This window comes from Mesocricetus auratus, unplaced genomic scaffold (assembly GCF_017639785.1).
Source record: "Mesocricetus auratus isolate SY011 unplaced genomic scaffold, BCM_Maur_2.0 Super-Scaffold_100676, whole genome shotgun sequence".
Taxonomy (NCBI): Eukaryota; Metazoa; Chordata; class Mammalia; order Rodentia; family Cricetidae; genus Mesocricetus; species Mesocricetus auratus.
In genome coordinates this window covers 29,079,090-29,223,268 of record NW_024429266.1, presented here as the reverse complement: position 1 = coordinate 29,223,268, position 144,179 = coordinate 29,079,090, and the positions used below count along the sequence as shown (strand labels likewise).

Sequence of the window (144,179 nt, the reverse complement as noted above, 5' to 3'; positions counted from 1 at the left end):
GTGCTTCTGACCTAGCTGTGATCCGGTTATGATTTTGATGCATTCTTTTCTTTTTCTTTTTTGTTTTACTTTTTTCTCTTACAGTTCTTATAGTTGTGAAAAACCGTACTTGATTTGGTGACAGAGATCCTCATTAAACAAGATCTGGGACAATAATAATTAAAGATTGCTGCATAATTTAAATGAAACCTATGTATATAACTTTCAAATTTTCTTTATCAAGAGACTAAAAGGCAAGTACCACTTCAAATTGGAGCATTGAGAATATCCAATTATCTTCTTCCCAACTAGCAAAAATGTGTTTTGAATAATTTTAAGGCAAAGATAACTCTATTTTGCTTTATTCCAAGGATCTAATTTGAAACTAGATACTTGCCAGTTTGTTATATGTATATATAGTTAAACACTGGTGACAATATTCATACTTGTATTTTAGTGTCATTAAAAACATTTATTATTACATTAACATAAGGGTCAAGCTGATGGTCAGGAAGCCTGTGTAGATTCCTGACTCTTTTGCTGAAAGAGATTCATAACCATCCCATCAGTATTTGCAAAAATGTCATTTTTTCATATTGCAGTTGCTTTGCAGGCAATTTCTACATTTATGGATTAACAAAAGCTAAGTGTTGTGAATGTTTCTGCCTTCAGCTCTACCTGAAAACATTCCAGTAAACCTATTCTGACTGTATAAGGGAATACATGGTAATTTTTTTGGTATTTGCATTTTGAAAATGGGAAACTTAAACAATGTGAAATGCATAATATGGTACCATAAAACTGGAGATAATAAAAATATTGGAGAATGTCATTGGAGTGTTTGAAAATGAGCAATATATAGCGCCCAGTCTTGGTCCAGTCTATTGTCAGTTAGGCTACAATAAAAAGGGACTAATTCTGAAATAAGTGCAATCTGCAGGTAACTTTTTCCTTGGTCTAATTTATTAATAGTTTTCCCTTTTTAATTTTAACAAACCCTGTGCTGGAAGAGCTGAAATTAGCATAGTCTCCTGCTTTGACTGTCTCGTTTCTCTGACACTCTCGGTGTGTTCTTTTGGGGACATAGATGTTGCACAGTCAAGTGTCCAAACAGCAAGTGTCAGTGAGTAGCAAACTGTCAGTAACAGATGCTCAGGGTCATAACAAGGTGTGTTCATTGTAAAGAGTGCCAGCCCCTTCATGTTGTTTAAACAAGTCAACCTGAAAATGCTTCCTGATGTGTAGAGGAAAGGGCATGATAATCAAATTGGAGACTGCAGGAACTTCTTCACATGGACATCTTAACCTAGAAATAAAGTTCGCAGGGATTGTCAATATGTGAGGGGGGACAGTGGTCCTGTATGACAGATACTACTTCTGTGATCATTTTAATTAAGAATGTATAAAAGAATTTGGATTTTTCTTTGTTTAATTCTGTAGTAGTTAATACTAGCAGAAAAGAATGTTTAGAATGGAAAGAAATTTGAAAGATGGAAGTCAGATGAAGTGATGCCCTAGACACTTGCAGGGTCTATATATAACTTCTGACTTTATAGTACTTGCATATTATGGAAAGTTGACTCTGGCCTCTTCATTCTGTTAGTCAGTTCATATGCACAGCATCTAAACTGATGGTAAATCCTTTTGAAAATGATGGGTCGAGTAGTGTTCTCAGTCCCAGAAGCAGGTAGTTGAGGGGTGGGATGTTTTACTTGCATCAGCCAAACTGGTCCCAGTGTCTTGTGTTTAGAGTATAACTAGACTCCTACTCATTAGCTTTCCATTGATTAGTATAGAAGTCTAGTTTCACTCACTATCAGTGCTTTTTGCCACTTTTAAGGAAACAGTTATTTTAAAAATTAGAATTATTAAATTATTTTTTAAACATAAAGTATAAAAATTTTAGATTACATAACTGCTTCTATATATAGTTGTTTGTATTTAAATTTATTGCTACTGAAGAAACCCTGTTGGCATGTGACTGAGAATTTTGTAGCAGTGATGACTTCACTCCGTTTATTTATTATTTTATCTTTTTTGATTTATATTATCCTGAAACCTTAAAATGACTGGCATGTTTATGACATTATGTGAAATATTGGAAATATGGGCTGGGCGTTCCTAGAATAAGAAGCTGAGGAGAGCCAAGGGTAATGGCTCACACCCATAAGTTCTACTCTTTGAACACTAAAACAGGAGGGTTGCCTTGATTTTGAGCCATCCTGGGCTTCATGGTATGTTCTGGACCAGCCTGGGTGATGGAGTAAGATGCTATCTCAAAAAACCAAACCAAACCAAAACAACAAAAAACCAAACAAGCAAAAAACCAGAAGGGAAATAGTTGTTCAAATTGATGCCAGGCCTGCCTTCATTCCCTCCTTAATCATTCTTTTTCTCATCCAGCTCAGATCATCCTGCACTTGAAAAAATGAAGTTTTACCACCATCAAAACTATCATTATTTAACAACAATGAAGATCAACAGACAAATCCAAGTAGCTTTGCTAATGTTAGTTGATGCCCAGTGAAATCAGGTCACTACTCCTGTGCCTGAAGTGCGCCCGCCCTTGTGATTTGTCCATAACAGAAGCCTCTTCCCTTGCAGCAGTTTGTGATGAACGGGTCCTTCCTCCTGGTCACAACTCAGTGGCACCTGTGGCCTTTGGTTCCTTTGTCCTAACAAAACCCATTGGAAATTGTCCCAAAATGTTATAAATTGGGAAATTTACAGATTCAAAGAAGGCCCAGTATTGATGACAGAACATTGTTTAAAATGGAGAAAGAGTAATACATGTCAGGTACAGGGGATCCTATGACTGTCACTACAATTCATTCCAGGACTCTCTGTTAGAAAGTACTGTTGGCCTTTTAATAGCAGAATCGACGTGTTCTGGGTAGCATGCGGGTACCTTGTAGATACACACATACACAGGGTGAGGATCAGACATGGAAAGAGCTTGATATCTCACCTTGCCACTTCCACATGTTCTGTGTCCTTGTCAGCACAGTAGCCCAGACAGACTTGTATTCACGTCTTGTATATGCTTTATGATTAGAGAATCTGCAAGAAGTCTTCTCAGTGTTGAACATAAATGTCATTAGTCGTATTGAGTCAGAGTGTTACTAAGTTAAGAACTATACTATCAATCAAATTTTTTGTTTTCACATAAAAATGTTATTAGAGTCAGTTTCACTTTTCTGTGAATGGCACTAAGAACACAAGTCAATCTAAACACGTTTTGGGAAGGCAGTTGCAATAGAACAATGTAAAGACAATGGGTTAGAAGGAGCAACAAAGGGCCATCTTAGTCCATACATGCCACCCTCCCTTAGACTGATGGAATCTGAGCCTGTTTTATGTGTCTTATTTTTGGGACTATGTGACCCAAGCTGGCCTCAAACTCACAGAGAGCCACCGGCCTCTGCCTCTTAAGTGCTGGGATTAAAGGTATGTGCCACCATGCCCCGCAGGCTTTTTCTTTTTGATCAAAGAAAGAATTCTTGGGCTCAAGTGATCTTTCCAACTTAGCCTCAAAAGTAGCTGAAACTACACGGCACCACCATATGCAGATAGGTCTTCTCTTTAATCTGGTGTTAGTCTTACTCGGATACTTACTTTCATGTCAAGTAGAATAAGGAATGGGTGCACACTTATTCTGGCTCTTGTTTTATTTTACAAAGTAAGTACAGATGAAAAGAAAACATTGCTAATCCAGTTGGGATAAGTGTAAGCTTGTGAAGCAAGGACCATGTCCTGTTGTTTCTCTCAGCATTGCATACCCTGGCAGATGCTGGACAAAGGGAGGAGGGCAGACTAGGGTGGGGCTGTGCTCCAGAAGTCACACCGTTCTGGTGAGAGCTGATTTCCAGTGTGTACTGACAGGTGACATGAGTGTTGTAGGTGATTACCTAGAGATAAACATGTTTTTGTTATAATTGAGTATAGAAAAATTCTGGTTTTACGGTGTTGAATTAGCTTCTTTTCACTGGAAAAGATTTTGAAATAAAATCATATTAAAGCTGTAAATTGCATATGTCTGAGGATTTAGTAAAATATTAGTGATAAGAAAATTCAAGCATTGTTGTTATGTCTTAGTTATATGTCATTATTTTACATCCCAAAATCCCTGATTTAAATTTTGGCAAGTGCCTTTGGCATTTAAGGGGTATGATGGGAAATGAGCAAATTAGATGCCATGCTCCTTTTCCTGGCTTCTCAATTCCTCATGACCATTTATGTTTTACAGTGCTACAAAGTTCAGTCCTTTGTTTTCGTATGAAATGTATTTGTAGCTTCTCCATAGTAAACAGCAAAATAAACCATTTTGTAGAAAATGAAAAGTAAGTATTTTGGCTTGTTCAGTGTGTATAGCCTATTGACTTAACTTTAAAAGCAGAACACCTGTACAAGCACCTTAGTTTCATTGGTCCCTTTTTCTACTAAAATACATGGAGTAAAAGTAAAACCTATCGAGAAAGAATTTCTCAATGTACAACACCAAGTGTCAACAGCAGGGAAGTTATTGGGGCAATTATGCTTACTCTCACTGGTGTCCATTTCAAAGAGAGGAAAGAGGATGAAATCCACTTAATAATTCAGTCCCAATCAGAACTGGGCATGGTGTTATATGTCTACGATCCCAGCACTCAGGAAGTGGAAACGTGATCAGGGAGTAGTTCAAGGCCAGAGACAATGCATAGTTTGAGGTCAGCTTGGGCTACAAAAGCCTATCTTTATAAAATAAAATAAAATAAATAGTCCTAATCAGAACACCTGGCAGCTGTTTCTCAGCAGTGTGGCTCTGTCTTTTATAAGAAGCCTGAGTAGTGATCATGTCTCCAGCCTCCCTCTAGACCCTAAATGTCGTCTCTGTGGTACTCGGGGTTATGAAGTACTGTGGACAGGGATGGAGACAGCAAACACCTTAAGTATATTCTAAGAATGACGCTTACTGAGTATAATCTAATATTTCACCTTATGAGAGAACCAGTCCAGCAGGCCAGACCTTCCCTGAGTCCAACAGGCACACTTAGACACAGCATGCCCTTTAGATGCTAAGCACTGCTGTGAAGCAGTCACTCTACTTCTGTGCTATAGGTACACAAAGATATGTGGTGCACTTGGGTTGTGTGAGAGGCCACATTTCATCAGAGCATGTGTGTAAAGAGATGCACATGCAGCCTATGAGAAAAACTAAACTCAGGAAGGAGAATACTCCATTGATCCTTGCAACATAAAAACTTGCTGTTTTCTCCATTTAAAAACTGGGGCCGGAGAGTTTGTACATTGAGTAAGAGTGCTTGCCCTGCAAGCATGAAGACCTGAATTCAAATCCCCAGTACCAAAGGGGTCGGGGGAACAGGCATGGCTGCATGTATCTGTAATTCCTGCATTGGGGAGCAGAGAGGCACATGGGTTCCAAGAGCTCACTATCCAACCACTCTAGGCAAAAGGGTCATCTTCCAATTTATTGACTCTGTCTGAAAATAGTAAGGTAGAGAACCAGAGAGAGACACCTGAGGTCTTGCTTAGTATACAGATGCAACCGTATACTGACATGCTGGTACCACACAAATACATAACCCCCATCATCTTTTTAGCCCACTTGCCCTGTCACCTTCTACCCATATCTTTGATCTGTGTTGAGGTTTTTTTCATTCTCTTAAACTACTTCTGTTAAGTTTTGCAGACATACCTCACCCAATTTTACTCTCAGGAAGGTCACCAGTGACCTCTGTGTTGACAAATCCAGAGGCTCTCATTCTGCCTTTATGTTTGCATATCAGCATGTGTTAGTTGGTGACTCCACTTCTGAAGGTCCTTGTTACTTTGCTGGTTGACACTCATCTCCCCAATCCTTGACATTGTAATATTCCTGGATTCAACTCTTGGTCCTCTCTGAACACATTTCCTTAGTAATCTTACCTAATATTATCATGAAACATCTTTGTTCTGACATATACCAAATTCATGTCTCCCTCTATTGATTGGACTCATGGAATATTCCATTTGACATGTTTTATCATTTCAGATTCACATGACCAAAGTAAAATTCTAATGCCAAGTATAGTGGCACATGCCTGTAATGTCCATGAAATCTTCTCTGTGTGCCCCGTCAATTCTCTGCACACCTCTATTCCTCCATAATTGTTTATGCTTGTTACCCTCATTCCAAATGTAACCTTCATAAAGGATTTTTGTCTCTTGTTCACTAGTATCTCACAAACCACTTGCTGTTACAGCAGTAATTGCTGTTGAAAGGTTCCATTATCTTGAAGATAAAAAGGAAAGTCATAATTTTGAAAATGATGTACTAACTACAGGAGCTAAATTGATTTTTAGAGTATGTCAGCAATAGGATGAAAAACATGGCCTCTATAATTCAGAAAGTCATAGATAAAAGAGGTAAAAATGGAATTAATACATGATGAAAGCAACTTAGGTCAGCTACAAGGGAAATGAATTAAAATAACTTGTTAGCAGTGGTTCTCAACCTGTGGGTCGCAACCCCTTTGGGAATATTCAATGACCCTTTCGCAGGTTGCCTAAGACCATCAGAAAACCCAGGCATTTGCATTACAATTCATAACAGTATCAAAATTACAGTTATGCAGTAGCAACACAATTAATTTTATGGATGTGGTCACTGCAACATAAGGATCTGTATTAAAGGGTCTCAGCATTAGGAAGGTTGAGAACCACTGTGCTAGAGGATGCTGGAAAGGTGACTCAGTAAGCACCTAGTCTGTAAGCATAAGGGTCTGAGTTCAGATTTCCAGAATCCACGTAAAGAGCCAAAGAAAGTGAGTACTTATGACCCAGCACTATGGTGAGCAGTTACAGGTGGGTCTGCACAGCTCAGTGGTCAGGCAACCTAACCAAAATAAACGTTATCTGGAGACGATCACGTGGAGAGCAATAAAGCAAAACACCCAGTGTGCACATGCACAACACATACTGAGTACATGCACACCACACAACACATATACTAATAGTCATATGCTAGAAAGCAAAAGCAAATGCAACATGCATATTATTTCCTACAAAGAAGAAGGGATAGGATTGCTTAAGAAAGTTGTGTAAGAGAGAGGTTCTAGTCAAGCAGTGGTGGGACATGCCTTTAGTCTCAACACTCAGGAGGCAGAGGCAGGTGGTTCAAAGCCAACCTGGACTATAGAGTGAGTTACAGGGCAGCCAGAGACACACAGAGAAACCCTGTCTCAAAAAATCAAAGAGAAATAGAGGGAGAAGTTCTAGAGGCTGGAAGGGGAGATAATTGGATCTTTAAAGTTACTGAGAATTATGTAGTGTTCTAAAACTAGAAGTGAGCATCATGTTTTCCTTTGATTAAAGCTTCAATTTTGAGAAAATCATCCCAAATAAAAAAGATTTTTGTCAACTACTTGTAGGCTTGGGACTGTACAGCTCAGTGGTAGAGCACTTGCTGGCCATGCGTGAGACCTTAGGCCTCAGAGTTAAAGAGAAAAGTCCTTTAAGTACTGAGGGTACCTACAAGAATACACACATTAAACTTAGCTGCTGTCTCTAAACTACACATCACTAAGCTATCATCTATAGAGTTTCAAGAATAACTATGACTAAGGAATTTCATATACAAACCATGAGTACAAAAAGGAAGGTTCAAAAATATGAAACACTACCAGACTGACAATCCCCTTGGAATCAAAGTCCAAGACATTGAATAGTGTTCCCAGCACTTGCACATGTGATGTGTGACAGGCGAAGCTGGCACCTAACGGGGAGACAATCACCAGACCCCTCAAGCTGCATCACCTGCCCTAATCAAATGCCCGTGTAAACATCTTCAATTCTGATGGTGCCTATTTCTGTAATCAGTGGAGATGAGGGCTAGGTGGGTGACTATCTCCTGACAGAAAAGGGTCATTAGTTCTCAGACTTATTTATTTGCATTCATTCTGTCCTTTGGTTCTGGGGTGCTAAGGCTTGAACCCAGGACCTCATACATGCTAAGCAAGCACTGTACCATTAAGCTATCTCTCTAGCCCTGAGTCAAAGCTTTTTTCACATTATTCCTGTGTTCCTATTAGCAAAGCTGCCAGCAGCATTTCCAGCACCCAGTATGAAATAAAAATGTAGAGGGCTTTGCTCAAGGAGTGAGGAAAGAGGGACCTTAAGGCACTAGTAAGTAAAACATTTTCTTTAAAAATTACTAGTAAAGCCGGGCAGTGGTGGCACACGCCTTTAATCCCAGCACTCAGGAGGCAGAGGCAGGCGGATCTCTGTGAGTTCGAGGCTGAGCTGGACCGATAGCCTCCAAAACAATACAGAGAAACCCTGTCTCGTAAAAACCAAAAAAAAAAACTACTAGTAACAAAATATATCAGACTCATCATTATGAATCCCTAGGAAAACAAAACCACAATAGAATAGGACCCCACATCCTAGGATACATTACTATGAAAGTAACAATAATAGCACAGGTTGGTGAGAATGTGAAGAAATTAAGCATTTGTACCCTGCTAATGAGAATAAAAATTGGTACAGCAATTATGAACAACAGAACAATGGATCCTCCTTATAAAATTAAAAATAGAATTACCATATGATCCAGTTGTGGAGCTATTTCTCTTTGTCTTAGTTAGGGTTTCTATTGCTGTGAAGAGACACCATGACCATGGCGACTCTTATAAAAACATTTAATTGGGGCTGGCTTACAGTTTCAGAGGTTTAGTCCACTGTCATCAGGGCAGGAGCAAAGTGGCACGTGGAAAGACACAGTGCTGGAGAAGGAACTGAGAGTTCTACATCTTGATCTTCTGGCAGCAGCAGGAGACTGCCACTCTAAGCCTAGCTTGAGCATACGAAACCTCAGAGTCTACCTCCATAGTGACACACTTCCTGCACCAAGACCACACTTCCTAATAGTGCCACTCCCTATGGGCCTATGGGCACTGTTCTTTAAGCACATGTGCCGATGGGAGTGTACAGCACACAGAGTTCTGATGAATCTGCAGACAGGACTTGGACAAGATACGAGGTCAAGTGCATCTTACAGAAGGTGTGGGACAGAGCACGTGTGCTCCTCTGCTCATACGCATGCTCCATTATCACATTAGATTTCACATACAATCACAAGTTAAAGGAGAAATTATTGAGAATTCAAGACAGTGGCAGTGCTGTTAACACTGCCCCCTCCTGGCAATACCTTGCTTGGGCAGCTTTGTGGCTGTGCTCATCATGCCCACAAAGGCAGTCCTGCTCTTCGGCAGCTCTCTTGGGGCATTTACAGATTTGCTACATGATTGCTAAAAGACAGACCCCACCCAGAGATGACCAGTTAAGTGAAGTGAGGTGTAGTTGTTCTGCTAATATCAGCATCATACTAAACTTTCAAAATTAGCTAAAATCCCAGCTGGTGGGGGTTAGGGACAGAGCAGGAATCTTGCTTCAAGTTTGAGGTCAACCTGGGCAACATAGTAAGACCATGTCTCAAAAAACCAAAACCAATAATAATTGGTGCTGGAAATCTATGTATGCAAAAGAATGAATTAGATCCATAAAAAATTGTTCAAAATGAATCAAAGCTCTCAATTTAAAGCCTGAAACTGGGGGCTAGACAGAGCTCAGTAATTAAGAGCAGATACTGGTCTTGCAGAGGACACATATGATGAGCATCTCACAACTGCCTGTAACTCCAGCTTCAGAGGATGCGATGCCTCTGGCCTCTGCAGGCACCTGCACTCACATGCACTTACATACAAACAGATACACACACACACACACACACACACACACACACACTTGAGTATACACTCAGCATTAAAAATTAAACATGGTGATGCACACCTTTAATCCCAGCACTTGGGAGACAGAGGCAGGTAGATTTATTCAGTTCAAGACCAGCCTAGTCACTACATAATAAGTTCCAGGCTACATAGTGAGACCCTGTCTAACCTACCTCTCCTTCCCCCAAAAAAGAAATAAAACCTGAAGCTGCTAGAGGAAAACATAAAAAAATACAATTTGAGTCATAAATATGGCCCTCAGCATAAAGACATAGTTCCAAGAGTCAACAAATGGGATTAAATGAAATTAAAAATTTTCAAAATTTTCTGCATACCAAAGGACAGTGCCAACAGAATCGGAGAATGATCTTTGCCAGCTATACCTCAGACAGAGGGAGTTGATGTTTGGAATATATAAAGAACTGCAAAAGTTCAATAACAACAACAAAAAGAAAACAGCCCCAATTGCTGGCCAATAAGTGGGCTGATGAAATAGGTGGATGGTTCTCAAAATAAGGAACTCAAATAGCCAAAAAAAATTGTTTGTTTGTTTGAATGTTTAGCATCCTTAGCCACCAGGAAACGCAAATGTAAATCACTTTGGGATTCCATCTCTCTGTGTCAAGATGTCTAAGATATAGAAAACAAATAGTGGAGAGGGGGTGAGAAAAACTTTATTCACTGCTAAAGTAAACTAGTGAAGCCATTCTGGAAATCAGTGTCAAGATTTCAAAAACTTTAATACAAAACTCCCAGATGGCCCAGCTATACCACACTCCTGAACATATACCCAGAGAACTCTGTATCCCACCACGGAAATACCTGTATATCCAGGTTTATTGCTAAATTAGTCACAATTGCAAGGCAATAGAACCAAGCTATATATTCATCAGTAAAATAATGGATAATGAAAACATGTCATAAAGATGCAACTGAATTATACTCAGCTCCAAATGAAAATGAAATGGATGGATCTGGAAAGTTCTTCATTGCAAGGTGAGGCAAACTTAGAAAAAAAGTGCACAGATGCCCTCGCACATGCAGAGTCTAGCCCTGCATGTCCGTGTGTAAGTAGATAATGGGGTGTGAGAGCGGAAGCTCACAGAAGGGAGAGACATGTTGAAGAAAGAAGGGAAGGACAAAGTGACCCATGTAACATGAAAATGGGACACCAATGGAGGGGTAGGAGAGGGGAGGAGAGAAGCAACAGAAACCACTTCTGTTCAGAAAATGCTACAGCGAAACAATATTTGCATGCAAAAAATGTGCCTGTATATGAACCACTTTCACCTGGACAAAGTAATAAAATGGAGCAGTTAGATTTTAAAGGACCAAATAACCAAATCAACACAAAACCTTAAGAACTAGACCTCTTCCTGGCCTATCTGTTAGTTGGTTCAGATGGTTCTATTACCAACCTTCTCCTCTTGAAAGACCCCAGGCGGGGGACTTTCACGGGAGGGAGACCCGAACCCAAGGAACAACGAGACCACGAGCTTGGATGCAACAGCAAGAGGCTTTATTTACACACGGGTACCCGGGCGTCTCAGTCTTGGGGGGCTGAGCGCGCCGAGCTGGGGACTCGGGGGTTCTTTTATAGCAAAAAGCGCAGTACAGAAGCGAGAAGCCTAGTTACAGGTCCCTGATTGGGCAATTTAAATGAGGCTGGGGCTCAGAATCGAGGGCAATTGAGGTTTTGCTTGGAACTCAAGTCTCAGCCTTGGCCCTATCTGAGGAACAATAGGTTTCTGTGTGGCTATGCAGACAGTAGACACCTGTGTCCCTGCCTGGACAGAGTTCCCTTCTGATAGTAGTGACTATTCAGCCATGAAGACCTTGAGCTGAGCTCCCTTCTGATAAAAAAATGACTATTCAGCTGAGCTGTGGGGGAAACGGAATTTTCCATAAGCCTCAGCTGCCTCCGTGTAGGCTGGGCCGGGGTCTTTCACTCTAAGTCAGTTCTTAGCCATTGGTCAGTAAGCACATACCTGATTTACCTTTGCATCCTGCTGTGTTGGTAAAGTTAATTATCTCAGTCTTCACAGAGACAAATGCACCTGGGCTGTATTTCTACTTTTCTTTCAGCCATGCGTTCATTTACAAGTATTTCCTGAACGTCTCTGCCAGGTAGTCCCTTCTCTCTGAAGCCTCCCTTCTCATTTCTCCTCTTTCTCTGTGGATCAAGAATGAGGAATGGTGGTGGCTGCCATTAATGTCAAACTGAAAAAACAAGTACTACCTCATTTCCACTCCACTCCTCTTAAATGTCTTCCCATTTTTACTAGCCATTTACTCTGTGATTGGTACATTTATCCTCTTAATATTGTACATGACGCAGTGTGACATGCAAGCTCAAGATTTGTACATGGGACTCAGTCCGTCGATGAAAGTGTTAAAGTGCTAGCTCCAGACAGGGTGGCGCATCGAGGAGGAGGGGGGGAGTGGAGGGGTGGGGGGGGAGGGGTGTGATTATCAGGCCCTGTGGGACTCAGGAGAGCAAACAACCATTAAGAACTATCATGTGAGCCACTGGCTGACATGTGTCTGGCTGAAGGCAACGTCCGCTTTTCACTCCTGAGGGTCCCTCTTGCTCAGTGCAAACACAGGATCTCATCCCCTCTGCTAGGACTCTCTCAGTGTGGTACTTCTTGTAGCATCCGGAATAGAGTGGGACTCTACCACGTAGTCCTCCCTTTAGCAGGAAATGCAAGTTAGGATGTGCTGATAGGCTAAGGGGTGGGAAACGGCAGCAGAAGGAAAGGGAAGGTGCTGGGCAGTGGTGGCACATGGCTTTAGTTCCTAGCACGTGGAAGGCAGAGGCAGCAGATCTCTGAGTTGGAGGCCAGTCAAGGCAAGACAGAGAAACCCTGTCTTGATACACAAAACAAACAGAAGAAGCAAATGCTAAAGAAACAGTGTAAAGGAGATAAAAGGTAGGTACCCTCCCTCTCTCTGTTGCTAGTGTTCAGTTTTAAGCACATAGCTCCTGAAGGGTGGCTCTGGTCTGGCACAAAGATCTGTGGGAAGACACAACCTACTCACTCCAGATAAGGAACCCACGACCAGCAAAAGCAATGGTTGTACCAAAGTCCAAGTTGGTGAGCCAATGGGATTTTTGTTTTGTTTTGTTTTGCTGTTGTTTTGTGGTTGTGAACAGCAGTTACGTGTGAGAGGGGTTGTTTATGGGAGCACAGATGACTCAAAGCATCACCCAAAAGCCACCCCCACACAGGTAATGACTCAAAGAGTTGTACCTCTAGAAGTTCTCTGCATGACTCATCTGAAAGATCTCCTCTGTGTAGTAGGGCGCTTGGTCTCCTCCCACAGCAGTAGTTGAGGGCTTTTATAGGGCTGTGGCCTTCCAGAATCTTTGGTGTTTCAAGATTTCCAGGCATGTGATGTTTATTTACCTACTGAGCCTCATGAGTTTCCTCCTCACCCCTAGAAAGTGTTTGGGTTTAAAGGAAGCTGCATTACTGACAACTCATCCTTTCTGAGTCTTATGTTGTCCCTCTCAAGTGGACAATGGCCACCTCTCAATCTTTCTAGTATTCACAGCAGAGAAGCTAATCAACACCCGCCCATTTACTATCCAGGGAGCACCATAACCAATATGCACAATGGATGTGGATTTCATCGACTTTCAATGAAATGTGAGGAACTTGAAAGCTTTATCAAACCTGTGAGTGGTATGCTATCTTCCTGTCAGGTTTCAAACCCAGGCACAAATGGCCAACTAAGGTGTCACCTAATATCAAAGCAAACCTGGCTGCTAGGTTCTCCCTGCATCCTCTCCCACATCCCACTTCCTTATATAATCAACCGTTGTGGTTACCTTGTCCTTTTTGTCTACTCTATTGGCCAGTCTCTTGGCCCAGGCTGCCCCTTCTGGTCAGTGGCTCCTCTCCAGCCATTTTGGTTATCCGTCCTCTTTTGGGCCTCCTGGCTGCCGCACCTGGTTCTCTTCTCCCCTCTTCCTCCTGCTCCCTGCTCTCTTCAAATGGCTCAGGGTCATGTCTACTCTGGACTCTCCCAGATGTCTCTGCCTCTGGCTATGCTGTCCCATTTAGCTACAATAACCCTTCTCCTCCCACATACCTAGGAGCAGCCATGTCCTTCCATTTTTATTTCTTTTTTGTCCATTCACTTCTTTTTCTCCGTCTTCCCTGGAAATAAATTCTATTTGTCTGATGGGTGTGTACTTCTCACAAAGCCAAGTCAGTATTAATCGGTACCAGAAGAGGGCCGTGTGTCCAAAAAGTGAAGACCTGGGAAAAATTGGAACAAAACAAGGCCAACTTTGATGAAAACCCAGTAAAATCCTTCTATCCCCCGTGACTGCTCCTTTTTGCCCCACCCTCTCTGTTCACAAGCTCTGAACTGGTGCTGAGTGAGAACCAGGCCTGGAAATCCTCTCTGCTCTCCCCTCTCTCTTCCCCGTTCTTCCTGCCCCACCCTCATTCTCCATCACCATCATCAACATAGCGTGTTTTAAGTGCTGAAGGAGTGTCATCTTTTATTTACATATCCCAACGTCCCTTACTTTGCTAGAAACAGTCTAATGAGGACATTTATTAAACAAACCCACTGATTTATTTTGTAATCAGAATGTAAATATTTTTATTTTATTTTTTTGGCAGGGTCTTGTTATATAGCTCGAGCTGATCTCAGCTCCCTCCTCCAGAGAGCTAGGATCACAGACAGCCACAAGCATGTCTGTGGGCTCACCACTCTACTCAGGTTCAGGAAGTGAATTTTAAGTAGTTTACCTTATCTTATTAATAGCTTTATCAAGGTAAGTCAGTGGCTGACAACTGGAAAAGACTTTACCACCCATAAGATGTTCATCAGTGTGTGGAGACATTTTTGGTCCTTGTAGTTGCTGGTGAGTGGCGGGTTCCTGTTGGTGTCTAGGTAGTAAAGCTCCTAGCATCCTACCATGAACAGAATGGTTCCTAGCATCCTACCATGAACAGAATGGTTCCTAGCATCCTACCATGAACAGAATGGTTCCTAGCATCCTACCATGAACAGAATGGTTCCTCACAGCAAAGAATTAATTGACCAACAACATCAAATAGACTCTGGTTGATAAACCTTAAGATAAATGATCTTTTGTAGGGATCAGAAGTCACACACCATTAAGAAAAGCTACAGTTCCTAATGAGGTTTACATCAAATCAAACAAAATTACCAGAAGCACGTTTCAAAGCATTGAGAGAAATTCAGCAAGGTGCTTTTTATCCTCAGTAACACAAAGAACAAAAAACAGATGGTTTAGCATCATAAAAATACCATTTCTTTAATAAAAAAATTGTTATTGGCTCAGTGAGCCATGACTTCTTTTACAAGGAAACTGGGACACTTTTGTTCTTTTTTTTTTACCTTTGACCTCAGTGCTTCTAGCTGTCTCTAGGTGGAATCTGTTTATGCTCTTAGGCAAAAGCATCATCTTGCTTCTTCCAGCTGAGGACCTTCTTCACCATTGCAAAGAGGTTGAAAGAAAGTTTACATTTTCCTATTTCAAACAAATAGCAGACACTGGCAACAAAACTAAGTATTTTCTTTCATTTTTACTATTTAACCTTATATTCTATATCATTTTGTTAGGGGATTGTTTGCTTATTCTCTATCTTTTCTTCAAGCAATGTCAATTTTTCCTTATTTTCCTACACCCTTGGTGGCCCTCCCCATTCGCTTGTACTCTACTGCCCTCTGCCAAATCCCATGGTTCTTCTCCACCAGTCCCCACAGACAGAGCCTGACTCCCGGCCCTGATGGCTTTCACACTTGACTTTCCTTGGGTGCCCTGCCAACCGGGCCTAACCAGTTTGGCTGAGGACTGTGTGTGCCTAAAGCTGCCTGGAGATGTGTTAGTGCCAGGAGCAAACTCCAGGCTTTCACAAGCTCATTGTTTACTTCTGCATTTGGTTTAAGACCTGTTTTCTCTCTCCCTTCAGCCTTTTACAAACTATACCAGCTTTCAGGGCAGCTCCTTCTAGGACCACAGGAATGTGGCCTGTAACTGTGCATTCTGAACATCATGCCCTATCCTCATTGAGGGGGACTTATGAGGAGAGAAAATAGCCTTCTCAGAAGCATGAGCTGAAATGCTAACCTATGCACTTTTCAGAATTGGACCCATTTCTTCCTTCTTTGTTTTGTAAGAAGTATGGCTTGACTGCCATCATTGCTTGATGACTTCCTGTAATCCTAAGGACTCTGGTCTCTGGTCCTTAGCATCTCTATCCTCTGTCCTGAGAGGAATGCGTGCTGAGATGTTCTCTGAACTGTATTAATTAGATACACAAGTAGCTCTAAAGAGATGGGTAGCTTCCTTTTGGGCATTTAGTTTAGGATTGCAGTTGATACTGCAAAGTAAATATCAGGTCCTTGCATCTTCCAGTAGACCCATTCATAAACTTACTCCAGATGAGACTGGGAGCAGATATATGACTTAAATACTGACATAATTTTTCATTTTTCCACCAATATTTGTTTACTATAAATAAGTATCTGGAGGAAGACTAAAATATTACCACTTGGGTAAAGCTAAGCCTCCTCCCCTTAAGTTCAAGAACTGAGCATCACCATTTGACTCTAGGTTTGTCTATCCTTCATAAAGGATCTTAATTGCTGGGTATCAAGTGTCCAAATGGTCATGTTTCTTTTATATGTTCTGCATACCATCACCATGCTAGTAATTCTAATCAATAAAAAATCTTTCATAGGATATTTTAAATTAAAAAAACCTTTCATCTGGTATTCCTTTTGTGTTTATCTGTGTATTTATTTGTGACCGGATGTATGTGGTGGTGGGACGCATGTGTACGGGTGTGTGTGCGCACACAAGGAGACTAGAGGACAACCTCAGGCACCATCTATCTTGTTTTGTGAGACAAGGTTTGTCGTTGGCCTTGGAGCTCGCCCTTCAGTGTGGGCTGGCTCTACCATACCAGCACTGGATTACTAACATTCGGTAAAATCCAAATGCCCTCTTTATTTCTTGGTATAAGAAAGATTAAACCAGGAAAAGTGTCTCCTGCCTGGTTGGGAATCTCTGCATCTTTTGTGGACCCAAATGCCCTCCTTCCTAAGACTTTCTTCTGTATGTTTTTTTTTTTTTTTTTTAGTTTTACGAGACAGGGTTTCTCTGTATTGTTTTGGAGGCTGTCAGTCCAGCCTGGCCTCGAACTCACAGAGATCTGCCTGCCTCTGCCTCCCGAGTGCTGGGATTAAAGGCATGCACCACCACCGCCCAGCTGTATGCTGGTTTTTGATCTGGGAAAGTAGATAAAAGAATTTTCTGACCTGTAATAGACACCCCATCTATCAAGAGGAAAAGCCACTCGAAGGCCACATCTTAGCAGGGCTGTTCCTCCAAGTACCCTCTGTGCTGTCACACTGTCTGTCTTTCTGTGTCTCTGTGAGGCTGTCTTCATATTATATTACAAATCATCCTTTTCAATATTTTCCCCAAATGCCTTTTACTTTTTTAGTAATGTTGTGCATTTTTCCCTTAGGATTTCAACTATTTCTTCTAAGACAACAATTATTTTCTCCTTTTATTGTTTGTAACATGCTACTGCTACATCAGTAGTGAGGACTTTGGTCTCCACTCCCCCCGTTGCTGCAATGTCTGAAGTTTCTGCTTCTGGTAAATGGTTTGGGGGGAGCAGTGCCATCAAAACACACAACCTCAAGTCACCATGCTCACCACAGTCCATGTCCATGCCATGAGTACCACACAATATAACACAAATTTGTGGTGGAATTAATGGATTCAGCTTTGCCTTACAAATTTTTATTAGTGATTTTACTTTAATAAGGTTGTTTTTTCTTTAGTAATGCCACTGAAATTGTTTTCCAGTTTTACATAATTCTGCCCTGCAGTCAAAAATTCTATCAGAGACCAGCCCTTAAATTAGTCTTTTTCACACTGTGTGTATTGGTATGTGTGCTAACATCAGTTCAGCCTTCAAAGTTCAAGACTATTTCAGCTTCTCATGAGACAAACTCAAAGTTCCCTTGTAGTTCCTTAGGTTAATGAATGATATTTCCCCCTCTTTAAAGTGTACCCGTTCCGAAGTCCCACAGCTCATACAACTGTATACACTAAAACTCCTTTCTCCACAAAGCATGATGACAGGCAGATGCAGGATTGGTTCATACACTCTGTTCTCATCTATACCCTTCTTTATTCCTTATACCAGGAGATTTCCTTGCTTCTCTTTTAAAGAAAACTTTGCTTTCAAAGTTGTTTCTGTTTTGTTTTATCCAGAATATCTAGTGCTTATATGTCAAATTTCCAAAACAAAAACTGCTGTTGAAATTTGGGGAGGGGAGGATTACTTTAAACAATATACAAACATTAACTTAAAACAGACCATAGACCTATAAACAACCTATAAACTTAAATTATAAAACCATTAGAAGACAAAATTGTGTGATGTAAGTGATTATATAAGTTGATTCATTATGCCACAAGAATAGATAGATAGAGATATCATTCTATTGACCCAAGAGAAATAAAAATATATGACTATGTGAAGACTGACACACACACAAATATTTATAGTAGTTTTTGGTATGAGGAGAATTGTTTCTCCTGACAAGTTAACACATTGAAGTGCTAAACTCTAGGACCTCAAAATGTGACCTAATTTAGAAATTCAATAGTAAACAGTTAAGACAAATTCAATTTGAAGGCAGGGGCCATGGTGTCTCATCAATGAGACATCTGAATACAGGCACATACAGAGGTAGTTGGAAGAAGGCTGTGTGATCATGAAGGCAGCCATTTACTAGCCAAAGAAAAAATCTGGAACAGACCAGACCTATTCTTCTCAACCCTCAGAAAAATCAAACTGGGCTGTCACCTTGATTGGAGCTTCTAGTCTTCCGAACCAATAGATGATGCATTTGTGTAGTTTAGTTCATCTTGTTTGTGACCTGAACTAAGGCAGCTTTAGCAACATTAAAACAAACTAAATGCTCACCAACTGATAAATGATAAGCACATGGTCAATGCAATCTACAGACTACTTATTAATAAACAAAATTAACTACTTGAACATTCAACAAGATGAATGAATCCTAAAGTCATGTAATGCTAAGTTATAGAAGCCAGAAATGATAGGCTACATAGCATAGTTTTTGTTTACATAACATCCCTGAAGGCAAAACTATGGGGACAGAGAGTAAGACCAGAGGAAGCAATCTACTGCAAAAGCATCAAGTGAACATTTTGGGCAAAGGAAATATTCTGTACACTTTCTCCTTGATTCATGATGGAGTTATATCCCTATAAACCCTTTTGTAAGTTGAAAACACATTAAAAAACCCAACCTGCTGAGCACTAGAGAGTATAGTACACTGTGAGGAACCTGGTGTTTATCTTTGTGAGGCAGGACTGAAGCTCCTTTCCACTGCCTGACATCACAAGAGACTATCATAGTCTATATTAGACCCAGAGAAATCAAAAGTGGAAACATGAGTCTTGTTTTTGTGGAGTTCACATTGCCTTATAGCTTGAAAAATTCAAAATTCTAAATGAGAACATTATAAGTTGGAAAATATCTACATTTTGATTGTAACTATTAATTGGTCAACATTCATACACTCAGTCCTCATGATTTTGTTCTCAGGGATGTCGTCTTAGTTAGGGTTTCTATTGTGAAGAGACACCATGATCACAGCAACTCTTATAAAGGAGACATTTAATTGAGGATGACTTACAATTTCAGAGGTTTAGTTCATTACCAACGGTGAAACAAGGCAGCATGCGGGCAGATATGGCATTAAAGAAGGAGCAGAGAGTTCTATCTTGATTCCCAGGCAACAGGAAGTGAAGTATATGTCACACTGAGTGTAGCTTGAGCAAAGTAGACCTCAAAGCCCACCTCCACAGTGACACACTTCCTCCAACAAGGCTACATCTACTCCAACAAAGCCACAGCTCCTAATAGTGCCATTCCCTTTGGGGACCATTTTCTTCCAAACTGCCACATTTCACTCTCTGGCCCCCAAAGGCTTATTGCCACATCATAATGCAAAAATGCTTCCAGTCCAACTTTAAAAGTCCCCATCATCTATAACAGTCCCAAACTTATTTAAAAGTCTACAGTTCTGTTTCTTCTGAGATTCATATAATCCCTTAACTTTCAATCCCCTATAAAGTCAAAATCAAAAAGAAGATCACATACTTCTAACATATAATGGCACAGGATACACATTACCATTCCAAAACATAGGGAAGGGAGCATAGTGAGGAAATACTGGACCAAAGCAAGACTGAAGACAGTGCAAAAACTCTGCATCTCCATGTCTGATTTCAAAACACTCCTCAGATCTCAAACACCTTTCAGCTTTGTTGACTGCAACACACTTCTTTCTCTTAGACTGGTTCCACTCCCTGTTAGTAGCTCTCTTCCACAGGTATGCCATGGTTCTGACATCTCCAACATCTTGGGATCTCCAAGACAATCCAGGCTTTACCTTCACAGTTTCACACGATGTCCTCTCTAGGCTCCCATGCAAGGACATCCCTGACACATTCGTGGCATTCTTTAATCATGGGTGAAGATTCCATAACCTCTTTCTTCTATCCTTGACTCTAAAGCCAGAACTATGTGGCACAAGCTGCTAAGTTCTGCTCCTTGCTGGGGCAGGCACATGTACCCTTCATTCAACTACATCTTTACCAGCTTTCTGTTTTCAGTGGTTTCCTTCACTGCATAAGTAAACTGGAACTGGATCTGTAGATCAAGCTGGCCTCAAGCACAGAGATCTACCAGCCTCTGCCTCTGGAGTACTGGCATTAAAGGTGTGTGCCACCACACCCAGCTCTAAGCGTTTCTTTAATTTCTTTTCACAAGTTGGAAACTTAGCTGGGTGGGATCTTGCCTGAGATCACTACTCCCTTTCTTAATCTGTTTATCTCCTTGAACACAGGATTTAGCTACATTGTACTTCCTGATGCCTCCTTTCTTCCCAAATTGTACATTTTGTATTTTTCCTTTCTCAGCTTTTTCCTTTTCATTATGTAACTTAATTACAGTTAACATTAATTACCACATAACAGAGTCTATACTAAGCTGTTTTTAGATTTCCTCTGCCAACGAATTAATCTAAATTTCTTCACTTCAGACTCAGTGAGACTCTTCAGACAAGGGCAAAAGGCAGCCACATTCTTCACCAAAATAACATGAGACTAGTCTCCACATAATAAATTCTTCTTCTCTGAAAACTCTTGAACCAGGCTCACACAGTTCAAATCTTCCATGCTCCTACTAATATGTCCCACTAAGCAGTGCTTAAAGCATTCCACTGCTTTCCTTACCCTAAGTACCAAAGTCCAAATTCCTCTAAAAAGAAACATGGTCAGGCCTATCACAGCAATATTCCACTCCTTGTATCAAAACCTATATTAGTCAGTGTTCTCTGGAGTCACAGAATTTATGGAAAATATATATATGTGTGTGTATTTTGGGATATATATATACGTATATGTGTATATATATATATATTTTTTCAGGCTCAGGAAGAAGAAACATAAAGATTGTAAGAGCTAGAAGATGACTCCAAGGAAACTGTCTTCCAGACACAACAGGATTGACATACACATGTGAATCACAGAGACTGCCATCATAGACAAGACCTGCACAAATTCGAGCTGCACAAAATTTTAGCATAGAGAAGGCAAGAAGTCCCACCACTAAACAAGAAGCTATTTGCAATTGATACCTGTTGGGAAAGGGTTTTCTTTGATGGCGTGTCATTGGCTGTATCAACCACACTCCAGTGCATGCCCAGGAATAGTTGGCCAACACAAAAGGACTCCATGTTTTGCTGTGTTTATTGCTTTGGTGTCTTTAGTCTGTTTGGTTTGGGTTTTGTTTCATTTGTTGTTTTTTGTTTTGAAACAGAACATGAAGTGGATAGGATCTTGGAGGATTTAGGGGAAGGGAAAGAATATGATCCAAATATGCAAAACTTTTTGAAAATAATTTTCACAATAATTTAAAAAAGAATTTGGACTGGACAAGTCAGTAGCCATTCCATGTCTTCTTCACCAGTTTTGACATGGGGAGGTGTGTGTGTGTGTGTGTGTGTGTGTGTGTGTGTGTGTGTGTGTGTATCTCGGTATTTACTGAGTGCTCATAAATAGGTGTGGAAATGGCTTCCACCCAAGGAAGGGGTCTTTGCATTTGGTGCCATAATGTCCCAGACCCCTGTGTGTAAATCAGCACTCATTGTACAACCTTGGATGAATCCTAATGTTCCTCATCTGTAAAGCATTGTGAGAATAACAGGACTTACTTTATGAGTGTGTTGTGGTAGCTTACAGAGGTAATCCTGGATGAGTGCTTAGCATGGGTCCTGGCTCATGGATGTGCCTGATAAATACCAGCTACTATTATTGTTATAATCCGCCCGCTGGCCTTCTTCTCCTAGCATATAAACACATTAAGCTTTTTTCCATCTTAAAAAACATAATAGTCTGAGCCTAGAGAGATGGCACAGTGGTTAAGAATACTTGCTGCTCGACTAGCACCTTTATCATTTCCCAGCACCTTTATCAGATGGCTCACAAATGCTTATTACTACACCTTCAAGGAATCCAACGCCCTCATTGGGCCTCCACGGACACCCAGGCACACATGGCATATACTCACACAAAAACATACATACACATAAATAATAATTTTTAGTGTTGTAGGGACCATGGAATTGGAATTGGGGATAACCTGAATCTGTGTTGCTGGATCTGTCACTCATAATTTGGATTTCAAAGAAATCAAGTGTATGATGTCTTATGCATTTTTGTTTTACAGTAGTAGCCTGTGGCTTTACTTTTACTTATACCCCCTTGCCCTCTTTTTTTCCACTCATATCCTTCACTTTGCTTTTGGCCATATATGTGTAGTGTAGGATAATACTCAAGGAGGCATTGATAACTGCCTGACCACACCCTGAGCCAACTACTGCGGACAAGGCAACTACATGGAGAGTGAACTTGTGAGCCAGAGGGTTGTATGCCTCCACTCTTCCAGCTTCAGTTTCCTGGGTACGCAATTTGGGGTAAACTTCTTGTTATTTCTGACTCTCAGCTCCATCACCAATATGCTGGGGATAAGAACATCTGCTTTGCAGGACAACAGTGAGGTCAAAACCGATGATGTGCATAAAGCACACAGCACACAAGAACAACAACAACAAAAAAATACCTGTCACTAAATATAAATGTCACAGTGGCTTGCAATTTGCTTGAGGGATGAGACATGCATAGGAAAGACTGGAGAAGAATTTGAGACCCATTTGTCACCATCTCAAGAACGCAGAAGGAATGTCTGTGCTGACTTGAAAACAGTCTGAGTTGAACTCTACAGAGTGTTTAGAGAACCTAGGAAAGTACCCGAAACAGGATGGGCTTGTCTGAGGTCAAGCAGGACATGTTTTATCCTTGCCCCAACCTGCCCTGGGCCCATATTGCAACACTGGGCTCAATCGAAGGTTTCTCATGAGTAGTCATTTCTCGTGTATTTTTAGCAGAGTGGGCTGAACTGGAACGTGAAGGAAAAACCCATGGCACTGGAGACAGTGAACAGCCAGCAGCTGAGCCATAGAAGCAATGGACAGGAGAGTAGATATGCCTTTAATAGTTACAGAAGAGGAACACCTGTGGGGACTGCCAGTGACCTTGACAATGGCAGACAGAGCTATAAAACCAGCAGCAGAACAATGGAGAAGCAATGGCAACAGGCAGCAGGGCCGACAGACATCAGTAAGGAAGGCTGAGGGAGCCCAGAGGCTAGTAAAGTTGCTGCTGCATCTGCCACCATCTTACAGTCCAAGACCTCATAGACCATGGAGCTATAATGCTAGCTACTAACAAGAGATGGGAAGTCCCAGTTTCCTAAGATCATTCATCACCCCAAGATGACCCCAGAACTACACAAAACCTGTAACCTGCTGCCGCCCCCATCCATCTGCTGCTGCTGCTTGTTGCTGTCTAATACAATGGATACCGAGGCTGCCAAGAACCAGCACTTGGGCCTCTCACTGCCTTGCATGATTTCCATCCAGGTACCAAAGAAAGGCCCCAGGCAGCTGCGTGGGAACAAAGGAATGTAGGTAGGGGACTTTGAAGGAGGAGCAGGTTTGAAAATGATTAAATAGAGCTGTTGGGAATGGGAGCTGATCAGAAAAATAAATAATGGCTTTGATTTTGGCAGGCCATTCTGGCCATTTTAAAGCCAGGATTACAGGGCAACTGAGGAATTTCCAATCTGGAAATTAAATGTGCAGGCTGTAGTTAAAGACAGAAGAAGGAGCAGCATGTTTTTCTCTACTCTTAACTAATAAATCACCTCAAAACCTAGCTGACTAAAACAAGCATGTATTGGTTAGTTTCTGTAGATGCCAGAATGGCTTGGACTGGATGCTTCTGGCTTTCTGTCTCTCATGAGGTTACAGTCAGGGAATCTAGGCTGCAGGATCCGTGTCCAAGCTCATTGGTGGTGGGGTGTTGTGCTTCTTCACTAGGCAGGTTCCTCCATGGATGGCTTATAGCACTCCTTCTCACATGAAAACCAAAGAGGAGAAGAGCCCAAGGCTCAAGAAGGAAGCCTCGGTCCCTTATAACCCATCACAGAGTGACACACCATCACTCCGGCCAGTGTTATCTGCCATGAGGACCAGCCATGGTGTGGTTGGGCTATTGGAAACAGGGCTGCATGGGATCTTTAAGACTGTCTTAGAAGTTGGTGAGTACAGGTGAGTTCTCCAAGTAAGTTTCAGACATTGTTAGAAATGCATGGATTTGCTAAAATCATGGAACACCCACCAATATAGACTGGAAGGAAGGAAAAACTGAGCTAAATTAAAGACCCAGGAATATCAGTATAGCCTCAACAAGAGTGTGAAAAGATTCCAGGAGTACAGACCCAAGCTGAAATACCACAGTGATAAAAATAAAAAAGATCATACAAAGCTTAAATAACAACAAACTAATAAATTAATTAAACAAAATAAAACAAAACAGACAACGACTGCACAGAGCAGGCCAAGACAGCCTAGTAATTGATGGAGCCAGATGGAGAGATTCATAATCAAGCACCGGGCTGAGCTTCAGAGAATCCAGTTGAAGAGAGGCAGGAGGGAATATATGAGAAAGGGAGGTTAAGGTAATGATGGAGAAATCTACAGAGACAGGTGAACCAAGCTTTGGAAACTCATGAACTCCAAACTGACAGCTATGGAGCTTCCATGGGACCGAACTAGACCCTCTGTATGTGGGAGACAGTTGTGAAGCCTGGGCTATCCTTGGGGCCCCTGGCAGTAGCCCCCGGATCTAAACCTGATGCATGAACTAGCTTGTTATAGCTCATTCCCTGTGATGGGAGAGGGGATGCCATGCTCAGCCTTGATAGGGGCAGGGGAGGTTTGGTCCTGCTCCAACTTAATGTGCCAGACTTTGTCAACTTCCCATGGGATCCTTACCCATTGGCGGTTAGCTGGGTGGGAGATAGCGGGGGTTGGGATGTGGGGGGGGGGAGAACTTGGGCTGGAATGTAAAATGAAATTAAAAAAAATAAATTTAATTAACTTGGACTGCATTGTGTTGTTGGAGTCTGGTTTTGTTTTCAGTAGATTTACCTTTGAAATTCAGTCTTACTGTTACTAGTAGAAAAACCATCTGAATTCTCCGACACAGAGGCTAGATGCCAAGAGAAAGTAGCCCAGGGGATTAAGAGTTTAATTAGGAGCTATCAGGACCTGAATTTTGTCCACAGATAATCCACACTGCCTGTAATTCCCAGAAGGATGCCTTAGAACCAGTGACACGAAGATATCAGATTTTCCACATCTGATGTTTTCCACGTTCACATAGGCCAAAAAGCTACAACAAAGAAGACAGTATTTTCTGTTAAGACAATATCCCCCTCTGAGAATTAGATGTAACCTCCCCAAACTAGACTTTTGAAGGACAAGCTGTTCTTACTTAAAGCCAGGCTTGGAGTGTGTTCACTTGTTTCCTTAGAGGTCCCTCGTCCCTGGCTTTGCTGGTGGAAGGTCACAATTTCTGTCCAAAACCAGATATGTTATAATGTTTTCTTAATTAAAAACACTTTGAGTCATGCTTCCTGAAATGTGCTATGTCACTTAGTGTGGGGAAGAGGTTGATATTCTCTGCAGAATCAAATAACTAACAGAGGAAACGAATAGTTGAACCTGTCACACTGAACTGCAGATTGTTCTGGCTTTGCAAAGTCACTCAGATAGGCCAAGGCAGGGAACTGCCGGTTCCCATCTCAGCTCTCATATATACCAACATATCTTTGTAACTTAGAAGCTGAATTTTCTTTTCTTTTTTGAGAGTGAGTTAGGGTGTTTGGTTTGGTTTGGTTTGGTTTGGGGTTTTGAGACATTGTGTAATAACCCTTACTGTCCTGGAACTCACTTTTTAGCCTAGACTGGCCTAGAACTCAGAGAGCTCCCTGTCTCTGCTTCCCAAGTGCTGGCATGGAAGGTGTGCACCACCACACTCAGCTGAAATTGAATTTATCCATAATATTGGGAAATCCACAGGCCCCGCCTGTTATAGTGGGTGATAGTGTGTCTGAAGCCAGTAATGTTTACATAGACACAAATAAATAGCAGTTATTTTATCAGAAAAAAGGGGTCTTGTACATGCTTGATAATCTATCACTCAGCTACATCCTCAAACCAGAAAGCAATTCTCAATACTTGCTATCCTGCAAGCGAGGCAGGAAAGGGTCCTGACCCTGCTACAGAGCTTTAAGGGTGACATCTGACCCTCACAAGCAGGGGAAACTGAGGCAGAGCCAGCCAACAGTGCTTTTAGTGACACAAGGGGTTAACAGAGGATGCTGACACATCTGGGTCTGTAACAAGCATTCTTCCTGCCAGTCTGGTCCCAGAGCTGCATCAACCCCAAATAACACACAGAGACACTATCAGTCACAATGCTACCTGCCAATGTCCAGGGCTTATCATTGGCTAGTTCTGTCTTAAGTGTTAACCCATGACTACTCATATATATTTCTATAAGGTCTTATCTTACCAAGAACAACAGGTTTGTGTGTCCTCTCCTCCTGGGATCACATGGTGACTCTCCACTCTTTACTATATTTCCTAGAATCCTCCTCGACTCCTAGTCCCACCTATCTTGCTTCCCTATTGGCCAACAGTGCCAGACAAATACATGGCATGCATACATACATGCAAACATTCACACATATACATAAAATAAAAATAAATAAACTTGGAAAATAAAATAAAAAACATATGAGATCACTATGAGAAGGCAAGTTGAGGAAGACCAAGCCAGCAAAGAGAAAAATCCTAGCAAATCTAAAGGCAGGCAATACAGTAGCTGAGGTGTTTCAGTCACTGAGGGAACGGGTGGATACATGTGTCCACAGCACCTGCCATTCTTGTCAGAAAACACAAACAGATGTTTAGATGAAGTCTGGATTTTTAAAAGAAAGGTAAAAATATAAAACAGAATAAGTCAAAAGACTGACTTAAAGGGCAACTAGAAATTATGTCAAACCAAATCAAGAGAGCCTGTCTGCAGGGACCACAGGCAAAGGCATCTGTCTGTCAGTCGGGTGTTCCTAAAGGGTCTTCAACTCTCGAACAATAATTAGTTATCTAATTAGTGCAAGATAAATATTACATTCTTCATTATCAGCTTAATAATGGCAACAATTTTATAAAAATCTTACACACGAGGGCACTATGTCCCAGCTCCCAGAAACCATCAGAGGCCATTGTCATCTCCACCCTATCCTTTCGATACTGACCCCTCAGGACCTCCATACAGTGACCTGATGCTCTTTCTGGAATTTGGGTTATTTTACAGTCCTTTGAATTACTCTTTTTAAAAAAAAAATCCCCAGCCTTGTGAACATCCCATTCATGACTGTAGTAAATATCAGTTTAGTACACAATTCAACAAACTCATGGAATGAAGGGTAGAAACTGCTGGCCTTAAACTGCCAGAGGCTCATTTGGAATGACATGTATGTGATTTGATTGAATGAAATACATAACATTTTGAGTTCTCAGGGATCTGCTGAGAAGGTGCTTGCTATACTTAATTAGCCTTGTAGTGTCCTGCTTCTTGGAGCTGGCTCATGCTTCTGGGTTATGTAATGTGCCTACAGCTACAGAGCTTTGCTCCTGCAAGCCTTGTTCTTCTCTGATAGGAGGAAGATGCTCAGTACCCAGGACCAGGTCTGAATCTCTGCGTGTCACCAGATGGTCATTTAACAAACACTTGATCAAAGAAATTGTACAGAACTCTCTTGTTTGAAGCCCTCCCTTCCCTCCTGCTTTAGGTTCAAGTGTGCCAAAGGGTAACAGTGGCAGGAGGTAACAGTGAAGAAAACAACTGTATATGTTTGCTCTGAAAGTAACCCTAAATTTCTTGATTCTAGACACAACCTACATGTAAAGTACACAGGGAAGATCTGTAATCAAGTCCCCAAGGGGAATGTCTTGTGTCATCTTAACAGATCCCATCACAAATGGCACCTTCCCTTCAAAGCCCATCTTGTCCAAAGTCCATCTCCCTCTTCTAGATTTCTTTGGCATTTGTTTTAGGCAAACAGTCTTACACAGTGCTACAGCTTGAAAGTTCCTTGCAGGTAGGATCTGTGTCTTACACATCTGTGTATGCTCCCCAGCCTTCAAACACAATCAGTGCTTAGTAACAGAGGGATATTTCTTCTCTGTAATACGAGGTCTAGGCAACAGGAACATGACTTTGATACTAGCCTGGACTATACAGAAAGTAATGCCAACCCCAACCCCACCCAAAAATTTTTAGTGATGTACTAGTCCATCCAGGAAAGCTGTTATAATCATAGGGAACTTTGCCAGATAGAATAGAGAAACTCCAGTTCTGGTCCTAATTTTTATGCTGTTAAATTATGATCATGTCCACCATGTTTCTGTGGTAAATCTCCTGTTCCTTCATAAGGAAACACACACACACACACACACACACACACACACATTCTATTTGAGGCTACATGCATATTTGCAGGAGGAGCTCACCCCATTAAGCCCTCTTAGCACCAAGAACTCTGCAGACAACACCAGGGAGGTCCAGAGTAACCCCAGTAGCGTGTAAGATGTCACCAACTCATCACCTTGCTCTCATCTCTTAGAGTCCTTTTCTATTTCTTCTTGCCTGCATCTTGTCTCACCTCATGTCATCTTGATTTTTGAGACAAGGTCCTTCTATGTGTCTCAGACTGGCCTGTAATTTACTACATAGCCCAGTCTGGCCTTCAACTCACAATCCTTCTGTCTCAACCTCCTGAGTGTTGGGATTACAGACATAGAACACCATACCTTCTGCATGACTAAGCCATCCATCCATTCATTAATCCAACCATGCAGTCATTTGAAGTGTATTGAGCAACCAGTCATGATGGTTAGTGTTATGAACTGGGCATGACCTAGGACCACCTAGGAGACAAGTCTCAAGGCACACCTGTGAGGGATTATCTAAATTGTCTTAGCCTCTGGGAATGCCTATAGGGCATTATCTTGATTAAATTAACTGAAGGTCCACCATTTGATTAATTAACTGAGAAGGTCCACCATTGGTGGTACCATTCCCTAGGCTGGGATCCTGAACTTCATACAGAGTGGAAGTGAGCTAAGCACAAGCAAGCATTTATTGATCTCTGCTTCCTCTTTTGCTTTGTTTTGTTTTTTATGCTATTCTATTGTTGTTGTTTTATTTTGTGTTTTTTTTTGAGACAGGGTGTCAATAAAGGCCTGGAACTTATTGTGTAGATCAAGCTGACTTGGAATGCACAGAGATCCTCCTGCCTCTGCCTCCCAAGTGCCACCATGCTTTGCTGCTCTCTGTTTCTTGATAGTAGCTGTAATGTGATCAGTTGTTTACACTCCTGCTGTCTTGACTTCCCCCAGCAGGATGAACCATACCTTAGAACTCTGAGCTAAATTGGACCCTTTCCCCCTTATGTCACTTTTGTTAGGCTATTTTATCACAGCAGCAGGAAAAGAAAGAAAATCAGAAGTGCCAGCACATCATCTGGGGAGGGAGGCCCACAGAAGGATATCAGTAGTCAACAAATTTAAACCCACTGCCAAAAAGAGCAGGGGTGGGGAGCAAGTGCAACCCGGAATGGTTGTGCAAGACGCTTCTGAATAATGTCACCTCCCCAGAGGGACATGATGCCTCTGCCTCTCCAGCCATGTACCCTCCAAACGTTTTCAATAAAAACTGGGCTGCAGCTGGCCTAACACACCCCATGAGCATCTCCTGGCGTCTGAGCTGGAGACTCCCTGGCTCCTGGCTGCTGGCTGTTGGCTCCTCCTGGCTCCAGAAAGGAAGTGCAAATGGAATATAGTCTAACTGAAAATGTGGAGCTGACAGTGTTTCCTCAGTGGGAAAAGAGTCTCTGTGTCCAGAAGTGCGGGAGTGGAGACTGCAGGGAGTGGGGTGGCTGGTCTGCCAGGAGTGACAGGAAGGTGAAAAGGGCAGGCTAAACTTCACCAGATGTTCATGACTGTTGTTGGTGGAGTGCAGTGGCTCCTGTTCTCCCGGAGATCCCTTTTCTATGCCTAAACGAGAATGGTTCTACCTCTGTGAAAGAATGCAGTTCTGCAGAATCATTTGCTTAAAAGCTCAAAGGTGTTGTATGACTCTTTTCACACTGAAGGCTTTCATTTACTGGGGACAGAGGACACAAGCTCATTTCCTAGAGCAATTATTCATGGAAGAAATGACTGCTGTGTCTCATGACTTCTAGGCAAGTATTGGGTCGTTTTTCTGACCTGGCTGATGTGAGAAGGTGAGGCTTAGGGAGTCGGGGTTTTCCTTCTGGCTCTCCCATTCTTGGGCTGTGTGACTCTGAGCAGGACCCACCCCCTCCCCAGCCTCAGCTTGCTTACCTCAGAGGCCTGTGGCCCCAGCGCTCTGTGTGAGGAGAAGTTGAGAAATGACAGGAGGCTGAGCCCAAATCACTGAGCAGTGAGGTGATGACGGTCGGTGGATGACAGCAGAAGAATGTGGACGCTCCATCAGGCCCTGCGCACCATTCTATGTGAGGCGATGGTGGAGAACCAGAGTGATTGAAGAAGGCATATTCCACAACAGAAACCCCCACATTCTTTCCCAAAAATATGCATCTGCCAGAACCATAAAGAGAGCAGAGAACGATGGGTAGTCTGTGTCTGGTATTCACAAATGGGGCTGAATGAGTGGAAACGTCGGGGACTGTTTGTTGTCCATGTCCTCCCTGGCCAGCACTCACACAGCTGGACAAGGCCTGAGATGCTACAGACTAGCCTGCAGCTTACAGATGATGAAGAGGGATAGATTGTAAGCAAAAGGGACAGAGATTCAGCAAAGGCCTGGGGAAGTGTGGATAGTGGACCACAAGTTGTGCTGTGGAAAGAAATTGAAGTCAGGAGCCCTACTCTAGTACTGTGTTATTCCTTTTGAAGCAAGGCAGTCCTGCTTCCTTACATTTTTCTTTCCCAGAATTGTCACTGTAAAATAAATCACATGCTTGATAAGGATATAGGTAACTATTTACTGTGGAAGGTACTTACAAGAGAAACTGGCAACCCAGGTGGGTCAGCAGCTTTCCGAGACCGGACCGGAAGCCTGAAAAAGAGTGTGCATCTCTCCTGCAAGGCCTTTTATTCCCACATCCTTGTGCACCTCTAGCCACGCTCAAAGTGGGCGTGATCAGTGGCACAGGTATCTAAAATCTCTCCCTACAATTCCCCTTTTCGTCTAAAGAAGATACTGAAACTTAAAAGTAAATTGTGTCAATATACAAAATATCTCAAACATATGTAAAGCATAGATACATAGAAGATGATAAGGACATTTATACATAGAAAGAAGACTTTACACCGTATAACCAATTGTGATAAACAAATTATAAATTACCAGATGATAATCTACCTATATCCCATCCTAAGCATATCTATTCCATCTAAACCTAAGCTTATCCAAAAGAGATGCCCAAGCCTGAACACCTCCTTCCAATCCCAACCCTAAGCAATGAAAACTTATTCTAAACAGGTATAAATTATCATGTAATGTCAACAGCAGGGACATTTTCTTCCCCCAGGTTCCCATGAGATTGTCGTCATCCCATTTCAACAGGAAGTAATTTTTACTGTGCCCTCTTTCCCTACTGTTGATATTACAGGATAGTTTACACCTGTTAGTGTTAGTTTTCAATTATTTTAGAGTTGGAATTGGAAGGAGGTATTCAGACTTGGGCATCTCAGATAAGTTTAGGATGGGATAGATATGCTTAGTTTAGGAAAAGAGTAGATTATAACTTGCTTATCACCTTCAATGTACATGTGTTGCCTATGTTTGAACTTTGTAACAAGTTTAAATCTTTTATTTAGACTAGAAGGGGAATTATAGGGATGAGCCCATAATACTGTATGTGGGACAGGTGATATATAAAGGAAAGGAAAAGCAAAAGCTCTCTCTCAGAAGCTAGCCACGTTCCTAGGGCTCCAATCTCTCTGTAAGTAAATTCTATATTCAATAAATATGTTAGACCTTCCTTTTAGATAGCATTATTTCCCCGTTACAAAATTCTTTTTTTCCATGTAGCTGACAGGACAAGAATCATCTTAGTCCTTTTAGAAGAAAGAAATTTTATGAGTGAAGAAAAACAGATTTGAACCTCATTCCTGCTGACTATATGATTTTTTAAGTCATTTTCAGTGATTCTGGTTTAAGAAATGAGAATAGCACTGCTTAGTCAGCAGGTAAACAAGAAGCCACTGGTCACCATCTCAGGTTCAGGGTTAACTTCAGAAGTCCTGCACAATAACAGCTTAGTGGGCAAGGGAGATGGCTCGGTTGGAAAAACGCTTGCTATGCAAGTATGATGGCCTGAGTTTGATCAACACCGATGTCAAAAGCCAGGAATACAGTGGTAATCCCAGCTCTGGGGAGGCGGAAGCAGAGGACACTTGGTGCTTGCTGGCTAGCCAATCAAACCAAATCAGTGAACCTCAGGCTCAGTGAGAGACTCTGTCTCAGAAGTGAAGAGTGATAGAAGACAGACCTGACACCAACCTCTGGCCTCCACAAGCACACACTATACACGAATGTGCGCCCACTCAGATGGACACATACATACCCCACCCACACCCATGCAAGAGCATATTTAGAGCAACATGTACTTGTTCAGCCTTCATGTGAATCTGCTAAGGGACACCAGAAACATTTATTACACAAATATTGAAGATGCTATTAGTACCTGATAACCTAAAATTACTCAAGTGCAAATGTCACTTTAAGGTACTCATGAGGGGACCAGTGCCACAGCACAGCAGGGGAAAGCAGTTACTGAGCAAGTCCCACAGCCTGAGTTCAATCCCCAGAGCCCATGGTGGAAGGAGAGGACCAACCCCCAAAAGTTGTCCTCTGACCTCCACATGCACGCACAACATGGTACATGCGTGGCTGCACTCCCATACCATATATGCACACACCAGTCAGCAGTAGCTGGCTCTGTTTGAAAAGCGGGTATCATTAGATTTCAGCCCATGAATTTGAACTGGTAAATAAATTACATCTTTATTTCTGGAACCTTCTCACTAAGTTATTATTCTCTAATCACACACGTTTCCATAAACCTGAAGTTATACTAGCCATACCTATTTTACAGTTGATATGGGTTTCATGAAATATTGTACTTGCTCAAAAGTACTTTGAAATTAGACCTTAAATTGGATGTTATACAGCGTATGTCTCAAGTCTTTAAGTATCTTCATATTTGCAAACTTGGTATCATGTGTTTGATTACTTACATTTTATACATTGCAAAGCATCTTTAGGGATGGCTGCACAAGTTTCACCAGAAGGTTTTTGTGGGCACACACATTATAAAACCTGGTCCAGGGTACTGTTACAGACTCCTGAGGCAGGAGGCTATCAATAGGGAGTTTTTCTAAGGGTGTCTACATATTTATCCTAAACCTAGGATTCCCTTATCTCCTCTGTGGGAGCCTGGAGCCTGTGGGCACTAGCCTCTTCTTCTGGCTCTTCGTCTCTGCCTCTGCTACAAGGCATGTCTTCTCAAACACGTCTGTTTCCCCAGCTCCTTACACAGTGACTGGTCCAGGTGGGGTCCCCAGTGAAACATGAACTGAACTTCTATCCCTGTTCAAACAAGCACACAACCAGCTACTCCTGTCAGACAAGGTGGGCATATGTGCACACCTACATACAAACAGGCGAGAAACCTGGGGGATATTACTGGAGTGTGGAGTCCATTCAGTGGGACTTGTAACAAATAAATTCAAAGGAGCCCTTTTCCCCCTAATAATCTTGCTGGCAGTGTGAGTGCACACACACACACACACACACACACACACCGCCCCCCCAGCCTGACCTAACCCAGCTTCACGTGGTCTCCTCACCCTCCCTCCAGGGCTGGCTCCCCAGGACATATAAACATCTTTGGACCTCAGGCTTGAGCCAGAAGGGCCACCCATTCAGATACCTTGCAGCAGAGCTTTCCAGAAGAAACTCACACAGCTTCCACACCAATGGCCTTCTATGCATGCTGCTGCAGCTGTGGTCCCAAAATGCTATCTCTCCAGCTGCTCTTTCTTTCCTGCCTGATGTGGGGAATGGGAGCAAGGACAGCGCAGTTACGGAAGGCCAACGATCGGAGTGGCCGATGCCAGTACACCTTTACTGTGGCTAGCCCCATTGAATCCAGCTGCCCCAGGGAGGACCAAGCCATGTCAGCCATCCAAGACCTCCAGAGAGACAGCGGCTTCCAACATGCAGACCTAGAGTCCACCAAAGCCCGGCTCAGCTCCCTGGAGAGTCTCCTGCACCAACTGACCTTGGGCCAGCCTGCTGGGATCCAGGAGGTCCGGGAGGGGCTACAGGGCCAGCTGGGTGCCCTGAGGAGGGAACGGGACCAGCTAGAGACCCAAACCAGGGATCTGGAGGTGGCCTATAACAATCTCCTACGAGACAAGTCAGCTCTAGAAGAAGAGAAGAGGCAACTGGAACGAGAGAATGAAGATCTGGCCAGGAGGCTGGAAGGCAGCAGCCAGGAGGTAGCAAGGCTGAGGAGGGGCCAGTGTGCCTCAACCCGATCCTCCTCTCAGGATATGCTGCCAGGCTCCAGGGAAGGTAAGAACGCCGGGTGGAGGGTCTGCCCAACCCAGGAGGAGGCATGTTTGCTGGTGACATGTTACAGGGCTCCCAGGCTTCTCTGTTTTGTCTTTTCTCTCCAAAACGGCAGATCCAGCTCACAATAGCTGCATTAAGGTGAGCAAAGCAAGCATTTTGCGTGTTTCTAGCAAGTTGGCTCCTTATTTAGGTCAATGGATCTGAGTTCTTGTGCCCATTTATGACAAAGTTATCACTGTCAACAGCCAAATAAAAAACACAAGGCCAGGTGAGAGATACATGGTGAATAATCAGTAGAAAATGGCCAGCTGTCCCCTTTGGATAATTAATTATTTTTCAGAATTTTTTTCTCAGAAATTGTTATTACTATCAAAATGGCTTCTATTTATGAAATGCCAGATGATCTGTGCAGTGAAATCTGGTATTATTATTACTATGATCATCATCATTAATTTATGTGGTTTTTCAAGATAGGGTTTTTCTGTGCAGCCCCATCTGTCCTAAAAACTCACTCTGCATGCTAGGCTGGCTTTGAACTCAGAGATCTGCCTGCTTCTGTCTCCGTGAGTGCTAGGATTAAAAGTGTGCTTCACTGAGCCTGGTGGTATTTTATTTTTAAATCTTCTACCTTGGTAAATAAAGAGGAAATAATTTCTCTATCCAGTCCTATGGCATGCGGCTTTGAAAATTTTGCCTTTTTTTTGCTGAATCAGAGAACGTCTGCTTTTCCTGAATAGCTCTGAAGTGACCCTGCTCACAGAGGGGCTTTCCAGTTTGTCCTGGCTCCTGCTTGGAGATGGGTCTTTGGATGGATTAAGAGAAAACAGTATTTTGCTTTCTGTGTATTTTCTTTGCCACTTTTTGAAAATATTTTGTTCCCAAACAGTCACCTGTTTCATGTGGAACATTTTGTCTAGATTCCTCAAATCTAGTTAATGTCAAGAAATGCTGACAGTGGGGGGAGGCTGGGGGAAGGTTTCATTTTAGATAAAGGAGTCTAAAAGATCTGATAACCAAATATGTGTACATCCTTAATCAGCTCCTACATGGACAGGAGACAGTTACAGGAGGGGTGGGGTTGGGATGATTGGGGAACTTGGATATGGATTAATTATTAGGGGAGGTCACTATATTAACATTCCATTTGTCAGGTAATATCACTGTTACGAGGGATACCATCCTAAGCATTGCTCAAGCACACTTAGAGCCAAGCTGTCAGGATTTATGTAAATTACTCAGAGAAAGAGAAAAAGAGAGGAACTGTTGGTTCCAAGTAAGTATTGCATGGGGAGTGCAGTTCAGTTGCTAAAATAACAGATGAAAGGTAGGATCCGCATGGATGTGAGGCTACAAAACTCAAGTCAATGATAAGCTTGGCAAGGGACAAGCTATTTTGTTCTCAGCACGTTTATTTCTTTTCCATATCACTCAAAGATTTCACGCTGAAATTATTGTCGTAGGGTTCAAATGAATAACTATAGAAAAGCAGGATTTTTTTTCTGTGATTGAAATTTAAGTTAACATACAAAATCCTGGGTTTCCATGGTCTTTTAATATATGCTATTAAACTTTGTTAAAAATCTAGCCCTCTCTGTGCCACCCCATGTCTGCCTCCTCAGGCAGTGCCCATCTCTGCTTTTATGGCATGTGTAATCCATCGCACTCTCTTCCTCCAATGAATGATTATATAGTTAAATATGTATACTTCAACTGGAAGGCATCCGATTCTTAATCTGACAATGGAGGAAAAGTGAGGTCCTAAGATGCTAAGGGGCTGAGGGCTGCACAGCTGTGAGAAGACAGACGGAGAAGATTATCACCAAGAATTATATGCGGGTTTCTGACTCAAATGAAGTCATGCTCTCAACCAGAAAACCACGTAAGTGATTTAAGGAATGAAAAACTGGAAATGGAAAGAAGGGGGCCTCATCAAATTGTTTACTACATGGAGAACAGAAGCTCAGCCCCAGGGGACACTCATTCCTGGATCTGACAGTCCCTCATCTATGAGAAATAGGATGCCAGGGCGGATTCTTATAGAACTCCTACACAGTCAGAGAAGCTTGGGCAGGGAGCTGATGTGTGATCCTAGCAAATGACACCTCTAAGAGTCAGGTTGCCATAGCAACTTCCGGGGAAAGGTGGGCAGGAAGGGGGCCTGCAGCAGAGTGACTACCCAGACAAAGGGTTGTAATTGCAATGTTTTCCTCTGCCTGAGTTTCACCATCACATACAAATATCATTATCATCCATTGAAAACCTCAGGGCGCACGGCCATAAAGTCTCCATAGCAGACACTGGATCTAAAGACAACACTCAGGGCAACTGACAAACAGACTGTTCACTAACTTTCACTTTACTGAAGTGTTTGGGTCTGCCTAGAAATGTCATGGCATTCTTTTTAACATATTCTCTGCATTTAGATCACATTGACTGTCTTTTTCACAGTAATATAAAATATTTACAAAAACCTTTACATTGCCATTTGTATTTGCATACACATTAGTTACTAATGGGCTGAGTCCATGGGTCCAGCTCCCCTAGAATATGAGGTTAAAGACAGATTAGGTAGATAGTCTCAAAAATTTTAATAGTGGAAGGATTGAATCTCAAGAATATTAAGAATAAAAATAAACAAAAGACTTGATAGTTTCAAATATCTGATACAATACAGATATTATTTTCACAATCATTTGTTTTTCCTCTATATTCCAAATGAAACGTTGGTGATTTTAAACATTCCAGAAAAAAAATCAGAGTTTGGACACTTCCTTATTTGGAATTATTTATGGTTCCTATATAATCCTTAAAAACAATCTGATATATTGGGCTCAGGAAGTTGACTCGTTTCCCCAAAGCCCCAGAGCTGGGATCTAGCAGAACTGAAGGAAATTACAACTTCTGGCTTGGCCCTTGCACAAAACTTCCGTGCCTTCAGCAGACATGCCAGATAGTTCTCCCAGGGGAATCTGAGTGCTTCCAGAACTCCTGGCTGAGCGGGCTAGGAGGCCACCAGGAAGTTCCTAATCTAACCACTGCACCTGCCAACTAGAAATGATCCACATGGCCTCTAAAAGCCTTTCCTTGACATTCTGTGTTACTACATCTCTTGTTTACCACAAGGAAAGCACATGAGGTGTGGTTCTCCATAAAGAGCAGGGGAAGACAGGAAGAGAGCCAGAGCTGAGGTCTTCTGTTCCCAACCATGGGGGTGGGGCATTGTGGGACCAGGATGGGAACAGAATCCCATCAATATATATGTAATTATGTCCCATGAAAAATAAAAATAGTTAAAAACCAAAAGTTGGTCTATTCTTACAAGTATTCTTACATATATAATAAATAAATCCCTTTAAGTTGTAGTGAATGTTTAGTTGTTGAAATTCAAACATTTAAGAGAATCCTAATAATGGACTGTCTTTGAATTCCTGAAACCATACTTTACTAGCAATCAATCTTCCTAGTGGAATTTATATAAATTGCATAAAATTCTTACTGCATTTTATTTTGTACTGAATATTCAACACTGTGCTAAACAGAGTGCTTTACAATGAATTATTTGTAAGTTTTTTTAATTGTGCACATTTTCAAATAGTAACAAAAGTAATGAGAAAAGTGAAACCCCCAGTGAAGCAATCACCAGAGTTCCAATAAGCTACCATTGTGGTTCATTCATGTTGTATCTTCCCTTACCCGGACCCCAAAGCAAATCTCAAATATCAAGTATTTGGGAACATACCAAGTGTAACCCCCCCCCAGAGTCGATTCTTGTGCCATTTCTTTGCCAACTACCATTTGTTTCTTTCTTTGAATACAGTCTCTCAGTGGAATTTGGACACGTTGGCCTTCCAGGAACTGAAGTCAGAGTTAACTGAGGTCCCTGCTTCTCAAATACTGAAGGAGAATCCATCTGGCCAGCCCAGGAACAAAGAGGGAGATAATGGTATGAAGTTAGTTTCTTCCCTTTTGAGCCCACCTGGCCACCTTGTTCTGTGTTCAGTTTGGGTAGAGCAACTGTTCACCCAGGAGATAAGACAGGTAACTTTCCTAGGAGCAGAGCTGGGGATAGGGGAGTAGAAACCTCTATGCTGCCTTGTCTGGATGGGTGCACAGGAGGTCAACCTTGCCCCCATAAGTCCTATATCCCCTTACCTCCCACCCTTGGAGAGGCAGATATTATACTGTGCATCATCTTGCCCTTTCTGTTACTAAAGGTACTTTTCTGACCTTTGTCCATCAAGGAAAAGTACATTTGTCCCTTTCCAAGTATTTCATGAAATAAGGCTGTTGTTTCCAGAAAATAATATTGACTGTGTTAGTAACAGTCCCTGATAGTCCTGAAGCATTTAAAGTGGGATTCCCTGAGGGAAAAGCATCACTGTTTGCCTTTTGTGAGGAAACTCAAGAAACCCATAGAAGGACAGAGATTTATCTTGAATCCACTAAACTCAAACTCTCATCTATATATTCATCACATTTTTAAAAATCACAAGTTAGACTTGGAAACTTTGTCATATAGAGAGTATGCTTACAATGAACAGAGTTCTTGCTTAAATAAAATAGACCCAACTTGAAAGTCATGAAGAGCAATGTGATAAACAGCCACAGACCCCTACCAAGCTCAAGGAGAGAATCACAAACAACCAGAGCTCAATACAGCCTTTTCCCTTACAAGACTCATCACAGAGACTCATCACATGATATCATGTGTTTCTCGACCAAGAGCTTGGGCATGTCTAATCACATCTACATTGACCTCATTACCCAAAACATTTAGCACCCTTTATAAAGAGAAAGCCAGGGGATGGAGAGATAGCTCAGCAGTTAAGAGCACTGGCCACTCTTTCAGAGGACCTGGTTCAATTCCCAGCACTCACATGATAGCTACAACCATCTGTAACTCCAGTTCCAGGGGTTCTGACACCCTCACACAGATCCATTCAGGCAAAACACCAATGCACACAAAACAAAACAAAAACCCAAAAGAGAAGACCAAGGTTTACAGAGCTCAGCACCTCACTGACCACATGGTAAGTAGGTGTCAGGACTCAGGTGTCCATCCACTCTGTCCTCACCTTCTCTGCTCTGCTCCCACAATCCTATCTGTGTTTGGAAGATTTATGGATACTAGATACATGACTTTTTTTTTCTTTGTAATTCATCAGGATGTGGAGCACTAGTTTGGGTAGGAGAGCCAGTCACTTTGAGGACTGCTGAAACAATCACTGGAAAGTATGGAGTATGGATGAGAGACCCTAAGGCCACCAACCCCTACACCCAGGAGACCACCTGGAGGATTGACACGGTTGGCACAGGCATCCGCCAGGTGTTTGAGTACAGTCTGATGAGCCAGTTCGAGCAGGGCTACCCTTCAAAGGTTCATGTGCTCCCCCGGGAGCTGGAAAGCACGGGTGCTGTGGTGTATGCGGGGAGTCTCTATTTCCAGGGGGCTGAGTCCAGAACTGTGCTAAGGTATGAGCTGAACACTGAGTCCATGAAAGCTGAGAAGGAAATTCCTGGAGCTGGCTACCACGGACAGTTCCCATATGCATGGGGGGGCTACACAGACATTGACTTAGCTGTAGATGAAAGTGGCCTCTGGGTCATCTACAGCACAGAGGAAGCCAAAGGAGCCATAGTCCTCTCCAAATTGAACCCAGAGACTCTAGAACTTGAGCATACCTGGGAGACTAACATCCGGAAGCAGTCCGTGGCCAATGCCTTTGTTATCTGTGGCACCTTGTACACAGTCAGCAGCTACTCCTCAACCCATGCGACTGTCAACTTTGCCTATAACACTAGCACCGGAATCAGCAAGAGCCTGGCCATTCCATTCAAGAATCTCTACAAGTACAACAGCATGGTTGACTACAATCCCCTGGAGAGGAAGCTCTTTGCCTGGGACAACTTCAACATGGTCACCTATGATATCAAGCTCTCTGAGGTGTGAGGGCTCCCTATCTCCACCAGCAAAGGCAGAAGAAGGTGAAGTTTGGGGCTCCCGGGTGAAGCAGCTGCACGGAGCTTTTCTCTGCTTCAAGCTTTTATTCATCCAGGTCAATGGCAGTCACCATATGACTAGACAGGGACGCAATACAGGGACTTGGACAGTTGCATATACTATATTCTCTTCTGGCAGCATTTAAAAGGGTGTTCATATTAAAAAGTCCATATCTTGCAGCAATCTGGAACAAATGACTGTTTCTTCATGAAGTCATTGCCTTGCAAGCTGTATGGTTACCATAAGCCTTAAGAAACAGCAGCAGTTCTAAAGAGGGACCACTCTTGTGACTAGAAATGTTCCTGTACAAGGTTCATTTTCTACAGTTTCTAAAGCTTTAGATAGCATTTATTGGGCAGTATTTAACCCTTTGCCCTGTGAAATAAAGTCGTCTCATACATTACTGTTCTTGAGATCTGTGGAAATCTTTGCTTGAAAGCACAGATTGCAGTTGTCAGACAATGCCTCTGGGTTGGAAGGTATGATTGCAAGTCATTATAATAAGTGTGTCTGTCTGTCAGAGGCTTGAGCCTACTTTTTCCTATTTTGTTCAGGATGGCAATAGGTCAACAGCAGAATGCACACCTTCCCACCTCTATCTGATTGTGTTATCGCCTCTCCTGAACAACCTTGGCATCGCTCCTTCAGCCTGCCCTCTTTTCTAGATTCATTTAAGCTTTTATCTGTTGTTACAGATACTGAATATGTTCCTTTTGGAGGTAGAGTCTCTCCACATATCCTTTGCTGTCCTGGAACTCACTCTGTTTCTATCTCCCCAGTGCTGGAATTTAAAGGCATGTGCCACCATTCCTTGTCCAGTACCAGATGTTTCAAAATTCTCTCTTTAAAAAAATCTATTTAACTTATTGTATGTGCATTTATGTGAAGGTGTTAGATCCCCTCTAACTGGAGTTACAGGCAGTTGTGAGCTGCCAAGTAGGTGCTGGGAATTGAACCTGGGTCTTCTGGAATAGCAGCCAGTGCTCTTAACTACTGAGCCATCTCTCCAGGTGCCCCCACACACAATTTTTTTGTTACTTTGTTTTTCAAGACAGGGTTTCTCTGTGTAATAGCCCTGACTCTCTCAGAACTTGATTTGCAAACCAGCTGGCCTGGAACTCAGAGATCCACCTGCCTCTGCTTCCTGTGTGCTGGGATTAAAGGTATGCACCACCATGGCCAGATAGGTACCAGATTCTTAAGTCATGACTCTCAGGTGAGCAAACCTTACAGAGCTTTTCTTCCAATAAAAAAATATGATAAAATATATATAATAAAAGTTACCATTGTAACCATTTAAATATTACCACACATGCTATGGAGTGTGTGTGGTCAGAGGCCAATTTAACAGAGTTGAACTCCTCTATACACTGTTTGGGGCCTGGGGTTGAATCTTAAGTAGCCTGGCTTGGTGGCAAGAGCTTTTAACCAGCTGAGTAACCCATGTACATAACAGGTCATTATATGGTTTTGTGCTAACACCACTACCATATGCAGAACTCTTTCCATCTTGTAAAAACTAAAGCTGTCCCACCCATAAATAACTCTTCCTCCCTGCAGTGCCTACAGCATCGCTTCCTGTGTGTGTAGTTGAGTATGCATTGTGCATGCATGTGCTTGTGTGTCCACAGAGGTGTGTGAAAATCAGCTGACTACCTGGGACATCATTCTTCAGTACCATCTACTTTTTCTGTGTGTGTGTGTGTGTGTGTGTGTGTGTGTGTGTGTGTGTGTGTGTGTGTGTGTGTGTGTGTATGCGCACGACAGACTTTTACTAGCCTGGTACTTGCCAAGTAAGTTGAGCCAGTGAGCTCCAGAACTCTTGTCTACCCCCCCCCCATTCTGGGATTATGAGTACTCACCACCATCCTCAGTCATTTAAATTTCCACTTGGCTTTGCGGGGTTGAACTCAGTCTTTGTGCTTGAAAGATAAACACTTAACAGACTGTGCTATCATCCCAGAGCTCTGCCTTTTAGTAGCTGAAGTTAATTTCTTTCTATGTGGTGTAATAGAGGTAGCGTATTTTATCTTGCCAATTCAGCTTGGACTTTGTCCCACTGGTGCATCAGTCAATCCAAGCTTTTCATCACCCCGGCTCTTGCTGAGGTGCATCTGTGTTTAAGATGGACCTGCTTTCACTACGAGGGAGAAGTCAGATGGATATCCAGCATTAGTTACTAATGCTCATATTTTCAGTGCTGTTTCCACATCTACTGGCCTACACAGTCTGGTGTTCAGATCTCTCAGACATGTTGTTTGGAAGACAGAAAAGGAGAGGAAGACTTTTACATCTCCCCGGGGTTATGGGGCATTTCAGGAGTGGGTCTAAAGCATGGGAACACAGGTTCCCCTTGCTCTTCTGCTGTCCTTGCTGGGGATGGACTATTTCTCCTGGGGGCCTGATGAACATAGCTCCTCTGATTCAGCTACCTGCATAAGCTTTTTGTACATTGCATGGATATTTTCAGAAGGTAATTTTTAGGGTGACCTTGTTTTATTTGACCCATCACATAAAGATAGGTGAAGAATTTCCCACTTTGGGCATCATAAGTGCCCTTAAACTTTTGGATTTTGGAGCATTTCAAATTCAGGACTTTTCAGTTTGTATTACGATTTCAAAATAGGACTTGGGTGGAGGAATATAATTCAGGCCCTAACAACCGGGTTTTAACCCCCCAAACACACACACACACACACACACACACACACACACACACACACACACACACTGACCCAAAGACCCCAAAGTCAGAATGCATGAACTCTTTCAGTCAATGAATTGCCAGGTGTCTGAATGAGTAGGAGATGAGAAGTGTCTTTGTGTCATGAGAGATTGTGATGTGACTTCTCATCGCACACAGAAGGATGAGGCAATCCGGCCAGCCCCACCCTACCCTGTCCAGGCTCCTCCTTTCCCTCTATAAGCTGTACCCTCGCTTTGGGAAAGAAGAGAGCAGAGGAAGGAGGGGGTGGAGAGCAGGAACCATTCTTTTCTCAGTTTCCAGGGTGTTGCTCTCTTTTGTTGCTGACTGCTTCTTTACCTGTTGTTTTTATGTTTGCTGTCACTTCCGGTTTCTTTGTTCTACTGCTTTCTCCCTTTAACCTTTGCATATGAAGATGCTCCAGGTCCATGGCTATTCATCTCTCCAGCAGTCTTGGGGGTCTCTGACAACCAAAATTGGGGCTTTAAATACTATCTCCATGCTGATGACATCCAGAGTATCATCTTGACTGCAGTAACTATTCTCCAATACCAAATTTGCATGTCCCTTTGCTTACTGGATATCTCCATCTGGGCGTTTACCAGCAGGGATGGAGTTCCTAGGTTGCCTCTTCACACCAACCTGCGTCTCTTGCTGGTGGAATTTTTATCCTTCCCATTGCTAGAATCTTGTTCTAATGTTTTTCTACATTTATTTACTTGTATGGGTAGATGCACATGCCATGGCACTCACGTGGAGGTCAGAAAACAACATGCGAGAACTGGTTGTCACCTTCCACCATGTAGACATGCAGGATTGAATTCAGATCATAAAGTTTGATGGTGAGAGCCTTTATCTACTGAGCCATCATACTGGCCCAAGGACTCACATTTTGGAATCATCCTTTATCCATATTTCATATAATCTATCCAATCAATCAATCAGCATCTTTTGTAGGCACTTTCTTCAGACATGCAGGTCCAGAATCTGACCACACTTCTCTTCACCTCAAGTGGTACTTTTTCAAGGGACTGCCTCATTCCTAAGCTACTAGGACAGCCACTGGACTGCTCCTACTCCCCTCAACCATAAAACCACTAGAACGATTCCATAGCATGCAAGCCAGATGACCCTCTTTTTCTGAAAACCCTTATTAATTCCCATCTAGCTCAAAGTCACAGCCTTCTGGGACTCACCTCCTCCTCCTCCTCCTCCCCTCCCACCTCCTCTCTCTCCTCCTCCCCTTTCACCTCCCTTCTCTCCTCCTCCTCCCCTCCCACCTCCTCTCTCTCCTCCTCCTCCCCTTTCACCTCCCTTCTCTCCTCCCCTCTCACCTCTTCCTCTCTGACCTCTTCCTCCTCTCTCAACCCACTTTCTCTTTCATTTCCAATTCTTCTTTCACCTTTTCCTGGGTGACTTTATCTTCTACTAATGTCTTGATGCCAGCCAAGCCCAAGTGGCCTGCTTGTTGTCCTTCAAATGTGCCATGGATGCTTTTGTCTTTAAACTCAGAGCAGCTCTTCACTCTGCCTTCGACAGTCACACACTTAACTTTGTCACTGGATTAAATATTTACTCAAATGTCACCTTTCTAAAGAGGAATGCTCATTAACACTACTTAAAACTGCAACCAGTCTACTGCTTCCTAAGGCACATATATATTTTTCTCTTTTTTAATCCTCCAGGTATATGATAGAATGTTTGTAGGTTGCCAGTCTTTTCCTCCATTGATACAGAGGCTGATCGTCCCACATAATAACACTAGAACACCGCCTGACTCAAATAGCATGTTCTTGGTAGTTTTTAAACAAAATATATCCTACAATTAGAGTTACAGTCAGTTGTGAACCTTGAAGAGCTGAACTCAGGTCCTCTGGAAGATCAGCAAGTGCTGTTAACCACCAAGTCATCTCTCCAATCCCCAGACCCTAGACCTTTAGAGTTACTGTCATGGAGGCCTGGACTTTCGACTGGTTCAGATTTTATTATAGACAAGACCCAATAATAATAATAGTAATAGTAATAGTAATAATAACCTCAAGTACAGCTGAAAACTAGCTAGCATAGCCCAAATCAAAGAATCAAACCAAACACATACATCTCAGAGACTTGGCTTGAAAACTTAAGTTACTATGCATTAATGGAGTGCTAGCTAAATATGAACTGTCCCCCATGGACTTGTTGTCTGAACACTTGACTTCCAGATGGCAACATTACTGAGGCTGTAGGGTCTTCTGGGGATAGAACTTACCTGGAGGAAGTGACATTGGGGACAGGCCCCTCATGAGGTTCAGCCTGACCCTGCTTTCCTGCCTGCCTGCTTTTTCTGCTGAGGTGAACAAGCAGCTGTCCCACACTTCTGCACTGTGAAGCCACCCTCTGCCATCGCTTTCCTGCCATGCTACACTTTATCACCAGATAAACCCTCCTGTCCTTCCTTCAGGGTTCTGTCGGATACTCTGTCAGCAATGAGGAAAGAAAACAACTAACACACAAGGACAAGCAACATTCACAGCAGCTCTAGCGCATAAGAGGGGAAGACAAAGATGTCTAGGACAGTCTAGGCAAGCTCAAGAGAACCCGAACGAGCTCTGGTGTTGGCATCTGTGCACACACCCATCTTCAAATGATTTAATTTGTACTTGCTTGTGTCTGTAGCATCAGCTGGGGAAGGAGGGGGAGCAGGAGGCACCCTGAGGTGGGTTTTTCTGGTAGGCTCTTGTTCCACACCCCCGATGGAGGGCGTTTCCCAACCTTCACCACTTTTCTTGGTGATTGTTTCATCTCTAGGAGGAAAAACATATTAAAGCATATTATTCAAATAAAGGCAGGATAGGGCCTGGGGAGATAGCTCAGAGGGGAGCAGTGCTTTCTACCATACCTGATGACCCGAGTTCAATCCTTAGGCCCCCATGATGGTAGGACAGAGCTGACACCTGAAAGTAGTTGTCCTCTGACCTCCACATGATTGTCATGTTGTGGGCACACACGTGTACACACACACACACACACACACACAGACATAGAGAGAGACAGAGACAGAGACAGAGAGACAAAGAGTAAAATACAATGTTTGTTTTTAAAGGAGAGGGTGGGGGCAGGAAAGCCAGATCCCAGTTGCCAGCACCAAAGAGAACCACTTCTGGGCAGCCCCAGAATTGCTTTATATGCACTTCTTTCAGGTGGACTTTATGATCTTCCCTGTGATCTAAACCAGGACTGTCAATCGCCTGTGTACCTCTATCAGCAAAGGTCCCCAACACCATATGTGTGTACACCAAGAAAGAGCACAAACCTTCTATCAATTCACAAATACCTTACTGCTCAATAAACTGGAAGCTCATGAGCACATTGAGACCAATACTGGAAAAGGAAGGCCATTTTCCAACTCAGTAATGCCCATTTCTTTGTCTAATATCTTGTAAGATTTAGCAAGAATAAGATATCCAGGTTTATAACTGTCCAAGAGGGAACACTGGAAGTGTTGGACAAGTGTCAGCTTGGCTGTTTTCTTGTAATTGACTAGCATTTGCTATATCAGAATTATTTCAGCCTGAGGTCTCTTTGAAGATTCATTTTTAGGTCACTTGTCTCTTCTAAGGATAATTTACATGTAAGCCATGTAAACAAACTTACATGTTAGTATCTGCAAAAGCAGAAGGGATCTCCCTACCCCTTGCTTTATAAAGGAACCTGCACTTGCCCCCAAGTGAGGCCTACTACATCTAGCCAGGTGGCAGTTTCAGTAGAGTCCTGCCATTCTCCACTGAGATGTCATCCCCAAAGTTGACATCGCAGGCATGCCAAAACTGTAGTGATGCAGGATGAGCTGGATGTGGTGCCATACACCTTCTTTTAATCCTAGCACTCAGGAGGCAGAGGCAAGTGGATCTCTGTGAGTTTGAAGTCAACCTGATCTAAGTAGTGAGTTCCAGTACAGCCAGAGCTGCATAGTAAAATCCTGTGACAAAACAACCAAACAAAAACACCAAACAAACAAACAAACAGATCACGACAGGGTACCCGGTTAAACTTCTATTTGTACAGCCAATTTGTAGTATACCACACAGACATATTTAAACCAAACTAAGACAAAAGTACTTAAAACTCAAATTCAACTGAGTTTTCTATATTTTATGTGCTTAACCTACCATCCAAAGAAAGTCCCTGAGAAGATGAGGATGTTTAGGCCCACCATCAAAGACCAAGTGGCTCGGTGGGGAAAAGGGCTCAACACACAGGGCTGACGACCTCAGTTCAATACCCAGAACTCTTAGAGGATGGATGGAGACAGACAGACACACACACACACATACACACTTTAAAACAAACACAATCCCTGCATCCAGTGATTCAAAGTTCACTCTACCACCCACACCAAACACAGTGCACCATTACTTCTTGAAGGGACCTGTGAGAAAGTCCTGACCTGCACAGTGGGTAGCTAAGTGTCTCCCTCTTCTATGAGAGGCAGCTAGAAGAGCAGTGGATGAATAAATTTTCTTGAACAATCTGTACTTCCTACAGCCTCTGTCGGACTAGGTGAGGCTCGGCCATCATTCTCCCTCCTAACTCACAAGCAAGCTAGCAGTGAAGATTTTGGTACCTTGTGGCCATGGCGGCTCTACGCCTGTTCACCTCAGAGACCAGGTCAGTGTTGGGGAGATCGAAGATCTTTTCCATCCAGCTTTTCTGTGTCAAGCCTCCCTCAGTGCAATGGAGGAATTTAGATTTACTGCACCTGGGAAGCAGGAATGGGATGCAGGTGACAGGGTGCTCAGCTGGGTCCAGCCTGGTGAGTTTTGGAGAGGGCTCTTACTGCCATGTCCTCAAACTTCACTCTCCACGGCCCCATCAAGAAGCCGATATTTCCTCAAACCTGGGACTGGCTGAGGGACAGGCCCGGGTCTCATTGGCCCGTGAAACAAAACACGTGGTTGTTCCAACCAGTAAGTGAAGAAACAAAACAGTCATAACTGGCCATGGTAAGGGAGAGGAAATGGAGGTCCAAAGAAGAGAACTTTGTCTCTCCAGATTGCTCAGCGACCTGTCTTGCGATGTTCTCATCTATTGGCTGTCATTCCAGGGCGGAGGGGGGGGCATTTTTCTTGCAGAGTTCTTTGGTCCATGTAAACCTTTATTACTGGAGCCCTCACCTTCCAGGGGACAAGAAAGGATTAACACAAAACTAGGGCATAGAGTTAAAGCCATTTACTCTGACATACTCAGGGTCTGGATACCAGAGGGTTGATGCTGGCAATGGAAGTATTGGAAGCCTACCCATGGGGCAGTGCTATTCACCACAGGGCAACCGTTTACATGCACTTATTTGATAGCAACCGTTTCTCTTGAATTATGATCTCCACAGGACAAACGGAGCAACCAAGCAAGAGAGAGATTAGGAGGCTTCACTAGGAGGTGCCGAACCAGGGCCCGAACCTGGGTCTGTCCCATGTCAGAATTGGTGCTATCCCTGCAACAGAGGCCAGCAATCTGCAGGTCCTGCCTTTCTGCCATATCTCTCCTTAAGGAGTAGAGTCTGTACACTGCACCTGACCCATGGGGTGGCACTGCCATTGTTATAGCGTGAATTTCAATGACCTGCACTCCACAGCCTGGGATTCTGGCTGGTTGGTTCCTGTGAGGACAAACAATGGACTCACCTCTGTATCCCAGGTCTGCTGACGTATAGCCACTTCCACACTTCAGTTCATGGTATTGCTAAAAACAAAACAAAGAATCCCACTATCATTGTTAGCATTCAGACATCTGTACTGTCCTGTCCTTGGGGTTCTGACAGGATACGCCCTCAGCTGTAGTCACTAAGAGCACCACCTGTGCATATTCACTATGTTTCCTTTTAAAAGGGCCCTGCCCACCTCCCATTCTTCTGTTTCTTTCTTTCTCTACCTCTCTCTGTTCCTCCATCTCTCTCTCTCTCCCTTCCTCCCTCCCCCCTCTGTCTTCCCCCCATCCCTTCCTCCCTCTCTTCCTTCCTCTCTCCCCCTCCTTTTCTCCTCCTGCTGCTCCTGTTCCTGGAAGCCTGTCTCCCCTTTCTCCTTTTTATGATCCCTTTCCCTAATTAAAAAGAAAAAAAACAACAACAACCAGAAAAAAAAACCCGAACTCTCTGCTTGAACCCTGTCTCATGGCATCTTTCACTCAAAGCTGCTTTTCTTAAATTACAACAATCATTACACTTGGTACCCACAGAACAGCTACACCAGCTCCTCAGAGAAGGAAAGGGCCAACAAGTGACCAACATCCTCATCTCCTTTATACTCTTTTATCCTCCTGGAGTGAGTCTCTCTCCTGAACTTGAGTTGATGGGATTAATATGCACCTGTAGCTCATAGCAGCTAACACAAATGTTCTCTATCAATGTAGCCTTGCAAAATGCCCCCTGTTGTGGCACAGAGAAGTTGGGGCTCCTGAACAGAGAGGGACTCTGTATGTTACTTGGGCATCAGGGAATGCACAAGCTTTGACCATGGTGAACTGGCCTGGCAAACATGAAAAAGCTGGTTTATAGCAGGGAGGTGGTGGCACACGCCTTTAATCCCAGCACTCAGGAGGCAGAGGCAGGGGGATCTCTGTAAGTTCAAGACCAGCCTGGTCTACAAGAGCTAGTTCCAGGATAGCCTCCAAAGCCACAGAGAAACCCTGTCTGGAACACCCAAAAAGCTGATTCATGATCATCTGTTTTCTCAGAACCAGCATAGTCAGTGACCCTTCCCCTTCCTGAAATGACTTCTGATGAACTTAGGCAGCAGAGGCAGAGCTCTTGGAAATAGAGGCCAGCATGGTCTACACAGTGATCTTAGACCAATCAAGATTTCGCAGTAAGATTAAAAAAAACAAATTACGTCTGTCAGGGTGGCAGGTATATGGGGCTTTAAAGTGTTAGTGGTTGAATTCCCAACTTCCTCTTCTGAGCTGAGTGACCTTGAGCAAGTAACTTAACCTCTATGAGTTTTGAGTTTTGTATCTGTGAAAAGAATACCATCTTTCTCCTAGGGTAGTTATAGGAAACTATTTGTAAAACAAAATTCTCTCCTTTATTTACAACAATATTTACAAATGTTGAAATAATGCTTGACTATATAATGTTCAGATCAGGAATGAATATAGGAATGATTATTTGAATGCAGGGAGATAGAGGTGTTTCCACTGCCATGGGTAAACCTGGTCATCCCAAACCCAATTTCATAAATTTTGAAAACAGGAGCCCTGCTTCTTCCTTTTGTATCTCAGAGCTTAACAAAGTTGAACTCCCTGGACCCTAACAACTACTTAAGTTGAACTAGGATATTGAAATTTCATCTTTTAAGCCAAAGCTCAGACCTGGAGTCTCATGATCATTAGGTAAGTGTTCTACCACTGAGCTAAGTCCTCATGCCCTTTAACCCAATTCCTAACTAGCATTGTGCTCCTATCTGTTTTTTTAGCCATGTGATTTCTGAAGTGCCAAAATGTCTAAAATGTGAAGGTTTTCCAATGTATGATCCCCTCCCTCCCACACCGTTGCATTTGCTTTAAGGAGCCAGAAGCAATTACTGTATGCAAATTTCAGAAGAGCTAGAGAAATTGTACTGATTTCTCAATATTTTTAGGGGGATGGTGAGGGCAGGGTTTCGTGTATCCTTGGCTGGTCTGACCTCAGATTTGTGAGACTGACTTCAAACTCAATATGTAGAAGAGGATGACCTTGAACCCCCTAATCCTCTTGCCTCCATCTCCCTATTGCTAAGATAACAGCCCTGTGCCTCCATGCTCTGTAAATGCAGTCCTGGGAACTGGACACAGTCAGGACTTTGAGCACATTATGTGAATGCTTTTGCCACCTGAGTGCTAGCCCCTGATCCTCAGGTAGCTTAACACAGCCTGCTTTTTGTGTTGCTGTTCAGGCTTAACAGGAGCCCTCAGGAAATTTGTTGGAGTTCATCTACATCCAAAGTGACTGGCAATAAAAACTGTCCAGAAACAGTAATTGTTTTTGAAAAATCATTACCTCCTACAACAGTGGTTCTCACCCTTCCTAACAGTGTAACAGTTTAATACAGTTCTTCATGTTGTGGTGACCCCCAACCATACAACTATTTTGTTGCTACTTCGCAACTGTAATTTTGCTATTGTTATGGATGGTGATGTAAATATTAGATATGTAGACTATCTGATACACAACCCCCAAAGGGGTTGAGACCCACAGGTTGAGAACTGCTGTCCTAAAGTATGGTGTAAGATGTGACACACTCATCTTAGGTCCTCACCCCCAAGCAAGAGTGTTGAGGGCTGACCAAACGTTTTCCCCCAAGGCCGTGATGTATGGAAAAGGAACCATAGTTCCTTGTCTAAAACCAGGAACAAGATTGGCAGAGCTGGTAATGGCCTGGGGCCCTTGGGGGAGCTGTGGCTTCACATCCTAGGAACCACCTCTCCCCACTTTATGGGACTGTGGTTATCAGTCGCAAGGCCAGGGCCAAGACTGCTGTTCACTCAGTCTGTAATGCTCTTGAGATGCTTGTGTTCCCTCTGCAACACTGTTGAGTAGCTTCCTGTTGCCTCCCTCCCATTAGCTGAGAAAACAGAAGCTTATGAGAACTTTCACCCCCACTATTCCCCCGCCCTCTGTCTTTGTGTTTGTGTTATTTGTCCTCCCGTCTCTCTCTACAGCCTCTGACCATCCAAACTGCAGAGACTTGAGACGTTTGGACTCTTGAGCTACCTTCAGGCTGTGTAGAGAGTGCCATGGTTGGAGCTTTTAGGAATCACCTGTGTTTTGAGGTGCTGTTTTGGTTGTACAGTGCATTTGTGACATCACTGCTCTGTGTAAGTAGCCCCTCACTCACACTCCTGTTAAGCAATCCCAAGAAAAACTCATTGGTTCACCAAGTTGGACTCTGGTGCAATCATTACTTTGGTGTGGTGTGGTGTGGTGTGGTGTGGTGTGGTATGGTGTGGTGTGGTATGGTGTGTGTGTGTGTGTGTGTGTGTGTGTGTGTGTTGTCTCCCTAGGAAAAGTCCATACAACATCGTTCTTGATAATCAAACTTCCCCTTCCTATTGGATCTTTCTCATCAGCATGCAAACCTGCTAACTTCCTAATCAAACCTTTTGACCCCACTTTCCCCTACGACCAGGTAAATCAACAAAAACTTTTTGTAAGAGCCTCATCCAGGGGTTGCGGCAATGACTTGTTTAGTGGGTAAAATGCTTGCTGTGTAAGTAGCAGGGCCTGAGTTAGGATCCCAAGCACCCACTTAACAGCTGGGTACAGCCAAGCATGTCTGGAATGCCAGTGTTTGAGGGATTGGCATGGGGAGACAGTCAGATTCTAGGGGCTTGTTGACCATCTAGTCTAGAGGAAACAGTGAGATCCAAGTTCAGAGAGATCCTATCTCAAAAAATAAGGTGAAAGGCAGAGGTGGTGGTACACTTCTGCAATCCCAGCACTAGGGAGGTAGAAGCAGGCAGATCTCTGTAAATTCAAGGCCAACCAGGGCTACATAGTCTCAAACTAAACAAATAAATAAGGTGGAAGGCAACTGAGGAAGATATCCTTCTGACTGCCTACACCCCCTCCCCCGCCCCCTCCACACACACATAGGGGCATAGCACACTATCCACCCACACCCGGGGAGGGGGGTGGAGAATATGAAAGGAGAGGGGGAAAAGAAAATGTCATGCTCTCCTGGATTTTAGAGTTGCTGATGAGGAATGTATTTCTCTCTGTACCCATTTTTCCATTACATCTTTTAATATTGAGTTTTTGCTTTGTATTTTTTTGTGTGTGTGTCTGACTACGATATGTTATAGACAGGTTATTCTCTGGTCATATTTCCTGGGATTATAAATACTTTTAGTGCTTGGATGCACCAAGCAGACACTATGTGCACATACATACAATTGGGCAAGCACTCATATACATGAAATAAAAAGAAATCTTAAAAGATAATGGTGCTGCTTAGAGAATGGTTTAAAAACACACACAAGGGAAACACAAGGAAAAAGAATAAGTGTTAGGATAGAGTCTTTCTGGATCCACAGTGTGTGTTGGTGGCAGGGTTTGGGAAACAGTCAATTGATTTATGCTGGTGTCGAGCCTATACTGGATAAGTAACATCCACTTCAACAGGCTTCGCCTTAGTGGCTTCCCTTCTTTATGTACTAGTGGCCTCTGCTGGTCACACATAGCTTTGCAGCGTGTGTGGTCTGGACAGGGTTTCCCACCTCTTGTAGAATTCCTAGATTGTCGGATGCAGGTAATAAACAGCTAACGTCCCAGTTGGCGCTGGGGAGAAGGAAACAGAGAAGCAATTACAGTACTGAGATCCGATGGACACACTTTTCTTTGTACTTTTGAAACCCACTAAGCATTACCTAGAGAGATGGCCCAAAAGATGTCGCATGATCTTGTTGCAGCTTCAGAGTTCTCTGGACTTTATAGCAGTGAACCCCACAGCAGTTGGTGGCTCCAGTAGTTGCCCCATGGCGAATGTCTAGACTCTGGATTATCAATCTCCAGAGTTTTTCTCAGTTGATGAGGTCTGAGGCACGGAGGGTGGGGCCTAGACACTTCCCTTGCTGAACTGGATTGACTTGCTATGGTTTCTACTTTTATCCACTTGCCAGCCTCCAGCATAGCCACCACCAGCTTTCTTGAGCTGCCTCACACGGGAGCTGTGGCAGATTGTATTGATGCGCTCCTACTTGAGATTGTTTCCTCAGCTCCAGCCCATAGGATAGCTCAGTTTTAAGTCAACAGGTTTCCTTTTGAGAAAACTTTCCACTGCTGGCCATCTCGGCTGGGATAGCACTCTCTGCAATTCTGCAACTGGACTTGAGGTGTATTAGCAGTTATGACTTGTGAACTGGACCTGGTGTCTGCACGAGGCTGCCAGGCTTACCCATTGGATGAGGTTTCTGCTGCCCTTCCTGCATCCTGGAGCTGGCTGGCTGGTGCTGTGTTGTTTGCCTTTTTCTTTGGTGTGTCTCTCTCACATTTCTCTAGTTTTTAACTCCCCCCCCCCACTTCTTGGTGTAGGTTTCTGAACTTCTTTGCAATTGTCTTTTATTTCTTTTTCCTCCCTTATCCTGATGTCTTTTTATTTATATTTCTTTTTAAAACTGATTTATTCTTATTTTATGTGCATTGGTGTTTTGCCTGCATGTATGTCTGTGTGAGGGTGTCAGATCCTGAAGTTAGACAGTTGTGAGCTGCCATGTGGGTGCTGGGAATTGAACCCAGTCCTCTGGAAGAGCAGTCAGTGCTCTTAATGACTGAGCCATTTCTCCAGCCCCCCCATGTTTATTTCTAATTTTATTAATTTCACTCTTAGTTATGTAAGGATTTATTAGTATTGCTCACCTTTTCAAAAATTAACTCTTGGTCAATACGTTTTCTGACAATTTCAGATACATGTACAATCTATTCACTCTCTGGGACTCACCTAACTCCTCCCAGACCCACTTAATGTCATGTCATAGAATAAATCCCATATATATGGTATTTGGTTTATTCATTCTATCAAGTCTGTTCATTTAGGCAACCCTGACTACTACACTGGCCCACCCTGACATCTCCCCATCCCATTTGGAGCTCTTCCTTTGGGGTTTAAAAGTCCGCTGTGACTCAGAGGGAAACGAGCTGGCAGCACAGCAACGGAAAGGCCAGGCATTTAATTATTAACGAAGACACCCAGCGAGGAAACTAAAAGAGCTCAAGTTTTTATTGGACAAACTAGGAACTTAAAGAAAGGACAGTGAACAGGAAGAGGGGAAGGCAGGGAAAATATAGAGGGTGGAAAACAGTGGAGAATAGGAACACACAAATCAGCAATAAAATGGTTATTTCTTTCTTGTTGAGATATGGACAGATAGGCTTCTAGTTATCCTCAGTTTGTTTACTTGTTTGGAGGGCAGAGAGAGAAGCACTAATCACTTCTCGGCTAGATTCAAACTAGTCAGAAAAGAAGGGGTTGTTTGGACTGCTCCTGACTTTTCTTGCTTGTTTTCGAGATGGGGTCTCTTTGTGGAACCTGATTGTCTTGGAACTAGCTCTGTGGACCAGGTAGGCCTCGAATTCACAGAAATCCACCTGCCTCTGCCTCTCCAGTGCTAGAATTAAAGGTGTGTGCCATTACTGCCTTTGAGAGCACACCAGCCACAATCACAGCTCTTGCCATTGTTTTCCATATACGGGTGAACATGGAACTCTTAATCTGCTCCTACCAGCTGAGCCTACAGACCAAGTTGGGTGACCCTTTATACAGAAGCACTCTGCCACCACCTACAAAATGTTAGGTAAGTGGCTATGCTTGTCACTTGGGTATATGTGGAAAGCAGTCCAAAGCAGACCGTGCTAGGACTGTAGACAGCACTGATTGACAGCCTACCCATATGTCACAGCCCACCTCTAGCATTCACACTGGTCCTGGTCCACTTCAGAGATTGGGCTGCAATTTCTAAACAGATGATGCTTCCCCAGTGCAAGCACATGTCTTCCTTTACTTGTGTCCCCAGCTCTTGCTTCCAAGCTACAAGTTGGTGCTGTTGATATTCAGGGAGGCCACTCCTTTAGTTGGGGTTAGAGTAGGGTGGGGCCTTTGGAGTCTGTTGAATATAAAAGACAACAGCAGCAGTCTGTCCAAAAAGGGGAGTTGACATAATACATGGCTATCTGTACACGATGGTGTCTTTTTCTCCTCCCCTTGGCTTTTGTTTTTTAAGACAAGGTTTCTTTACGTAGTCTCTGCTGACCTTGCACTGGCTCTGTAGACCAGCCTGATCTTCAACCCAAGATATCCACCTGCCTCTGCCTCGAGAAACATGATGGTCTTAAGTGGAGAAGAGGCTCCTTTTAAAGCTGGGAGAGTGGCTTCATTAAGAGAATGAGGGAGACAGCTATCATGAAGAGATGGTGATGGCAAGAGTGGCAAAGGAACCTCTTCAGAGCAATCTGCTCCACAGCTCCAGAGAAACCTGGGATCAAACCTGACACTGGAGGGTAGGGTGGCATTAAGTCGCACTCTTGATTTTTTTTTTTAACCCTAGTGCACTTGACAAAGTGTGATGTCAGGTACCATGAGAGCTGTGAAGTCACAGCAGACTGCTTAACAGAGCTGCAAGTAGTGTTCCATGACTTGGGTTACAGGATCTGGATTAAAGGTGCAGACCCATGCTGCATCACTCAAGTGTGATCATTCAATTTTATTTTAGCAGAGCACCAGGACTGCGTAGCTGCTGAGTCACCCTTTCTTTCTCTCCTTTGCTTAAAGCCCTGTTGATGGAGACTCTCCCACTTCTCTGTTACCCAATATTCATTGTCCTTATCCACCCCTCCATTTGTGCCCACTATGTTCTTCCACACCACACCCTGCTTCCAAGGAAACACAGGAGAATGCTGCCTCTCCACATTTGACACTTAGCAGCACATTCCACCTTGAGGGCCTCAAGTCAAAGGTACCATACTAAAGCAACACATTCTTGACCCATAGGAACTTGGTCAATACTTGTGCTTTTGAAGTAAGTTTTGGACTAGCTGGCTACAAAATACAAAACTGAATGCTAATAAACTATATATAAAATAAGATGCAATGGCAGCGCAGCACAGCACAACAAAAAACAAAACAAAGGCGACTGAAAATATACCCAAACAAGTTCCATCCTGGCAGTTTCAACTCACAATCTTTAGTATATCCTCACTAAACCTTTCAGATCTTTCCTCCAGCCTAGAGTCACTTCTAAATTTTAAACAATGAAAATAACTTTTCAGATTATACCTACCCTCCTCTTATCCTATCATTCTTTCATCATAAGCACAATTTATTAACGGAGTGGAGAGAAAAAAAGTTGAAGAACTGTAAATTGTCCTTACACTAGTGTTTATCAACCTTCCTAAAGCCATGACCCTTTAATAGTTGTGGTGATCCCTAACCATAAAATAATGTTTCTATTTTATTAACTACTTTTGCTACTGCTATGAATTGTAATGTAAATATGTAACAGGCAACCCCTGTGGAAGATTGAGACCTCACAGGCTAAGAACCACTAACTTACACATATGCTAACATTTTTCCATTGCAGACCCCAGCAAAAGTATCATTGGTGTTTTACACAACTGAGTAGCACATACTGGTGTGCAGACACAGTGCAAGCTATACAGACTTTTAGCCTTTTCTGATCTAAAACTTAGGAAGATTAAATTTAAGGTCAGAATATACAAAGCAGCAGTGACAGAAGTGACTTAGTAAAGAAGGCAAATGTGATGTGACTATAGCTTTGTCAGGGTTTCTCACTTCTCACCACACTTCTGATCCCTTGAATTAAAGCTCACCCAATGTCCAAGTATTTTAAGTGTGTAAGAACTACAACATCCACAGGCGGCACAGATGTTAATGACTTGGTGCTTGTCTCTGAAAGCGTCTAGAAGCTGCCTGGAACAGACCAAATCTTCCAGAGCTTTGCCAAGTCAGTAACAGTAATGACTGTGAATGTGTCAACAAAAATACTGAGAAATACACAAACACACATTCAGGTCTACTCTTGGTCCTTCCATTTCTATCCAAGAACGGTAAAACATATTGTTTGGCAGTTTAAACCATCAAGATCAATCTTTAGATTTCTCTCAGATTCTAGGCTGTTTTCTTCTGACACTGGGTTTCTCTGTGTAGACCTGGCTGATCTGGAACCCCCTCTATAGAGCAGGCTGGCCTGGAACCCAGAGATTCACGTGCCTTCTGAGGGCTGGGATTTAAGGCCTGTGCACCATGCTGAGCTCCCTAGGTCTGTCCTCCACAACCCCCTCCCAGGGTCTCAGACTTTCATCCTAGCTCAAATGACCCTGAACTCCCTCCTGGTGCTTCCCTTGCTTCCATCCCCCAATCAAAGTTGGATAACCCTGAGAACGGGCCTGGACCATTACCTCCACAATACTGACTTTGACTCACCCAATCTGAATGACAACCAGAGTGTAAATGTATTCTTGGTTATGGTCTTTGGTACATTAACAAGCCTCCTTCAGATTTTGGAGTGAATTAGAAGCTCCAGGAGTCATTATTTATTTAGAGAATACTTTATTAGTTTTTGTAATCAAACCCACGTAGATAAGACCTTACATATTTAATACAGTGCGTTACCCCTGTACAAATGGAAAAAAAATTAAGTTCAACATTTCTAGACCAATATGGCTGTTAATTTCTGTACAATGCCAACTCAACACGGTAAACTGGGATACTTTTTTCCAAAGTTGACAGCACAGCTAAAGTTTCCAAAAATTCAAATTATATATATGTATATATATATTTATATTTATATAAAAGACCAATAATAGCAGTATGTTATGCGTCAATAGCAGCAACAGCTTTTCCAGGTTCTGCAGTCATCTGAACAAAATTGTAGAGACATCCAGCACACTCCATTAAAAAAAAAAAAGTAAAAAACAAAATCCCAGAAAACAGCACAGTTCTGTTACTCTTGTGGTACCTGGCACCATTTGTTTTTGTTTTTTTTTGTTGTTGTTTTTTAAATTAGCTTCTCAATCATCATCTGGAAAGAAAACATTCTGAGCAACATCATTAAAAACAGGTCTGATAAAGCACAGTCACTACTACATATCATAAAGCAGGTACAAGCTATTTTACATTCACAGAGGTATGATACAGTACTGTCCTAAATCTATAACACTAGAGGATACAATTTGAAAGGCATTATTTGAGACTTGATTCTACTTTTCCAGCAGAGGGCCCAAGGATGATATGACACAGCTCTGTAAAGAAACACTCTTAGACAGGATTTCCTTTCACTAGTGGCACACTTCTGGGGATTCATTCTCTCCATGAACATCAGCTAAAAACCGTTTCTTTAAAAAAAACAAAACAAAACAAAACAAACAACAAAAACAAAAAACGGAAGAATGCCCCTAAAACAAAACCCTATAACCACTGGATTCATATGAAGATGACCTAGTGGAGACAAGCAAGGTCTCACCTTACCAACACGTCATCAAATGATATGTTTAAATGGTGAGACCGCCAAGGAAAGGAGATGCCAAGTAGTGCTTCAAAGTTTCGGACCACAATCAAAACACAGCATCATTTTAAACAGAAGCAGAAGCCAAATGTTGCTCATTTGAATATACTTAAGAACGCTGACATCACCATTTAATCATCTGCTCACTCATCCAGGAAGAAGGGGAGATCAGTTACTACTGTACTTTATTGTGTTCAACCAAATCACCATGTTACAAAAATAACAAGCTGCCGTAATAAAAAATAAGGCTCCTCTACCCAGCACCAGTTAGCATCATTTTACTTTCAAGCCTAGAAATGCCATAGACACATCCAAAGAACAAAAGGGAGCAAAAAAACAAAACAACCCCCCCAAAACAACCCCAACAACAACAAAAAACCCCACAGGTAATACATCAATGGGACCACCCAGTGCCCAACTGAACCACTCTGTGGTATCATTTTCCTCCTTTTTCTGGTGTTTCATTTAATCATAAAGCTCCTTAGGTCTAAACTGTATGCACTTATAGAATGTGTGCACATACTTGGATATAAACCGACTGAAGATGCATGTCAACCAAGCAAATGTTACATAGTAGGTGCAAGCCTGTAAAGCCTCATTTTAACTGGTATAGCAGCTCTATCAGTAGAAAATGCTCTATGCTCCTTGTGTATCTTCAAGCGCTACACAGGATAACGTCACAGACCATTTTACCCCCTGGCTGCTGGCATTGTTTTGACTTCATTTTCCCTGCCCCCCCCCCCCAATGCCCTGCAATAAACCAAAGCTTTTAAGATTTTGTTTCTTCAGTTTTGATGGCCTGAGGTTTGATTGGTCCAGTTCTAACAGGTTTGGTGGTTATGGTGGGTGCGGGAGGTGGCTTTTCTTCTACTTTTTCCTGACAGGCACCAGGAGGGTCCGTCAGGGTTTCCGGAGGTTTACTTGAATCACTGTCTACTTTCTGGGCTTTGCCTCCTATCTGTTTGCTCTGTTGTTGTTCAGAGAAGAACCGTTGCGTGGACTGAAGAACCTCTGCTCTCTGCTTTGCCTGAAAAAATATGAAAACAAGTACTGAAAATACTGCAACATCACCTACTATTACCAAAGCCTGTCAAATCAATCTCAGTTCATATTTTTGTACCAATCACAAAAATCAGTTTTCCCTAAGTTGGTTTGACCCCATTGGTCTGGTCTTTCAGTTAATGCATAGGCTTCTTCCTATCTTTGAAAACATTCCATGTGGTTTTTAAAAAAACACCTGAAACAAGACCACCTCCCACCATCTTTCTAGTGTCTGCCCTTTTATAAATAGTAAAATACACATTTCTGCTGGTTAGTATTTTTTGGGGGGGAACAGCTCACTAATACCAAACTATTCAGGAAGACTGCTTGCAAATCTGAAAACATACATGTAATGTAACACTTAAAACTTCTAGTTATCAATATGTGGTCTACAATAAAATGAAAAGGAAGCACTTATATTGTGGCATTACCAACACCTAGGACCATATGTCTTGTGGCTGAGTCCTCTTCCCACAGCTCTCTTCTGCAGGGGAAGAGCATCAGAAATTAGTAACTACAACTTCACTTGATCACTAAGTTCTGATAGCTCCTACCACATTCTGAGCTGGTAATATTAACCTTAGTTTCATTGACTATGTGCCCCCAAAGAATATACTTACGTTAATCTAAATTATAGCACTATAATATATACAATTACAACTTAACTTTCTACCCCTCTTGCACATAAAAGAAAACAACAAAAACTCCTTCACACTCTACAGGTAGCCTATACTATCTAAAGATCTAAAAATAATTTACAAAATTTGTTTTCTCCCCATCCCACTAATATTATTAAGCTCTATCTAATGCCATTTCTAACCTGAGATATGCTTGAAAATCAAGTGGCAAATAGCTAGGAGCAGAAGACTACACAATCTGCAAAGCTTTTGGTGCTAGCACTTTTAATAGTAATAATGGAAACCCTGGGCACAAAACCTAACAAAACTAAGTGAGGTGCAACAAGAATTCTAGAGATAGTCTTTGTATTTGATTACTCAGCATTAGAAACACAAAGGATATCAACCAAGACATTTTAGTCAATTAACTGAATTCCTTAATTAGTATTATCACAAACATGTTTCTAATTCAGAGTAAAGCATTTCTGTGTACATTTCTCTACTTGTAAGCACTAAACTTTCCTCTATTCTAGTCTAATCTTATGTTGTGATAAGACAGGTAAAATTACTAAGATTCTTAAAGTCAACCTTATAGTAATTACAGAAATAAACTCCAACTGGTTATACAGGCAGATGGTTAAGTTTTATGCTGAGAACTGTCCCCACACAGACTCCTAGTGACCTCAGCAAACCCATGTTTATTTGTGCCTTTCATCATGAAGGATCCCAAAGTGCTTTTCTGAGTTTCATCTATAATTGCATTCTGGAATATACCACCTCAGGTGGCAGGCAAAAATCAAAACAAAACAACAACAACAAAAACCCCACCAAAACAAAAACCGTGGAAAACAGTTTGAGATGAAAATTACTCAAATGACATGTGAAGAAATAAAAATCAAGATAGCTAACATGTCTTACCCATTCCAGAGTTCACATAACCATGATTATGTATTATACTGGGTGGGGCAGGGGAGGTCAGGGAGGGAAAGTGGGGTGAGGGAAGAAACAACATAGGATAATTTGTAATAAACTTTTTAATACTTAAAAATAATGCATCCAAACTAAGATGTCCCTCAAACACTTATTTCATAAGCAATTCATTTGGATATAGTCTAAATGTTAATTTGATTTCTGACTACAGTGGCAAAAAAAAGGGGGGGTCGTAAAAAGGAAGAAAAGGTAAAGATATAAAGGAGAAAAAAATGGGGAGGGGGCCGCGCAAATAAAAGTAGTTAGTTTGGTTAAGTCTGATAAAGATAATGAATGCCTGGATACATGGTTATGGGTCCAGAGGCATTTTAAGACATGGTTCAGAGACATTCTCTTGCTCTGTTGGCCATTAACACTGTACTAACCTTCATATCTTGTTCAGCCTTCAACGCAGCCTGGGCCTGATTACCTCTGACTCCAGATAGTGATCCACAAGGACCCCTGGCTACATGTGGCAAACGAGCATGGCTCATGAGGCCTGTGGTCAGCGGAGGAGGCATCTGACTGGCCAGTGCCATTGGTGGCCTCTGTACAGGCGCTGGGAAGGTGTTAGTATGTGGGGCTCTTACCAATGGAGGGACCAGGTTAGGCTGAGAGAGAATCTGAGTGAAAAAACAAAACATACAACATTGAACTGTTAAAAAAAAAAAAAAGCCAACTAAACCAAGTTGGCTTATCCCAGAGTAAATTTGTGCCCATTCTGTCAGTCAAAGTTTTTGGATCGTGCCATTCCATTAATAAGGACAAAGAACAAACAGGCCATGCTTACAAAGTTTAACAGAAAAATTAGGCAAAGCATGCTATGGCACTTCAGCTGCAAATTCTATGGGGGATATAGAAAGGCTATAAATAATTAGGGCCATGGTATTGTTAAAGGGACAACTGCAGAAAAGCACACTTCTAACCTAAACATAATCTGAAGGCAAAGTATAGTAACTCAACCTATGTGTTTCTTAGGAACCAATTCTAGTTTATGAGTTATCGATTTTAGTCTTCAATATGATCAGTAAAGGGAGGAGAAGCAAACATTTACTTAAAACAATCTGAAAATTTTACTCAACTACACAGATACCATAAAAACAAAAACCCACCCACTTTAGGCCTGGAAAACTTAAGCACCGGGACCCTTCGCTGAAAATTAAACGTCTTCAAAAAAAAAAAAAAAGACAAAAGGAATAGGACTCTTAACTGGCAGAGCTGTGTGGGGAATCTTGATATTTCTAACATCTGCTTTAAAACTGAACCACTTCCACTGTCTATAAAAAATAAAAATATACTGAGTACCATACATCCACTGTTAAAACCAGACAGGTTTGCATTCATAGGTGCACATCTTAACTGGTTCACCATGTTATGATTGTAAAACCACAACTTAGTCAGATCAGTTACCATTTACAAGCAGTATATTCATTCTCCCTGGGATCTGCCTACCTGAGGTGCAAACTGTGCAGGAAATGGTTGTGTCATTCTCACAGTGGCAGGGGCTGACTGGAATTGCTTCTGATAAACAATGCTGTTCATTTTGCTAGACTGGCTGTTTGGACTTGTTGAAGTAGCCCTTGGGAAAAGAAGTCACTGGTCAGTAGAGTAGTGCCAAGTAAATAATGCTGTTACATTTTTTAAGACATTTTCATCACATTTAATTGTTAATTGAAAAAAAGAAAAATCTCATGGGAGTGCTATTAAGAGAAGCAAAGATGAGGAAGAGTTCCCACACATGTATTAAAGAATGTTCTTAAAACACAGTGGTAACAACTTAGATAAAACTAACAAAATAGCCGGGCGTTGGTAGCGCATGCCTTTAATATCAGCACTCGGAAGGCAGAGGCAGGCGGATCTCTGTGAGTTCGAGGTCAGCCTGATCTACAGAGCGAGTGCCAGGATAGGCTCCAAAGCTACACAGAGAAACCAAGTCTCAGAAAAGCAAAAAACAATCCCCTCAAAAAATTAACAAAATGAATGTCTCAATCACTTGTGCTAAACATAGGACTGATAATATATTAGGTGTTAAAATTTCATTTTTTTAAAACTATATTGCAATTCCCTAAGCAAATTTAAATGTTCACCTTACCGAAATGGACTAGATGTTGGCGTGGTACTTCGACCACCAATTGGAGGTGTCCCTGGTTTGATATCAATGCCACCCCCAAAAGCTTTTAGTTCCATTTCAGACATCTAAGAAAAACACAAAATAAAGTTAACATTCCTTTAATTTTGTAAGCTAAGTGTTGTGCTTAACGTACTATATATGATGGTTAAACTATACAATCCTATAGTTGGTTTCAAATTTCACAGTCCCTGGGTCAAGCATACTTATAATTGAGAAATCAGAGAGTACTAATGTTTCTATAAAAAAAAAACACTCTGAATTCTTTGTTATTAGACAAAAACAGGGATTGGAAAAAAAAGTAGCAAATAATAAATAGTAAGAAAAACACAAGCAAAGCATACATGCATATGAGGTATTCTGTGAGGTTGTAAAAATTGATATTTTATTTCTATTATATCTCACTTATATTTTTATTTAGTTCGAGCACACTTCCTCACCCTGAACACGGAGGCCAGGACAATTTGTGGGTTATCGGTTCTCTCCTTCCACCATGGGGGTCCCTGATGGTGGATTGAACTGGGGTCTAAGCCTCGGTCGGGTGACTTTATCCGATGAGCCAGCCAACCATCTTACAGTTCTTTAAAGCTACACCTGTTTTATTGTGCCCAAGCACATATGCTCATGTTTATGCCAAGGCGTACATGTATTTTACTTTCATAGACAACACAAACAGAGCATATATATCCTATTATCTCTAAACACCCAAGTATCACTTACTTTTCCTGTGGTTGCCATCATGTTATGCTGTGTTCCAGCAGGGATTAATCCTCTGAAAGGCTGGCTTACTTGTGCAGGACGGCTCAGGCTCTGAGCCTGTGCTTGTGGTGTTGTGTGCTGTAACTGGGGTTGAAGTGTCTGAGGCAAAGCAATCAGAGGCTGTCCTGTAGATCCAAAATTAGTCAAGGAAAGCTGAGATGCTGGTAAAGGTACTGTAACCTAGAAAAAGCAAACAGAAACTGAAATCATTTGCTTATAATTATTGTGCATAAAACATCTACATGTATACACAGAGATCTTTAAATCCTTTTAACAGTATAAGAATATTCTCATCAAATCTTTATTCCCTATTCTCTTCTTCCACTTTAAGACAAAACCTCACTATGTAATTCTGGCTGGCCTTGAAATCAGAGATTTGCTTGCCTGTCTTCCTAGTGTGGGGATTAAAGGTTATGAACCACACACTCAGTCTTAACTTGTATTAGAGGTCTGATGACAACATACTACTTAATAACAGGGACAGGTGTCATTATCACATGAACATCAATCAAGATTAAAGTTCTGTATGTGTTAACTGTAGTGAAGAAAGTATATTAAGTGAAATAATGACTAACTTTGAAGATATTCAGAGCACATGTCAAATAAACAATATATAATTCAAGCAGTGAAAGTTACCTCCACCAGTATTGCCGTATTATTGGCAGGTTTGGTCAAAATAAGTGTTCTTAAGAAAAAGAACGGTTTAGTTTTCATACAAACAACTTTTCTTTGTCAATATTAAGTGAGGATTAATGTCTTGCCGTTCTCTAGCCTTCTACAATGTGTAATAATGTCAGAACATTCACTTCCCATTTAAGGTGCTGTCCTTATTGCCACTCTTTGTTACGGTACCAAAGTATTATATTACATTAACCTGTACGGGCATGTATCACTTATTATATTCTCTTTCTCTCTGTCTCTCACTCTCTCTTTTTTTTTTTTTTCGAGACAGGGTTTCTCTGTGTAGCTTTGGAGCCTGACCTGGCTGGCCTCGAACTCACAGAGATCTACCTGCCTCTGCCTCCCTAGTGCTGGGATTAAAGGTGTACCTGGGTGCGTGCACCACTACCACCTGGCTCACTTATTATATTCTTGAAAAAGTGGTTTTCAAACTTTCTTCATGGATTCTTTTCTTATAAACGGTTATATGGAAGCTCAGCTCTTTTTTTTGGTTGTGAGTCTAGCCTTTAACGGTTGAGCCACCTCTCCAGGCCGGAAGCTCAGCTTAAAACAAACAAACAAACATCACAAGTAAACTAGAATGAATTAGAGGTGGGGGTATAGTGAAGAGCTGGCTGATCACAGGCTTCAATGAAGCACATTCTGCCTCCAGTGGAGCTAATGGAATCCTCAGAGCAGTTCAGTCAATGCTGAGAACCACTTCCTCTATCTCCGTTCTATGTTACTTTCCAAAGAACAACAAAAGCAATAAAAGAATAATATAGAAAACTGAGGAAATTTACCATGCCATAGTTTACCTGCTGGAGAGCACTTGGTGATTGGGCAGTATTATAGAAATTTGTCTGACCAGGCTGCTGTACTTGTCCAGAATAAAGATTTGAGGCCTGGGTAAGATTTGCTCTTGCCTAGAAACATTTACAAGAAAACAGAAGAAAAACTGAGAAGGAAGTTCCCATGCAAGCTGTATCAACTTGATCATTTTAAAACAGAAGGTCTTAGTTGGGTGTGGTGGCACACACCGTCAATCTCCATGGTAGGGAGATAGAGGTAGGCAGATCTCTGAGTGAGTTTCAGGACAGCCAGGGATACAGAAAGAGAAATAAATCCTGTCTCGAAAAACTAAAAACAACAACCAAAAAAACTTCATTATTTTTTACTATATCTTTAAATATTTACCTTTTATGTATTTTTCTTTGTAAATTGTAATCATGTACTTTTAAAAGAATCTAGATTAAGAAAACAAAACAAAAACCAACAACCAACAAGACACAACACCATGAGAAAGAAAGCACTTCCTTACCTGAAGAAGATGCGTATCAATCAACTGAGAACTTCCTAGACCCGACGCTTGCCCCAGCTGATGCTCATACAGTATAGGGATAGGCTGAGTATTTGAAGTCTGCTGGAAGGCAAGACCCGACTGCGCCTTGGCAAGTTCCTGGTGCTGGACAGCTGGGAAGTTATGGATAGCTGTACCCGAAAGGACCACAGAAGGCTGGGACAGGCTGCTTTGCATAAAGGCTGGTTGTGATCTGTGTAAGCATTAAGCAGGCAGGTCATGTTATACTCAGTTTTATTTAGCATCTCAAAATCTTAAGAACAAGTAGCTCAAATGAGCAAGTACTCTAATTAGTAATGAGGCAGAGAAGACACTATCTATGGCCACTTGTTTTAAGACTACAGTGCTGCATGCATCAGAACTCCACACGCAACAGTTCTGAAGCGCCACATGCAAAAGACCACTTTTTAGCAACAACAGCTTACATTTTTACCTTTTAATGATTCAAGTTTTACATGTTCACTACAAAACTGAGAGCCAAACCTAGTCTTCTCTGATATATATGTATTGACAGTCTCTCCCCTCAGAAAATAAAGCCTGTTTTGTTGCTTTAAGACAGGATCTCATTCTATGGCCTTGAATTTGCAGTGATTCTTCTGCCTCTGCCTCCTGGCTGCTGGGACTCTTTAAGTGTGAGTCACCATGCCTAGACAGCGTAGCTCTAATCAGGACAGCTATCCACAGGTTAGGAAAGTTCTATCTGAACCATGTACAAAACAAAAGAAAACAAGGCCTAGCTGAAATCACCAAAGACAGGCTTGCAACATATAATGAACATGTTTTACTATTTAGTTTATAACACAGTACCCTACAGTTTGGGGAGAAGAATTAGTACTACATATCACATAATCTGCAATTATCATATCACAACTTTTAAGGCAATACCTATAAGGTTGAATTGAAGAACTGAATAATTCCTGAGCCTGGGAAACAGCAGGTCCAGCCCCCAAACTCAGCGGGGCTTGATGCTGACCTTGCAGTGGGGCATAGATAGGGATTGGAATCTGCTGAACAGATGCTGGCTGCAACGAGAAAAAAAAAAAAAAAAAAAAGAAAAACATATAGTAAACACTTGCAAATTTCATACATATAAATCACAAGACAGGGAAATAAAAACAAAACTTTAGACATAAAATAAAAGATTTACTGTATATTAGCAGCTCCACTTTAAAAGCACTTTTCTTTTTAATTACTGCATACTGGTGACTATTATTTTACCCAAATTTTGCTAATTAGCCTCTCCACGAGATAATGCAAAGGGGATTTTTAAAAGTAAATCTAAGAATTCAAGATAAATTATTACAACTACAGAAATGTCAAGAAAACACAGGATTAGAAAGAATGTTACCTGAGAGAGGCCTGGTTGGAAGCCCTGCTGCTGAGCCAGGGATGGAGGGGCCAAGCGTGCATGCTGGGTATTGAATAAATGACTTGTGTCCATATAGAAGGCTGGGATTTGAGCTATAGACCATCAGGAAAAATAAACAGTATTGTCTAAATTTCAAATTTTCCAAGTAGTAAACCAAATTGCTTATAGCAGTAAAAAGAGATTTTCTAGCTGATTTCAAATGTGAGTCCTCTGAAAATTAATACAGTAACAGAAAAAGTATAAATGTAAAAAGACAAAACATAACTTTTCCACTTAGTGGGTCATGCAAACTAGATGCTCTTATATGTTATATACCAGAAGAATTTCAAACAAAAATTAAACCTAACCAATGAATCAGCAAATCCACTCCAATGGATTTGGAATAGGGCAACATTATTCTAAAACAATTAGTAATTAGTAACAGTTTGATATAGATTTTAAATATATTTTTACATGTTTCTAACAAACACACTTGTGATTTGCTGTTTTTGCATAGCAATATATTCTGAAGATCCAAACATACTATTTTTGTAACTATTGTATGAAACAGTCAAATGAACACCTTAAACTTATCAGACAAGAATCAAAATTCTTTTTTGTTTTTAAAGATTTATTTATTATGAATACAACATCCTGCCTCCATGTATGTCTGCACATACCAGAAGAGGGCGCCAGATCTCATTACAGATGGTTGTGAGCCACCATGTGGTTGCTGGGAATTGAACTCAGGACCTCTGGAAGAGCAGTCAGTGCTCTTAACTTCTGAGCCATCTCTCCAGCTCAAGAATCAAAATTCTTATCCATAAAACCATCAATATAGACTCATACACAAAATTTTGTAAAAAAGAACTGTCAATTCATATGTTTTATGCAGTAATACAATATCTGTAATAATACAATATCTGTAGATAGTAGGTAACAGATGCTAGTTTCTAATAATCCTTTTATGGATGGCAAGAAATTACTTCATTGTCTATTACTCAGAGTTTAAACTATCAGTGAGTTTAAGCATTTGTGATGACCACTGTATCAACAGTCACCATTACATTTTTCTTGTTCGCTGATCATATGCTCTCTTTACCAAGAACTGCAGCATTTTCTTAAGAGTTTGGTGATTTTATAGAAGGACATACACAAATTACTTTGTAAATTATAAGACACTAATTTGCTATAAATGTGCAAGACAGATGTGAACAGATGGATAGATGGATGGACACACACACACCCAGATCAAGCTTGAAAAGGTTATGAGAAAAGCATGAATCTTCCATTTTCTAAATTCCTATAACCAAACCTAGAAATATTACCTGCTGCCGACTGAGACACATAAACTTGTGGACTCTGCTGTTGCTGGGCAATAAGGGAAGGCATACAGCTTAACTGTGAAAAATGACTTGCAGAAGGTAGGCTGCTTGTCTGTAATTGTTGGGGTTTTACTTTACAAATATTAGGAGGGTCCGATGTGGTTGTAGATTTTGTACTCAAAGAAGAGGTAGTGTAAGTACCGGCTCCTGTATTTGAAGAAGGGAGAAAAATAGAGCATGTTCACTCTTCATATCTATTAAATCTTCTGGTTCTATTGGTCCTATAGATCTTAAGTATTCAAGCAACCACAAATGAAAACTATGTGAGGGGACTGGAGTGACACAGGGGCTGGCAATGGAGCTGAATTGATAGAGGTGTTTGCCTAGCAGTACCAGAACCCCAGCACTTCATAAACCAGGCACAATGGCATATGCCCGTAATCCTAGCAGAGTTCCTGTCATCTCCAAACTACTCAGAAGGTGGAGACAGAACCTTCCATTTACAGAGAGTTCTAGGCCAGTCAAGAATACAAAAGACTGAGTTGAAAAGAAAAGGAAAACAATAATAAATAGTCATGTCTCTACAAAGTATGGAAAGACTTTTATCTTTGTCACTATTTGCTCAACCAAACAGAAAAAGTAAGCTAGAGCTGGAAAAAAGAGGTCATTGGATTCCAAAGAAAGACTGGGGAATTGAACATTCAAGTCATCCTATCACAATCTTAATGTTTGTTTTATAGCAATCCCACTAAAGCATTTGGGAATTAAACTAGGTACCTTAACAAATGGACAGTGTACAATGACTGGATAAGTTCTAAAGAAAGAAAAAATACAATCGGGCACTGTTTGGGACAGTATTATATATAATTCAGGAATATCGTTGAGGTTTTTCTTTCATTTTCTTTTGAGACAGTGCCTTCACAATTGCCTAGATTGGCCTCAAATTTCTAATGCTCCTGCTTCAATCTCCCAAGTGCTGAAATCACAGGTGTGTGCCACCATGCCTAATTGGGTTTGTCTAAATACATCAATTACAGATAATATAAAAGCTAGTATAGGACAGCACAAATACCAGTGGTGGATTGGGTTCTCAAAATTAGCACAATATGCCATAATATGGAAAAACAACCATGTAATCACCAAATAAACCAACCAAAGTAAGCAAATTCTGAACAGGTTATATATCCATTGGGAAGACATTTCCACTGCTTTGGAAACACCAGGGACTACTGTGAAAGCTTGAAATAAACTTTGTTCTTAACAGAAGCAGCATGGTAGCACTTAGGATAAAAGGGATGGGCTATCCTGGAAATCAAGCATGTGGAAACCTTTGCTTCTAAGTCAGCAGCTGTGCAGAACTGTAAGGAAGGATGAAGTTCCTTCTAGAGCCATTCTATGACAAGCTTTCTCCAGGCCACTCAAACAGTACAAACACTGCCCACTTAACTCATTAGAAAAATACAACTTATTCCATTAGTACCTTTAAACCAGACATATACAGGGGAAAAAAAAAAGCTATGGTAATTTATATTTCTGAACTGGGTTTTAAATTACTTGGATATAATAAAAATGACAACAAAAAGGTAAACTTCATGGAAATATTTAGAAGATACATTTTTTTCTCAATGAGGGAGGATGCAGCAAAATCTTTTCTAGTAAGCAATCAATAAATGGTCACATTAAAATTATAAGAGTCAAATAAGAGGATAGATTGGAGAAGGGAGGGGTTTTCCTAAAGAACTATCTTCTGCTCAGGGAATAGAATATCACTTAAGCAGACAGGGTAATGAGGAGCTACAGTGCTTGTCTAGGGTACATTAGGCAACTATTGTCACTCCTCAGTGCCACAAACAAAAAATGCATGTAAGGAGAGCTATGACGAATTTCTACCTGATAATGATGCTGTAGGAGTGACTGAAGCAACAGGGATCTGAGGCATTGATGCACTGGAAAATGAGTTGTAATTAGCAGGGCTTGGTCCACTGGCACTACTGCTGACTCCACTCACAATTGGAGGTGCTGTAGAAGTTACTGGAGACCCTTTTTCCCTTATATTTGGAGAATTCTCCCATGCCTTACGGGCAGACTCCATCTACAATAAAAAAGATTTCTGTTAAAGCAAACAAAACAAAAAAGAAAAACCAAAAGACCATAACTTCTACACCTCAGTATGTAGATTCCAACTTTTCAAGCTTTTTCTTTGCTCTCTGGCCCAAAGGGTGATTATTACTAAACACAATTTATTGAAAGCTTTAAGAAATGCACACTGAACTATAGCTAAAGCACTTATCCAAAAACAAATGGTTTCAACTCCCCACAGTGTAAGACAGTATGAGGTATGAGTCCTCTATGGGAAACAAGTCAGAAAGGGCCTTATGAAGTGCTCTCCCCCCTCCCCTTCTTTTTAAGCCAGTATTTCTCAAATGCAGAAAGCAACGTAACAGGACAAAATTTTAGGCTAGTGTACTGTCTGTAGCCATTTACAAATGAGACCATGGTTTACCCATAGACTAGCTTTTTAAAGACAGAATTATATCTTCAAAGTGGAGCATCATTGTTCACTAACTTTTAAATAACAATAACATCACATATGCAATTTTTCTACCATCTACATTTAAAAAAGTAAAAAAAGGCAGTATTAATTTGGTTAAGAGCTAATTTAAGATAATACATCTATAACTGAAATAATAATTGACATAAAAATACTAATACATATCCTTTTCTCTAATTTGTTTTCACTGTTGTATTGCAGCACAGGTTGGCCTTAACCTCATTATGTATTGGAAGATGACTTTGAACTTTCACCTTTTAAGTCCTGAGATTTACTCAAATGTTACCACACCCAATTTAAGCTTTTTAATACTAAAATTCCAGATGCAGTATATGTAAAGATTCAGGCATTATGCTGTCTTCCCCTGTCACCTGGAAGAATGCACTCAGGCAGTACTCTGGTCAGCCTAGGTGCAAAGGACCCCTCTAAAAGAAAGACTGCCACCACTTAAGCTTTCTTTCCTTGGGGCAGAAAGTACTTTTCCTGTCGTTTTCTCTTGTCTCCTTCCCTCCCTGTTTCTTTACCTCTTTCTCTTTCCTTCACCTCCCCTTTTTAATAAAACTTTTCACTAAGCTCTGTCTGCCTGGCATGTTTGTCCTCCACCTCGGTCACCCTCGCCTGCAATGGGATCTGCCAAGGTTCCCCTTGCGCTTTATCCTAACAGTGTCGACTTCATTTTCTCCTACAGCACACATCAACTTAGATCAGCCAATTGTTCAAATGCTGAATAGTTTCAGGTATCTAGTGAATTCTGAATTGGACAGCCGACGAAGGCTAAGAGGAGTATTATTAGAGGAAATTCTGAGCTGAAAGGAAAACCCACGATAATCTGTAAGATGATTTATGAGAGGTCACTTTCCTAACTAACATCTTTAATACCACTAATGTGTTAGCCCTAAAAACATCAATCTCAGGCCGGGCGGTGGTGGCGCACGCCTTTAATCCCAGCACTCGGGAGGCAGAGGCAGGCAGATCTCTGGGAGTTTGAGGCCGGGCTGGACCAATAGCCTCCAAAACAATACAGAGAAACACGTCTCGTAAAAACAAAAAAACAAAAAAACAAACAAAAAAAAAAACAAAAAAAAAAAGAAAGAAAGAAAAAAAGAAAAAAAAAAACACAAACAAACCCAAAAAACCATCAATCTCTAAATGCCCCTTTTGCCCCTGAGACAAGGTTTCTCCATGTAGCCCTGGCTGTGCTGGAATTCACCCTGTAGGCCAGGCTAGCCCGGAACTCAGAGATCCTCCTGAGTGCTGGGATTAAAGGTGAGAGCCACCACCATCAGGCAATTTCTATATTCCTAACCTACCTTAGTATGTATTTTATCATGGTCCTTTAAAAAAACACACACACACTACTCATCACTTCATCTCTTGCTGACTGTTAATGTTGTATTCAAATTGTATTAACTCCTTTACGTTTAAGGATGTATATCTATTTCTCACAATCACTATACAAATTCAAGTACACTTTTTATTTTAAAATAAATGCTGTGGAGGGTGGGGTGGTGGGGGTAGGTTCCCCACCCTGGTTCTGAGATCCTTCCTAAATCCTAGAATAGCATCTCCAGAGACCTCTCTGATCCTGCACTGCCCTTTATTGTAAAATACCAGAGCACATATCAGAATATGTACTCTGGTATTTTCGTTGAGTTTCTCATTAGTTGTTCTAAATGATGGAATCTACAGTCAGGCTTGTGGCATCATTTCCATCCATTAAGGGATAGCTGAAGTTTCTGTCTAGCTTCTGACAGAAGACTGACTTTGCTGACGCACATCCAACCCTATTTAAGTTGTAGATTCTCCATATGTAATATGATAAGAGAAAAGGCTAAATAAATATAATTTATTTATTAATTGGAGATTGCTTCTGAAATAAAAATAAATAACATATCTAGGACATGCCAACTTTTGATCTTCATTAAAATGTGTTGAAAGTAACTGTAAAACAATACATCTTGTAAGGAACTTAAATTACAAAATGTCAACAGTAACTTGACATTTTGGCACTGCAGTAATTTGGGGAAGAATACTATGCCTTTTCAGCTGTAGGCAATAGTATGGGATATAGTACACAAATATATTTGACTTAATTTCACTTCTTAAACAGCAGAAAACAGTATGTCTTTGGACATTCAAGAATACTAAAAGTATCATTATTTTACATGCCAGTAATAATGCCATTTAAATATTTTTCCAAGGAAGGTTTTTAAAAAAGTAAAGAGATGACAGGTCAGGTTAACTTAATTTTAACTCTGTATATAATAGTTTCTGGAATGTTAAAAATGAGTAAAAGGCAAAGCTTAACAGGTATTCTAAAGAATTAACAAGTGACTCAGAATTAAGTATGGATGTCAATTACATTTTGTGGGAGGCCACGGTGACTCTGTTCCACACTGACTAAAGGCCTAGAGCTCAAACTTTATCTTGTTCCCCAAGGCCAACAGGATGTTTGACTTAGGGCGTGGTACCAAATGTTTTGAGTATTAAGGAGGTAACTGCACTAATTTGTTCCTTGTATTCCCTTTTGCTTTGGGTATAAAAGGGCTAAGAGAAATTTGGAGCTGCTACAGGAGTCAGGAGTGCTCCTGACTCATCTTCTGTCTTTCGTCTCTTTCTTCCTCAATCCTCACATCCCCTCTTTCAGGCTCATTCGACTGGCCACTTGGTCCCAACACAGTTGCTTATATAAAGTCAATCAATTTAATCATAAGAATCATCTGAATTACAAAACAAGGTAACGAACCCAGATTGACACAGTCCTGAGTAGAAAATCAGCACCAAAGGCCAAACAAGCAACAGACATGTTACAACCTCACATTTAGTAACACTCTTACAAAGAAGTGATCATGAGGTTGAGCATAAAGAGTCTAGAAATGAAACTGTCCACATGACTAAAACAACTTAGCTCCCTGCCTCCTCCCCTGTACTACATCAAAGATTCACTATAACCCAATCAGGAAAATATGCCTTAAGAGGGTAATAGCTTGCCAGGATTATGAACAAAAAAGGGTACTAATAAAATTTAAAAATTCCATTATTTTCTCTCACTAACCGACCTGAGGTGAATCAGAGACCTAAAACAACCTCAAATAATTTCCTTATAAAAAAGAATTAACACAGGTCAAAAAATCATGAAAAAATAGGCTAGAAAAACAAGACAAATGCCAGGCCCAGTGATACAGGATAGCCTGTAACCCTTGCTATTTGAGAAGCTGAAGGATGGCAAAGTTAAAGACCAGCCCAGGCTACTTATACTTAGCAAGACTATGTCTAAATAAGTAAACAAATGGCTGGCATGTGGTGGTAAAAGTGCTCGCCTCAAATCTGAGCTCCCAAGTTCAATCTTTAGTACTTCAAATTAAAACTTCCCTTTTTTATTTATCAAGTATGCTTATGTTGATAGCCTTTTCATAAAATATTCCTGCACTCAATTTACACATGAGAAAAAAATGCATTCTTACCATAATTAGTACTTTGTATTTGGGTACAAATCACAAACTGTAACTTTATTTTTTGTTATAATTCACAAGCACAATAGACATTGCCATTGCTAAGCAGTGCTTAAAGCCAACATAATTTTTGGTATAATTTGACAACACCCAAAAAAGACTATATTGTGAACTTACGTCCCTTGTATGCAATGATTAAGGAGCCTTGGAGATGGACGCTGTACATACCTTGAAGGTGAGGCTGAAAGTAGTGGGAGGAACTGAAGTTAGGCTGGAGCTCTGTTGTATAGTCTCCCTCTTAGGGAGGGGAAGGGTGTTGGGCAGGGGCACCTGAAAAGGCAGGCGACATATCACAATCTAAATGTGCTGCAAAAGCCCCATCAGTCACAGTGCTAATGTACTCTAAGTGTGCTATATCTGATTACTTAAGTTATAGTGCTATCGAGGCTGGTAATTATGTTAAAGTTCTGAAGAGAAAAACTATCCACTTGGGTATGCACAAATTGTCAGGAAAAAAGGAACCTGCCTTGAATATAAAGAACATGCTATTCAGGTAGTGTTCTTCTCAGGTGGTCTTTAACACTACTGATCTAAGAGCCATACTATGCAATGAAGTTTCAAGTAATATGACTTTCGGCATGTATGAGGACCCCTAGCAATGGAAAGGATGAAAACCTCGTTCCTACAATATAATCAGCATCTTATAACAGCTAGATTCAAGAAGAAGAGCAACCACTGGAGCCAAGCATGGAATTACACCCTTACCTCATCACATCACAGGCTTCTATTGTGTAAGAAGAGGATTATAGCAAATACTGTTAGAAACGTCAGCTATTATGCACTATCCATATTTTCCAGTTTAGCTCACAGTCTGTAGATCCTGCAATTTTACTATGTGCAGTGCTATAGCTTTACATTTGTTTTGATGATACAGGGGGGAAAAAAGGCTTGGAATCATTTCAGATCGTAAGAAAACCACTTTGAGATACTATGGACTATCTCTAATGGAGATCTGTCCAAAACATTCATTACTTAACAAAGACCCGTCAATAAATCCCAAAACTAGCTAAATTATAAAAATAAAAAATGTCACCCATCCATAACTCTGTGGGACATTCAAAATACACAATAATTTTAATACTAACTACTATACATGTTAAGATAAACACTTGAAAAGTCTATACCGGGGATAGAGAGATATGCTTACTGCTTTTACAGAGGACCCAAGACTCAGTTCTTGGTGCCTCACAACAATACAGTTCCAGATTATCTTTTTTGGGCCTCTGGGGACTCCTGCAAGCAAGTGGTGCACATAAACTCACTCAAGTTCATAAACACACACTTAAAAAAGCCTATAAAGTCTCAACAGAAATAAACATAAATAAATGCCTACTTTTAAAGACAAAAGTCCTACTTTCAACAGACTAATCAAGACATTTCAAAGGGCCTTATTATTTTCTCAATGAGAAACTGTTACAGTTAGTACCCAATCCCTGCCACACTTGGCCTACAGAAGCATCACTCAAGTGGATGTGCAATGGTCCTAACCTAAATTATGTTTTTGCTTTTATACCATTACTAATAATCAAATGTTGACTATTCACATATACCCAAGACTGGGTTTCTTCCTCCAAAGCAGCTGTCAGTGTACAAAGTCACATGCTAATTGGCCTTAGGAGCACACATAGACTAATGAAGTGCTCATCTCTATTTTTCAATGACAAAATGCTAGAGGTTCAGAGAATGATTATAAAATTCACATTTCTCCAATTATATTGAACATCAGAGACAGGCAGAGAGCATCATATAGTTTTGTGAAAAAGTGACCCCCCCCCCCAGGTTTTTTGAGACAGGGTTCTTCTGTGTAGCCTTGAAACTCACTCTGTAGACCAGGCTGACCTTCATTCAACTCACAAATCTACCTGCCTGTTTCTTGAGTGCAGGGATTAAAGGCATGCACCACCATAGCACAACTGAAAAAGTGACATCTTACAAATACTTTTTTCTTTTTTAATGAGAAAAGATGGCACAATTGAAGCATAAACTTTATTGTACTGTTACTGGTTGATAATTTAGCAGTGGAATTAGCATTTAAACTACACAAACAGCTCTTGGGAAACTCCTCTCACAAAGGTTGAGAGGGGAGTGGTAGGTTCGAGGGTTTTGTGCATGAAGCAATCTTACAACTTCTAAAAACTGGACAGCTAATCAAACTCTCAATGTCAAATACAAATTATTCCTCTCTATTCCTTTTCTTTAGCTATGTAGTGGAAGTGTTTTGAATTGACTATATTATAATTAACTGACCCCTAATGTAGCTCACCTTTCTAAAATTCCACATACTTGATGCTAGAGGGACGAATAGACAGCATGAGGGAAAAATATGAGAAAAAAAAATCAAGATTTTTTTTATTCTGAAAATGATAGTGCTTTTGAAGAAATTTTTAACTCTAGCCATAAAAGTCTATTTTTGAAAGAACAATCAACATTTAAATATGATAGCTTTTAATTACAGAAGTTTATATTTAAAAGGGAAAGCAGATGACCACAATTTTCCCCTATTTATTCTCAAAATCGAGGAACTACAAGAAACTTTTAAATGTCCAAAGTTATACTGTGCATGTGACCACAGCATGTTACTCAATATATTCAACTATTTTTTCATCTTTAGTAAACTAGGCAAAATGATAGACTGTATAAACTTAAAACATCCAATTATAATCTGGTCACTGGTAAACTAGGGCCTAATTTGCCTTATGACTTAACATCAACAAACTTTGGAGAATTTAAGAGATTTTTGAATGTTTATGTACATATAGCTCAATTTTCACAAAAGGAATGCTGGCAAAGCCGGGTCTATGTGTTTACATTTCAAAATGATTGATCCTTTAGAAATAGTTTCTTTTATTCAAATTCCCTTAAATGAGTATCGCTTCACTGCATTATCTAAAAAAGTCTCATTTGTGAACAAAATTACCCAAACAAATAAACTAACTGTAGTATATAAGAGACAACCAAAACTTTTTCCTTAACCAAACTAGGTTAGCAGGATTAAGAGCTCCCTCCCCCAATCAAGCCTTAGCACAAGTCTTGGTCTTAGAAATCTGTAACTTGGGGTGGGGGAGAAGCTAACTTTGATTTTGATAGGCACATTTACTATAGTGCTCATAAACACAAACTTACTATCAACTCATTCCCTGTTAAGGGTAAAATATTGGCCATTGGTATATAAGACAAAATGATGTATTAGATGACAGCCAGGTTTCTATCCAAACCTGCCAAATCTCTGATTGACTACTTACATTATTAACCAAAGTATCCTCCATCTTTGCATTATTAGTAGCCACAGTGTTAGGCAGAGAAGAAGAAGGTGTAGTGTAGTCTGTTACAGACTCCTGTGGAGGAAAACCAAAAAGAGTTCTTTTAAAGCCGAATTTATATGCCACCTTTTGACAAAGCAGAGATAAAGTTGTTTTTGAAGGACAGCAATCTAAAACTTTATGCCCTAAAATTTTAATCTACCAATAAATAGAAGGCTAATAAAGCCTGGTGCTTCAAGAGGCAACATTTCAATTGCTGCTAGGCTTGCACATATTTAAAATGTGTTTCATAGCACTAGGTAGGAGGCTATCAACAGGACTAGACATTATTTATTATAAAGAATCTCTTCTTTGAACATGGTAAAGTAGGACTGTTTTAGTTTCTATGCACATGAAGAATTTAAGCATATGACAATTAAAAAGTAATCTAAGAACATCACATCTTTGTTCCTTTCCAAATACTATATGTCCTCAGCTGAATGCAAGCATCTGTTTCCAGTCATTTTCTGTAACTTGCCTTTTTAAGCACATTCAGTTACATACTGGGCCCGCAGACATGTGGATGCTCAAGTCTTTTACATAAAATGTTATGCAAACTACCGTCTTCTTTACATTACTACCATGTAATACAATGAAATGGTCTTCCATGGATGTAATAATTTAAAGACAAAAAACAAAACACAACAACAAAAAACCCAAAAGAACCACAAAACAAAACAAACAAGCAAAACCCCTAACAACAATATCAACAACAAATACCGCTATTTTTTGGGAGCTTATTTTTGATCCAGATTTTGAGTTCATGGATCCTGAACTCACAGATACAAGAATGATGACTGGATTTTAAAAGATACACATCTTTCATTCAATGTGGAAACCAAAAGTAAGTCAATATTTCTAGTGTTCAAACAAAGAAACAGGGATTTGTTCCAAGTGTTTCCCATTTTTAAATTTAGAATTATAATAGAAGGCAAGAGAAAGTTATACCAGACAGAGACATCTTTGAAATGCTTACAAACTCAAGAGAAAGAATTCTGAATTATAGTTTTCTATTTAAGCCATTCAACAAAATACAGATAAACTTCTACAAAAATGTAACTTTTTGTAGGGACATTTATATCATACAAACATACCACAAAATAAAAGCTTGTTATAGAACCAGCATAATCCAATGCTCAGCATTGTTCCTGCCACTCATTCTGTACCATTTTGTACACCACATACCTTTGCATCAGTGTCATACTCTGCAGAGGACACTGAGATCATCGCTCCTATTTCAGCAGACATTTCTGAGACTGCTTTGGTTTCTTTTGATGCTCCAGGGTCTGTGCTTCTGACCACAGCTGGACTGGGTTTCTCTTGTCCTTCTGGCTCTGTCTGTTGGGCATCTTTCACTTTTCTATTTTTTAATGATCGTTCCTTTCCAATAGGACCAGGTTTATGTTCTTTGCTTTCTACCAGACTCAAATCTGGAAGCTAAAGTCAATGTTTATGACAAAATACATTATAATGAAAGATTTATTAAAAATTCAATTCAATTTTCAAACAATTTTCTGTGTCCATTTTAGAATCACATCTCCCTTACCAATAGTACTCACCTTCTGAGCTTTAATGGGCCCTGCCCGTGGCTGTTTCTGACGCTGCTCTTTAGGCTCAGGAACTTTGTCAGTTGGTTTTTCTGAAAGCACAGGAACCACCTCATTTTCATTCCCATTTGAAGCTGGAGCACCAAACTGAATTGTGTCAATTCCAATTTCAACACCAGGTTCTTGACCATTTCTTGTTCCCTAATAAAATAATGTTTTAACATTTGGTATATCACAGGAAACAAAGTTCAGACTTGACTGAAATATGTATGCAATGCCACATATCAAAAAAATGATAGAAGCTGGTTTAAAACATATTAACTGAGATTAAGATAAGACTTCAGTTTAAGTGTTCAAAGTCCTAGCTCTGTGATCATGAGAAAAACCAAGCAAAACTTCATTATTTTACCATTCCAACAAATGCCAAAGGTATAAATGGAAAAGATAGATAATAATTATCAGTACCTACCACTTATGGGAAGTCTGCTTTCAGAGTAACCCAAAAATAAAATACCTAGCAAAGTATTATGTGAATGGTAAGGTGGTATACACACTCATGGCATCAAGTCACTAATTAAAAAGCTTATTTTATAAACATTCTTTGTGCTAGGCAGTATTATTTGGATTCTCTGGGATAAAATGAAGGACAAAGGGTTGGATAGGGAACATTAAGAAAAGCTCAGACAGAATTAAGTGAATGGCCACTTTAGAATGATAGAGGAAATTCTAGAGAAGAACTATCAATAGAAAAAGTACCAGAAAAACTGGAGCAGCTAGTGTGAAAGTTAACAGCATAGAAGGTGAGTGGGGCCACAAAACAACAGTTGAACAGTGATGGAAGGTAGCAATGCAGGAGGCTAGATGCATGAAGCAGTTCCAGTAACTTATAAATTGCTACTTCATATTATTTTTGACATTACTGATCTTTGTGTGGCTAATTATACTATGCCTGTCAAATGACCTTTCTTCACTAAAGTCACCTTTAAGTCTAGAAAAAAATTGATATAAGTTAGAATAAAATTTTACTTTAGTCAATGTTGAAGTATGCTTCAGTCAGTATTAAAAGACAATGATAGATACAGCAACTTACAGTCGAAAATGACTAACGATGTAGAAAATAATTACAACCACTTATGTAGTTGAATGAATAGAAAGTGACTGACAATGACTATTAGAGAATGCCAATTTTAAGACTGACTCATATTTGGTTCCCAGTACCCAGGTCAGCTGGCTCAAAGCTGCCTGGCACTACAGCTCCATGGTACTGGATGTTTCTGGCCCCATTTGGGAACCCACACCTGGACTTGTGCACACCCCCACCCCTCCCCCAACTTAAAAAACAAAATAAAAACCATGGGGCTGGGGAAGGAGTTCAGTACTTGTCATATAATCATCAGTATCCAATCTTGATCACAGTACCCAAGTAGAAAGCCGGGTGTACTTGAAATGCCAGCAATGGAAAGGTAGAGAGAGAGGCAGATTACTCAGGCTTCAGGGTCAGCAAGTTTAGTCCAATCAGCCTCACATTCTGGTCAGACAGTTGCTCAAAATGCAATGCTGACTTCTCCTGAGGGATGAAACTTCAGGACGCACACACATACACATGCATACTCAAACAAAACATAATGGAAAGAGATCAGGGATTCTCTCCATTGTCTGTAATGCTAACTTAAAAAGTTTCAGGGTAAAAGAACAGCACCCTCTCAAAAAGCACTTTTCAGCAGGAAACTGCAAGGAACATAAAGATGATGAAGAGCAAAAATGTGGAAGATCAAGAGATACTACCAAAGCACAGCTGCAGCATGCCTGCAAGAGAATTTCTGTAGCTAAGAAATAACACATTTTCCCACACTGTCCCCTTTCATAGCAATATGAATAAACAATGCCAATACTAACAAGAGATACTAATGGAAGCTCTTTATATGAAATACAGTTGACTCTTGAGTTATTAAAGAGAGGTTTCCAAAGAATCAAAATATGATGATGCCTACTCCAGACCTGTCATGGTAGAAAACTGGAAAGGTACATAGGGTAAAAAAACCAAAAACAAACAAAAAAACAAAACAGCTTGTAAATATAGAGGACCAGAAGCACTAATCTATCACCTGGGTACCTGACAGAAATGTACTCAAAACCCAACTCAGAACTAATGGATCAGAAATACTGGGCATGTACTGTTTTCATGGCCCTCCTAGGTAAATAATGAGATATAACATAGTTTGAGAAATCATTTAAAAATTGTCACTAACTCCATCAACACCAGTAAGTCTATTCTTATTCTTACCTCTGATGAGGCTGCTGATCCAAATGCTGTTAAGGGCTTATTCCACGCACTGACTGCAGGTGGCTGTGGTGGACTAATAGGACCCACTAAAAGAAAGCCAGAGATATGTGACCAATAAAATCTACAAGTCAACCCTTCATTAATGGCAGCCTGACAATAAAACAAGTCTTACATCACAGGTTTCTTTTCACCCTTCCAAGACAGGCTTTCTCTGTATACCCCTGCATGTCCTGGAACTAGCTCTGTAGACCAAGCTGGCCTCAAATTCAGACTTGCCTGACTTCTGAGTGCTGGTATTAAAAGGCGGGCACCACATCCAGCTAACAGATTGGTGTTTTGCCTGCAAATATATCTGTATGGGGGAATCAGATCCCCTGGAAGGGAAGTTACAGACAGCTGTGAGCTGCCATGTGGGTGCTGGGATTGAACCCTGGTACACTCTCCAGTCCCAAGTTAATAGATTCTTACTTGCCAAAATAAGTCAAGTCCCATTCAAGGATTTTTATACACATGTATTATCATGTGCTTCTTTCTAGTTTATCTTAAATGGTTTTCTTCCTTTCCTATGCTTATACATCCTTTAGATTACACATGAGAAACCGGTAGCTTTATTTTTTTTTTTACCATCCACTACCCTCTCTTCGGCAGACAGAGCTTTTCTTTCTCCCATGTAGTTCCCCTTGACTTTCACGGTGTGCAACACCCCCCCAACCTCCAATCAATCTAGAGTGGACATGAAAAATATAGAATACTTATTCTTGTGAACCTGTTTTATTTTGTTTAACATATTGACCCTCACTTCCATTCATTTCTCTGCAAATGATGTAATTCATTCTTTATGGCTGAATTAAAAGTCCACTGTGTTATACTAGAACTTCTTTACTAATTTATCTGTTAATAGGCATCTGGGCTGATGACTTATGTTGGCTACTGTGAACAGTTAAATAAACACCATAGTGTGAGTATCTCTACTGATTTAAAGCCCTAACTAGGGTGATATGCAACCCCAATATAAAACAAAGTGCATCATTCTTAACTATGCTTATTTTGGAAATAAGCATTTCAAGAAAGGAACTAAGAAACAATTGATACTACTATCAATTGCTTTCTACTAGCAAAAACGAGATGGCTAGGTGAAAAAAAAAAGGCTTAATTGAATTTTTAAAATAAAATAGAAAACAAATGTCAGTATTGCCCTATATTTACCTACCCAATACTTTTCTGTTGCATACTTACATTTTTTAGAGATGTCATTCAGCACAGCTGGAGCAGCTACTTTGTTATCCCATAATTCAGCTGTTAGTGAACCATGTGACTGTGGAGTCTGGATGGATTTTCCTGTGGCTACATAATCTGTGCCATTAGATGTTTGAGCTGAAGGTAATCTAATTGAGGGTGGTGGCTGTTTTGAAGATGGTGCTGGTGGTGGAATTGGACTTTGGACTTGTTTGTGGGTCTGTGTCTGAGTCTGTGCTGGTGTGGCTGGGGCAGTGGTGGCAGTCGAGGCTGGGGCAAGGGGAACTGAGGTGGTTGGGGTTGAGGTTGGGGTTGGGGCTGGCACTGGGGCTGGGGTCGGGGCAGTTGGTGTTGAAACAGTTGGCACAGCTGGGGCTGAGACTACTGGGGTTGGAGAGGAAACTGAAGCTGGTGCTAGGGCTGAAGCAAGGATAGGAATTGAAGCTGAGGCAAGAATTGGGACGGATGGTGTAGTGGATGCTGGGGCAAGGATAGGAGTCGGAGCTGGAACTGAGACTTGGGGAGAGGAAGAGGCTGTGACTGAGGATGAAGTGGACACTGGAACAGGAGCTGAGGCTGGCGCTGGCACTGGCGCTGGGCTTGAAGTTAGAACTGGAGCTGGGGTGGAGGCCGGCACTAGAGCAGTGGCTGATGCCAGAACCGGAACTGCAGCTGGGGCGGAGGCTGGAACTGCAGCTGCTGTGGGGGCCAAAACTGCAGCTGAGGAGGACACTGCAGCTGCAGCTGAGGTTGGGGCTTGTGCTTGCTGAGGCCCTGTAGCTTGCTTTTTGGCAAACCTTGGAGGGAGTTTAGAAGTCTGACTTCTTCCTTTCTCATTTACATTTTTTTTGTTCCACACCTTAAAGAAATTGACAAAACCATTTTTATGGTCAATAATATGCCCAAAGAAACAATGCACACATGTAATTTCTACTTCCTGTATTTCCAGAACGTCCTAGTGCTGACTTAGCTATTTCAATTTTCCAAACTGGACACTGTCAGGGTATTATTGAGACTTAAAACTACAAGAAATCAAGGTGACAAAGAGAAAAAGGACACATATTTTTATATACAGGCTCAGCCCCCCCACCTGAAATATTTAACAAAGTTTGAAGTGAATTTGACCTCCCCTGTCCCCTCCTCAAAAAGACAGTAAGTCACTTCTGGATCAGTGCACTACACTCACTCAATTTCCAAGATGATTTAAAACAATATGAATTCTACCATGGGACAAATTAGTTACACACAAGATAGATTGTCGAAAAAAGATTTGTCTATTTTAAGACAAATGACAAGCTATAGTAATTACTTCGTTTTAAAATTACTCAAATTTTGGTTTAGAGTTCCCAGGTGTGAGCCTAAAACTCACCCAACTATAAGAGTAGACAGCAACTCTGACCACTCACTAACAGGCTCTGAAGAACAGCATACAAACTAGTAACAAAATAACGCGCTTTAAACCTGTACCACTTGCTCTTCCTTCTTGCGGCGTTCCTCATCCTGTAACCGCTTTTGCTGCTTTTTAGACACCACTTCAGTGAAGCCATCATCATTCAAATTTGACTGGGGATCTTCAATTACAGTAACTTCGGGATGATCATCAATAATAACAACACCTGCAGCATGAAAAAAGATTTCAAACAATTTTAGAATATAATTTATTTGTTACACTGTAAGATGGCCAACAACAAACTACCAAATTTCAAAGCTATTTTACTTTAATGAAAAAGTTTCATAAACAAGATTTAAAAAAATAAAGGCCTAAAGCTGCATTCTTTTTTGAAACAGGGTGTCATGTAGGCCAAACTTATACAGCTGAAGCTGGCCTTAAACTCCAGATCATCCTGCCTCTAATTATCAAGAGCTGAGATTACAGATGTGTAGCACCATTCCCAGTAGAACTTTTTTCTTCCTTATAATGTATAAGACACGCACGAGTTAATTAATTTAAAACTAAACCAAACCAAAGGGATCCTAGTCTTTTCAGCCTCAGAACTATGTAATGCTCTAAGTAGTAGTAATTTACTCCATATGCATCTCACCATTCCAAGTGGGAATTAATATTTTTGTCTCTTAAAGGATAAGTTTATTTAGAAAATTCCATGTGTTTTCAAATAATGATTATTTTGGCTAGTTATTATACTCTAGACGGTATAGCAAATCTAAATCTGTTACATAATAATGCTTCAAAATGAGAAAAGATGTAACTTACGCTACAAAGTACTATAGGAATTTACAGAGAGCCTGAAATTATTTTTAGGTATTAAAACTTTATGTTCAGACCAAGGAGAAATGAAAAACCAATATTAATACTGGCTGTTGTGGGTGTCAAATTATTTCAGATTGATGAAGGAAGCTCACTACAATTCTTTTAGTGTTGTTTTGAGACAAAGCTACATTGTGTAGGTCAGGCTAACCTAGAACTTACTATGCATCCTGGAACTCTTGATCTTCCTGTCTCTACCTTAAAGTTGTTAGCATTACATACCATGTGCCACCAACTTTAACATAACCCTAAATTCACTCCAGTTTTTCACTAAATGGGGTCTGAGTTACCCCAGCCAACTATGGGGCAAAAATTGAGGTGAATAGTGTAAAAATCCCTACTTCCTATGTTTTAAATTCCAGGTCATTCTGAATGATATGGCAAAGATGTTATGTGTTCCTGCCTGAAGCCTAAGTCATTCTTTTGTACAGCTTATTGAGAATACCTGTCCATGAGCTATTTGGTAGTTGTTACTGGATCAACTAGAGATAACACAATTCTTCTGCTGAAGTAATTCTTATAACAGTATACCCACTTCACTAATTTACCTCACATCACCACAAAAAGGGTAAAGAAACCACAAGGTATTTTGTGAGAGGAGAGAGGCAACACTCTCCTAACTTATTACTAAGGTCTAGGTGGTTTGTGTATTGTAGGATGCTTAGCAGCATCCCTGGTCCTTTTTTTTTTTTTACTAGATGTAAGCAGTAACTCACACAGCTGTGACAACTAAAACTGACTACCAAATGTTCCAGGACAGAAAAATCGCTTACATTGAGAATATCTATTCTAAAACATCCAGTTAAAATTCTTAAACATGCGATTAAGATCAGTTATTTCTTTCTCATTTCTCCTCCATATGATTACAAATGTTAGTCTAGAATACTAGTTCTTAAATTCATATTCAATAGGTTTGGCAGACAAGAATTTCCATTTCTATCCAATTGCCTAATGGGGCAAACAGTCAAAGACCACATTTCGAGAACCACCGACCTAGAAATAATGCCTGAGACCCAGTCCAAACATATCAGGGTTTAATAAAAACAAACACACCACAACTCCACACACAATTAGAATCAAGAAAAGACACCACCATATTAGGATAACTACCTACCCGAACCTTCCAGTATTACTATCTCATTAAGAAATCTCAATTTCATTTCCTGTTTAGCTTTGGTTTCATCTGAATGAATGCCAAATCATATACTATTTCAAGTAAAATCATTCAGCTTGAGATAATTTGTGCTAATTTCTCCAATATTTTCTTAATGTTATCCATAATACTTGTTCATTCTGTAGCTTTCCTAATTTACCTACAATAACACTGTCTACCACTGTTATTCTCTGCTTGTATCTTAGAAATCAATTTTATTAAAGTCATCAATTACTGTTCTGAGTTCAATTTATTAACAGGGACTCCATTTTTATTTAAGCTGTAACTTCAATAGAGGGAGATGACTAACCCCTAAAAATTATTTCACCTCAAATGTCTAGGAAATGACCTAACCTCAAATGCCCAGGAAACAGCCTAACTGTTCCACCCTGCCCTGAGAGTTGGTACTCAGCTGGGTAGAACCACAAACCCAAAAACTCCCTAATAGGCTGTGGGGTCTGCCACCTTTCAAAGTCCCTAACCACACATCTCCATGTTCTGTTATGATTGGCTAAAGTTGTAGCATTACCCCCTTGGAGTTTTTTTTTTTCTTTCTTTAAAATGCTTGCTTTCCCCTGCTTTGGAGACACTTCTGGATTCTACAAATAGCCACCTTTTTGGTATATCCATCTTTTTCAATAGTTTCTGTTTGCTCGAACCCAGTCTTCCTGGTGGATTCTTTTCTTGGATCCTAACAACTGACCATATATATATAAACGTTCAGAACCACTTCAGTTCTAATTCAAAATCCTCACTCAAGGTTTTTCTGTGCTTTCTCATGCCTGTTTTACAACTTTACTGGTTTAATCAATTTTACCCACCACCCCACCTCATGAAAAACAGAAACCTTCCTGGAGTATCTTTTAAAAAAAATAAACTGTACTCAATGTTCATAAGTGCCACAGGTGTTATTTTTCATTTAAGTCAAATCAGAATTTCTCAGTCAGCTCTATGTCCAACATAAATGCCTAACACTTTCCTTGTTTTCATAGTATCTGCTTAAATTTACCAAGAAATAAAAGAACCTGTAACATACTTGCATAATTGTTGAGATCAAACTGTGACAGAGCATCTACTTTCTCTTTTGTTTTTTTAGGACCTGGCTTGGTGTCTTCTCTCTTTTTTCCAGTAGCATCCTTGGAATTCTTTTGTCCAGCACCATTAGGTGCTCCTTCTTGATGATGTGCAGAGTTACCACTGACAGGGTCGACACCAGTTGTGCCTGAGGACTGGTCATCAAATGGCCTATAGAAAACAATGAGATGATTTTCACATACTCCAACAATAGAAAAATGCTCTTCCTGGCAGTTTGTAAAATTATACCTAAGACACATCAGCACTGAGAAAGAATGATTCTGTTTCAGTAGCCTCTGAAGGTAGAACCTCATTAAAACGAAGGATCTCAATACAGCAGACCAGATCTTTCAATTTCTCCCCAATAATTAAAGTCTAGAATTATAACTAATCCCATTCACCCAACATTTTATAAATGAGCCATGACATGATATAGGAAAAAAATTTTTCTGTCATCCTATCATGATCAGATCTGCTCCTAAAGTGGGTAGTATATGAAGATAGGATTTTAAAATAGCATTCTAAATGTTTATACTATTCGTATATACCTTAAAGTTCTAGATACTGATGTAAACATATTAAACACCTTTCACATAAACTCACTTCATAAGCCAAATACATTTCTAGTTTTTGTTCCTTAATATAACAACTCTCAGGTTTATTCTTAAAGAAATTCCAAGATGGAAACATAACAAAAAAGGGGCTTCCTGGTTAATTTTCAGTCTATACAGTTTCTCAAGATAAAGGTTTACTAAATGCCTGGCATGACCCAACACTTGAAGAATTTATTATTTCTTCTAAATAGGCCCTTTCAAATTGTACTGCAACTACAACTATCCACTGGTATTTCTGCAAGTTTAAAGCTGCTGTTATCTCAAAACTCAGATAAAAATTATAAGTATTATTATTTGAAATTCAAATAGTTCATCCTAGTCAAATTATTTTGGCTTTTGTTTTTGCTGTCCTCATCTTTTGAACATTCAAAGTCAAATTTACACTGAGATGAGCAGGTACTCTGAAAGCACACTGGGCATTTTAATTAGAAATAGTAAGTATAAGCAACCAAGGAACTGTAATTAGTGCAATACTACTATAGTGAATTCCTAAACAATGTTTTTGAGATTTATTTATATGTATACAGGTGTTTTGCCTGCATTTATGCCTGTACACATGTGTACTGCCCAAGGAAGCCAGAAGAGGGAGTTGGATTTTCCTGGAGTTACAGGGGATTGTTAGCTACCATAGAGGTGCTGGGAATCAAACCCATGTCTTCTGGAAGAGCAGTCAGAGGTTTTAACTGAGTTCTCTATTCCCACAAATACCTGGAAATTTTGCCTAACGAATGCTTACTGTGTACTATATGCTACAATATTCCATATTCTGGTTTTCTTCATTCTGCTTCTTAATAATGAAACCAATATTAACCTTATAACAAACATTTTCATGTTTAAAAAGACAACATTAGCACAGTTTATTCTACCTTTCTTTTCTTGAAAGCAGAGTCTCTTATCTCCCAGGGTGTCACTGAGCTGTGTAGTCAAGGATGACCGTGAACTTGTGACAACCGCCAGTCCCCATCACTACCTCCCAAATGCTGTATGCACTACCATGTCTGGCTTCATATAGTGCTAGATAAACACTTCTACCAACTAAGCTACTATACCCTCGGTCCTGAAAATTCTGAACCCTGGTGGATAGACAGGGATTTGCTTTCTGGGTCTCTCTAATTGGATTATTTACTACAAAGTTTATAACTCTAGAAGGGAATATAATTTATGATAACAACTCAATAAGGACTTTTGAGCAAACAGCATGAGTGAAATATTCAAGTCTTGAGAAATGAAGAAAAGAGGAGAGCTACTCATTAATATCAAGAGTACTTAACAAATGAAGAGACCGTATGCTCCTTTCTGTTTGTACTACAAACATTCCCAAGACAACCCTTTAGAGGATATGACTGAATACCTGAAGATGGCTCACACAGAAAGTCCTAACTCTCAAGCACCTCTACTCTTATCTTCTTTAAAGGCACAAGTTTTATATCTAAACACATTACTCACCCTCTCTTTCCACTTTTGGATGGTGGGCCATTTCTTCTTTCATTCCTAGGACCTGAAAAATTCCTTCCTGCTTTTGGTGGGCCATTGTTGCCACGACGATTCTGTCTATCAACTCCAGGTCTCTGACTAGAAAAACTTCTCTTTGCTATTTCCCTTTTTGGGGGTAAAACATTCTCTCCAGCCTTTACCACTGTTTGTGAACTCACATCAGCATTTTTCTTTTCATCCCTCTCACGCCTCTCATTAAAATCACTACTTTCAGAAGCTGTTTCCCATTCTTCATTTGCCTGATCTGAAGAGTTCTGATTAGACAAATCTGGTGTCTTATTTCCAGAAATCTCCCCAGGGGTGTTAACTGGTTCTTGAACGACATTATTAACTGTGCCATTTGTAGTTACCAACACCTCACCAGTTTTTGAAGCAGCCTCTCTCTCTCTTAGCCGTCTAAATCGAGGAGGCTTATCCTGTCTTGGTGGTCGGGTAGGACGTTGCCTTCGGGGCCTCTCTCTAGCTGGGTCAAATTTTCGCTCAAATTTTGGAGGTCGTCTATCTGTGGGTATAGGCATAAATTGCTCCTGTCTTCTTGGTGGCTCTCCATCTTCAGGTTTAGGAGGTTCTGTTTGCCTTGGGTTCCACTGATTGTCCCGATAAGCAGGTCTTCTTAAGGTGGCAGGACGTGATGGTCGGCCACCAGGATCCCTTCCACCTCGTCTGAATGTTCCTCCTCTACCTCGTCTTGTAGGTTCCCCTTTGGGAAGGAAACCTGGTTTAGATTTATCCTCATCTCTTATGTAAGGTTTTTCTAAAGTCCTATTATCTATCCGGACTTGATTTTCAGGCTTAAAAGATTGGGGCTTGATAGGTTTTTTGTTTTCAGGACGTTCCTCTCTTTTGGGAAATTTGCCTTTGCTTAAACTATCCTTGTCACTTGCACTTTCATGAACTTCACTGTCTGTGTCAGTCTCTGAACCCCTCTGTCGCCTTCTTTTGGGAACAACCTCAAAATCGGAGCTCTCACTTCGTGTTTCACTTTCTTCTCGTTGTCTGAGAGGTCCTGAAGGCCCATGTTCTGTTCTTGGTTTACTGTCTCTATACTGAGGATAATCACGAGTGTGCCCTCTCCCACCTCTGCCACGACCCCCGTAAGAGCCTCTGTAGCTTCGACCTCTGGAATAATATTCTCCCCTGCCTCTGCCTCTGTATCCTTGGTCTGGAAACCAATCTCTGTCTCTAGTGTCTTTCCAGTAGGTCCTAGGAGGTAAGGGGGATTCTTTTTTAACTGTTGGTCTAGAATCTGGTCGTGGTCGCTCTACCCCAACATCTTTGCTGATGACTTTCTCAGGCTGCTTTTCTTCTTTGACTGTTGGTGCTGCAACACTTTGTTGGTTTCCAGTTTTAACTGCAGGCTCTACCTGGACACTAGGCATGGGTTCCAAATGTTTCTCATCTTGAGATGGCTTCTGAGTCGAAGCTGAAGTCTCTGTTGATGGCAGTTTCTCTGGTTCTGGCTGAACTGGTGGTGGAACCAATGACTGTGGCTGAACTGGTGCTGGAGGTGGTAGAGGAGGAGGAAAATCTTTCTTTTCTGTTTTTTCTGTTTTAACAACTCTTTCAGTGACCTTCTCAGTCTTCTCACCTTCTTTCTCCTTCCTCTGCTCCCGCTCCTCTTTCATGTCTCTAAGCACAGGTTTTTTAATAGGACCTGACCTTCTCACAGGCCTATCATTACCTTCTTCTCTTCTGTTGGAGCTAGGTCTTGGACCCCAACGAGTTTCTGATTTAGATTTGTATATTTTCTCTGGTTTAGGTCCTTCAGAAGATCGCAGAAAGCCATCTTTTCTTGGCTTCTCCTCTGGCTTTTCCACAGTTTCTTTAGAATCAACACATCTACTGGTAACCTTAGTAATGCTGACAGAGGGCTCACTTCTTTGCTCCTCTGTCTTTTGAGCATGGTTAGATCCATGGGAAACACTTCTTTTCCGGGCAGGTTGACTTTCTAGTGCCGAGATCCGCTCTTCTGGAGGAGTAGGTAAGCTCTTTTGATCAATTACTTCAAAACAAGCAGACTGGTTATTTGTATCAACACGGTGAGGTCTTACATCCTCCACTGATTTGCTTAAATACTTGTGTCCTTCTGTTTCTGCTGAGTCTCTAGCAACATCTGTCTTTGAATGAGTCTCTAGATGACTATGTTCCGCAGAATAAGCAGCAGTAATTTGCTCATGGTCCAAAGTAGGTTCAGTCCTGTGATAAGAATTCAAAGGTATAACCAAAAAACAATCTTTCCTACAAGTACATGTGTGTATCCCACCCCCACATTAGTTCCGCAATCTCCCATATTTAAATTATAAAGAATAAAATATAAAACAATGAACCCTAACCATAAAGAGCACTGTTATTCCTAAATAAAAAGTTAAGCAAAGAGGAGAACACAGCATGTCTATATAACTGAATGAAGAAAATATGATACACAGACATGCAATATGAAGCTCTCTCTAAGCTCTGCTATAAAATGCTATAATTGCAGAGTAATACTGCCTTGTACACTTATCTGATGGGTGTTACAACTTCCACTAAAGAACAACAAAAAATGCTTAGACCATGTAGATATGAACTTCTGATGCACCAAGACAAACAATTTTCTAACTAATATACAAGAGCAAGCCTATTCCAGATGATTATGAATAATTATGCAACATAATCATTAAACTACATCCCACAAAAAAATCCCACTCTGGCAGTAGATTATATTAGAGTTCACCATCAATGGCCCCATTACAAACTATCATTTCTCTTTACCTTGTGGTCTTACATAATTTCTCTGAGGACTGAAAATGTCTATCATTTTGCACCACTACAGAATTTTATTAACCTACTGGCCAGACTATATAAAATAGCATACTTCTTTCTTACAAATAATGTAAAGAGTTGTTTTAAAACAATCTATTACTAGGTTTAAGTATCTAATTCAGTTCAAAAAACTTGTTTACAACTAGCCTATCCTTGTTGATTTAAAACAGATACAAGAGGAGAAAACATGTCCAAAGATAAAATGAATCACATGAATAGGACATCAGACACATGGCTTGGTCCTCAATCAGAGTATCTTTAAAAGGAAAATTCAGTGAGTGTAGGTGAGTATACATGTGGTGCGTGCACTCGAGCAGTGACAGAGAAAGGGAAGAGCCTGTGTCATGTATGGTACATCTGTGGAAATCAGAAGACAATCTTTAGCAGTTGGTCCTCTACTTCCACCATATGGGTTCCAAGCATCAAACACTGGTCATAAAGTTTAATGGTAAGCACCTTTGTTCCTGAGCAATATTGTTGGCCCCCAAAATGATCTTCAGAGATACTAGAAAGTTTTCTTCTTAAGCACAATATTCTAATAATTCTTTGATCATTTAAATAATTTATTACCTTGCATCCCTAGGTTCTTCAGCTGACTTCGGAGTAGCTGCCTGCTGAGGCTCGGCATGATAGGGATCTGACCCCCACATCATTCGAGGTTCAGAAAGGGAAATTCCATGATCTCTTGCAGATCGAGCTATATGCTCAAATGACTCAGAACTGTTTGGTGACCCTTCCATCTGGTCTCTTCTGATTAGTGGCTTAGGAGGAATCATTCCTGTAAGAAAAATTCACACATACAAGAGAGAACTATATAAAGTAAGAGACAAAACCATGATAAAAACAGACTGATTGCTGTTTAAAACTGTTTAATTAGACAAAATGAGGGGAAGGAGGGGGTAAAAGGACAGGACGATGACACACAATGAGTCCACTTTACTTTAAAAGAAAAAATTATGCATGTTAAGAACAGCTAACGGAAAAATAGAGATCAGAATCACACCAAAATGACAAGTTTTGGGAGAAAATTATTTCCTACAGCAAATTTCTTTTATCCTAGTTGCTCAATATCCTATTAAAATAGGTAATTCAGCATTAAAATACTGTAGATTTAGTATCAGGTGAGATTTAAAAGCAAACAAACACATACACAAACTGTTCAAGATAGCCCTGAAGCACTCACTATTTGGTGGCTCAAGCCTTTTTGGTCCTGAGATTAAGGGCATCTGCCACCATGCTTTAAATCAGATATAATTTGCAATTAGCTTTTTATTGTCTAAATTGTCTACAGTATCATATTATTATTATTATGTTTTATTTTAAATGGATCTCAACATGGCTCACTTTTCAGCTAACCTAAAGAAATTCAAGTGTTAAAAATAATAAATGATGAAGGAACTCAAAAGGAAGGGACACATATGTATAGATAAAATTCAAATGCTGAAATATTTGGCAGAGTAAGAATACTAATAACAGGTTTTATCAAGAATAATTTCCATCTATCTCAAAAAATTTAAATACATCTATAAGATGGAAACAGCTAGCATTTTGTTCTTGTCAGACTGCTGGCACCAATGCCTACACTAAAAGCTCTAACTTTATAATAAAGACATAGAGCTCCTAGGTTCTAATATATTTCTAATACTGAGAATTACGACGAAAAGTGTGTGACAGGACAGAAAAAACTCTTAAAAATTGTAAGTAAGTCACATCATACTGTCACTATCAACATACCAGGATGAATAGGTGGAATATCCATAGCAGGCCTTCCTGATATCATTCGAGGATCCATATACGACTGCATCATGAGCCACCTTGGATCAAAACCCATAGAAGCCAAATGTTGAGGGTGGGGCTGCATTGGCTGATAAAGAGGTCTGTGTGGTGGAGGAGGGACTGAACCATTGGATGGCTGTGAAGGAACAGTCTGTGGAAGGACACCTTGCTGCTGCTGCTGCCACTGCTGCTGTTTCATTTGTTCCTAGAAAAGCAAAATCACATATGTTCAAGTTTCTATTTATGATCAATATAACCAAATGTATTTGAAACCAACAGTGTTTTATGATATTGAAAGACAAAGACAGTTAGAACAGAACAAGTTACAGTACTTTCAAGATATATATGAATACTGCTTAACATAAAAAAAATTACAGTGAAATTCAAAGTAAAACCAATTCTCAACAAGTGTACTGAAAAGAAAAAAATTAAGGGAATTTTCTATGCTTTACATGTTTTAGGTTTCATATTATCAGAAAACTGAACAATAAATATTTTCCATCACACATAGGTGGCGAAGGATTTCTGGTTTTACTATTACCTGCTGCCGCTGAAACCGTGGTGGCAATGATTTCTGAAACTGCTTGAAATAGCCCGATAATACAGCAGGTCGGGGCTGAGACCCTGATTCAGGTTCTGCTTCCTGCACCATTTGTGTGGTCTCCTTTTCACTGCGATTGCTGTCCTGTCTAGTGAAAATTGGCTCCTCTTCTGCTCAAAGAAACAGGGTAAGATAATCGTATCAAACACATGTTGCTTTCTACCGTGACAAAATGAGGCACAACACACTTTAAAGAGGAGAAAGCACTTCTCTCTAACAGTCTAAATCTTCATTTTATAACCTAATATTGAAACCACCACCAACAGACCATTAATTATCAAAAAAATTCTCATGAAGCTGGACGCTACACAGATCATAGATCCAAATCCTTTATTACACAAAAATATATTCACTTCACAGTAAACACTCAGTCCTAATATTTCTCATTTATATCAATATTAATATAATACTCAACATATACATGTTATGAACTACACAAAAACCAAGTAACCTATATGTATTAAAAAAGAGCATAGAGTAAAGTGTGGTAGTGCATGCTTTTAAGCCCAGCACTCAGAGGAAATAGAGGCAGTCAGAGTTTGAGGTTGGTCTGGTCTACAGAGCAATTTCCAGGGCAGCTAGAGCTACATGCTGAGACTGTTCAAACAAAAACCAATGTATTCCCGCCCCAGATACTGAACTAATGGCTAGTGTATGACAAAAATGAGTGGATCTGAACAATATGAAGACCTCAGAGTGGACCACTAGCTATGATCAAACTAACTTATTCACAAGGGGTGACAAGTATTCACACAAAATCTGAGACATAAATGTTTTATCCCAAGGAAAATCAGCTCCACATATTCTAGAGCATGCTATGTCACAAGGATATTCAAAGACCTGCTTCCAATCTTCACCACTACCAATAAAGTAAAATAAATGAATTTAATATAGAACGTGGACCCACTATCATACCTTTATTACAGTTGTTTTCACTTTCTTGTTTTTCTGTCACAGGCTCTAAAATGGGCTCTTGGGGTTCGACTGTGTCTTCTTTCTTCTGTTCCTTTAACTCGCCCTCTTTTTCCTGTCCTCTCACCCTTTGCAGCTCTTGCTCCTTTTCTCTCTGTTGTTCTAACTCTTTCTGCTGCTGTCTTTCCTTCTCCATTTCTTTCTGTTTCTCCTGCTCTTTCTCAAGTTCCCGCTCTCTCTCCCTTTCTCGTTCCTGTTCCTTTTCTTTTTCAAGTTCTTTCTCCCGTTCCCTCTCCTTCTCTCTTTCCCTTTCTCTGAGTTCCTCTGGAGATGGTTGCTTCTCTATGACACCGAACTTCTCGTCCAGCTGTTTCAGTTTCTCTGCACATGCTGCCTTCCTTTGTTCCTCCATTCTTCGCTCTTCCTCTTCACGCCGTTTACGAGCACGCTCCACTGCCGCAGATATTTCAGATTGTTGTTTTCGTCTTTGCTTCCAAATTTCATCATTATCAGGTACTTGAGGCTTTGAAGGAAAAGGGCCTTGTCTTCCAGGTACTTGTCGATCTGGAGGTGGGGGATGCTGAAAGAGCAAGATACAAAGACGGTAAGTCTTTATTTGTGTATGCGTGTGTGAACAAACCTGTGGGAATCAGTTTTCTTATTATTTCACTATATGGAGTCCCCAGAGTGAACTCAGGTTGTTTACCTTGGCAGCGAGTACCCTTACCCACTGAGCCCCCTCATTATCTGGAGTACTTTTTGTGACCAATGTTGGGTACCATAAAAATGGGGGAGGGGGAGAAGGGTCTGTTGGGAGCAGTGAGGGAGGAAGAGAAATGAATTCTGCTTCCAAAGCATATACATTAAAATAAAAATAAACAGGGACAGCAAGATGGCCATGAAAGGTCAAGGAACCTGCTGTCAACTCTGACAAACTGAGTTTAATCCCAGGTCCCACATGGTAGAAGCAGAGAACTGATTTCCCAAACTTGAACTCTTGAGTTTTGCATGTGCATAAAACTCAGGAAATTAAAAACAAAACAAACAAAAAGAAATAACATAGAAAGTATTAACTCTAGACAATTAACCACATCAGAAGGGGGAAAAAAACCCAAATATCCATTCATTGTGCCAGGCATTACTACTCACTCAGACTATGCTAAGATAAAAAGGCACAATGAATTTCAAAATATCAACTTAGAAATAAGGTAAGTTAAGTGTATTCTATGATAGCAGTTTGCAGACAAACTGCCTTATCGGGGAATGTGTTAAGATGGCAACACTCTGGCCCCGAGAATCTGAACAAGAAAGGACTAGAATGAAAGATGCAATGGAGAGGGCTGCCAAAGAAACTGCCCTGAGTAAATTCTCAAAACTCAGTCTGGGAAGAGAGATTTACAACTGAATCCAGGACACAATGGAAGAGTTAGAGGAGCTTCTGAGTGATAGGGAACATGTAAATGGCTGCCCTTAGAAGCAAGGACAGCAGGAATGAAGACTACTGGTGTGGAAGGAGCAGCTATCAGCTGGGTGCTTCTCATTCCTTAATGAGATGCACACTGTGCTTGTTAGATTCGAATGATGAAAAGAACTAGAGAAAAAAACATGCCAAAGCCACAGAGTGAACAATGTACAGTTGTTTTATAAGCTACAAACATATAGAACCACTTCATCAAAAGAAAACTGTAAATAAAACCAAACACAGCATATGACGCGCTAACACTTATGTAAAATCTACCTGTTGTGCAAGCAACTTGGGAGGTGGTGGCAAGTGTGAAGGTGGTCCACGTTCCTGTAATGAAAAACAAAAGATTAAAAAAAAATCACCCCAAATATTTATGGATGCACTATACTAATTTTCTTAATGAGAACACAGGATTGTTCATAGTCAACCAATCTCCCCAGTCTTCATTTTAGTACAAGTATTATCAGTCGCTGTAAAATTAGCTTTTACAGAACCACTCTCCATGCTGCCATTTCATTAAGGTAACAAGCAAACCCACCACACGAATGGTAAAAATTTCCTTTTCCTTTCAAAGACGGCATGCTTGCTTCTTTTAGCTTAGCAACAGTTGAGTTCTTCCATCTGTTTTGTACAAATTCAAATATATATAGCCTACCACAATGATTCCTAATTAAGAATTACAATGAATTTCTTGAATATAGTCCCTCTTTCAGTCTGTAATGTAGCTATTGTTACACTCTCTCAACTCATAGATGAAGTCAAAATATACCCTTTCTCCATACAGTTCTCTCCTTTCACAATCTTTGTTCAGAGTAACCCAGGTGTTGCAGAACTCCATTTTCTTTCTTTCTTTCCCTCCCCCCAATCCCTAGATGCGGTCTCTTTGTATAGCCATGGATGTTTTGGAATTTACTCAGTATATTCAGCTGGCCTAGAACTCAGATATCCACCAGCCTCTGCCCCTGAGTGCTGGGATTAGAGGCACATGGTTCTATGTTCTATATATGATTTCTCTACAAAGACAATGTAGTTTCTCACACACAAGTATCAAGATTTGTAAAACATTCAGTAAACAGCAAAGCACCTCATTTTATTTTGAGAAATTATCCCTCTACCCTGAGACCTGACTTGATTAAGAAGACAAAAGTGAAGCCTCACTTTTGGCTTAATAATTTTAGCTACTATATCAATAATTCCAATTAATAGGCAATAAGGCAGCAAAATTTCAGGCTTACTTTACAACAAGGAAACACACAGTCCCAGTCAAGTACTGTGACAGTTCATCACCCATGAGGGCAGAGCCCAAGCTAGAGGCAAGACCTTGTTTCAAATAAAGAATAACACAAAACTACCAACACCATCCCACCCCTGCCCACAAACTACATAAGCCCTTTTCCAAGTCCCTCCAAACTCTGACCATAAGATTAATTCATTCAAAATAATGACAAGCATCTGGATGGCCCCAACAAACCTGATTAAATGGAGGTCCCTTCCCATAAGGACTTTTTGCTACTGGAGGCTGAGCAGGTATCTGAGAAGATGATTTAGTGCCAGAAGCTTCATCTATTTCTTTTCGGTTTTCTGTCCCTTCCGATGTTTTTGAACTTTGATCTTCACTAAAGATGCAAAATGGAGAAGAAATAAAAACCCCGAAAAACAAACAAAAAACAACAACAAAAAAAGCAAAGTCGAAGAATTAAATCACATGTAAATGACTTTTCTCTGCGTAAAAATGTTCAACAGATGATTTCAGGGGAAGAAAATATATAAGGCAATGAATGGGTGGTTTGTGACTTCATGGTGTTAGTTCACTAATACAATACACTCCATGTTTCCTTAGTGGCTTGAGGACTAGTTAGCTCAAATCAAAGTGTAACTAACATAGCAATATGGCAGCTGCTCAAACTGGATACTCATCCAGTGATGTCTTCTCAAAAAATTATCACCTGAATGTACATAAATACATATATATAAAAAAAAACTTTCAACACATCACAGGCATCTCACAGATGACTGATCATGAAATTATAGCATACCATAATGCCATGACCGAGAAAATTAACAATTGGGCATGTAAAAGCCTAACTTTTTGTTATACGTCAACCCATATATTCTTTACTTACATGCCCTTGTAAGAGAAAAAGAGAGAGAAAATAAAAGGGCCCAATTTTCCAAAGCCCTAAAATAAATAATAAATGAATAAATAAATAAATAAATAAATAAATCTAACCATTTGAAAGTTACAGGAGGGGAAAAAAAACCCCAAACCAAAACAAGAACCTAAGAACCTGAAGCATTTAAAGCAGTCTAAGAACCTTTCTTCAGTTATGCCAGTAAAATGGTCCCAGAAACACCAAGTATCCCAACATTCTTTTGAGAATTTACCTTCTAAGAAATGTCTTAATTCCTTGATTAGCTGTACTGTGTACTATATTAATTAGACTTAGTAATCACTCCCCTAACTCAGAAATACTCCAGGAGAAAAATGAAGAAATTCTGTCTACAGCAAAAACAAACGAACAAACAAAAAACCCCAAATGTCTATGAATGAAGCTTCTTTGCACAAACAGTTCATGTTGTATCAAGAAAAATCACAGTTAATAGCAAAAATGTCATGAGAGTTACCTGCTGTTCTCTTTAGGACTACTACTTCCTTGCTCATCATCATCACTGAAATTAAGCTGTTCTGTATAATCTACTTCCATCTGAGCACCTGTTAAATGAATGAAAATTTAGAATGGCCTTATAACACCCATTGTGCTAACATAAACATCTATCAGTTTAAAATGCTTAATGAATCTTGCTTCTTACCTGCCCAACCTTCATCAGCTTCAGCATCTAGGTTATCAAATTTATCAAGCTCCTTCAGTTCTGATGCACTAAGAATGGACGGGCGCTCAGGCTCAGAAGCCCATGAAGGAGGAGGACCTCTTCCTCGAAGGCCTCTAATAAATGGGATGGCAAAGAAAAAAAATGCATAAGTTTAAATTATATTGAAGCAAGAGTATTAAAACACGGAATTTTGTTCAATTCAACATTAGTGTTTTCTATAGCAAGATATACACTGGTCATGAGATAATTATAAAGAAATCATTATTATATAATAGGTAACTTAAATAGTTCAAATATTCTTTTACTTAAAAATGCATAATTAGTAACATTATTTACGAAGATGCTAAAAATCTCATATTAAGCAGAGAGAAGAATGGGGTGACCAACATCAGAAGAAAAAGGGAAAAATAATTATCACTGGTTTTAGGATCATGATTTCATGTATGCAAAATTGTGTCAAGTAGATTTTTCAAATACTGAACTATTTTAAGTAGTTAATTATTCAACAGCAATTGACCTTTTGAGACTAGAAAAATGAATATTCAACATTCAAAAAATCTTAATATGCACACATTTCTTACTGGCTTTGTTTAACAGTCTTACTTGTTTGTTTCGGATAAAGAAGGTGGGAACCTCATAGGACCATGCAGAGGAGGATATGCCATCCTTGGGTACTGTTGAAACATCTGTGAAGAAAACACATTTAGTAACTTACATATACAAATTCAGTCTGAGATTTTAAAATGTAACAAAGTATGCATAGTTAAAGCAAATGATATGAATAATTAACTTTGTTAATATAGACACCACTTGTCCCCACTAACTAACTATTGTAGCAATGAACCATTTACAGGAACAATGATACCAGAAAGTCTTCTTTGTTTTCAAGGTAGCCTTGGTTGGCCTGGAACTTGCTATAAAAACAGCTGGCTGAGAACTCAAGGATCTTGACTATCTTAAAGGCATGTACACTTCTGTTCCACCCCCAGCAAATCGTAAAAGAAAAAGTACTAACTAGGGCATATGAAGAACCTCTGTATCTCATTACTATAATGACAGTTTATGCCATGAAATGAAAAATGTAAGAGCCACAAATTCATAATACATAAACCCCAGAAAGCCTTATCCAAATAGGAATTTTTGAGTAAGACAACTGAAACATTGATAAAGAGGAACTCTCTTCAGGTTACAGAAAGGGAAAGTCCATAATCAAAATTAGGGAAAGAGATGGTAAAGGAGCACCCTGAAAAACATTAAGCATGGCACAGAAAACAGGTTCTCAGACAAGTTACTACACAAGATGACATAAATTAAGACCTGAAAAAAGGCCAAGTTGATTTTTGTGGGATCTCAGCTTTGAAAAGGAAAGCTTATAGGGAGGGAGGTTGGAGAGCAGGGATTCATTCTATGATCTGGAAGGGAAAAGTGTGAAAAAGTACTTCTGTAATTATAGACACACACAAGCCAAATGATGTAAACAGTTATGTGTCTTAAATATTCTACATGTACCCTGAACAAGATTAACGTTTGCTAAAAGATTTTTTGTTGTTTTTTTGAGACATGTATATAGCAACATAAAGCTTGAGAAAGCTTTAAAAAAAAAGTTCTAAACAAACAAAAAAATAGAGCTAAACATGACTTCCTAGTCTTTCACGCCAGTTTCAGTACAGAAATGCATCTTCTGCCAGCAGCCAGTATGCCATGAGCTAAGTTGCATAGCAGGTTCCCATAGTCTCTCACAGAGGCAGGGGTACAGGGTAAAGGTACAGAAGTGTTTTCTCAGTTGCTGCCTACAGGCTTAAACTTCTAATGCAAATTCCCTCAGCATGTTGCATGGTGAATTTGGGGTTTTACTCATGCAGACAAAAAGGTTGCAGATATGAAGGACAGATTCAAATGCAAAGAGCCTCTAAATGGGTCACAGTGTGTGTGTGTGAAAATGCACATAGGCTTGGAAAAGACAAAGGGCATATAAAAATAGTTTTAAAAAATAAAGTCCTTAAAGAGGGAGTAAAGTTATGCAAACGAAAAAAGTTACATAAACATTAAAATAGAGTATGGATCTTGTAGGTTATAGTGTTGTCCTTGTGAATTTTTTGGCTGCTAGGACACACGGGATTGTGAGGAATGCTAAATTAAACCAACTTATATATCTTGAAAATGTCTTGACTTCAAAATTTAAGTAAAAAAGTGTATTATTCCTTTGATGAGGAGAGGTCATGTTTTTATTTTCACAGAAAATGAGACAATGTGGATTCATCCTGGGTTAAAGAAAATCAGGTTTAGTCAAGGAAGAACCCTGAAATCCTGACTACAGTCCAAAATAAACCTTAAAAAAAAAAAAAAAGACATGCGATGTGTATTTAACTGCTGAAACACACACACCCATCATCATCACCATCTTTGGCTGATTTATGTACAATGCACAGTCATATATGTTACCTTTAAAAGTTTATGCATTTTTAGAGTAAGGGAACCAGACAGCAATGAAAACGGATGGTACAAGTGATCCAACATCCAAAACAGCTGCTGGGTGAGATGGCCCAGCCTCAGACTACTCCAGCTGGTATTTGATCATTATCCCAATTTTCTCAAGGTTCCCACAAAGATAAGAGTGCCCACAAGTAGTTTAGAATGACATCCACATTCCCACAAGATTGGTTATGGAGGTTTGTTATCGTTTAAGAAGGGTTGGTCACATATTGTTATTGGTCACAGTCAGGAAAAAAGTTAAACAAAAGTGTTAAATTCAAAGATGTCTTTCTAAAGGAAAAAAGATAAAAGGGTAGATTTTTGAATCTACTTTAATCCAAAATACCCAGCTATTAATCTCAAAATATTTTACACTGGGATAGATTTTACTGTATTGATATAAACTTAAAAGTTAGAATAGTCTAATCCCAGCACTTAGGAGGCTGAGGTAGGCGGATCTTTTTTACTGTATTGATATAAACTTAAAAGTTAGAATAGTCTAATCCCAGCACTTAGGAGGCTGAGGTAGGCGGATCTCTGTGAGTTCAAGGCCAACCTGGTCTACAAAGCATGTTCCAGAACAGGCTCCAAAGCAATACAGAGAAACATTCTTGAAAAACCAATGTTATAAGCCATGTTGGCTATGTTTTCAAGCTCATTCATAGATATATTTCGATAGACAGATGGTCTTCAAACACTTCAAAGACCTACCGAATACGGCATTTAATATGCCTAATAACCTAAAGCTTTTCATGAGAGTGAGACCATGTCTGTTCCTGAAAGCACTAATCTGCTTCAGAGAAGATGATGGGCATCGAAAAAACTTTGTATGGAGTTCTCTCGCTCTCGTTTTTTGAGACAGGGTTTCTCTGTGACTTTGGAGGCTGTCCTGGAACTAGCTCTCATAGACCAGGCTGGCCTCAAACTCAGAGATCCACCTGCCTCTGCCTCCCGAGTGCTGGGATTAAAGGCATGCGCCACCACCGCCTGGCTAGAGTTTGCTTTCTTTATGGCAAAAACTAGCTATGTGTGCAAAGAAACTGCCCTTGATTCAACTGCTGACAGATTTCTCCAAACTATAACAGCAGGAAGCAAGAGAAAGCAACTGCTAACCTTTGTCAAGAAAAGATAGGACAGTCCTTCTAAATTCCCTGTTTCTCAGAAATATCCTTCAGATATACCAGACCTGTAGGTTATAGTGGGATGCCCCAATGTCATAGAAGAACTGTCCAGACAGCCTGATGTCCTTGTCATTAGGTAACATCTCACCTTTCTGGGGTTGTTGATGGAGTTGAAGACTAGATGGTTATAATTAACTTTTGCTAAATTATGAAATTATGATAAAAGTGTCAATTAGATGTAATGTTAGATTAAAGATAAGATAGATGGTATTTTCTCTAACTTTGCCAAATATAAATGGATTGGATATTATAACTGTAATTCTTAATAACTGTTTTTGTTATACATAATCTATGTTAAAGCTAAAACCTTTTTATTTAGACAATAAGGGGGGGAAAGCTGTGGAATATTTCTTTACACTGTGTGAATATGCCGCTGTAATTGGTTTAATAAAGAAGTTAACTGGCTAGAAGCTGAACAGGCTAAGGTAAGGCAGGAGAGCCAGACTAACAGAATGCTGGGAAGAAGTGCAGACTCTGGAGTTGGCGGGCGCAGAGGGAGCAGGAGATGAGCATGACATGTTAATAAAGGTACCATCATGTGACAGAGCACAAGTAAGTAATGGGCTAACTTAAAATGTAAGAACTAGTTAGTATCAAGCCTGAGCTACTGGCCAAGTATTCATAACTAATAGAAGCCTCAGTGTGTTTATTAACACATGATTAATTTTATGTGACTTATGGCTTAAAATTCAGAGTTTGTCGTACATCGATTGCAGAAACAATTCCTAAATTCTCAATATATATTTGTGTTAAAAGTTGTTTGCATTTTATAACTAATGGAACTTTTTCAACCAGAATCAGAGGCAATTGATACTGTTGCCTCCTTCTCTTTCCTTTGCTTTGACATTCCAACATTCACACCTGGAAGCTCAAAAATCTATAAGAAAAATTTAAAAATTGGAAGGCAATAGTGCAATCACTTCTTAAGATCAGGTCAATTTATAATATTTAACAAGTCATCACTTTGCTTCTCTAGAATAGTTAAAACATGACAGGAAGAAGGAACAGAAGCACATACAACTTGAAACAATTCAAAACAAGAAAAAGTACAAGAGACACAGGTACCCACAAGTAACAAGATCCCTAACAAAAAATGATCCCAAAAAACTGATTATTGCCTGGATCCTAACAATCATCTAATATTTAAGAATTCATTTTTTAAACTTTAGCAGTGTTTAATGGCACTATGTACTTACCAGGTGGTCTCCTTTCAATACAAAATAATTTAAAACCAAAATCCAGAATTGAAATATAGTATTCAGGATTGCTTTAGTAATCACAAATCACAGAGAATGGGCATTTACCACTGCTTTTCTGTAAAAATTAATTTAGGTAGGCATAAGAGTGTGCCTATAGCCTCAGCACTAAGTAGCCTGAGACAGGACTAATTTTGCAATCTACTTGAACTTCACACAAATCTTGTCTCAAAGAAGACCACACTATAGATTTAAAAACTTAATTAGAATTTAAACAGTTTTTAACTTTATTTTCCAAACCATGAGTTATCCCTTGGACAATATAGTAAATCCTATGAACCTCTTTTCAGAAAAAAAAAAGTTTTAAATCCATAATCCAAAATACACACTGATGATACAAAGAACTATTATACTAAAATTGTATTTCCACAATAAATAAAAGTTGTGCTATGACAATATATGTGTTTCTTTTGTTTTTGAGGTAGGGACTCACTACGTAGACCAGGCTAGTTTCAAACTCAGTGCTCTACCTGCTTTTTCCTCCTAAGTACAGGGAATTAAAGGTGCAGGCTACCATGTCTGGCAATACATGCTTATTTATTTTATTTATAATAATATTTATAATCAATGTTGAGTGTAATGTGCTGTGAAAATATGTGATCTCTACTAATGATAAAGTTACCTGTGCTACTTGTAATTTGCTTACTTTACTAAACTCACAATTCATTTTTAGTTAGATGGTAATGAGACCAAGACCCACACTGTTCCCTAGTACAATTTTCTTCTTGAATCCCAGAGCAGAATTTTTTTTTTGACTGTTCGCATGTTTGGCAATACTCACATATGGAGGCATCATAGCTCTATACGGAGAAGCAGGGGCAGGCTGTTGTCCATTCAGTTTGGCCTGTGGAGGACCACAAGCTATCCTCTTCTCCACCACTTTGAGAATATCATTTTGTTCTGACGTTATAGCCATGCTCTCATCCTGGCCAAGTTGCTTTTCATCCTGATCAGAGGAAGATGAGCCAGCAGACTTACCACCATCTCTCCAACAAGCAACATCTGGTATGGAGAAAAAAAGGAGTAAGAAAATATTTAGTAACATAACAATGACACCACCAACCTAAGTACATTTCAAGAAAATATCATCAAGTAAATGCAGTAAAGAAGTTGGGGAAAACTCAATTTGTGGGTCTGCTAAGTCTCTGAATGCATTTAGGCAATCTAGAGTCATGGCTTCCAAAGCAGAAAGGTTATACCTCAGGCTGCTGTGACAAGCCATCAAAGGAGGACTATTAGGATCTCTATGAAGCTTTATCATTGTTTCTGAGGAGGTTAAAAGAACACTAATCTCATTTGGTCTATTGTCAGAAGTCATGTTTCAAGATATATGAGTGCTCTAGAGGGAAGTAAGGTGAGGTGCATTTCAGAAAAGTTGATGAAGGTGCTCAAATCCACTTACTTTCAGTCAACTATTATTGGTTACATGGGCCCAGAGGAGGCATTCAGTGAAATTACCTTGTTCAAATCCTTAACCATGTAAAATCACTGTGTAGTTTTTAAAAAGATTATTAAAAGAGATAGATAAATATTCCCCATTCTAGAAAAAAAGGCCAATCTTTTACATTAGTCTATCTTTCCATCACTTATTTTGGGAAGACATGTCAAGAGCAATACCAGCAAAAGGGGCTGTGGGAGAATCCTTTATAATTTCTAAGTGTCTTTTGGATTCCTATCCTTCAGAAGCAGTGGGAGGTCATATGTTGGGTTCAGTTTGTTGACTCACGATACCAAGTTTATTTAGGAGGCAATAAGTAATTTCTGGATCAAAATTCAACCAACTGCAGAAATAATGGAGCTGACACAACTTCTAGTATGAAGGTTACAAAAATAAAAGTAGATGATATAAGGGAGGCCTAAAATATAAAATGCAATATAATATTCAAACTATGAGCCTATAAATTTAGTCAGAGGAATGCCCTCAATATAGTCTGTTGGAATGTTTAGTGATGACAATATGAAGCTAAGACATTTACATGTCTCTCAAACATTTCATACTTGTATTTTTAATTTCTGCTTTGTAATGTATACATAATACAAAATAATTTATTTCCTCAGTTTGAGTTCAGAAACCAAGGAACTGTGGAATACAAACCAAGTAAAGAAATGGAAAGATCTTATACATGGGGGAAATGTGCTGAAAAACTTGTTATTGTAAAAAGATCAAATATATGGCCAGGCATAGTAGCATATGCCTATAACCCCAGACCTTGTGAGGCTGAGGCAGATGCATGCACACAAAAAGAGGGAAGGAAATGGGTAGGGCAAAGACAAGAACAAAAGGATCAAATATTTGCATAGAAGATACCTGGATGTTTTGCAATTTAGTAAGTAACTTTTGATTTAGTAAGCTAGGTATATTTATACATTTCCAACTAGCTCTAAAGTTACAGTGGTATTACTGTTGATCCAAAACCCTGTGTTTTAAGTAAATACAGCACTAGTTTCTAGAAAGAGGAAAAGTGATATACTCAAGAGGACACATGAGGTGGTATCACAAGATAAAACAGGTAGAAAGCATTCTTACTTGGTGGGCGTAAACTGGGGCCGGGGCCATAGTTTTCATCATTTGTTTCTTTTTCTTTTTTTTTCCTGGTCTCCAGCTGCCTGTAGACTGGGAAACTCCTGCTGAAATTGACTATTCACTTGGATTCCTACAAATTACCCCCCCCCCCCCAAAAAGAGTTAACTTTTATAATGAAGATAAATCAAGCAACCCTCCCAGGACAGAGTTCTTGCTTCTTTCTGATGAATTACTCCAATGATTGTTCATATTAATACAACTATTAAACTGTACCACAGCCTTTGAAAAGTTAATGAACAGCCATGAGGAGACAAAATTTTTAAGAGAGGAACCTGGCAGATATAGTACAGAGGACTAAGGGAAGTTGAATGGGCAAGTGAAGTGTTAGTTTGTTTCTTTTCTATTAAGACTCCTCCTACTCAAGTCCAACTTCTTTGCTAAAAGTTTTTAATAACTAGTTTAAATTGTATTATTGAAATAGACTTACTGGCCAAATACCACCAAGTCTCAAGCAAGGTTAAGATGTTTTCATTTGATTTACTACTTTAACTTACCACTAAATAACTTAAGAGCATCTCACATACTTGTTCATTTTTATAAGCAATATTCTAGATACTACTGTGCTTTATGAAAATTCTTTAACTTTTTAACACCCAGAAGTTCTGACAGAGTATGTGAAAAAAGTTTGAGATATTTAGGGAAAGGCACATACAATGCCTATATACAAAGTAATTTGTATTGATCAGTGTTGAGGGTACAATCCATGTCTTTTGAGCCGTGTCTGGATACTTAAGCTTTTTTTTAAAGGTAGAGAAATTTAATGAGCCCAGTAGTTTATAAGGATATGAATATATCTCACTGCCAATGCTTTCTACCTTCATTTCCTGCATGGCTGTTCAGTAACTATCAAACCTAACCAGAAACCCCAGCTAATGTCCACTTACCATCTCCTTGCCCACCTTGCTTGTTACTGGCCCATGATTTGGGAGCAGGTGCTACTTCTGGGGGAGCTGCAACCCCAGGTTTTGGCTGTGCAGGTGACACTTCTGGTGCTCTTTAAAAAAATATTAATCCATTATTTCAGATATTATACATTAAATATTTTCAATGCATGTAAATTAAATGAGTCAATTTTGGCTACAATTTTAATACTTATAGTTTATAGCTGCATCTCTCATAACTGTGTCGTGACCTTTAAAATTATGGCTGTTTTCTCCCACTCATCTCTACTTCTGAATAACCCAGAGATGACAGCTGTTTATTTCTCATTGTTAAAAAAAAACAAACAAACTTATAACCGAATAGCTACCAATACAATGTTTCAAAGAAACACATATAAACAGAAATGTAAGTATATCTACACAGACTGTTTAGGTTGGGATAATCAGGGGTGAAAGCTAGGTAAACTCAAATGACAGGTGACAGATCCATCACTGCATTACAATTCAAACATGCAAGAGCAATCTGTCTAATCATTCTCGTGATTAAAACATGATTAAAAAGTCTATAGTTCTATGCAATCCATGTAATATTTAGAAATTCAAGAGACTAAAGAATCCCACTATTATTTTTGGTACCCCCAGCCCTAGCTTACTTGTTACTATAAAATAATTATACAAAAAAACTAAGTTTCCACAAAGGTGGTCAAGTATACTACAAAACAAAGCAATGTAAATCCTATCTATCTCCCTCCCCCCACCCACCCCTGTATCTGTAATCTTTTTGTTTTTGCGACAGGGTTTCTCTACATACTCCTGGCTGTCATGTAACTCACTCTGTAGATCAGGCTGGCCTCTAACTCATAGACCTGCATGTCTCTACCGCCTGGAGTGCTGGGATCAAAGACATGTGCCACCATCACTCAACCTTATCTTTTTTTTTAACTTTGAGAATTAATCGAGGACTTACTTACTAAAGCAGATTGCTAGGTCCCACCTTCAGATAAAAGTTAGCAGTAGATGTAGGCAGGGCTTGTAGATTTGTTCCTAGGATGTTCTAAGTTTATTTTTCATATTGTTGCTAAGTAGTGTTAAGAGAAGTCCAAGAGTTTATCATTCTTACACAGCAGGCATCAGATGAGTATGAAAGAACAAGATGACTTATTTTTTCATCTGATAAAAGATCTCACTAAATCTTAATTTTTGTCATATAGTGTTTTTATATGTAACATAGACAGATTTCTCAGCACATAGCAGTTACTGACAAAAGTTCCCTGCAAAGAAATAAGTTTTTTAGTCTAACAGATTTTGACTCACTTTTCTTCTTCATGCTGCTCTTGTTTTGAAGCCCATCCTGTACCGTCCTTGGGCACAATATTCACATTAGGATCGTTGCCTTTGTTCTCTGCTTTGAGACTTGGGAGGTTAGCTGGTGGAGGCATCCGCCGGGAAATACCAACTTTTCCAAGACTTTGTAACCCATGTCGAGCTGCAACTAAAAAATCAGTAACATCAATTTTCTTACTATCTACTGTACTATCCATTTTATTCTTCAAATATAGATGAACAGGAGTTAATGGAGCCTCTCAACAGTCCCTAATCTTAAAGTAGAGCTCTGTAAACTTAGTTTATATGTCTGTAACCTAAGTTCAGAGTAAAAAATAAACTAGTCACTCAACAGATAAGCTAGCTTGGGAACCAAGGAAGACCTGTCTCAAACAAACAAACAAAAAACACCACGAAGCCACCCTTACACACCACCACCATTTTCTAAAAAATGCAACACTATATACTGTGGTCCTGGGAGTGGGACAATGCTAGTTTTGAGAAGCTTTCAGGCAACTCACTCCATATTCAAAACTTAAGATGTTGAGAAGAAATCACAAAGTGGTAGCACATATCTTTAACTCCACATTATGTGAGGTGGGGGCTGAGAAATGTTCTAACTTGGAGGCTGGCCTGTTCTAAGCCAGGTAGGGTTACACAGCAACAAGACCTTGTCTCAACACCAAAACCCAAACAAACCCTACAATCAAAACAACATTACAGAATAAATTATGTTCACAATACTAGAAATAGCCTACTTTTTACTATATATATTGGCCCAAGGGAACTAAGTTAAAAAATAAGATAGGACTTTACTGTAGCTAAACAGTATATATACATGGTTCTGTGTCTTTCAATATGGTTTCTTTCCTATAGTCAGAAGGGAAAATAAAGTGAGTGTGTGTGTTTGTTGTGAGAAGTTGGAAAGGTGGCACAGAGGTTAAGAATACTGGCTGTTCAATTCCAAGCACCAATGTTTGACAGCTTACAACCATATATAACTTCAGCTCAAGGGGAATATACCGTATCTCTAACCTCTGCAGTCACCTGCACATATCTGCACGAAGACACATATACACCTACACGTAACTAAAAAGTAAAACAAATCTTCATAAAAGTTCTGTGAAAGTACAAATTTTCAATGGTAAAATATTTAATACATATTCTCTGAAAAACAAGTGAATACACAGGAAGACCAGCATAAATGGGCTTGCCCTAACTTCTAATCAAAAACAGTAGATACAGTGCTATCGACATTAACAAATCTATGAAAACATAAAAGCTACTGGATCTACTCACCTGTAGTCTTCTGAGTTTCCAAGGACTTCCCTTTGTAAGTATTAAACAAACTGAGTGTTGCATACTTTTTCCCATCCTTTGCTTTTGTGCTCTGGCCTGACTTCTCCGACATTTCGGTGGAAACTCATCGAGTCCAAAACCTCCTACCACACCCCTTAAAAGTAGCCTTTGTGTTACATGAAAGAAAGAAAAAATATTTTTTTAGTATTAGCTGACTAAAAAGTTTAATAAATTCATTATCTCAGAATCTCCCTACCCCAGGATCTTTCTTTAAAAGATAGGTAACGAAGGAGCTATTTATCTTCAATACACATGCCAATATTTTCATAGACTTTGTTAATGCAGGCCAATGTCAACCAAAATAAAACTATTAGGTACTTGACAAATATTATTTACAATTGTTTCTAACTGCTAAAAGGCATCCCAGAGAATGGGGTTATAATCCTAAGGCAAATGTTCTTAATCCTAAAGCAAACTACCTACAACCCCAGCCCCACAGATATACATTACAATAAGCACATCCACTATTTGTCCTTTGATGTTTATGAAAGACTAACCTGTCATCAAAAGAACTGCAAGTATAATTTTTGAGTGCTGTTTGTCTAGCTATCCATCTACCTACAGAAATATGTTCAATTAATTAAGCTCAATAGTGTTAATAATAACCACGGATTTTAAGGGAAGTATGTATGGCCAGGCATGGTGGTCAAAACCCATAATTCCAGCATTGTGAGGAAGAAATAAGTAGACTCAGGGCCAGCCTGGTCTACAGAGTTCCAGGCCATCCACGGCGACACACTGAGATCCTGTGTATACTGTGGGGTATACCTTATCTTGACTATTTCTCATCTCCAAAATGAAGTTCATCAAAACTTCTATTACTTCCAATACTAACTGATCATCCAACTGATATGTACTTCTGAAGAATTCATCCCACTCACCTATTATATTTTTCTCTTTTGAGAACATTTTTAATTGTACATATAATATAAAGATATTTAAGGAGGGTGTTTACCAATATTTTGTCCAGCATAAGCAAATAAGCCAAAAAAATTAAGTCAGAGGATACAAACACTTAACTATGTTAAGTAGAACTCAAGAAACCCAAATATTAAATCCCTGAACAGAATCGCCAAGCAATAAAACTAGTGAGCAAATATGTTAAAATGTTCCATTCAGGAAAGCCAAGCATAGCTGGAGCATGACTGCAATCCCCGCATCTGAGAGTAGAAACAGAAGGAGTTTCAGGACTTCTAAACCAGCCTGGGATACACAGTGAAACCCTGTCTCACAAACTTAAGACTATATGCCACAATCAAATACAATTTATTCTTGCTCACAAATCTGATAACTTGAGCCTAAATCCTGGAGAACCCACAACCTGAGAAGGGAAGAACAGATTCTCAAATGTTGTCTTCTGATATCCACACATGGGTGGTGCCATATACATGTTGCCATACCCCTTAAAATAAATAAGCATACACCTTTAATCCCAGGACCAAGGAGGTAGAGGATCTGTGAGTTCACCAGCCTGGTCCACATCAACAGCTATGTAGGAAAAATCCTATTTCTGAAGGTGAGGTGAGGGGGGTGTGTGCATTTACCATACCATAAAATAGAATGTTTGAAATTTAAATAAGGAAGGGAAATATATGCTCACTAAAATTGTGGCTGATGAAGAAAAATTAAAAATACACAACAGAAAAAAAAATCCCATATTCATGTGTTAGGAAAATACTGTTGTTAACCTGATTCAAAGCAATACATAGATTCAAGGAAGTTCAAGTTGAGTTGATTCAATTAAAATTCCAATGACATTTGGAATTTCTATAAAACCATGAAAGCTCCCACATAGGACTCCCTACCCCAAGATTTGGGGTGGGGTATAAGTTTTATGAAACTGCCCAGTTGCTAATTTTGAACTCCTGTGTCTAAGAGTAGTTGGGACCATTGGGAAGTAACACAATACTTGACTAAAAACTATCCCGGGAAAGGGGAACAAACCTGAACATCTCTTCTTCACTTTCTCAAAAATATGTTGCAAAGCAGGTGGTGGTAGTTCATAACTGATCGACAAGAAAAACCCTGTCCCAAATACACACACACAGAGAGAACTGGCCTAATATACACACAGAGGCCCCCCCCAGAAATATAGGCCCCAATAGACATCTCTCAAACACAAGTGTCTCAAGGTAGCAGAGAAAAGGAAATTCTGGAATACTATTGGTGTTAATATAATTTAGTACTATCATTATGGATAACATAGCAACTTCTCAAAACTTAATTTCCTTTTCTGTGTATTTTTCAAAAGAAATAAAATTATCACCTCATAGAGATAATCATGCTCTTATGGTAATGACTCCATAGCAATATTTACATTAAATTAAAACATGCAAACATTCAAAGTGTATCTATCTTTAAGGATGAATGGATAAAAAAACTGGTGAACACAAATATGGAAACTTTGTGCCTTAAGAAAGTTGACATTGGCTCTTTTACTCTTCCTCTCCTCATCTCCTCTCTCCTCTCCCCCCTCAGCTCTGAACGGGTTGGTTACCTCTCACCCCCTCTTTCCCTCCCTGTCTACCAATAAAACTCCACATGGGATCAGTTGACACTGCTACCTGCAACCACAATGAGATGAACCCATGGCTGAGTAAATGTGTATTTATCAGGTCAAGGATACAATGTCTCATGACCCATGGAAAATTAGAAATACCTTCCTTTGAGTAGAGTTCCAACGTTGATAGCTGATAGCATGTACCTACATCAACTAGAAATCGAAGATTCCTTATCCCTGATGTTTACAATAAGACACCATGTGCCTAGAGAGATCTCTATGAGATTTGCTAGTTCTTCCACCCCCACCCATACATAAAAGTGCTCTACCATTTCTTAATTCCCTCAACACCCCAATCAGGTTTCTAGACCCAAGCAGTACAGGTTGTAGCACTGTGGGACATTTTGCTGAAGTAAGTCAAACACAGTAAGAAGTCAACACTGGTAATACTAAAGGACTTCAATGTGTAAAATTCCACCAACCAATGCACAGAAACTATGAATAAGTGCTAGGAGGTAGAGAGAGGGAATTAGGTCAAAAGAAGAGCATTGCAACTGACAGCATGAGGATCACAATTAAAGAGCATTGTATATTGCAAATTTAGTAGAAGCCATAATCCAGCATCTGGGAAGCAGAAGGGGGATCAGGGTTAGTTCATGGTTATCCTCAGTTACATATTGAGTTCCACACCCACATGAGATCCTATCTCAAAAAACCAAAGAGGGGGGGGGGTAAGAGCTTTTAACACATGCCCAGGTAACAACAGAAAGCAAGGGATACAGTGATTTTACTTAACTTGAATAGTCACTTGGTGTTTACCAAAACAGTATAATGTACACTACAAATACACACAAAAACCAAACTCCTATAAATGATAAAGAAATTCTAAATACACAATAAACAGCTTCCTGAAAGCCAAAGTATTAGTTTTACATAAAACTAGGTAAAAGCTTCCACACTAAAATGGGTTCTTGCATAGTTTACGTTCTGTCTTTCTAAATATACCCTTCAACAGTCTTCCCAGATAACCCTTAGAAAGTATACAGTGAATGTACTTTTTTAAGTTAAAAAAGACAAAGGATCCACCATTCAGAACACTGGAATAAAGACAATTTTGGTTTCAGAAGCCTCAGGCACTCTTGATTGTTTCATTTTGTTACCTAGAATGCTGCCGGTGGGAGAGGCATGGTAATATGATACGACTATAACAATTAGATCAAAGATAAAGGCAAACTATAATCTACTTGCATATAATGCTACAAATATATCTTTGTTTAAAAAGGGTCTCTCTATACACTCCTGTTTGTCTTAGAACTCCCTCCCTATCTAGACAAGGCTAGAATTCAAATCACAAAGATCCTACCGCCTCTGGTTGGTATTTAAGGCCTGGGTTACCATGCCTAGCCTTAAATAATTTCTAAAGGAATAGGTTTGCAGCTCTAAAAAAGAAAAGTGGGTAAGTGAGAAAGGGCAAACTAAGAACTAAAAAAAATTCTTTATCTGTGGACACTTTCAGTTTAAAATTAAAGTTGAATTTTGTCTACTTTCTAGTGTCTTGTACAAGATGGCGCACCCTGCCATCTCAATCACGTTAAAAAGTTCACTCAAACAACATACATCTGAGAGAATATCGCTGACTTGTTCAGAAATGAAGACAGCCGTAACAGAACCCAAGCAACTAAAAAAAAAAGATACCATCAAGATTCAGTTTCATTTTTTATTATAATGGACCACAAAATCATGGCTACTTTGTTTCTAAGAAACAAAGAAACAAAGTAATGATCAACATAAATAGTATAGAGACATGAAATTTATAACATCAAACACAGAAAGTAATTGGGTGTGGTGGCCCACACCTGTGTCTTAACACTGGAAGGCTGAAGTAGGACCAAGACAATCACAACTAGCCTATCAAATCCCAAAACCAAACCAAAAACACACTATCAATTGAGTCTTTAAATAATTTCAAGTAGTTAGTCATTTATGCGCATAGTTAGTATTTCCTAAAGAGAAAAGCTATGGTCAAAACCATTATAAATTTAACAAAAATCCAGATACAAATGACTTGACCAAGCTAAAATACAATATTCAAAGAACCACTCCAGGGGCTGGAGATATGCTCAGTGGTAGAGCACCTGTCTAGCTTGTGTGAAGCCCTAGATAAGAGGACCAGCACTACAATGAACAAACCAACAAACAAAACTCCACTGGTGCAGGGATACAGTTCAAACACTCAGATCTAATTCCCAGCATGAAAAAAAAAAGAAAAAAGAAAAAAAGTTTGTTCAGCAGTTAAAGCGTAAGCAATGTGATTACCATATTTACAAAGTAGAAATAGTATGTATCTCCCCTGATGAGGAAAAAGCCAACATTCACTTCTGCTAAGAGCTCAGTAAATCAAATGGAAAGGAACAATTACAGGACTGAATTGCTTACCCCTATCTCTCCAAAGATCAGAAACAGAAAGGATATCCACTTTCCTCACTTCTGCACTAAAATTCTAGTCAACAGAAGTTAAGCAAAAGGAAATCAGATCGAAAAGAATGAAGTAAAATTGTCTTATCTGTTGATCATCGGGCCATATATGTAGAAAAACAGGTAAGTGGTAGGGGAAAACTTAACACTTAGTGAGGCTTAAGAGCTGTTAACTGAAAACTACAAAACATTAGGATAGCCTAGACAGATGTACAGTGTGTGCATGCATGAGTGTGCATGTGTACATGAGCAAGCAAATGCTTATGCTTGTGTATGAATGAAGACAAGTTATAGTGGAGGAAAGAACATTTCCAAACCAACCTGATAATGGCCTCTTACTCAGAATATACAGAGTTCTCAGAATTGAATCAGGGAAAACCAGTAGTTTTAAAAATAGGTATAAGACAAGTGGCAAATAAACCTATGAACATATTTAGCACTATTTTTCATTGTATCCACAAAATACTTCTACCCATTCCAGAGAATAACTAAAATAACAAAATAATGCAATCAAGTTTTGGTAAGGATATGGAAAAACTAGAATTTTCATACATTGCTGATGAAAAGAAACGGTCCTGTGTAATCACTGTGAAAACAATTTAGTAGCTACATAATCCCAAAACAATTACGCTGAATGAAAACTGGGGCCACCTTCAAATACTAAATACTTTTTATGTTAACTATATCCTAATAAAAATAGATTTGGGGGAAGGATAAGGCAGCGTTCCATGTAGCCTCAAATTCAACCAAGTGCAAGACTTGGATTTTCCTGCTTCTACCTCCTAGGTGTTGGGGTTACAGCCTATGCCAGCATGGTTGCTTTTAAGTGGAGCTGGGAATCAAATCCAGGGGCTTCATGCATGCTAGCCAAGTACTCTACTAACTGAACCTAATTCTGGCTCCTACAAAGGGTCTTGTTATATATATATTTTTTTAAATCAAGAGCTCCTCGATTCTTTGCTAACGAAGTCTTACTATTAAATCTATTAGAACAAATGTAGGCCAAGAATAGGCCAATAAGAGATCAGAGATAAAATTAAATCACCAGGCAGTCAGTGGTGATGCAGGGCTTTAATCCCAGCATTCCTGAGGCAGAGGCAGGTGCCTCTTTGAGTTTGAGCCCAGCTTGGTCTACAGAGCTAGTCCCAAGTTAGTCAAGGCTACACAAAGAGAAGCCCTGTCTCAAAAGACAAACAAACAAAAAAGTATATCGAGGGCTCAGAAGTTAAAAAGCACTTAATGCTTTTCCAGTACTTGGATTCAGTTCCCAATACCTATTATCAGGCCGTAATTATAGCTCCGGGGGAACTAACACTTCTTCTGACTTCCATGGCACTGCATGTATATACATTCACTCAGGCACATACACATAGAATAATATTAAAAATTATCTATGAGCGATACACACATTTAGTAAAAGAGCATGGGAGGACTGCAAGATGTGATGGCAGAAAGAAATAGCCTAGCAAGACAGGAAAGTGAGATATCAGAAGTCCTGGTTTAATAAAGAGCTGACTGGCCAATAGGTAGCAGGAGAGGATAGGAGGGTTTTTTGGGGAGAAATAAAGGGGGATCTGAAAGGTGGAGAGAAAGGCCAACTTAATAAGACGCCATGTCATTATTTGGTAGCTGGTGATCCAAAGAAAGACCCGCTATAACCATGTGCACTGGTTATGTGAACATCATGCTATTTTATTTATTTTGAGTGGATCTAATGTAATAAATCGGTCCCAACTTCACACTATGTAGATAGATGTTTTTCACCTAATTCAGTGGTTGCCCCTTAAGTAACCCCTGCCCTAATCAGCAACTGAACTCCACTTCTACTACAGCGGTTTGCAGTCGGCCATAATCCTGTTCCCTCATGCATGGGCTCTCTCAAAGCCACTAAGGGAAACTTTATCTAGATCTCTACTCCTCTACAGAACTCAGGATTCAAAGGCTGAGGTGAAATTGTGCTAGCTCAGAGGCTGAATTGTTAGTAGCTAACCTCTTCTTGCTCAGTCTCCTGAAAAAAACAACCACTTAAGAACACTCGAAGCCGGGCGTTGGTGGCGCACGCCTTTAATCCCAGCACTTGGGAGGCAGAGGCAGGTGGATCTCTGTGAGTTCGAGGCCAGCCTGGTCTACCAAGCGAGTTCCAGGACAGCCTCCAAGACAATACAGAGAAACCCTGTCTCGAAAAAACAAAAAAAACAAAACAACAACAACAACAACAAAAAAGAACACTCGATACCCCCTGGTTCCATCCTACCAATTCCTGTCAGCTAGTTGCTGACCCAACCTCCTGATCACAGGTTATTTCATTTAATCAAGCAAATGAACTTTTTTTTTGCATTGTAAACAAAAGCATCAGGAAGAAATGTAACACACCTTAAAATAATATTCCACAAGAGATGACATCTCTGATCACCTGATGATCCTTCTGTTTTTACTTCCCAAGTACAAGCATGTACCAATCATTTTATTATGCAAGAGGACCTGGGCATTTTTGGGTTTTGCTTTGAGCAGAGGAACGAATTACCTGAATCCACTAGATGCTGTGAAATGATCCTTCTGTACACTGTGTAAATTATGCTGTGATTGGTTTGACAAAGAAGCTGACTGGCCAATAGCTGGACAGGGTAAGGTTAGGTGAGAAAATCAGACTAAGGACACTGGGAAGAACAGTCTGAGAGGTCACCAGGAGATGCAAGGGGAGCAAGACATGCTGGAGGACAGGTAAAGCCATGAGTCATGTGGAAATACACAGACTAAAAGAAATGGGTTAATTTAAATTGTAGAAGCTAGTTAGTAATAAGCCTGAGCTATCAGCTGAACAGCTACAATCAATATTGAGTCTCAACGTCGTGTATCTGGGAACTGGCAATCGGGAAAGAAAAGCCCATCTACAAGTGGGTACTAAGGGATGACCAGTATGGTAAGGATATCTGCTAGAACTTTCTCTTTTCTGTGTCTCTAGTTTAAAAACTTGAGTAGAGCTGGAAAGCAGATATAACAAACGAAATCATAAACACATACAAAATACCAACAATATAACCAATGATTTTATAAAATGTAAATAGATCTTGGATTATCAGAATCTAAAAAGAACTATGTAGTCACAAATTTAAAAACTGAATTTACTTCCACGTGGTGGTAGAAGCCTATAATCCTAGCTACTGAGGTAGCTGAGGCAGGGAGATTGGTAACAAAACTGGGTAACACAGGTAAGGCCTCTAAAACAACCTCCCCATAAACATGAATTTCTTAACTGCAGAATATGGGCTCAGCTTGTCTGTATGAAAAGCCTCTAGTCCTAAAACAGCTAATATTATAGTAGCATTACTTTAAAAATAAATCGCTATGTTAACAGAAATCAAATGCACAGATCTGGGACTTAATAATTCTAGCAAAGTTTGTATTTATCACACTAAGTTTAAAATCATCATGTTCAATTCCAAGGATCATTATTAACACAATTTTAACAAGCTAGAGTGATCACAAACTTTGTAATTGCTCAACTGTTCTTAAGTGGAAAAAAGTTATCATAAAATAAAACTCATCCCATTCTCCATTTTCAGAATCAGCCAGTAACTCCAAGAGTAGTGAAATGACTTGTCAAAGCACAGAATTTGCTATTGTGTTTCTACAAGACTGCACCTGGCAAACAAGCCAAATGACTTCTCCCTATGCCCATATACTGGGCACCTTTTCCTTTTCCCTGTGACCTTCTTCAGTGTGTGTTGTGTGTTGGGGGAGGGGGACACCCAGAAGTAGTGTATATAACTCCCATGAAAAGAACCTACCAGTACCTTAGGAAAAACAAAAAACAAAACAGCTCAAAAAAAAAAAAAAGATGCGGGGAGGGTTTCAATGCTATTATGGTATTTGCAATTTGGGATACAGAAACACTTTAGCATATACATCTTATTCACATTACAGACTGACTGTGGACCTTCCAACCACAAAAAAAAAAAATGGCTTCCAAGTAAAAAAGTCCACCTTCTAAGGTTCTGATGCCCATTATAACCAACTAGTAATATGAATGTCTAAAATGACATTCAAAGGTTTTTACACACCTTAATGTACACAAATGAGGTATAATGATAACTCACTCAATGTTACATGTTTAATACACAAACATAATGTGCACTGATCAGATCAGAGCAACTGCCTACCATCTCAAGTGTTCATTTCTTTGTGTAGGAAACATCAAATGGCTTTAAATTACATTTGTTTCTATAATAACAAAGCTAAAATACCACAATATGTTGAAGGCCTCTAAAACACTAAAACTTATCATTTCATTCTCAGAATGAAGTTGGTAGTCAGGTCATACTTGGAAACAACGTTGTTGCGTATACTGGTGCGTGCCTATAATTCCAGCACTTGGGAGATGGAGGCAGAAACAACAGGAGTTGGAGCCCAGCTTAGATGAGACCAAGTCGCAAACAAGCAAAACCAGAAAAGAAATGGAAATAAGGGACTTAAGTTTCCCAGGACAGAGAACAACTTTACAATTAGAAAAGCAATCTAGATAGCAAATCTTTTGTACTAAAAAGAAAAAAACCACTGCTGAAAAAGTCAGCTTCTTATGTAGATCAAGACATTAAATTTAGTAACAGTAAAAGGCTTCTAAATTTGCAATCCTACAACAAATCCAAAGTGTTTCTGGCAGTCCTCAATCATGTTATTTGGGCTACTTCTCTGTGTATACCCTTGAACCATGCACTGAATGCTTTGCCCTTGGTTAAAGTTGGTGAAGGCTGTGTGCTATGAATTTCAGGGTTTTACTGTACATATAGCTTTCTACTTGTAAAGAAACATAGTGGTTTAATTATGGAAAACAGTACTTTCCTATCATTCCTCAGCATGTATCAAATTATTTTACCTTTGGACAGTATTATGCTACATTGCTTAGTTTTAAAATTATTTCAAGTCGAGCTCATTCCAGTTTAGGACACAATTCCTATGATCTCTAAGATGGTCCTTAACACACTTCTTATATTTGTATTATGAAATTTATACAAAATGGCATCCTTAGCACTGTACCAAACTCTGAAAAATCAAGAATACTTAAACAAAATTATTTATGCAATAAACAAGCTATCACTTGTATACAGTAAAATACCAAAAGAATTATTTTAAAATAAATTAATGATTATGTTTTACATATCAGGGTCACAGACAAAAGGAGTTTAAGTGGAAATGTCAAGAAGCCCTTCCCTAGCAGCTAAAGAGAGAGATGGCTTATTGGTTAAATATGGACTTTGCAAATATGGATGAGAATATGAGGACCAGGACGCACTGGGGGGGTGAGGGGTGGGAAGTCAGGGGAGCGGTGCAACTGTTTGCACCTATAATCCCAGTGCTGAGGAGACAGAGACAGGAGGATCCCTGAGGTTTGCTGGCTAGTCAAACAGTGAGAGATGATCTCTGTAAGGTAGAGTTCTTTGAGGAAAACATCTAATGTTGGCTTCCACCTCTGCAAACCCACACCCACACCGAGGAGGGAGGGAGGGAGGGAGGGAGGGAGGGAGGGAGGGAGGGAGGGAGGGAGGGAGGGAGGGAGGGAGGGAGGGAGGGAGGAGAGAGAGAGAGAGAGAGAGAGAGAGAGAGAGAGAGAGAGAGAGAGAGAGAATGAGAGAGAATTTCTGTTCTAGGAAAGTAAAGCTCTTGCATCTACTGTATTTCAAGTGATTACCAGTACATCCTTACTGAAAAGCTATGATTTCATAGTTTTTAAGCCACAATGTTTTAAGCTATGGGGAAAGAGTATTCTTTTTCAAATGCTCCCCCTTCTTATCAATCTCCCACACAACCAAAGGGTTACAATAGGGAATGGAATTTTAAACATATCATCTAAGTTATGTTACTAACTCTTCCAATACCACTGAAATGTTGGGTCTTCAAACATTAAAGGGAGCATAATCCTTACTTTCTAATTTCACTCTTTCCAAGTTCAGTTTGTCATAAATACTATGTCATCTTTGTCTTTAAAATGTCAGAAGACTCCTCTAGCCTATTGGGAAATGTTTTGTCTTTCTACAACTTGATTCTAATTGTGGCAGATAATACACAAATCCCAGTATGAGAACAACAAAACTATACAAAAGTCCAACTGTAATAATAATAATAAAAAAACTCATACAGCAATATAACCAAGCAAGGTTCACATCCTTCCAAAGCCTCCATCCAGTAATGTTCTTTTATGTTTTGGTTTAAGATAAAGTAACTTGCTAGGCAGCCCAGGTCAGCCTGAAACTAGTGGCAATCTTCCTGACCCACTTACTATCCCAGAGTGCTGGCATTACAGACATGAGCAACCACATTCAGCTTTCTTTTCCCACTTTTAAGCTAAAATTTGTATGATCCACTCATCTAACTTTCAACAGAAATTATGTGCTTCTTCAATTTAGATCTAAAAATTTCAACTGAATTCTAAAAGTAGTTTCTTGAATTATTACAGATCACCAACAGTCATATTTTGAAAAACCAAAAATAAGTTCGAGGACTAACTTGTTATTAAATTAGAACTCTTAAAATGCTTTCTTAGCTCTTTGAAATGACATGGTATTTAATATACCATTTTTCATTTATATAAAAATATTTACTGTTATAATATCAATCTTTAAAGTGTATTAAAAATGGAACTGGATTTACAGATGGTTGTGAGTCATCATGTATGTGCTGAGAACCAAACCTAGTTCCTTTATAAGGGCTCTTAGCCACTGATCCATCTCTCCAGACTGTTTCTGATGTTTTAAATGTGTATCTAGTATGTTTCTCTAAGAAGTCTTTCAGGGCCATCCAATGGTCTCCACAAAGCCTTTGAGCAAATAGAAAATATATCCTTCTGGGAATAACTACAGTTCTTGGACAGAAATTGATGTCTTTAAAAGAGCACATACTCACTCATGGAACATGGGCTGTACCTAAGTTCTTGTGGCCTTCTTCAGACTAGAACCTTTGTGCAATGAATGCACTGACCATACAATCATAAACAACAGCCCCACATATATTAAATTATCAGATGAAAAGAGAAAGGAAGATACATCACTATCTTTTTTCTTCACTCAAAATGTAGTGACTTACTTGACAGGGTATTACAATATTGCCTTGGCTAGCCTGGAACCTTCTATGTAGACCTTAAATTGTCCTCTATGTTGGCCTTAAATTCAGAAAATGGCCTGCCTTTGTTTCCTGACTAGAGTGAATTTTTTAACTGTATCTTAAGACACCTATCTCCTCTTTTATTTGTGCTTTAAATATGGCTAAGCCAGGCCTGGTGGTGCACACCTTTGATCCCAGCACACAGGAGGTAGGTAGAACTCTGTGAGACTGAGGCCAGATTGGTCAACAGTGAGTTCCAGGACAGCCAAGGGTACATAGAGAGATTGTCTCAAAAATCCCCAAAACGAATAAATAAGGACAAGACTCATGACACATGGTATCATGGAATATTAAGTTCAAAAGACACAGAAAACACATGCAAATATTCTCTTTGTAACATCAAAAGACTGAACCTGAACTTGACAGCTGCAGTGTACAAACTAAAAAGAATTAAACCTAAGTTCTAAAACTTATAGTTCTGAGTTTGACACACCTGAAAAAAGTAAGGCCTCCTAGCCTTCTATCCCCAGAAAACTGACCTAATTTTTTTAGGATCGCCAAGGATATCTCACCTAAATCAATTTTGTTATAACTCTAGTAATCTTATGTTTGTATTATTCCCTTCTACCCCATTTCTGTAGTAGCTTCATTTCCTCACTCGTTCTCTTGTTGTAGATTCTAGGACACCCTAAAATGTTTCTTTTATCTAAATATAAGTCCATGAAGATGGCTGTCAAGTATGTGTTAGGACGACTTAGTATTTTTTTTCCTGTAATGTTGCCATTTCCTGTTTGATGAATCCATTCACTCCAGGTTCTTAATCCCTTCTGGTCTTCATTCTCTGCAACTGTTGCTTGATCTTACCCAGCACTCATCTTCACAGCAGTCATTTTCCAAGGGGTAACAAGACAGGCTGGTGGGATACTAATCTGAAGTGACCCCCAATCAGAATTTAAGAGTATACATGGTTATTTTAAAACATATTAGATGGTTAAAAAATAAAGAATGTACATTTTAGTTTCAAATTCACTTAAGAGACAGTAAATTAAACTGAACTGAATGTAATACACATGTGTAATCCCAGTACTCTGAAGGGTGGCAAATTTAAAGCAACTTGGATACACAGTGAAACATGGCTGGGAGTGGGGGTGGGGCAATAAAATTAAGCATTATCAACAGTTGGGTTGAAGACAAAACCAAAACTTGGTGAATGACTTCAGCTCAGGCAATAACAGTCATGGACACTAAGTTATCACTCAGACCCATTTGGGTAAATGCTTAAAATCCTTATACTACTTACTAGCTAGGTATATAAGCTATTAACTTAAAAAAATAATTCACTTCTAAGGTTTACTGTAGTACAGATTTAAAGAGATAACCTCCTCCTGCCCCTAAGTGGGGGGCAAATATTTTTATCCTGAATCTGGGTATGATGCCCATAACAATAGCACAAGTTACAGGGCTGGGTATAGCTTAGTGGGGAGACAGATCAACTAACTAGGCATAACTATGGAGCACACCTGAACCATATATAGTACTTGAAAAGCTGAGGCAGGAGGATGTGAATTAAAGGCCAGTTTAGCTACATAAGGAACCTCTGCCTCTGCCTCAAACAAAACCCCAGCTAAGCAGGATAGTTAATGCCTGTAATTCTGGCACTAGGGAGGCTGAGGTAAGAGTTTGAGGCCAAACCCTGAGCAATGAAGTGGAACTTAGAAAAAAATAAACAAAATTTACAATTATCAGGATTTGTGTATATGAGCCTACAATCAGACCAGGACATGCCAGAAGACTTCTAGGACTCTCCACTCATTTTTTAGACAGTCTACCATAAACTTACTACTACCACACCCAACTGCCAGGGTCACAGGTGTGTGAAACAATGCCTGGTTTTATGTGACTGCTGGAGATGTGAACCCAGATTCTTATGTTTTCACAGCCACTCTGACCCAACCAGTCACCTCTCCTACCCACAATTATTATTATTTTTTATCTCCTAGCCATCCTGTCTTCCTTTACTACAATCAACCAGACACTTGATCCATGCTACCTTTTCTGTGAGTGGAATTTCTACACCAAATTTCCTGTATCTTTTCACATGCCTTTGTTTTCATCCTTGGGTATGAATCCAATGATTATAAGAGAACTCTTGTGGTGTGAAGGGCAGTACTGGGAACTAAAGCTAGGCCCTCATGAATGCCATTCAAAGAGCTCTGTCCAGTTCTATGGCAACCTCTACCAACCTTATTCATGTAGTCCTGGCTAGACTGGAACTCCTACATAAACCTAGCTGGCCTTGAACTCAGAGAGCATCTGTCTCCCAAGTGCTGGGATTAATGAAATGCACCACCACACAGCTCATGGTAACTTTTAGTATAAATTTTAAGATTAAGTGTCTTGGTAGTAAGAAACAAAGCCACATTCCCCTGATTCAGCAGATTTGCCAAAGTGAATGAAGAGATTCTTTAATTGTTGAATAAAACTGAAAATTAAGCTGTTTGTGGGACCACAAGTCTTTAATTCCAACACCAGGCAGGCAAAGGAAGGTCAATCTGTGAGTTCAAGGCCTGCCTGGACTACAATGAGTTCTAGGCAAATTAGAGCTAGTCTCTCTCAACCAAAACCAGAAAAATTTGATGCAAATCAATCTCCCAATGAGTACTATAAATTTACATGGATCTATTATTTGGTATTCCTACCCCTTATTCAATCAATAATGATAATAATAAAAAAAACAACCTATGCCTATGCCAACCACTATATAAGGTAGGTGTATAGACATGGAAAATAATGCATGATAAGCTATCTGTGTCAACTACCATACAAAGTGGCTGACAGAAGCATGGGAAAAAGTCTAGTAAAGAAAAACAGACTAACAGGGAAAGCAAAAATTCCTAGACAGCAGTTTTTAGAAATACTACTGATGCTCTCTATAAATGTTGGTTGTGCCTTCCTTTAGTATTCTGAACCAAGCAGTGCTACTAAGGGTGAATCCACCACACTGGCAGTAACATTTTTTGCCAAGCATGCCTGCCAACAAGACAGACGTTGCCTGTTGAACCTCAGTATAATAGCCCTCTCCTGATTGATTCTGCCAGCAAATAGGTACAGACATAGGTCCCTAAACATGGCTGGTCTCCTGTTGATCTCTAAAACAAAATGAGAAATATATGTGGTACAAAGACAAATTTATAAGTACCTTTAGAAGGAAAACACAACACAAAGTTACTCTTTTTTTTTTTTCCGAGACAGGGTTTCTCTGTGGCTTTGGAGGCTGTCCTGGAACTCCCTTGATAGTCCAGGCTGGTCTCAAACTTACAGAGATCCGCCTGTCTCTGCCTCCCGAGTGCTGGGATTAAAGGCGTGCACCACCAACGCCCGGCACAAAGTTACTCTTAAAGAATACTTTGATCCACAAAGATGTTAGGACTACATCACCCAGGAAACAAACTCAGACTTCCAAGCAACAATTAACATTGACTGAGATTGTGTTACTACTCCATTCACAAGAGCTTGCTTTATTGAACTCACAACATCTTAGTCAGAACTTAGATACAAACTTCAGTTAGGGTTTGTATAGTTCTCTCCTAAGCATGGCAGCACAGACTTTTGATCCCAGAACCTGGGAGGTAGAAGCAGGAAAATCTCTGAGTCTGAGGCCAGAACTACATAGAGAGCCCACTGAGAATCCATGGGGGGAGGAGTTTCTAAACATGTAATTGATTTCTGTTTACAAGGTTGGCAACGATGAACTCGTACAGATAACAGTATGGAAATTGCATAGAAAGATAGATACCATGCAGTTAACCCACAACTTGAAGTATTCAAGGAGGTAGCACACAGATTTAGGGACACAGTACTATTTTCAAAGGCATATTAAGAAATTCTGTGCTTGGCTCTGAGCTAGAATTGACCCCAGAGTTATTTACTATATAGAGCATAAGCGAGGAATTTTTAGGAATTAAAGCCCAGTGTGTAAATGAAAAGAGAAGTAGAACAAGAAAAAGCAAACTAAAGTATCCAAAGACTTGGGTTATTCTGAGAACACAGATTATGCTACAGGGAAAAGAGTATTTTTTCTTTCTCCCAGTACTCTACTGTCCTCCCTCCATTTTTAGCTTTTTTTTATTCACTAACCATAATAATAAGCCCTTTATACAGTCTGAAATTCTGCAGCAAGCTTGACAGGCTCTGCTATTATCATCTTTATAAATGAAGGAATGGTCTAACAATAATTTCTCAAAATTAAAAAAGGACCGTTAAGCACTCACCCGGCCTTACTATGCAGCCTAGGCTAGCCTCAATCCCATCATTGCCTTCCTCTAGTACCCCTATGCCATTAAACAGATAAAACCCAGTTACACCTGGCAACACTTTAACTTCGCATGTAACAATGTTCAACACTAGAAGGCAAGCCAAAGAAAAACTACTAGTTAATAAGGGACCTTACTTTAGCAAGGGTTATAAAAGCATAAGAACAAGTGGGCACTTTGATAGCTCGCAGCATCCCCTTTGGGCTTTGAAAGTACAGCCTTGACTACAGTACCACTAAAAATTTGTGTGACCTTGATCAAATTACTTCAGTTTCTCAAATATTATGTCCTCATCTGTAAAAAAAAAAAGTATAAGCGCATCTCCCTCAAAGACTAGAAGGAATAAAAAAGGATAATGTATATAAAAGTCTTGTGATTAACTACACAGAGGTTAAGTAATGAAGGGAGAACAGTTGGCATTCTATGTTCATTACACACCTGCAGACCCCGCAAAAACAAAAAAACCACTAGATAGCTTATTTTTGAAAGATCCATTCCAGAAAAGCAAATATTAACTAGTTTACTATACACAAACTCAATCTATTGCTAATTTTCGGAGAATCAATATATTTGGGGCGAGCCAGAAAAGATGCTGCAGTGTGCGTCTGTGACACACACCTAAAAATGGCTCCAGCCAAAGCAGCGCCTTAATGACCAACACAGATGCTGGAAGCTACTTTTTAAAAGCGCCGGAGGTTTGACATGGTGGTCGCTTATTACCACCCTACCTATCACTTCCATTTGCAGGAATTGACTACCAAGCACTCAATCTAGCATCCCCCGATTCTCCTGGTGCGTTCCAAAAGAGAAATCCTAACAGTAGAGCCGCCTACTGTACAATTCTAAGTATCTTACCGGGTTATGAATTTATGAGCCTAGGCTGGAGAGAGACCAGGCAATGCGGAAATCCGGGTAGTTTCAACAGCCAGGAATTATTAGGCAAGTTAAACGCCCCCCCGCCAAAGATCTTGAACAAACTTTAAACAAATACACATCGCTTAAAAAGGATCAGATCGCTCCTTATGTGCAAAACCAAACACGAGTGCTCCCCGGCTCCCATATTCTTTCTTCAGTCTTAAGTGGGGTCTTTACCCTAGCAACCAGTGATTCTAAACGCTCTCTCCAAAAAAATAGGCAGCAGCCGAGCGGTATTCCCGCAACTGCGGGGCTGGAGCGGCCTAGCGGGGGGAAGGACAACCCAAATCCTCCAAGAAGTTGTTCGGCACGTTCCTAGCGGAAGTAGGGCTGGTCCTGGGTCCCCGTAGAGCCTCTCTGTTCGGCCTGGGCCACGACGCTGCTCGCTGCAAACGCGAGCATCTCCCCGGGAGCGTCCAGTGGCATCAAGGGCCCTCGGAGCAGGCACGGGCGCCCTCCTTCAGGCCGTGGAAGAAGGGCGCGCGCAGGCCCGCGCGAGGGTGGAGGGTCCCTCGACCGCCTCAGGGCCGCCCGGCCGCAGCACACGTCGCGCACATGGGCGCCGGGCCCGCGCCGGATCCCCGCGATGCCGGGAGCCCAGGCAGAGGCGCCGCGGGCCCCAGGCCTCCCGCGCCCGCCCTCCTCCATCGGGCCTCCTCACCGCCCCGACGCCCGGGCTCTCCTTACCCGCCAGGGTGACGACCTAGTCTGCGCGCTTCCAGGGGCTCGCCAGGTATGGATCAGGAAGAGGGGATGGAGCCTCGAAGGATCGTCCGCAAGGCCGCCCGGTACGGAAAGCCCGAGCCGCGGCCGTACAAACCGCCAAAGCACTTTCGCTACCTCCTGAGAGGGTGAGAGCAAGCGAGAAAAAGAAGCAAGATGGCGGCTAGCCAGCCCCTACGTGCTACGTCATGACGTTGCGTACGTAAAGAAAATCTCCGCAAGACCGCCCTGCGGGCGGGGAGGGAGGGGTTGTTGAGACTGCGGGATCACGTGACGCCTCCGTGGCAGCTCGACTGTGGTCCGAGGGTAATGCTGCCTCCTACTGGCAGGAGGGAGTTCCATCAACCAGGATGATCTCAGGGAGACAAAGCTTTTCATCTGGGAAGATTCTACAAGTCTTGAGTCGTCTTTCGGGAATACTGGCACAACTGATGGACGAGCATGTAAATTTACAACCCGCGCTTTGCTAGACTGTCCCTAGAGTAGGAGGCAAAGTGAGAGGGTATGGTGTGGCGGTTTGAGAAGTCTGAAGTTACCTGAGCGTGAAAAAGTAATCCAAGTGTGATGAATAAAAGGCCTGGCGAGCCTTGATGAGACCACCTTTGGCATTTATAATTATGGGTGTAAAATAAGGCACTGTTGATTTCTATGATTTCTCTGGCAGTGTTTATCTTTTGAGCCAACTAGCAGAGAAAACTAACAGTTAAGAGTCACTCATGCAGCCGGGCGTTGGTGGCACATGCCTTTAATCCCAGCACTCGGGAGGCAGGGGCAGGCGGATCTCTCTGAGTTCGAGACCAGCCTGGTCCACAAGAGTTAGTTCAAAGACAGCCTCCAAAGTCACAGAGAAACCCTGTGCCCCCCCCCCCCCCAAAATTCACTCATGCAGATATTTCCTGGGGAATTGTAAAGACAGAAAGTACCCTAAAGTGAGGACGGGAAATGATATCATATCTGGGAGCTGAGCTTGTATTTCAGTGTCATGTCGTATCTTGCTTCACATGTGCAAGACTCTGGATGTGATCTCCCCCCCCCCCCAAAATTCATCAATGTCTGACATTTTGTCTTCTTTATGAAGTATCTATAATGTATAATAAATTCAAAGATTTCTTGTCAACCGTTCCTGGTCTGAGTAAATGTCTCAGCTGGTAATTGGTATGTGTTTATGGGATGACCCCACAGTGCTAGAACCCTAGAATAAAATCACAGAGCAGTAAACCACAAACAACTTTCTCCCCAGTTGAAATTTGTGATCATTTTAGACTGTTTTGCATTGCTGGGGCTTGAACCTAGAGCCTTCCACATGTTAAGCAAGTACTTATCCAACTGAACTATAATCCTTAGCCCCTTTAATGATCATTTAAAATGATATATGGAAGACTGTGGTCCAGCTAATCCAATAATGGCTTTGTATGAACAGAAGGTCCAAGTTTTCAGTTCACAAGGCTGGATGTCTCTGCTAGTCTTCCATGTATCCTGAAATCTCAAAGTAGGCTTTTATGCCAGTGAAGGAGTAGACTTAGTAGTAAGGCAAGAGCAAGTAGACAAAGAGCAAAAACTTCCTTTGTCCTTGTCCTTCTGTAGGCTTCAAGCAGAGGCATGGCGCAGATTAGAGGCAGGTCTTCCCATCTGAAAATACCTGGATTAAAGGCATTTGATCCCATTGTGTAAAGATGTGCCTGTCCTTCCTCACCTGCCTAAGGCACCTTCTGATTAATTTAATAAAGAGCTTAATGGCCAAGGCAGGAGAGGATAGGGGGGACTTCAGGTGATAGAGAGGAACCTGTGGGAACAATCTGAGAGGAAGAGGATTCACCCTCAAGATGTGGAGGAAGTCACATGTACAAGACTAAGCAGAGGTACAGAGCCGTGTGACAGAGCAAAAATTTATATAAATGGATTAATTTAAATTGTAAGGGCTAGTGAGGTACAAGTCTTGGGTAAGGTCAAGCTTTCATACTTAATAATAAGTTTCCCTGTCATTACTTGGGAGCTGGCAGTCAAAATAAAGATGGACAACATGTTACTGTCAATTAAATGATGTGTTTCAACATAAAACTTTTCATCACAGTAAAAACATTTAAAATTAAAAAAATAGGCATGTGACCAGGCATTGGTGGCGCACGCCTTTAATCCCAGCACCCGGGAGGCAGAGGCAGGCGGATCTCTGTGAGTTCGAGGCAAGCCTGGTCTACAAGAGCTAGTTCCAGGACAGCCTCCAAAGCCACAGAGAAACCCTGTCTCGAAAAAAAAAACAAAAACAAAAACAAAACAAAACAAAAAAATAGGTGTGTGATCCCAGCTCAAAGATACAGATTAGAAGTGGATCTTCCCATTTCAAATCAAGCAAAAAAAAAAAAATCCCTCACAGGTGTGCCCCACATTTTTTTAAGTTTTAGTTTATTCCAGATAGTAGTCAAGTTGACAACCCAGAAAAGCCATCACATTTGTAACTTGTATTCATCAGTGCTTATAATTACAGTTAGCGCATTTCTCTTTCTCTCTCTCTCTCTTTTTTTTTCCCCAAGACTGGGTCTCACTATGTAGCTCTGTCTATCCTAGAACTTGCTATGTAGATTCAGGCTGGCCTTGAACTCACAAAGATTAACCTGTTTCTGTCCCCCTCCCCTAGTGCTGGGATTAAAGGCATGGACCACTACTCCTGGCTAGCTAGAGCATTTTCTACTTGGCTAAACTTACTTAAGAAACAAAAGCTGGAGCCGGGCGTTGGTGGCGCACGCCTTTAAACCCAGCACTCGGGAGGCAGAGGCAGGCGGATCTCTGTAAGTTCGAGACCAGCCTGGACTACCAAGGGAGTTCCAGGACAGCCTCCAAAGCCACAGAGAAACCCTGTCTCGAAAAACCAAAAAAAAAAAAAAAAAAAAAAAAAAAAAGAAAGAAAGAAAAAGCTGAAGTCAGGCATGGTAACCCAGGCCTTTAATCCCAGCACTTAAGAGGCAGAAGCGGGCAGATCTCTGTGAGTTCGAGGTCAGCCTGGTCTACAGAGCTTGTTCCAGGACAACTAGGGCTACACAGAGACGCCCTGTCTTGAAAAATCAAAAAGAAACCAAAGCTCTTGTCAGAAGATGCTTGGCGAACATAGATTCGGAACAAGTAGTTATATGTAAGGACATTTCTTGATTTATCTAGTTCCACAAGAGGATAATTTTGTTCCAAAGGTTGAAGTATATATTGAGTTTCCAGTGGTTGCAATTGTCTGCATTGATTGCCAGTACAGCAGGGACATCCTGCTGTGTTCTTGATTTAGGCTCCTTTCTCCTTGGCAGCCCTTGGATAGCCACCAGCCCTGAAGTGCCCCTGCGTGTTCCTTCCTCTGTTTCCATAGCTACCTCCTAGCAATGTTCTTGCAATAGAAATCAAATCACAGTAGAGTTAGGCCAGTTTGTGCTTTAAAGGTGAGTTTATTTATTTCTACTCTTACTCACTGTATGCAATCTTAAAGCTTAACTCTCAGCAGTCTTGTTTTCCTTAGTTCCCATTTCTTTTGGTGATGGGAGGGGGGAGGAATCTGACTAAAATCACCATGTATTATTTTAATGTCCAAAGTCAGATACTACTTTTGGTGCTGGTGAGATGACTCAGTAAGTAAAGATGCTTGCCACCAAGCTTGAAATCTTGATGACCTGAGTTTAATGCCTAGGACCTATATGATGGACAACCAGCTCCCATATGCTATCATCTCTCCATGGATGCAAATGGCAGAAACATAACACAATAAAGAAATTGTTCTTAGAAAACATTATTCTTTTTTTTTTTTTTTTGGTTTTTCGAGACAGGGTTTCTCTGTATTGTTTTGGAGGCTGTTCTGGAACTCGCTCGGTAGACCAGGCTGGCCTCGAAATCACAGAGATCCCATTACTTTTTTTTTTTTTTTTTGGTTTTTCGAGACAGGGTTTCTCTGTCTTGTTTTGGAGACTGTCCTGGAACTCGCTTTGTAGACCAGGCTGGCTTCGAACTCACATACATCCGCCTGCCTCTGCCTCCCGAGTGCTGGGATTAAAGGCGTGCGCTACCAAACACATTTCACACTGACTTGATGACTCAGTGGATAAAGCACCTGCTGTGCCAGGGTTAGGACTGGAGTTTGGATCCCAAGAGCCCATATAACTGTCAAGTAGGCATGGCAGCCACTTGTTTTTGTTTTGTTTTGTTTTTCGAGACAGGGTTTCTCTGTATCGTTTTGGAACCTGTCCTGGAACTCGCTCAGTAGACCAGGCTTGGTCTCGAACTCACAGAGATCCACCTGCCTCTGCCTCCCGTGCACCACCACCGCCCAGCATGGCAGCCACTTGTAATTCCCAACATTGAGAAAACATACATAGGGTTCCTAGGGCAAGCTGTCTGGCTAGACTAGCTACATCTGTGTGTTCTGGGTTCAATTTAGAGACCCTGTCTCAATGAATAAAATAGAGAGCAATGAAGGAGTCTGATGTCAATCTCAGACCTCTACATGCATGCCATACACATGCATGTCAATATACATGCATACATACATATATATGTATGCACATGTACATATACCAAAAAGAAAAGTTTTTTCATGTGTATATATGTGAAAAAACTTGTTTTTGGTAGTGCTGGTTTTTTGAGACAAAGTTTCTATGTGTAACAGTCTTGACTGTCCTGTAGACCAGGCTGGCCTCAAACTCACAGAGACCCGCCTGCCTCAGCCTCCCGAGTGCTGGGATTAAAGGCGTGTGCCACCAACGCCCAGCTGCTAATGATTTTTTTAATAAAGTATTATTAAAGTATTTAATTTATTTAATAACGTATTAGCTGGGTGTGGTGGCACAAACCTTAAATCCCAGCACTTGGGAGGCAGAGTCAAGTGGATCTCTGTGGTTTGAGGCCGGCTTGGCCTACATATCAAGTTTCAGGACACGCAGGACTATATAGAAAGAACTTGTCTCAAAAAAACCAAAAGTAAATAAAAATTAGCTAATTAGTTAAAATGTTTAGTTTATCTTTAGGAAGCTAGAGGTGCTAAAAATGGATGAGACAGTGTGTTACAAATAAAAGAGTCAGTCGAGATAAAATTGAAAAAGAAACCGCCTTTTGCCAACTCATGAGTTTTTTTGTGATATAATACAATGCATACATATATAAATACATGTTTACATTATATATAAAGTAAGACAATATTTTTGTTTGCCAAACAATTTTTTTTTTTTGGTTTTTCGAGACAGGATTTCTCTGTATTGTTTTTGGAGGCTGTCCGGGAACTCGCTCTGTCGACCAGGCTGGCCTCGAACTCACAGAGATCCGCCTGTTTATCTCCCAAGTGCTGGGATTAAAGGCGTGCACCACCAACGCCCGGTTTGCCAAACAACTATTAATCAGCCAAAAAACTCTTTAAAATTGAATAAATGTTACATTTAGCTAAAAGTATTCATTTGTCGTGTCATGTGTTAATAAATTCTAAAGTAACTGGAATTTATTCTCCCATTCAAAATTTCCCTAACATCTTCTTAGCTAAGAGAAGCTAAGTTCTTAGAGTGGTGAGTACCAAGTCAAGAGGATGTAGTGCAGTTAGTAAGCAGAAAACATTGTCTGGGATGTTTAGTCACTTGGGGCTGAAGGAAGAAGGGAGGGGAGGAAGAGAGAGAGAGAAGATGGAGAAGACTTGATTCACAGTCTTGCCTTAAGCATTCTTAAGGAGTTTGCCTGAGTCAGGAAGTGAGTCATGGTGTAAGACTTGAATCTGAAGGGTAAGATCACGAAGTAGTTCAGGTGGAGCAAATGTAGAAAAGAAAACAAGTTCAAAGGAATACAGGTGGTGGTAATTGGGAAACAGGAAAAAATGCTTTTAAAACATTTTGAGGCCAGAAAATAGAGACTTGAGATAATGCTGACAAATGTACTTACAATACTCAATTATTTCTGAAATCACAAGCCTGGCTGCTGTGTCTAGCAATTTTCAAAGTATAAAGACCCTTTATTTCCTGCCCAACCTATTGTGCATGCAGTATTCAAGTGAAGCTACCCAGTTTCAAAATCTTTTCTTGCTCCATGGTAACCAGACATTTTGAGCAACATCATGTGGAAGAGGGAATTTCCTGTGTTACAGGCCCATAGCCCAGGTATAGCTCAATCTTTGTTTATTAGTTTCTTTGTGTTCTCCATTCTTATTTCTGCTGGGGCTAATTAAATGGTTATTTTAGAAATACTTCTTTGAGTTGATTAGAGTCTCATCGAGATAATTGCTTCAAATGGGAATTAGTTCAATACTCAGTACAGTGTCACTGTTAACTTCACAGGGCACACAGTCTTGGTAGACAGAAGAGGAAATGGGATTAGTGACTAAAAGAATTAAAAAGCTAATACCCTGGGTAAATTACACTCAACTGCCCAGTATTCAGTATTGCTCATAAAAAACATTATTTCCTTATTGAGAGAGAGAGAGAGAGAGTGTGTGTGTGTGTGTGTGTGTGTGTGTGTGTGTGTGTGTGTTGCAGGCAATACAGGCACCCTTAGAAGATCACGTGTTATTGTACATATGAAGAAGTCAGAAGAGGTTTCGATGTTCCTCCATTGTGGATCCTTGGGAACACACTCAGGTTGTCAGGCTTACATGGCAAGTGCTTTCATCCATTGAGCCATCGCACCGCTCCCTCTATAAAACTTTTAATTCGGAAATCTCAGTCATTATATGACTAATAAAAGAGTGCTATACAAGTCGGGCGGTGGTGGCACATGCCTTTAATCCCAGCACTTGGGAGGCAGAGGCAGGCAGATCTCTGTGAGTTCGAGACCAGCCTGATCTACAAGAGTTAGTTCAAGGACAGCCTCCAAACCCTGTCTCAAAACAACAACAACAACAAAATAGTGCTATACATTAGTTTATATTTAGCTATGACAGCCATCCAACCTGGGAGGATACTGGCAAAGTGGCTAGTCATCCCAGCTTTTATGGAACCATTCTGGTTTTAGCATAGAAGTTCTTGTGACCCAGGAAACCCCTTGGTCCAGGCAAAGTAGGATAAATTGGCCCACCTCTGATGCCTACAGTGGAGTGCAGACAGGAACTGCAGCTGCAAGTCTCACAAAAAATTCTCCTTGATTTTTGCTACCCGCCCAAAATCATGCTCTGAGATCACTAGCAGAGGCTTTTTCTCATAGAGAGAGCCTATTCATCCAGGGGTAAGCCAGGCTGCAGAGAGCTGAAAAGGCAGGCCCCAGCTGCCCAAGGCAACTGGACACACTACCTCCATGCTTCGGTCTGGGCTGTCATCACTCTACTAATTCCTTTTATTTTGTTATAGCTGCCAATTTTTGAATGCCTACTGGCAGCCCACACTGTAAAACCTGTGCACATATTTCATATGCCAATTTGTAATTCATATTATAAAACCAAGACTCAGAGATTAAATGATTGCTTCAAGCTAATACTAGTGTTAACCAAGGCCCAATTTCACACATCCACTGCCTGAGTCTTTGTCACTCCAGGAGTGCCTCTCCTCACATGCTTTATGGTACGATTGTGCTAGGCACCTTTCTTATTGCTGTGACAAAATACCTAACGAGAAGAAAGTCAGTTAAGGAAGAGCTATTTCAGTTTAGAGTCTTAAGGGGGTACACTCCATTGTTGACAAGGAGCCCAGCCCCCAGCAGGTTAGAGAAACTGGAGAGGAGATGTGGATAGGCAAGCTACTGTAACAGGCACACAGACACATACTGGAAACTTTGTCTGAGGCCCAAAACTTAATTTTTCATTTTATTTTTCTCTCTGTTGGTGTTATTCCTACTTTGTTCTTTCTCCGTTCTGTTTTTACACTCTTGTTATCCTTTTTCTTCTTTATTTTCAGTTGTTTCCCTTCTGTCTTTTCCTGATGTTTTTCCTTCTACCTCTTCCCTGTTTTTCTTTCTATATCTTTCTTCCCTTTTCCTTCTTTCTCCAGTCCTTGTTTTTCTCTTATCACTGTAATACCTCCTAAGAGAAAAATTTCCTTGCAAGAAAAGATTACTTCACAAACACAAGTTACATATTTTCCAAAAACAAATTAAAATCTTTACAGAAGAAGTCACATTAAGACCACAAGTAGTTAAACATTTTTCTTTGTATTAATTTTTCCACCATAACATCTTCACCCCAAAGCAAGGATTATTTTATAATTGATTAACCAAGTTTTAAGCAAGCTAAGTATATTTCAGCCAGTTCCTTTTTTATTGTCAAGCAGTTATTTGCAGTTTAGTGTAGCAGATTTCTATTCTTGATTCTATTCTAGAGAAACTTTAAAGGAATGGTCAGTTCACCATCTATTTTTCTTTACACACAATGCGGTCATTTAATTTCCTCTTACAACTTCAAGGTGCATACTGAGACCTGTGATTAATTCTGTAAGTTATATAACGAAGGAACTCAGGCTTACCCTTGGGTGTAGGGACATAATTGTTCTCTTTAGTCAGCCTGCTTTTTCACAGGCAGAATCCTTGGGTCTATAATGCTTGAAACTTCCTTGTTCTGATTTTCCATCCACTACAAATCTCATATTTAACAAGCGGGAAGTTGACTTCTATGCTATTTTTTGCTTTTTTTTAATCTCTTATTGGAACAATTGGCAGAACAACCTAAACATTTCCCTAATCATCTCTACTAACCGTCTTAACCACCTGTATCTTTTAGGCTAACTCGGAATGTCCAATTAAATCATAGGTCTAACCAGTCATCACTATAAAAATCTTCATTATGATTCTTATAAAAATCATCCTCATTATGATCTGGAAGTAAACTTCCCAGTGAGGAGTGGGATTTCCCCAAGAAACAATCACACCATACTAGATACAGTGGGATCCTTTCCCATAGTAATCTCACCGTGCCAAGTACAGCAGAAACACAGCACAGCAAGCAGGAAGTACTGCAGAAGCAAGGGGCATCCTGGAGACGAACCCGGGAGAGGGGTTTGCCTTGCCAGGGCTTAGCTCGCTATTCAGTGAATTGAACTTCATAAGGTGTGTTGCTGACTGGAGCTACCGAGACAGTCTATCATGGCAGGAAAGACATGGCAGTGTGGTTGAGGTCACACTGTGTCCATACCAGGAAGCAGAATGTGGTGAATGCCCGAGCTTAGGCGATTTTCTCCTTTTTTCCTTTTTCACTCACGTCAGGACCATAGTCCGTGGGATGGTGCTGTCCACATTTAGGAAGGGAAACTGTAGGAGAAACTGCCCGCCACCCCACCCAAGCCAGAGTTGCCCTGCCCAGGTGTGCTGGATTCACTTCTTCCCTGAGCCAAGCCTGCCTCTATGCCCAGAGACTGCAGATGAAGAGACACCTGACCCAGAGGCACCAATGAGTAAAGGGACAAGGCAGCAGAGTCAGCCACCTGAGCCAATGGGACCTTGGGAGGGGGTATAAAGGCGGGTCTAACTTCCTTAATAAATGAGTCTGCCTCATGCTCCCTTACTCACTCGCGGTGCCTGTGTGGTAGGTGCTGTCATGTGTGTCGTCATCGTCATCGTGCCGTCGTCCGCCTTCCCCTCACATCCCCCCCGTCCCGCCCCCCTGCCCCCCTCCCGGCCAAGGGTGTCCGAGCATGGTAACCCACAAAGGAAACACCCTCACCCTCACAGACATGCCCAGAAATGTGTTTCCCAGTCAGGTTGACGATAAAGATTAACTGTTACATGGTGCTATAGTGGCTAGTCGATGGTATCAAACTCTTCCATTACTTAGAGTCTTATACTTCATGAATACTGTTAAAATGTGTTAGCCAGCTTTCTATCACTGTAACAAAATATCGGTATAGTCAACTCAAAATGAGAAAAGGTACTGGGTGTGGTGGTGCACGCCTTTGATGCCAGCACTCAGGAGGCAGAGGCAGGGGATCTCTGTGAGTGTAAGGCCAGCCTGGTCTACATAGTGAGTTCCAGGGTAGCCAAGGCTACACAGTAAGACCCTGTCTTAACATAAAGGGCAAGTGGGAGGAAAACTTATTTTAACTAATAGTTTAGAAGATTTTAGGCATCATATGGCATGTCATATATTGTAAATACATATTTTTGTTTTATTTTTAACCTAGGATTTTAAACTTAAAACATACTTGAATTGTTATTACTATTTTTAGACAGAGTCTCACTATGTAGACCAGGCTGGCCTCAAACTCACAAAGGTCAGCCTGTTTCTACCAGAGTTCTGAGATTAAAGGTGTGTACCATCACACCCAACTAGAAATAGCTTTTTTAAAAAATATATTCATTTTTATTTTATGGGTATTTGTGTTTTTCCTGCATGTATGTTGTGTGAGGGTGTTGGATCCTGGAGTTACAGACAGTTGTTGTAAGCTGCCATGTGGGTGCTGGGAATCGAACCCAGCTCTTCTATGAAAGCAGTCAGTGCTCTTAACCACTGATCCATCTTTCCAGCCCCTGGATCAGTTTTTTCTTTCAATAAATATTTACTAAGAAGCTGTGATGTACTAGACATTTATGCTGATGATGGAAGACATAAAAATGAGTAAGACCAAGTCATTTTTTTTTTTAGTTTTTTGAGACAGGGGTTCTCTGTGTAGCTTTGGAGCCTGTCCTGGTACTGACTCTATAGACCAGGCTGGCCTAGAACTTGCAGAGATTTGCTTGCCTCTGCCTCCCAAGTGCTGGGACTAAAGGCTTGTGCCACCACCACCTGGCTAAGACCAAGTTCTTCCAGGGAGTTTATAGTTAGGTGGGATGGGGAGTGGAATTAAAAAAAATACAAGCAACTATGTCTAAAAGTTATGTATGAGTGCTTATTAGAGAAAGATGCGCACGCGCGTGCGTGTGTGTGTGTTTGTACACAAGAAAATCTGGCAGGGTGTGGTGGAGCCATGTTTGCTCAAAAGGGAAACAGTTTGTTTGTATACAGAGACATATAAAGAGGGACAGCAAGATGGCTTAGTAGGTAAAGATCCTTGGTACCAAGCCTGATGGCCTGAGTTTGATCCCAGAAATTTATACGGTAGAAGTAGAGAACTGACTCCTGAAAGTTGTTCTCTGACCTCCACTCACATGCCATCATATGTGCACTGACCCCAAACACAAATGAATGAATGTAATAAATTCTTTTTAGAGGGGGTGAAGAATGCTACCGATGGAGGAAACAGCACATGGAAAGATTCCCTAAAGTCAGGCACACTTGAAGATTTAAAAGTATTTTAATGAGTAGCTCTGTGGTTTGGAACATGAGAAACAAGTAATGGGAAAGGACAAAAGAATAAAACTTCAAAGACATTAAAAAACCAGATCCTAAATACCTGACCAAATGAATATGTGTTATTGAAGTAGAATAAGGTAGAAAAGAGCAATTATTACATAGTGATCTATTGATTTGCTTAGTGATTCACTTAAGACACTGCTTGTACTACCTATGACCTAGCAGACTTTACTTGCTGCCTGGAACAGAGCGACCTGGAGAAATAGCTGAAATAATAGGTCATTGACCTTAGCAACCTGACCACAAAAGCTTCACCTATCAACTCGAACCTATGCCTTTGAAAACCAAAATCCCCCAAGCTAGCTGCCATATATGCTTCTGCTTGCCTGCTCAGTTTTAGAATAGTTAATTAAAATGCAATGTGGACTTGAGACTGAGGCCTTGCAGGAGCTATCCTGTCTTTGGTCCACTGGTGACATCTCTCTTCCACTCTCCTTGGTCTCAGTGTACTTATTTCAGAAAGATTCCCATTTCATCCCAGGAGCCTATGGATAGAACTTATCTAGATACTGTGTAGACTACATAAAATTCATAAATTATGTTAATATCACATGTAAAATCAAGTACCAAGTTATTAGTACTTAGGTCTCTGCCAATAGGTACTAATTGACTTTGGACTGTGTGTTAGGTACTGTACTGGCTGCCTGGAGATATGTGACTGTTGTTTAAAATGTTTACTTAGCTGGAAGGTAGAGTTTGGTTTGCTTAGACACAGAAGCAGCTCTGAGGACCTGTCCTCAAATTGTCTTTATTCCATAGAAATCTCATCGTTACCATTCAATGACATGATTGCAGAAGGTCAAGAGTCTAAGATTCCTTTGTAGGAGGTTAGGTATAGAAGGATCTCCCTAGGAAGGGAATATAGAATAGGTAGTTATGGATAGGGGAGGGGAGGTACTAGAACAGGAAAATCAAATGGGGCGTGGGAGAGATAATGAGAGTAAGGGAAGGAATATAGGAAGCTAAAACTAAGGGGCCATTTGAGGTGTCATTTGGAAATCCAATATAGTAGAAACTTCTTAAAATATATGTGTATGTGAGAGAAACCTAAATAGGATTACTAAATATTGGGGTGATAAAGCCTCAACTAGACATTTCTTGCCACCAGATGAAACCTCCAATGCTTTATATCTAATTGAATTATTGGTCAAAAGGACCCCATGGAAACCCCCAAACAACACAGGATATTTGTTGGTCTCCATAGACTGATGGTAAGACCCTATGCTGAAGATAACACCTACATAACACATTGAACACAGAGAAGTCAAGCTCATGCATACCAAAAACCTTCATCTTTCATATTGACTAGTGTTCATAGTATTTGAGGCTCTCTGCATGCTACCAGAGGAGAAATGCAAACACTATAAATCCTTCCATCTGCAGTGGTGACCTGGATGCAAAATACACTGGTGCAGTAGTGGCACAGAAATTATGGGAATAACCAATCACTGCTTGGCTGAATTTAAGGCCTACTCCATGAGATGAAACCCATGTCCAACACTGCTCAGGTGGCCAAGAATTTGCAAGTAGATAGATCATGGACCTAGGTGAAAACCAAATACCACTGTTCTGCAAAAGGAATGTAGCAATAAAATGACTCCTAATGAGAGGGGAAGTAAATACAAACACCTACCCCTAACACTAATTCATATTGCTTGCAAAGGAAAAATTAGTTATCTCCAATTGAGACTCACTGGGTGTACAGACCACACTTAAGGGCAGGCCCAATGCCCAGTGGTAGATGACCAACACAAAAAGAACTCAATGGCCTTTTGGAGGATTTTGTCTCATAATGCTTTATGTGGGCAATTTTATTTTATTTTACCTTACATGTTTTTGCTTATATGTAATGGTTTCTAGTTTTATATTTTTATGGGATTTCTGTATGTATAGATATGTCTCTTTATGTCTATATTGTGCTTTTTTCCCTTTTATTCATTTGTTTTGTTCTGTTCTAGCTTGTTTTTATTTTATTATTACTAGTATTATTATTAGATGCCTGCCTACTTTCTAATGAGCGTAAGAAAGGATGTGGATTTGGGTAAGTGGGGAGATGGGGAGGATCTGGGAGGAGTTAGGGGAGATGACCTAGTTTGGGTTACTACTGTTATGACAAAACAAGTTGGGGAGGAAAGGGTTTATTTGGCTTACAATTTTATGTCACTGTTCATCATTGAAGGAAGTCAGGACAGGAACTTAAACAGGACAGGATCCTGGAGGCAGAAGCTGATGCAGAGGTCTTGGAGGGGAGCTGTTTACTGGCTTGCTTCCCATGGCTTGCTCAGCCTGCTTTCTTATAGAAACCAAGATTACCAGTCCAGGGATGTCACCACCCACTATGGGATGGGCCCTCCCCCACTGATCACTAATTAAGAAAATGGCTTAAAGCTGGATCTTATGAAGGCATTTCTTCAGCTGAGGTTCCCTTCTTTCATAACTCTAGTTTGTATCAAGTTTACACAAAACTAGCCAGAAGGAGAAACCATAATCAGAATATTTGTATGAAAAAAAACTATTTTCAATAAAAATCAAATAAAATCCCTTTGTAGATATGTGAAATATCCACTTTCTAAAA

At 40.3% G+C, this 144,179-nt stretch overlaps 3 protein-coding genes and 2 long non-coding RNA genes across 7 annotated transcripts in view; 2 read left to right on the top strand and 3 right to left on the bottom strand.

Moving 5' to 3' along the window:
- The window catches only part of Vamp4 (vesicle associated membrane protein 4), a 22,557-nt gene extending 18,238 nt beyond the window's left edge, over positions 1–4,319 (top strand). Inside the window, exons 8-9 of one of the 3 annotated variants that reach the window (XR_005873856.1) lie at positions 85–233; positions 2,383–4,319. Coding sequence is in view for 2 of the 3 variants with exons in the window: in XM_005071351.4 (XP_005071408.1) it covers positions 85–113 (29 nt within the window). In the remaining variant the exon portion in view is untranslated. Of the gene's footprint in view, positions 1–84; positions 812–2,382 lie in introns of those variants that run through there. The other 2 variants (XM_021227904.2, XM_005071351.4) reach the window with 2 other exon arrangements.
- A 20,967-nt stretch (positions 4,320–25,286) lies between these two features.
- On the bottom strand, positions 25,287–30,950 carry LOC110341094. Its single transcript, XR_002382983.2, has 3 exons — positions 30,714–30,950; positions 25,753–25,833; positions 25,287–25,650 (listed from the first exon to the last, which is right to left on the bottom strand). It is a non-coding gene; the product is annotated as an uncharacterized LOC110341094 (long non-coding RNA).
- Positions 30,951–34,276: 3,326 nt separating this feature from the next.
- Positions 34,277–41,363, top strand: Myoc (myocilin). Its single transcript, XM_005071352.4, has 3 exons — positions 34,277–34,959; positions 38,777–38,902; positions 40,125–41,363. The coding sequence occupies exons 1-3, from the start codon at positions 34,359–34,361 to the stop codon at positions 40,907–40,909; spliced, it is 1,512 nt and encodes a 503-aa protein (XP_005071409.1). The 5' UTR covers positions 34,277–34,358; the 3' UTR covers positions 40,910–41,363.
- Positions 41,364–46,316: 4,953 nt separating this feature from the next.
- On the bottom strand, positions 46,317–49,926 carry LOC110341110. Its single transcript, XR_002383004.2, has 4 exons — positions 49,876–49,926; positions 49,328–49,385; positions 48,271–48,405; positions 46,317–46,450 (listed from the first exon to the last, which is right to left on the bottom strand). It is a non-coding gene; the product is annotated as an uncharacterized LOC110341110 (long non-coding RNA).
- An 8,795-nt stretch (positions 49,927–58,721) lies between these two features.
- Positions 58,722–130,572, bottom strand: Prrc2c (proline rich coiled-coil 2C). The gene is given in 36 exon segments (XM_013114306.3): positions 58,722–60,720; positions 62,707–62,943; positions 63,773–63,899; positions 64,413–64,516; positions 65,169–65,387; positions 66,686–66,793; positions 67,189–67,420; positions 68,113–68,249; positions 68,576–68,688; positions 69,904–70,107; positions 71,791–71,992; positions 76,132–76,233; positions 79,206–79,298; positions 80,448–80,699; positions 80,822–81,010; positions 83,094–83,179; positions 84,330–85,188; positions 85,791–85,945; positions 88,785–88,993; positions 90,883–93,126; positions 94,303–94,510; positions 95,467–95,713; positions 96,050–96,219; positions 97,025–97,601; positions 98,760–98,813; positions 99,958–100,102; positions 101,112–101,199; positions 101,298–101,431; positions 101,922–102,004; positions 107,009–107,229; positions 108,755–108,815; positions 108,817–108,881; positions 109,696–109,805; positions 111,007–111,184; positions 112,315–112,480; positions 130,360–130,572. Coding segments are annotated over 35 exon segments (8,583 nt in total). The 5' UTR covers positions 112,427–112,480; positions 130,360–130,572; the 3' UTR covers positions 58,722–60,462.
- Positions 130,573–144,179: the final 13,607 nt, after the last annotated feature.

Bases quoted from the DNA above. Each gene is read 5' to 3' on its own strand.
- Myoc (XM_005071352.4), top strand. From the start codon at position 34,359: ATGGCCTTCTATGCATGCTGCTGCAGCTGTGGTCCCAAAATGCTATCT. The intron at 34,960-38,776 runs GTAAGAACGCCG...CTTTGAATACAG, and splicing joins GCTGCCAGGCTCCAGGGAAG to TCTCTCAGTGGAATTTGGAC. The intron at 38,903-40,124 runs GTATGAAGTTAG...GTAATTCATCAG, and splicing joins GAACAAAGAGGGAGATAATG to GATGTGGAGCACTAGTTTGG.